The sequence below is a fragment of the Melozone crissalis genome, unplaced genomic scaffold, assembly GCF_028551555.1.
Source record: "Melozone crissalis strain CALT ecotype California unplaced genomic scaffold, PUWL_Pcris_2 ptg000005l_1, whole genome shotgun sequence".
NCBI classification, from domain to species: Eukaryota; Metazoa; Chordata; class Aves; order Passeriformes; family Passerellidae; genus Melozone; species Melozone crissalis.
This window is the reverse complement of record NW_026535783.1, coordinates 35,074,398-35,218,576: the sequence shown is the minus strand read 5'-3', so window position 1 is coordinate 35,218,576 and position 144,179 is coordinate 35,074,398. Positions and strand designations below refer to the sequence as shown.

The 144,179-nt window shown below is 39.9% G+C and overlaps 3 protein-coding genes and 1 pseudogene across 8 annotated transcripts; 1 reads left to right on the top strand and 3 right to left on the bottom strand.

The window, feature by feature from the left end:
- Positions 1 to 579: 579 nt before the first annotated feature.
- On the top strand, positions 580 to 3,775 carry LOC128945653 (DNA excision repair protein ERCC-6-like 2; annotated as a pseudogene).
- A 67,132-nt stretch (positions 3,776 to 70,907) lies between these two features.
- SLC35D2 (solute carrier family 35 member D2) lies at positions 70,908 to 131,667 on the bottom strand. 6 transcript variants are annotated; one of them, XM_054287030.1, is made up of 13 exons: positions 131,513 to 131,667; positions 128,719 to 128,752; positions 127,007 to 127,093; positions 124,142 to 124,209; positions 121,277 to 121,348; positions 119,219 to 119,287; positions 118,029 to 118,131; positions 115,979 to 116,071; positions 113,538 to 113,605; positions 112,725 to 112,803; positions 110,883 to 110,965; positions 75,507 to 75,636; positions 74,307 to 74,380 (listed from the first exon to the last, which is right to left on the bottom strand). In XM_054287030.1, exons 1-12 carry the CDS (start codon positions 131,653 to 131,655, stop codon positions 75,534 to 75,536), a joined length of 1,002 nt encoding a protein of 333 aa, XP_054143005.1. In that variant the 5' UTR covers positions 131,656 to 131,667; the 3' UTR covers positions 74,307 to 74,380; positions 75,507 to 75,533. The 6 variants fall into 6 exon arrangements, 4 of the variants coding, with proteins under 4 accessions (XP_054143023.1, XP_054143005.1, XP_054143015.1 ...); XR_008483778.1 differs by lacking the exons at positions 75,507 to 75,636; positions 113,538 to 113,605 and adding an exon at positions 70,908 to 71,752 and having other exon boundaries at positions 73,993 to 74,380; XR_008483779.1 differs by lacking the exons at positions 75,507 to 75,636; positions 113,538 to 113,605; positions 131,513 to 131,667 and adding exons at positions 70,908 to 71,752; positions 130,985 to 131,367 and having other exon boundaries at positions 73,993 to 74,380.
- Positions 85,064 to 106,292, bottom strand: HSD17B3 (hydroxysteroid 17-beta dehydrogenase 3). The gene is given in 12 exon segments (XM_054287064.1): positions 85,064 to 85,268; positions 85,569 to 85,621; positions 87,004 to 87,016; positions 87,296 to 87,377; positions 88,401 to 88,435; positions 90,497 to 90,539; positions 91,280 to 91,346; positions 91,801 to 91,914; positions 97,301 to 97,372; positions 103,397 to 103,441; positions 106,141 to 106,205; positions 106,207 to 106,292. Coding segments are annotated over 12 exon segments (840 nt in total). The 3' UTR covers positions 85,064 to 85,103.
- Positions 131,668 to 133,396: 1,729 nt separating the features above from the next.
- On the bottom strand, positions 133,397 to 139,387 carry ZNF367 (zinc finger protein 367). The gene is made up of 5 exons (XM_054285777.1): positions 138,841 to 139,387; positions 137,725 to 137,875; positions 135,991 to 136,110; positions 135,481 to 135,619; positions 133,397 to 134,903 (listed from the first exon to the last, which is right to left on the bottom strand). The coding sequence occupies exons 1-5, from the start codon at positions 139,198 to 139,200 to the stop codon at positions 134,663 to 134,665; spliced, it is 1,011 nt and encodes a 336-aa protein (XP_054141752.1). The 5' UTR covers positions 139,201 to 139,387; the 3' UTR covers positions 133,397 to 134,662.
- Positions 139,388 to 144,179: the final 4,792 nt, after the last annotated feature.

Sequence of the window (144,179 nt, the reverse complement as noted above, 5' to 3'; positions counted from 1 at the left end):
ATTTGGCTTTTTTCCCAAAGATATTGAAACTCTTCTTTGTTTGAACAGATGTGTAAACCAAAGTATTACTGCCTTATATACTTTGGTCTTGTTTAATGAGAGATACATTGATGTACATTTTATGGGGGTTTAACATAACTTTAACACAGACATTTACATGGTTTGCCTTGTATTCTATTCAAGTTATACTTTCTTGAATCAAGTTATATTTTCTTGAATTAAATTATACAGCCCTAATTTCCTAACAGAGTGAAAAATAGCATAGTGAGATAAGAATACTGTAAGTATTTTTCATGAAAAAAATCCATAAAAATAAATATTTTTTAAGACCATGGTTTCTTTCTTCTTTGAAAATACATTTTCCAAGTAAAAAAGTTAACAAATATATACAGAGCCAGCAAGAGAACTGTAGAATATTTATCCTGTAGATAACATCTACTAATTCAGTCTTAATTTTGTTACTAGTATTATACTATTATTGGGAGAATAGGGTTTTTATCTTAATTGGGATGGGCTTTCAGTGTAGTTTAGAGTAACATAATGTTGAAGTAAAATTTTGGTCTTTGGAGCTGTACATTTGTCTTACAGTGAAAATTTATGTCTCTAGGTTCTGTAATATTAACATCTCTCTCTGTATGCTAGTTTGAGGTTACTTACCAAAGTAGTGGAGTGAGAACACATGTGAGATCCTAAGGCTCAAGAACATTGTGAGCAGCCCATGAAAATAAAGGAAATGGACATGGATCAAGTAGAAAAACATTGGGAAGAAACAGTGTAGATTTGAAACCAGATTTTGAACAGCAAATGACAAGGTGTGAGTGCAATTTGTGATTTAATCTCTAAAGTAGAGTCTGTAGGGAGACTGAGGATATCACTAAGCAGCTATGTTTTGGCGAAGGGGAAATTTTGGTGAGAATTTGTGAGAGTTTAAGAAAAATAATTCAGGTTTAAATAGGATCATATTTTTGTGCAAGATGTCAGAGAACCAAGACTTCCCTTCAATGTCCCTGGAATTTTGTGACTGAGCAGGGAGTGTGCATTTCAGCTCCAAATCCCAATCCTAGTGTTCAGTCTAGTAATGCTAGTTACAAGGGACAGAATTGGGTGCAGTTGGTTGCATTGTTACATCAGAGGCACAGCTGTTCTAATGACTTCCATGTCTCCTTTTACTAGAAAAATTATGAAGTTCCAGAAGACAATACTTCAGAGAAGAAAGTTGTTAAGGAAAGGCAAGAAATGTTGAAGAACAGTAAGCAACAGCATCTGTATGTTACACATCCTGTGACCCAGAGAAGCAAAAAAGTACACAGAGTAGGTTCAACCACCTTCTTGATTGGAAGGACACCCAAAGGAATACGCAGGTGAGACTGCTTTGGTGACTTGGAAGTAAAATTCTAAGGTTGAAACAAATTTCCTTTTGAGTAGTTGCATTTGTCTTTGTTTCAACCCTGCTGAGGCAATACTGTTATTTTCTGTGGCAAGAGTGGAATTAGTGGGAAACTTAGACTCACACTACTCTGAGTACTGTAATTAATTAATAAAATTAATTGAATCCACAAATTACTTGAACGTGTTGATTCAATGGTCATATATTACATAACTCTGTAGATGTCATCACTGCCTACTGATTTTGCCCAGATCTCATCACTTGCATTGAATGGCTGTTAAAAAAAAAGGGCTTCATGTTTCATTTTTAGCATGGGGCTCAATATTTTTCAATATCTCTTTTAATACTTTTTTCCCTCTGTTATTTTGGAGGGATAATAATTTTTTGTTTCCTTGTTTTCTGTTTTCCCAAATGATTGCTGTTATTAATACGAATATTGATTTCCATTGTTATGCAGATAGAAATTCAATAAAAATAGCCTGATGGTTTGTGGAAATAGAAAGTGGAAACCTGTAGCTGCATAGTCAAATCTACAGAATAGGTATTTGGTAAATATTTTCAATTTGCCTTGAGACAAGTAAATTACTATATGAAAGTTGGTATCTAGGTAATGCCTGTAAGCATTCAGAAGCTGTCATATCCACTAACTGGCTTCAGTTATCCCTACTGTTATTGTCAAAGTGCCAATAATTGTTCGGTTTTTTTACTATTATAGACACTGAAAATTATAAATATTTATTATGCAGGTAAAGGAGAACCCTTAATTCTAAAAATGTTCAAAATCTTAATTAGTTATGAAAAATCTATTGAGGTAAAATTTTCAAAGGTGTTGAAGTGATTTAGGCTGTTATTCCAAGATTTAAAGCCATATCTAGCAAAAAGCTGAAACAATTCACTCTTGAGCATTGGGCAGATTGTTTGTTAGCACCTGGCATACAGCTAGACTTTGTAGTACATGTGGATGTGCCATGGAGTGAATGAGGGTGATTACATGTCTCAGTTTGTTGTAATTGGAGGGCAGAGTGGGGAGCTGTCTGCAGTCACCACACTCAAATGATTGGAGCTACCCAGTCAAGTGGTATTTGAGGCAGACAGGGTTAAATCTTACTGCCTTTCGGAGCCCTCATAACAGGAAAGGCAACATATTTCATATCTTTTCTCCAATGGGGGATTGTTGATCACTCAACTAGAGTGATCTGTTTTAATTAGAGGTTGACTTTTTAGCAGAAACAAATATTCCATAATTCACTGGGGTAGGATGATGCAGACAATGTCTCCTGTGCATGCATTTATCCAATTTTTGTTTAGCAAGTCTTTTTTAAAAGGACTTGGAACAATTATTTCCTCCCCATTTCCCCACCCCCTTGTTAAGGGTGTCAGCATAACACATTTTTCCTTCTTGATAATTACAGGAGACAATTTGAGGAAATGGTATCTCACTTTAATATGGGATCAGTGAAGGACCTTGCAGAACACATTGCCAAAGCTACATCAGAAACCAGGCAGAAAATGTTGAAGGAATTCTATGTTTCCAAGCATCCGGAGATGGAGTCTTTCTTCTCACTTGAAATACCAGCAGAAGCTTCACATAACTGTGAGGAAAGCAAACTGGGTACAACACGCTTCAGAAAAAGAAAATCCATTGTTAATTTTGGAAGATCCGAGTCTAGACCTTCATCAGCTAAAGGACTGCTTCTGAGTGGAACTACAGAAACACAGACCCAGGAGGGCCATAAGGGAGAAGCAAAACAGCTTCACAGGGACTCCTACTTGCAAGATATGCTTGTTGATGCAAAATATAAACAGTCACCCACTATTGCTACTCAACATATCCAAAGAAGAAACAGTCAGGCATTCAAGGATTTTATGGCATCTGGCTCACGAAGCAGTAAATCAGAAATAATTGAGGTGCTGTCTGTAAAAAGTTGTGAAGGACAGCAAGACTCAGAAGAAACACAGCTGCCAAAGGAAAGATCCGTGTCTCAGTCAGAAAATGGAGAAAGAAAAGCTCAGATTTGCAAGAAAAATTCTTTTGTGGACTTACTTGGAGATACCTCTATTCTCAGTGAAATCTTCAGACATGATGGAAATGGGTCTACAGGATCACCAAGGACATTTTCTTCAGGACAAGCAGAAAAATCAAAGGGGAGACCAAAAGATTTCTGGGATATGCTGAATGAACAGAATGAGGACAGCCTCAGAAAGCTCACAGATATAGCAGTCATAGAGAAGCTTTGTGAAAGAGCCCCTCATTCCACAGTGACAGAAGAGAGAGAAGTGTGTGAAAGTTCTCTTTGGAAAAGAAATGAAACTTTTTTGTGGAAAAAATACAGTGCAGATGATTGAGATGAACCATCCACTGCTAAATCTTGTAGTGTAGTAAAATGAAAATTTTCTATGTAAGTTGCACTATAACTATTTTATTTGAACTTTGACAGCATTATGCCACAAAATATGGTAATTCCATGAATTTAAAGGTAAAACGATGAATTCATATTTATAGTGATACGGAATAACATTTTACAAGTAATTATTTATAAGTGAATATGTATGCAATTACACATGCAGTGTATAGTACATATGTGCATAGTCATGCCTATTTACTGTATGTTGTAACCTATGATATATAATGATTTCATATTAAATTTTTTTCGAATTTTCTGAATGTACTATACTTTCTTTAATTCTGATTATATTCCTCGGCTCAACAGAAGTACTAAGTAATTTTTTCCCTTTACTTCAATTTGGACACCAGCAGTCATCTCAACACAATTTAGGGATAACAGGATGTGACAATGATACTGCGTATATTTTCTGAGGTGCTAGAGACTGGAGGACTTCCTGAGACAAAGATGATGTCTTTGTGTCTAGTAGCTTTTGATGGATTTCCATTTTCCATGATTTTGCTCAGTCTCTGAAGCTGTGGACCTTTGAAATCTTCACAGTATCCTGTAATGGTGAGTTTCTCAGCTTGGTTGATGTGAAGAACCAAGTTTTTTTATTTGATCTTTCTCATTAAATTACATTGGGTGTCAAATTTCATCTCATCTACACTTTCATCTCCCTTTTTCTATAAACTGCTGTCATGTCTTTGTCAGGGAATATGCAGCACAGTATGTGTTGAAAATATGCAGTACAGTGTGTATGTGGTAAGGAATTTCAACATCTTGACAGGTTATAGTCTTGAATTCTGGATGTAATAAAACTTCCAGATGAAAACTATACTTCACAGATTGGAAGGGTGTAAGATACTCAGTGTCATATCTCATTTGCCAAATAGTCTGTCACATTTTTCAGTGCTATGGGACCGTGTGAAGAGTACCTTGTAACTAGAAGAGACCAGGGCTTCATGTTGCTCTGGAAACCTTGACCCTTTTTGATTTTTTTAAGCATTAGTATACATATACATGTATATAGGTTTTCATTCAGTATACTGTATAAATTGTTTTATGTGAAGGGTAAATGTTATGAAATTTTAAAACCCTGGACATTGAACCTACACAGCAGCAGTCTGTGAATGGTGGTAGTTTTTGTGGTCTGGAAGACTGCCCACTGGAAAATAAGCTTAAATTTGATCTGGTGCAGCTTCTACTTTAGGTCATGGGAAGCTGTTGTAGACTATACTCTGTCTCTGTGGTAGCCATTGTGCACATATTATAAGTGGAAACCATCTGAAATCCTGACTGTGAAATCTGACTTAACTACCTGAAACAGGGAGCTGAGTATGTAACATAAATTTTAAGGAATAAAAGCTTTAGGTTTTACAGGTAGCTAACATAAGTAAGATTAATGTATTCCCTAACTTCTTCTTACTCTATGCTGTTACCACTTTACTATACCAAATGGTATATTGGTCAGTTGGAGCAGCTTTTCAAGAAGAAGTATGAACTAAGAAAGTAGAAGAGGAAGCTGTAAGCTCTTACTCATTGGTACATTGGAATTACATACAGCTAAAGGAAGTCAGCCTAAGCTAGGTAATATCTACACCCTCATTGATGTTAATAAATGTGAGATAAATTAAGGCCTTTTGTTCATTTCATCAGTATTGATTTTCTTTACAGGTTAGTGTCCTTATGCTTAGAGAAGCAAATTGCTTCTTGGGTAAGAAAGAGAAAGTTTGATGGAATAAAAACTCTGGTCATCAAATAATTAAAAAAGAGGAAGGGAATAACCCCCTTATGTCAGCAAAAAGAGGAGCTAAGTGGCTTTAATTGCACCAAAGATAACTGATGCCAGTATTTGACATAATCAAAAATAAGAGAGAAAGGTACCTGCTGAAAGTTGCATGGATGAAGCTGTCCTTGTTTTAGGCCAGAAGGAGGGACTGATAACCTCTACCTAAGGGGTAGAAGGGGCTGGATAACCTTGTTTAATTTCAGCTGATATTGTGTACTGAAGGAAGGCTTCACCTTAGCACCATGTTTGTCAGTCATGGTGTGAATCAGTTGGTGCTAGACAGAGTGAAATCTGATTGGGATAGGTAAGATTTCTATTGATGACCAAGTACAAAGCTGTCATCATTTTCTTGAAGTAATCAGGAAGTTATGTTTCTCTTACAAGGTGATGGTATGCATAAATCAAAACTTCCATAGATGTGCATGTTTTATGCCAAATACTGACAGTATATTTGTGGAAATCTATTTGTTATATGCAATTGAATTGAGCTATGGGAACATGTCTTGAAGTAAGATTTATGTCACTCTGTAGCTTCCTGCAAATTTAATATATTTTACAAAGAAATATCACCTAAGCCATAAATATTGAAACTTAATGCCCTAGGGATCTGTCCATAAAATATTTTGGCTGTCAAGACATCTGTATAATTTAAAAAAATAAATCTACACAAATTTAAAAAAGAAGAATTTTACCTGTATTTGAGGACATAGTCTTCAAATATTAGAACTAAAGAGATCAATTCTGTCTTCTTAGAAATCTGTGGTTATCATTTTGTTTGGCTTTAAAAACAAAAATTATGGTGTGAAATTCATACTTCCATGTACAGATTCCATGCAGGAAGGCATGAACTATGGGAAAACCATAATAACCTCCTGGCATAAGGAAATAGCTTCATGATAGTTGTCACCTGACTGGAATAGAAATCATCCAGGAGATGGAGTGTCATTGCTTTCACATGGAAATTACTTGGTAGGTTTTACTATTCCTGATGGCAGCTCCCTTGTTTTTTTACTCATTGGTGTTTCTATAGGTCTGGCTGTGGGTCCCTGACCTTGCAGGTGGTACCAGTATTTCCATTATTGCCTTCAATAGAAATTCTTTGACTGGAAAAAAAACAGGTTTCCCATGAAATAGTAAAACAATTTGCCCTGTCTATGCTAACAAATGCAGCTATCCCAATCACAACCTTACAAGACCTAGGTAAAGACTCTATGTGTTCTGAGTCTGATTTGCAGTGAATTTTACATCATAAGTTGTTTTGCAAACTGGGGCTATACTTAGAACTGCATTTGGCAGTAGCTGAGTGCTACACAGATTCCATATTTGATCTGGGAGAGGGAGACAGAGTAATTTCAGGTAATGAATGTGTTTGAGAAAGTCAGGGTGTGAACGCAAACATTTGTCAACACATTAAGACAGTTTGAAAGGATACATTTGCTTATCTTTAGCAGGTCATGACTTTGAGCACCAGAAAGCAGACTGATGCCAGTGCCATGGCTTCAGTACAGGGTGTAAAAACCAGCATTATGAAGAGGCAAAGATTGTTAGTAATAACATAATCAGAGTATCACAGGATAATTCAAAAGTGATAATACAGTTACTATGTAAGAACATGATTACTTAAGTTACTTCCTTAGATATCTTAACTGCAGAAGGAGGAGAGGATTTTGTTCTTCCAAGAAAGCATTTAAGTGCCTTTGCTGCTACGTATTTTTCTATTCCTGCAGTGTCCTGCATATCTTTTTCAGTGCATACCTTCCAGCTTATGCAACAAATGGTGTAATATTGGTACAAATACTCTCTCCTGTTTGTGCATTCCCCAGTTCAGTACATCTTGACTTGGTCCATTCTATAAAAAAAGAGTAATCACCACTTAAGTTGACATCATGTCAGAATCTACCTTCCTTTTGAGGGTACCTGAAAAGTAGATAATTGGCTAGGGATGATTAAGGAGATGCAATTTCTCCTGTCGAAACTGGATGTCTAGATTGCAGATGAGAGAGGTAGGAGTGATTCAGAGCATTTAAGAGATATGCCTTTTGTCCTGTAGATCATGTGTGAATCATAGCAGTGTCAGCTAATTCTGAAAGAGGAAGAGAGTACATCTAAACAGATGATTGGAGGTCTTCAGAGTTGTTTGCTGGGCATCCTAACCTTTGTTTAGTTGGCATCAGAAAGCTGAATCTCCTTTTCAAAGATCATGTGAAGACTGTGCTCTGAAACAAAAGATGTAATTGAACGTAATATGCATGATACTTGAAGACAGATTGTTTCAGTTGTTCTCAGAGGTTTGCCTGAGCTAAGAGGATGCAATTGAGTGGTCAGAACCTGACCCAGTGTCTGTGTCAACACAGTATGACTGAATTGAGACTGTATACACAACTTGCACAAGCTGGAGCATAAGCAGGGCCACTCACTAAAGCATTGTTTTCTGAAAATATGCAGAGACAGTTTAATTACATTAAAATTTGCATTGGTCTGTTGTAACGTGTCACAGTGGCTGAATGTTATTTGTATATTTAGTAGCAGCATTCTCAGTCCCTAACACTGTAGCTGGTGAAGACAATGGCTTATCAGTGGAGATAGCTGGGATGCTAAACAAGTATCATCTAGCCTCAGTGTGAATCTGTTTTTTCTTCAGCAGAACTGTACTAGAGGGGTTTTATTTCCCTTTGTTTGTGTTGAGTTATTTCCATCATGTGTATGTTCATGTAAATGTGATCTACTGTATCATCCTGAAAATCATTCTATGCTATGCTACTTACTTTAGAAACAAATAGAATATGTCTCTTTATATTGTTTGAGGTAAGTGCACACAACTGTCATCAGTCCTTGCCTCTCCATGATTCAGACTGTGATGGAACATCTGTGACAGTTTCTGCTTGTTCTGGTTTATAATTCTGCAGCAAGGAAAACATTCATACTGTGGTTTGATTGGAAATGTAATTTAATTATGTATGTATGTAGTTTAAGGAATCAGCTCTGAGAAAGCTGATTCCTTAAAACATCTCTTTTGTGCTTTTGTTTCTTCACCTCCACAGCAAACTCAGAGATTGGTCCCTCAATATATTTATACAGTAACAGCATAACTAGAGGCATTTATGCTCATCTTGCCTTTCTGCCCTCACTGTTTTGTAGTTGTGGTTATATATATGGCTGTAATTACAATACGCTAATTCTAATTTAAGAGTCACATACTTGGAGTATTGAGGAATATCTCCTAGTAAAATATTGAGATCCTGTTCTGCTTCTGATGCGTCACTCTGCACTCTTTAGAAAAAAGAGAACCTGTGTTCCTTCTAACGGACATTTCCTATACATTGCTATGTGCCCTAATCATTAGAGTTAGATAATTTATATTTAATATATATGTACTTACTCATGTACTGCCTTTATATTATATACTATACATACCTATGTATATATAAATTAGAATTATGCATTATAATCAACTTCTAGCACACAGTTCAAGAAATTATGATTATGAAATAAGTATTTTATGCATGAGGCAAGAGAAATATTAGATATTTTATCTTAATATTTGACATACTGCTGTTTGATCCTTGGGAACACAGAAAAATTTTGTGGTTTAGAATTTTGTGGTTCTATCAAATTGTAACTGGGTAATTTGCCATCTCATGGTCTTCTATGTCAAACTTTTAGACTGATGAGAAACAAATGAGAAGTGGTAACATCAGAAATACCTGAATTCAGTGCCATTCATCTCTCTGATTCTTTGTAAACTGTGCAGAAGAGAATGTGCAGTTTCTTACTTTGTGCTTAGACTGCGCAGTCTATTTTTAGGTTGGACTAAACTGTGGTATTTCTCTTGAAACATTTCTGGATAAATTAAGAAATTTTCTTTGTAAATTCCATTTCGCTAAAAGAAATAGAAGCTAAAAAGTAACAATTGGACTTCCTATTGCTTATGTAATGAAAAAGTTAGAATAAGAATTTAATATTTATTAATTAAATAATCCTCTTTAGTAATGAGAAAAGCTGTTTATAGTGGTGGGAGTTTTTAAAATGTTTTCATTTACCCTTTGGTTCAAGCATTCTATGCATTAAGGTTCCTGAATGCCAGTGAAAGGAATAACCTGACTAGTGACTGAAAAAGCCAAAGACATTGAACTTGTTTGCATCTGGAGACCCTGATGTCCAGTGTCAAAACTGCCACCCCTACCCTAAAAAAGGTAAAGGTTTAGGCCTTTTTGCAGAGTTCACTCTACATGGTTAGGTATTTAGGCTGTGATGATAGATTGAGTGTGGTTACAGTTTTTCATCTCATACATGAAGTTTTTGCTTCTAACCATGAGAAGAGACATTTGTAACCTGGTAGTCTGGTAGGTAGTAGGATGATGTCTCTGAAAATAAAAAATCCTGGTAAGAAAACAATTTATGAAGTTCTAGGGGAATTTAAAAAATAGATCAAGACACTTTTATTTTACTTACCTCACCATCAACATCTCAACATCTTAGGAAATAGTGTGTTTAAGACCCAGAGTGACCAATAAAACCCTCTGTAATTGACTTGCTATACTTTAAGCATGTCACTTTTTAAGCAAAAGTTTATGTTTTGTTGTTTTATTCCTTCAGGAATGAGAAGTGGGTATTCAAAACCTCTGGGAAGCCTCAGTGAATCTGGTCTTCCTGGCAGCAGAGAACTTTCATTTTTAACCTTGCAGGATTACAGCATGACAGATTGGAAGTTTGTGATCTGTGTCTGGCTTTATCTTTTGGTTTTCAGTTGGTGAACTGGGAACTAACTAGAAGAGGTTATAACTACCCAGTAGCTTGATTGGGATGCACTGAGATAGTAGCCCACAGTGCAACTGTGCTTGACAGCTGCAGAGGCTGCTGCTGGTCTGTGGTGCAACCTGGGGTTTCTTCTCCTTGGCCTTGTGCTCAGACAGAGGGGAAAAACCGTAAATCTTAAGGGAGAGAGATAAAATGATCTCTTTAGAAATGTGGTGATCTGCAGAGAAGGGAGGGCAATATCTCTGTGGAAAGTTAGTATTGCTAAGCATACAGTAGAAGACTAGACAGGATGCATGAGCAGTTGTAATGCTGTCATTTTCCAGCTTCTGAGTGTTTTTATAACTTTATTATTTCTTGCGCAGTTCTGAAAAGGTGATTTTTGAAAACTTTCAAACAAAACCGTAAGGAGAAGGGTTTTCCTTTACTCAGAAGTGATTGATTCCTGTGTGGATCATTATGAAAATTTGGAATCATAATTCCAATTACTTGATCAATTGGAGTTGCTGATAGCACTGGATTACAGTCTCTTTTGTAGACTAGCCAGTTAGGAGAGGAAAGGATGTAGTTGTTAGTAGATGTCACAGAAACTGGTTGAAAACAAAAGAGTGCAGGCATCTGTGAAATCTTGGTTCTATTCTGCAGTCTGGAGACAGTGTTTGTGTATTTAACACAGTGGATCATTATGCCCTGCCTATGTTGCATCTGTCTCTTGAAGTCTGCTCTGCTTTCTATTTCTTTCTTGTTAGCCCAAGCTCTCCTTTCCAAGCTAATGAGCTTCCTCATTTTTCTGCATGGGCACCATCAATGAGTATTGATGGAACAACAGGCAGGATTTCTCAGCTCTCAGTTCTGGTGCCACAGCAGCTTCTGGAGGCCAGTACCATAAATTGCATGAAAAGACCCAAAATGCTCTATAAATCCTTTTGTAATTGTGGAGTCACTCAGTTCATCTGTGGGAAGGACATGCATTTAGTCTGGTGATGGAGGAAGTGTATGAGTCAAGGTAGTAATCTGTTTTAGTAGAGTGTTCAGAAAATAATTTTGTTCTCTCTAGGAGATTTGCATGAAGTATGGGTAAACCATAGTGTTTAGAACCTGGCCAAAATTTGGCATGTTTTCAGAAGGCTGTTACTGGGCATGATTGCTTGCAGTAAGGTAACCCCTCTTGCCACCCACAGTATCTCTCCCCAAACATGCAAACAAAATAGATTCTCAGTGAAATGGCTATAGAAAAAACATGAGGGAAAGTGCAATTGATCCCCTTTAGTCCCCTCTTCAGAAAGCTGTTTTAGTTGAAACTTAGGAGAAAAAATTTAGCCTGATAGACATGCAGCAGGAAGAATTTCAACTTGAGCACTTCGTTTGACAAAGTTATGAGCAACTGAATTAGGGTCCTCTAACAGAAAGTGTTATACAAACTTCATTGGTGGAAGTATCACCAATGTGTATGATATGAATATAGATGTACACTTGTATGCATAAGCAGATAGTATCAGTGACTCAGTTGTGTGATGGTATTACTGATCAGGTACAAGGCAATAGAAAAGGCACAGGAATCAGTCTGTAAGCACCTTTGCTTGTCCTATTTAAGCTTTGCAGGAGCAGTTCAACAGTGATGCTCCAATTGTAATGCGGGAGAACTCCTTACTTGTTGAAGACAGCAAAGCTACTTATTTTAGTCCAGCATAAAGGAAATATTTAAGGAGAGGAGCTGCTGAGCAGGAGTCTGCCTGCTATTTCATTGTTTAAGTGTCTCATTGTTTAAGAAATCATTTGGTGTAAGGCTGTGAAGAATTAAGCTTAGGAGCGGGTATTGAAGCTGTGGACGAACAGCTGTGGAAGAGTTTTCCCTTTGCCTTTTCTGTGTGTAGTTTGTTCCCAACAGCCATACAGTATAGGTCCTCTGCTTAGGAGAGGAAAGAATGTGAGTTTTTAATATGCAATAAACTTATCTTCTTGGCTTACTTCTTTTTATAATTATAATGTAAAATAATATTTGAAACACTCAGTGATTTTAGCTTAACTAAACAAGTAGTGACAGAACCAACATTAGTCTCTAGGAAAATTGTGGGAAGGACTTCTCATCTCCCTGTTCAGTAAAAATAGCTTTAATATGTTTGCATCAGCAGTTTCTCCTCTTGAAAGTATGTAGATGGCACAAGCTTTTTGCTATTTCTCTTTGGCATGGTATGCACATACTGTAGTAATCCATTTTTTTCATCAGTGCGTTACTAATAATGAGCCACCTAAGCTCTGAAAACCTCCCTCTGCTCTTAGCTGTAAAGGAATGCTTAAAGGATTTAGGGATGTCAGTCATCATCTGGTTTTTTAGCAGGGGTGTGTATATGTGTGCGCAGGGACGAGGGGAAGAGAGCCCAAGCTGGAGTTCAGAAATTACACTCTGTGTGTGGTCTGAGGTTATTTCTCATTTCATGAAGTGCATGCTTCATTCCTGGCTCAGACAAACTTGCACGTCACTGAATAAGTCCCTTATCCAGTTTCCAAAACACTGAAGAGATTTGAAAGGGCTCCATGGGTGGACTGCTACTATCAGCAAAAGCAAATAAGCTAGCCTATTTAGTTAAGCATTTTTTAATACTTAAGCAGAATAACTGATAGCAACACTTGAACAGTTGTGGCCAGCCAAGGGAAGAGAAGGAAGAGAAAAAAGCACACAAGTTTAAGCAGTCATACATTAATTAACATTAAAGGCTGCGTTATAGTTCCTGGTGTGTGAAGGTGCTGTCTGATCAGTCCAGGAAGAACACTAGGGAATGATTAAATGAACTGCCTGTGCTTCTAACAGTCCCCAGTGGTCTACTGGTCACAGTTTATTCAGCATTTCACCTTCCTTTAATCAAAAGTTGTGCAAAATTATTATTGTAAGCCCCAGAAAGATCAATCTAAAGAATCCTCGTATCAAGCTGGTTTGCTGTCCAAAATACATAAATGGCTCTACCCTGGAATACTACAAATATCTAGCAACAAAGCGTTATTGTAGCAAATTTTAGCTCTGTAATAAATCTCAGTATCCAAAATAAATGATGGTTCATTTCGTGGCAGAAAGGAAATACAGCAAACAAACAAAATATTACTGTTCATTAAATTTGAAATTGTTTGGCCAGAATGTGGTTGAGTACTCCAAATCCTATTTTCCATCCTGTATTCAATAATCAGAATATTTCTAATCTTGATACATTGACTCCATACAAGCAGTGTAGCTAGCTCTGCAATTGCCAGATCCGTGTATTTAAAGATTAACTCCAGTATAGCTCTGAACTAAATTGACACAAAAGAATCTCTTTTAAAGAGATTAAAGACAGAAGTCTTTTAAAGACAGAAGTCTTGTATCCTGAGAGATCAGGATCTGTGAAAACCTAGGCAGGGCAAAATGTGGTAACATAATTTGATGAAAGCATCTTGTGACAGATAGGCAACAATGGTCTCCTTACCTTGGGTAGCCCAGCCTGGGTCCACACCTCTCCGAGGTCTAGCAGGGTGCATGGCTAGAGGCCTTTGCCCAAGGATTGAGGTTCCTGCTTCCTTGTGGCATGAGAGAAGAAATCATCAGGCTGTGGATAGGGGGTTTTGCTGAAACCTTTGCAACCCAGAATGCAACTTCAAATACTTCTCACCTCCCAGTACCAATGTTAAATTAGGAACCAAGGGTCTCATGCTCTGAATAAACAGTTGAGAAATTAATGTTGCCAAGAGCCTGTTGAATTGTAGGGAAGAGGCTAGAGGTATTTGATGGTTGTGTTTCTTTTGTGACATTAGCAACTCTTACTTGCCTAGTGTGGGCCAAAGACAGATGAATTGCTAAGCCACATTGCGTGTTGTCTTTTCAGGATGCATGGATCCAGAAAGAACTGGTGACTGTGTAGCTCTTGTCTGTGTTCACAGGCTACTGCCACAGGTTGTCTCCATCACATCTTCAGTGTGGGAAATAAGGGGCAGGTTTACCCTTCCCTTTGATGGCATATTTGCCTCTGTGCCTCGTTTCCCCCTCCCCACAGGGAAAATGAAGCACAAGGCAAGCAAACTGCATGTGCAAAAACTCTGTGATGGACACCCAGGTTGACATAGAGACCTTACCTGTGAAACTGTTCTTCCTTTCTTAGATTGTGTAATGTGTGATCTGTCTGCAGGAGATTTCCTGCTGTACTGCTTGACAGATCTGATGAACAGTAGGCACTGAAGAGAGTTGTGGCATGGACCACATTCAAGGATGAATGCCATGAAAATCCCTAAAGCATGTGCAGTTACTGTCTGGTTGGGTTGGAGACAATATAGACCATGAAAATAAATTTTTTAGGGCATCTGTAATGAAAGTTAAGGGTAAACAAATCTGGACAGTGAAACAAGTTAGCTGATGGGGAAAGGTGGCATTTGAAGAAATTTTTGGGGTATACTAGGAATCTATAACAAAAGATACCACAAAAGGTTCAGAGAGATTTGAATAATAAAATACTAATTTACTGCAAGCCATGTCCTTGAATGACAGCAATTTATGCTGAATATTTTCACATTTTCACCAGCTCCAAAGCTGAAGATTGTTGTATTGTTTATTTAGTCTGACTTGTTCTGGACAAGGTGTTAGTCTTTCATTCCTTTGTGCTTAAAGCACACCAGTGTGTCCAGCTGCGGAATATAGGGCTTTTCTTAGCAGTTGTCTACATTAGTGTCTGGCTACTAAGACCAAGCTGTCCTGCCAGACTTCAACAACGCTGTCCAGACAAGGCTTTCCCAGAGTTGGATGAGCCTAGGAAATAAACCCAACAAACCCAAAACCAGCTTAGAGAAATCTTTGCCAGTTTCAAATACCACACTTTAAAGAGCTTCTGCTTCTGAAGCTAGCAATCAGGAAACCTCTCTCTGTCTGGAAAAGGGCTCTGAACCAACCCCTGTTATAGGACCTGACGCTAAGTTCTTGGTGGTAAATGACCACATTACTCTTTGGGGCCTCTGGGTGTCGAGGAAAAGATGCATGTGAGGAAAGTTGCCAGCTGAAAGCATGGATATGTTTTGAACACTGGAGGTAGTTTTGTAGCCTGAGCCTGTTTCTGATTAAAATAAGAGTCCTTCAGATGAATGGAATGTAAACCACATACCAATTATTGGAATCCCATAAAGGAAACTCCCTTTTCCGTCTGTCTATTCATCCATCTGCCCACCCACAAAAGTACAGTGTCTCAGAAATATCCCTCAGCAGAAATTATGGAAAAATTCAGTGCTTGTTTGCTTTTTCCTTACCTCCCAGGTGCTGGATGACGACTAAAGAGATGGAATTGCAGTGAGGCCACTTAAACAGTTATCAAGGAAATGGACCTTCTAATTAAAAGGATAGTATTTCCTGGCACAAGAGAAAACAAGCTAAGTCAAATCTTGAGGCTTTTCTCAAGCAAACTTCTGTGGCAATGTGACTGTGTGAGGGCTGCAGGAACAGGTCTTAGAGTAAGACCCACTCTAAGTGAAAGCATTAGATCAGTGCACTCATTAGAGCAAAGTACTAAGACATGCATAAACCTGTTTCATTTGGCAAATCTCTCGCTCCTTTGTGTTCCCATAGCACTTTTCATTGAGGCTTTTCCATGTAATTGATTGCAGTAATTAATGTTCCCATTGCTTACTTTTGTGAGGCGGAAGGAGTTGCTCCCAGGTCAGCTTTGCATTTTATGTGTTACAGTGTCTGTTTTACAGATGGTAAAACTAAGACAGAAAGTTCAGAAACAGCAAATCAGTACTGGAGTATGTTAGAGTCCCATTCCCGTCTCTGACCACAATAAACAGTGCTTCTCCTAAGTATGCTCTAATCTCAAACACACTGCTTAAACTGAGATCTTCCTTACATGAGTGAAGGCAATAGATCTGCTTTCATGAGCACTCTCTAACATCCCTGACACCACATTAAGGAATCTAGATCTGTGGAAGAGGTAATGCTATGAAATGCTTTTTCTATTGCTACTGTAATTGCAGGACAGTTCAGTCTCATTGCAAAAGGCAGCCCTTGGGCAGCTGGAAGAACTTTTAATTCTCAATGGTTTGGGCAAGATTTGGGTCTACAGTAGTATTATGGTCTAGTTCATGGTAATTGGTTTTTGATACTCTGCTGGCCTCTAGAGGGATAATTTATACAGGCTGAAGCAGTAACCACGGGATTTTAAGCAAGACTGCCTGCTCTTCAATCTTCTTGCCAGGTAGTTCCTTCCTATTTGGCAAGGCCTTTAAGTAATGAGGCTTTGTAGCTCTTTGGAAACACTTTCTCTTTTAACCTCCATGATTTTCCTTCTCTCTGGGCAATACATGTAAGGTATGTTTTTTCTGCTTGAATAAATAAGGGTAGAAGATCCTGGTAATAAACACCGCTCAACCACTGAAGTGAGAAGCTCTGAGGAAAATGTGCCAAAGGCAAGTGAGAGAGAAAAATGCAGAAAAGCCAAAACAGCATTTTGTGCATAAGATTTATCCATAATTTAAAATCTCTTAAATGCTAAGAATTCTTCTCATGAATCCTGTCATATTTACTGAAAGTAATGACTGCATTGTAAAAAAAATAAGATTATGACTCTGAAATTCCCAAAAGCCAGTAGGTCTTTCTTGGCTTTTTCTGCTTTCTTCTTTACACTCTGTAAGGATTTTCTGTATTCTCCAACTCATTCCCAGACTACATCTTCATGTTTTTCAGGACATGTGTATTAAATCTGAAAAAAACATTAAACAGAAAAGGTGACAATTTACTACAGAGAGCAAATAATGGTCTGTAAGCAGTAACTGCTTCAGGAAATGTTCTTAACATTAGTTCATATATTCTTTATGTTTAAAGTGTACCTCTCTGTAACTTCACAGGACAATAGGCATCTTGGTGCATCTATGTGAAGGCCTGAGTTACTGTTTCAAAGTCATTTATACGCTTTATCCAACAGCATACATCCTTCAGGTCCTCAGCTCTGTCCTTGCCTCCAGTCGCTGTGGCCACTCTCACCCTGAAGTGAAGTGTTTCTTGTCTCCTCAGGATGTTCCCATTACCAGCTTATTGGCAGTTGTCCACTTGGAGTGAGGTTGACTTGCTGGACCCCAATGCAAACTAATTTTTTTTAACTCATCTGTGCCTAGGGATATTACAATTGAAGGATATATTTCTGTTAACTTCTCCTTTTGTCTTTGAGGTGACTATCAGAAACTTTCAGTGTAGAACCTCGTCTAGAGATCATCCTGATGTCAAAAGCCATTTTAATGTTAGGCTAACATAGGCGTTGACCAATTTCCCTGACAAAGTCCTTTGCACCATTTAAACATGTATGGCAAATATTACTGGCAGTAAAATGTTGTGTAACGCCTTTGTGGCCTTACTCTGGTAGGATACATATCTGTCATGGGATTTTCTGCTTGCCGTATTCTAATAAAATAGTGAAGGAAGCAAAATGCTGTAATAACCAAGATCTATGGCTGTAATCTACGACAAAACTGATTTTGCCTTCCAGTCTTATGTGAAAAAAGAAAAGATTGTACACTGGTGTACCTGTCCTCTCTAGCCAGATTTCTTCTAATTCCTTCCTGGAGTTGTTGCTCTGCACTATTTCATGAAAGTTCAACAAACTGAGTTAGTTATAATAATTTACATATATTCTTCAATGTATGCAGGAAGCTGAGACATCAGAAGACTGCAGTGTATGGAGTGACAGGTAAATGTTTGGTGTAAAGTTGTAAAATTATCTGAATGAGTACTGATGGTTGCTGTGTGCCACTTGAGAAGCCAGCTGAGACTAGTTAGTCATTATAAATCTGATCTTCATATGGCTTTGTATTAAGTAATAACTACTGTCACAATTTATGGTGAATCTGAGTTATGAGTAGTTCACATGTGCTATTAGTAAAAATGTATTTCCAAATGGAGAACAAAAGAAACAAAGGAAATTCTGGCTGTTTGATCCAATTAAGAATGTCAAGAGCTGTGTAGAACTGCAGAGTTTCAATGTTTTGTACCCTTGGTTAATGTGTGGTATAGGAAAGAAGGCAACCATTGGCTGACGTGGCCCTAAAATGTTATACTAGAAATTACTGGATTAGTGGTGATGGTAACTACAGGCAGGGAGCTGCAACAATGACATTTCATCTCTGCAGCAAATAACGGGTCAAAGAGAAAGCACAAAGACCACATTCAGAAACACTGTCCTTTTGTTGTGGGCAACAGCCTCAATTGCAAATGCTTATTGGTTTGAACAGTCCTTGAAGAAAATGCTGGAAATTTAAACATATTAAAAAAATACACTGGTTTGTGTGAGCCTTTCAGAAATAAAATGCCATGGTGTTCTGGATTTGTGAGATTACAGGTAACAATACAGAACTGGTTGAAAATGTTGCAGTTTTGCAGCTGCTGTGTGACTTAACAATAATCAACATGTTAAATGAGAGTTAAAACAGAGCTTGATATAACCTCCATGCTTCCTCCAGCTTCACAGCAAGACTCTGAAGGATGACCTAAAGGAGTGAATATGCAAAAAATCTAGATGCTATGAGCAACTTAAACAGAAGAAATCCCTCACTTTCTCTTGGGTGTTATTACAGTGAAGTTCTCATGTAGTTTTAAAAAGCTGACACTAAAAGTCTGTCTTGTGAAGTACAGGAGTGTTGAGTTCTTTGGCAGAGAGCAGAAAAAGAAATTAATCTGATCTGCAGAAGTGCAGAATATCCAGGCAACTTACAATGAAACCTGTATTATGCACTGAATCTTACCACCTTCCTTCACTCAAGCTTTGGTCTGAATGACTCATTATGCTCCTGAATTTGTAGGCTGTAGTGGGCATGTAGTGTTAGTGAATATAGCCAAAGTGCCTGAGGACACAGAAAGAAGGAGGGGGGGAAAAATAATTCCTGCCTAAATAAAAATGGAGCTTCAGTTTCATTTGTGTCAGTGTTGGATCAAAACTTCTGGGAAGTCTGAGAAGCCCATTGTAGGTTTATCCACATGGATTAAATTCATACCATGTGCAGGAAGGTCCCTCCACTCCTTTCATTTCAGTCTTCCACATCAGCAGAATGTCACAGTGCTTGACAGAGGAACTTAGTGGTTATTAATGGCTGCTGGGTAGGAAATTATTTTCTTGTATTGCTAATAACCAGTTTCTAAACCTTGCTCTAGGAGTACATGTGAAGGTCTTATGAGAATGACAGAAGAAAATATGGTAATTTATGGTACCAACTATTAGGATAGTAATTTCAAGCTATCAGTCAAGTTACAAGTTAGTTGTTTGCCAGTGGAAGAAGGAAGTAGTAGTGGTGACAAGGAACTGGCAACAATTATTTTGTGTCATAGTCTGATATGATGGGGTAAGATCTAATACAGTCCCACAATGTCTAAACAGTTATGGCAAAAGGATTGACTCATATACTGGAAAAACTACTCATAGCCTTCTTTAGTTGAAAGCAAGTTAGAGTAGTTAATTTGTTTTTTCAGGTGGTTGTTGCCATGAATTGTGGGTCTTCTATGTTTCAAATAGCATCAGGTTCTTGGGAAGCCGCTGAATCAGAACTCTCTGACAGATGTAACCAGATACTCATATACAACTAGGAGGGAAAATACCCCTGTAACTTTCTAGTATCTTCTTATAGATTCGTAAGAGTTTAAAACCAGAAGGGACTATTAACTTTGTTCACAACCATTTGATTTAATTTGTTCTTAATTTGGTCATTAAGCATACTACAGTTACAGGTATGTTAAACAACCTTCATTGTGCTTTATACAGTGTACAACTATATAGTGTGTATGAAGGTCAGCCAGAACAATATGTGCATAAGTAGCCTTCAGATGTTCATTATTATCAGCAAATCTTAGTATTTGAAACCCAACCAATATTTCCAAGTCATTTTGCTGAATCAAGAAGATATGTGTAGAGCCATACCATTAGTCATTTTTATTCATCAGTCTGCAGTGTCAAAACCAAAAAAACCTGACTTCCAGCAAATCAGTAAATTTTTAGTTGTTTTGGTTTTGGGAAACAGGAGTAGAGGAATCCATGATGGATTTGTATTTTCCAAACTCCATACCACTGCCTTGCTTGGGTTTGAAATTGCCAAATAGCATTTCCAATGGGAACTCTAACACAGAGTATACCTTTAATGACTGGGTACTTTTTCCTCTGTGAGATTTTAGAAATTTTTCAAGTGAAGAAACTTGTTGGAATATTAGGGGAAAACTGCTACTTTCAGTTTGCATTGGAGACTCTTTCTGGCAACCATCTGAGTGGGCCAGTTCAGCACACTGAATGCAATGCACAAGGGGCTGGAGTCATTCACAGAGTACTTTGTTGTCTGGAGGGTTTTTTTAGCCCTTTGGGGAAACTGGAAGATGTTTACTGACTCAGGGAGAGTCAGATGATAAAATTCTGTTGCTCACAACTGAATTCTCTCTCTCTTAACACCTTTTATGTGCATAATAAAAGGTCAACATGTCAAGAATTTAGCAGCTTATTGCTTTCTGTAGAACTGCAGAGCACTCACAAGAGCTGTGAAAGTCAATGGAAGGGTCATCTGGAAATTCCTGCTAATTCCAAAAAATTGAAAAAAAACAATCTAAGAACCTCACTTTAGACACCCACTTTAGATCCTGATCCTCTTGGACATTAATCTGCTGTTCTTCAATTTCCATGTTATTATAGTAGTCCTTCTCTTCATAGGTTTGGTATAAATGCAGTCTATGAAGCACCCTAGTATTATAATGAGAAGGAAAACAGAGACATGCAAGAAATCCAGTGCTTATGTCTTCAAAGTTGTCTCTGAATTATGCAGAAGACACATGCTGAACATTGGGAATGGGACACAGTGGTGACTAGCAGCCCTCACCGTATCTTAAGGCACATACACAAGTGACCCCATGTTCTGGTATTCTTTATTTTAAAGAATTGAATCCGTGACTTCATTGTGGATTTTTAGCCTTACAAAATAATGCATCCCTAATAGCTTTTCTTTTCATCATCTTTGTAATCCTAACTGTGAGATTTTTAAAATATTCCTTATATTTCTATACTTCTCTGTTACTAGAAAACTGCTTGTGTTTGGGCTTTTTTTTTACATCATGACATCTTTTATATCTAAATCAGAGGAACAAGTATTTGTTTGCCAACAACACACTCACCCTCCCTCCATAATCTAAAAGAAAATCTAGGTCTTTGCATCCCATAGTATTATCCTGTCCGTACCTGCTCTGGTTCTCACTTCTGTGAGCCTTTATGGAAAAAGGCTTTTCAACCAGAGGGTGTTGGGCACTGGAACAGGCTCCCCAGAGAAGTGAGGCCACCAGCCTGACAGAGCTCAAGAAGAGTTTGGATAGTACTGTCATGCACATGGTGACCCTTGGGATGGTGCTGTGCAGAGCCAGGGGTTGGACTCAGTGATCCTTGTGAGTCCTCTCCAATGCAGTTTTTTCTACGATCCAGCTGACAATTATTTGACACCTGCTTTGGTTCCACTTCTGTTCTCCCTGCACTATCCTTCTTTCTGAGGATGTCCTATCTGGAGTTTCAGTGAAGATATTTCTCTGATAATATTAGTATTCACAAAAATTCCCTCATACAGAGTGCAGGACAGTACATTCATTCCCTAATCCAGTGTGACTTGCATTCTCATTTTTTTTCATGTATGTGGTACTTTAAATATGCCTTGTGTCTCACTTTAGGTCTATCAAATACTACAGGTCTTTGTCCTCTACCAGTAAAGGAAACCTCATAAAATTTTAATGACTATCTTTCAGTATATTTCTTGCTTCAAAGACATCATTATAACCTTATTGGAATTTCCCTTCTTGAAGATATATCTGTTAAAATTTCAGTTACATATAATCATCATGGCAAAAAATAAGAGGCTGTCTAGATACAATATACATTTACAGTAACTGTAGGGACATGGCTGAAAGCATGTAAGCCTCACTTAAGCATGTAAGCCTCAGGGTGTGAGATCCTCTTCCAAACATCTCTCCATAAAACAAAGAAATTTTGCAGTGTGCTGCTCTCACAGCCCAAGTCACTAGGACATTTCTCATTGACTACATAGAAAATAGATTAATTAGCCAACAAATATCTTGCTCATGCATGTGCTGTATTTGACATTCTAAGCTTTATTTTGTACCTGTTCTTTATCTAGTTAATAGAAACCAAATATGGTGTCCTTGGGTGAAACATTAGACCAGGACGCTGCTGGGCTCTTCAGGATTTGCATCTTCCAGCTTTTACACAGCTGTTCCAAACTGAGATGTTGAGTGTATGGCTTTCATTTTGTTTTTCTACATTACGCACTATTGCTCCTTTGTCTCCCTTCTTTGTGTGGTATTTGAGATGGTTTAAGGTAACGGTGTATGTTGGCAATCCATTTTTATTGGGGCTCTGGATCCAATCAGTGCTGCGAGTCATTGAATGAACTTCTCCATCTACTAGTTTTTTATAAGCTTCTTTACACTGTCTGAGTAGTTGTGTCTTTTTTTGGCAGAAATATATGACAGTTGCTAGATTGAATGAAACAGAAATTTTGAATTTAATTTGTGAACTCTGCTAATGAAAAGAAGTAATGTGAAAAAATAAATCACTGCTTTGAAAAGACCTCTATGTCGTGTCTCGTAAAAAAGCCTTCAGATGTTCTTTAGTACAAACTGTATTTATTTTTATTTGTCTTCCTAATATCTAATAATGAAGCCTTGTATTTATGTGCCCCATCTTCAAAGTGGCTTGAAAACATTTGTTGTCTGAATATCTGCACGATGGGATGTCCATCTGCTACACAAAGTAATCTTAAATGAATGCAGCACAACTACCACATGCCAGATTTTGAGAGGATGATTTTGCTTCAGCCTTATCTACCATTTGCCCAAAGGTTTACAGCATATTTTATATGTTCTTGGCCATAGATTCAAACATGCTATAGCAAAATAATACATCTCTCTATGACACAAAAATTGAATTTGTTTCTTTTCCATCTGGATTTTTCTGATATGTGCTACTTGGTTGCCTTAATCTCAGAATCCTGTGAAATTCTAATGCAACACTAATATGTTCCATCTGAGTTTATTTACCATGTTCTTCCTTCACTATGATACATTTGCATTTTTACTGTTGTTTTAATTTTTCCATCACACTCCAGTTACAATAATTTAATGTGTTTTCTGTTGTGTGACCTGGTGAAATTCATGTCTTCTACAAGAGTTAGACTTTGCCTATATTGTGTTGAAGGGGAATTTCAAAGAAGATAAGTGAGCACAACTGGTTGACTTTGTTTAAAATGCTTACCCTCCCTGAACCAAGACTTCGGTGCCTACTGCTGCGGTGGAAATGTTTAGTATCTATCAGGGCTACTCCCTGCTGCCATTGTGATTAGCCTGTGATTATCACCTCCCAGCCCCAGAGACAGAATGGTAACAGAGTTCTCCTGTTGGCAGAAGCTATTGATGTGAAGAGCTGGCTGTAACCTAGCAGTGACTTTGGGTGATTTTCTGTAATTTGCAGCTAATAGGAGGGTCTTGTCAGGAAGCAAAGCAACTCAAGAAGTCTATAGCCTTCTCCACAGCATCTCCCATAGATCTCTGCACAGCCGTGGAGCTCAGCAGTAGTTTTCTGTATCAATGAGATCACACTGCGAAAAAAAGAATTAATTGAACTGGTAAGCAAGTGAACGCTTGCCCTTCGACTTAGTATTCATTGTAATCTCATGTTAATCCTATATGGGTGTGAGTCTAATTTGTTCAGTGAAACTAACAAAGAAAAAATCCCTCCAAAACCTCAATTTTACACAGACTTTTTAAAAAAGAATATAATAATTCATCAAACTGAAATTTGGAGCTGAACTTTCATCTTCTGTCATTTAGATGGCTGTTTGCCTGGCTTGAAACTATTTCATTTTTCTTCTTTCACTTCAATACTTTAGTAGTTGAGATTGGGAAATGGCAGATGAATGTGTTTTATGGGAAAGTTTAAAGGAAGGAGTTCATGTGCAGCATGTTATCAATCATGTCCTGTAAATATGATTACAGCATTTACACTGCTTCACATCAAAAGCCAAATGTTTGGTGATGTCTCCACCGTTGTAAACTTGAAGGAAACTTTTTTACATTGTAGCGATCCCTCTCTGAAACTGGATGCCTGCTGTCAACAGTGAAAGCAGTAGCACTGTGATCTGAGAAAACTGGTAGCAGAGGGTGCAAATGCCAAGCTGCTGGTCAGTGCTGCAGCTGCCTAGGGAGGAACCAGAGATTTTCCATCATCTGTTCCAGCTGCAGTGAGGAAGTTGGCATTTTTCCACCTATGTTTGTAATGGAATCAATATGGGTGTCTTGCTACAGCATCTGTAGAGCCATCTGTCTTTAGCCACTGACCTCCATTATCCTAGTGAGGCTAACTTTGATGAATCTCCTTGGGTGTTTTGTTTACAGAACCATTTTACTCAAATACAATTTACTCAAATACAGTTATTGCTTTTTTTTTTTAATTTGTATCAGAACAGTTCAAAAGTAAGTTTTTCACATTGTGCCTGTGGACATGGATGTGAACAGAAAGACTGGGTCTGAATTTGTCACTTGTTATTGAGATGAATTTAAGTGCAACTATTTCTGTTTTACATTTTTATCTAGTGTCATTAACACTCACTGTGTGCACCTGGCCAGTAGTTTTTTATGCAAGAAAAAGATCCTGAGGAACACAGGGATTGAGCGTGGTTTATTTTTCCCTCATTAACCTACTCATCAACTCCCCTGTCCTGGATTCTGGGTAATGTAGTCCACAAGGACTCTCCTTGGGATAAATGGTTCTAGATGGTTAATGTTTGTGCTGCAAGAGATTATTTGAAAAAAGCCCTAGGCAGAGGAACCTAACACAATACAATTGCTCTCCAAAGAGTAGGCCATGGGCCCATGCTGTCTGCAGAGGCTGTTTCTCAAAATGAGAGCCTGTGAGACCCTACATAGCAGGGCTTGTGATCATGGGGAGGTGGAACAAGGACATACACTGGAAAAGAAGTTTAGCCTCTGGGTGCTGGGATCTGGGATGCAGGAACAATGGGAACAAAAATGGTTGGTAACTAGGATTTCTGTTCTAAAGGAAATTCCAATGGTTTCAGACAAAGCTTATTCCAAAACAGAATAAAATGCTAGCATGTTCCCGTTAAACAAAAGCCTGACAGGGTTTGATTACTGTGGTAGTATTTAAAAATTGTTTCAATATTAGTGTTGTAGTTCTGTGGAATTTTGAAAATTAAATTTGCCTATATTATACATAATGTTCATAGTATGTAACTATTTAGCATTTTGTCTATGTAGATTACAGTGTTACATAAACTTTGTCACAGTCTGAGCAGCTAAATCTTCACCAAAGTGGAGAAAAGCTGTGTATTTCAAACGCTTCCTGATGGATTTGTGGAGGCCAACCTGTTCCTGTAAACTTCCTCATACTGACAAACTGGATATTTTAAAGTCTTCTAAAAGTGGGCACATCAGCAGTTATGCTACAGTTGTGACCTAATGGAATCAGTTCCTTGGCTCCCATCTGTAGGAGGTCAAGAGCTGTTCCAACTGCCTCATCCATTACTGCTGTGCTAAGTCCAGATATTCAAATCTATACATCAGGATTTAGAATATTAGCAGGTTTTGTATTAATTTCTTTCTTCAGTTTGCAAAACCAAAGTCATGAGTCCTAGGCAGTTTCTGTGGTATTGCTGGCTGATTAGACATCTGCTTCAGCCCTCCATCACATCAGGGAGTGGGGGTCTTTTCTATTCTGCCTGTTCCTCCATACAACTAGTATTAGACTTGTTGTAGGTAGGACCAACATTGTCACAGGTAAAACAAAGCTATTGTAGCTGTTAAATTTTGAAAATTTTCTGGAATAGCAAATTTTGTTGTACAATTCATGATGAGAATTTCCTGTAAAGCATAGTTCTTTCTTGATTTGCTATGGGGCACCTTGTTGCATCTCTTTGGAAACCAGCACGTGGATCCACCAATTAGAAAACTGTGCAAACTCTTATTTGTGGGGCCATGATGCTCTGGCTTCCTGACTTTTAGCAAATCATATATTTTGCACTCCTATAGGCAGTAGTGAGAGATCAATGCATCTGTCTTAACTTTTGGTTAGAACTAAACAGAAAGGGCAGAGATAGGGATAAACAATTGAAATGGCTTTTAGCTTAGTCTCTGTTACAAATTAAGATAGTAAATCAAGACTACAGTGATTTTATCAACCACATGTTGATGAAGAAAAGGAAAGGTAGCCTGGATCTGCAATCAAAGCTCATATTTGTGCTGGTAATTGCAAACTTGATGTCTTTTTTTGAGGGGGTTGTTGAAGATTGCAACGCAAGTTGTTTTCAATTACCACCTGTATGGCAGATTGTCTTTTGTCAAGTGAGCAGTTTGCCTTATCTCTCTCTCTGAGTGACCACATTCACACCTCCCTCGAGAGGGGACATCTGCTGATAACAGGCTATTGAATGTCCCTGCATGGCTTATAAGAACTATAACATCCCATTGTGAGATGCTACGCCCAGTGGGAGGAGCCAAGCATTCCTACCCAGATATAATCCAGAGGTTTTCGAGACACCAGCCCAGCTTTCTCCACAGGATTCCCCAGAGGAACGGCAGCTGCCTCTTCTTCCACTGGATCTTCAGAGGAAGAATACATCCTTCTCTACAGAACCCCCTGCTCCAACAGAAACACACCTGATACTTCAGGAGGACTGCAGCCACATTTCCAATTGGACTGCCACCAACACCCCACAGGGTGTCGGGTTGGGTTCTGACTCTGTCAGGGTTGTTCTAGTGTACCGCATTTTTTATTTTATCCTTTTTTTTTTCTTTTCCCTATTAAAGAACTGTTATTTCCCGTATTTTTGCCTGAGAGCCCCTTAATTTAAAATTTATAGCAATTCAGAGGAGGGGGGAGGGTTTACATTCTCCATTTCAGGGGAGGCTCCTGCCTTCCTTAGCAGACTCCTGTCTTTCCAAACCAAGACAGGGGTATACGCTAAAAGTGGCTGTGATCTCACATAAAAGGTATTGAAATCTGTGCATCTGAAAAAATTGTCCAACGTGTCTTTATCCGTAGAAGTAAACTGCTTGCATTTGTATATATCCACCAACAAGCATAGAACTCTTTACATGCATATTTCAACCTGGGACATTTTATCAGGTCAGCAGGAGCAAAGGCTGTGCCTTGCAATCAGGAAGGGCATCTCCCCTAGCACAAGCACACCTGACCCCACCATACATACTGACAGCAGTGAACAGCTGTCCTCCTGGGAAGAGGAAGCCATGCTGGGGAGCTTTGACCTAACTGGCAGCCTATGAAATGCAGTCCAACAGAAGAGGCAAAGATTTCTCTATTAACAAATTGTATCAATTGCCAGAGTGCTGTACACCATATTTATCATGTGTCTTGCTCCTTGTCTGTCCAGCATCTTTGAGACACATCAGACCACCAAGGGTCAGACTTTCTATCTCTCATCACTCAACTACTCAATATATTGCCAATGACCAACAAAATGAGGTTAAAGCTGAGGTAGGGATAATGGCACAAGAGACCTTTTCAAGAGGTTCAGTATCTTTAGCTGCTAGAAGATACACAAGGCATTTTGTACCTTGCGAATTCCTCTAGATTTGTCACTGCTTCATTGTAGTCAGGAGCAATGGCTGAAGTATAGTATCATTCCAGTTCCTTGGGTTATAGTGTTGGGGTTTTTTTGTTTAAACCCTCTTTTTGCTTTTGTCTGACTGTATGAGAAATTCAGCTGCTCAAATATGGATGTCTAGAGTAATTTCATGTGGTATGGTGAACCATGCCTAACCATCAGCTGTGGTCTTTGAGGGCTACAGAGCTGCCACAAGCACTGCGTGAGGGTTTCAGGCGCCCACAGTGGCCTCCCACCTCGATGCAACTGCAGTTGGTGCTGCCGTTGGTTGATGTCTCCCATGAGGTACCTTGATAAAACACTGCTACTGTGCTATGGATAGCTCTGACTTTTTACCAGTTCCAAGCTACTAAGAGGAAATTGCACAGGGTGAAAAGACTAACAAAGACAAGTCATATAGTTCCTTGTGCTTTTAGCTGATATTTTGGGAAGAAATTACTTCAAAACATTTCACATGAAGTTTGTTAAGCTTTGAGCTTCAAGTATTTGTTGTTCACCTTTCTGAGGTCCAGAGTGCTTAATCCCACTGCAAACTTTATCTGCTGCCTCACTGAAAGCCCCCTCTACTCTTTGGTGGAGAAGGGGCCCATGGAAGTGGCAGCCCTCTGTAGATCCATTGAGGTCTGCAGGGCTAGGTCCCAGCCTACAGCACACCCACACTGCCCAGTGCTATCAGCCCTGATTTTCTGCTAGTCAGAAATTGCCATGAATCGATCTGGGAGGCTGCCACCCGCCAGCTTCCTGTGTAGCCACATTTGTACACATGCTGTTGACTCTCTCTGTACTTCCTGTGAAATCAGCTCTGCACTGTGGTCATGACTCCTCTCAGTGCTTGGCAGAGGCTCTCCCTGTTGAGAAGCAAAGCAAAACAAAGCAAAGCCCTCTGCCACCCCTGGCTGAGCTTTTTAACTTTGTTACTACACCAAAAGCTGTCACTTGTAAATTCAGTGTCCTTCTGTAAGTCTACTTAGAAGAATAATCTATTAACCATCAAAACATAAACAAGTTTTAATCAAACTTTCAAAACACTGCGAGAGAACTTATCAGTGAGCATGTAAATGAAGACTCCCAGAGAAGCATTTTGCCCTTCATTGGGAATTAAAACTCTCCTGCACCTGAAAGGAGACCTTTACTTCATGTTCTCTCTCTAGTCCCTTTATACCCATCGCTTCAGACAATATTTACCCTTTTCTCACCACATCTGTCTTGGAAGGTTGTCCTCTGCCATGCCTTCTGTTTTTCATGCCTGATTTAGACCTAAATTTTTTGGGGCAGGGAAAATATCTGTATTTTTAAAATGCCCAGTAAATTTATGGTGCTCTATAATTTATGTTTGCAAATGCAGGACATATTTCAGTTTGAAATTCCAACTTATATTTTCAAAGCCATAAATAAAGTATTTATGAGCCAGATCTTGAACATTTAGTTTCTAACATGTCATACTTGAATGTTTAATTCAAGGATGGATAAATATTGAAGTTATGTGTACAGGACATAGTCCTTACTTTCTCCTTCTTCAGGCGATATTGAGGGGCCAATATCCCCTTCATTGCCAGAAAAGGGATATTATACTCTGCTTATGAGGATCCAGTGTACTATGTGTCACCAGGCAGAGTCAGCAATGATGGCTCCAGCTAAAAATGGCTTTGGAAAGGACAAACAATGATCCCCTTTCAAAAGCACTTGTGAACTAAGCTGATATACAGAAATGTTATTTTGATATAGCACAGAGTGAGTATGAATGTCCATTTCTTAAGAAAATGTTTGAGTGCTGCTGTTGCTCTCTCATCCCATATGGTTGTGCTTTTCAGCATGGTTTGAACTTGAAGCATTTTCCATTTATAAAAAATAATCCCTTAACAAGATCTTTTTTCAAAAAATATTCAATTCCTTTTGCAATTCACATGTGAGCCTCTGCTTCTGATATTTTTCTAATCAGTTAATCTCTTGTTCTCAGTTCACTTGTCTCCTTCCTCTGTTCTATGTGCATTTTATACCCATTGCTCTGAAATCTACTTAACTGGTTTGAGAGTGTGGAAAGGTTAGACTGCCTTGCTGTTGCTCCAGAGGATCTTGAGTTACCTGCTATGACAGTGTGTGAAGTCTCAGAGTTAATGTGCTCAGCTCACTGGCAGTTTCCCTCTGGTTTTGCCTCTGTGAGACTGTCCTAAGTGCAGTCCTGGGCTCAGGATGGACATTGAGGCTATGCCGAAGCAAAATGAAAATTTTCCAGGATAGAAATCCATTTTAATTTAGGTGAAATGTACATTTTTGAGTTGAGTCTGTGGTTAGAAAGCATAGTTATTTAGCCAGACTGCAAGGCCTAAGCTCAGTGAAGTTACTTCAGCGAAGGACAGAGATAAAGGGGGGCAGACAGAAGATGATAGAGAGAGACAGGGACTGCTGTAAGGGCAAGTCAACCTGACCTCGGAATTCTTTCTGATAAAAAGAAACTAGTGGTAAAAGTCACACAAAACCCATAAAAATGAATATGTATGAACCTATTGTGAAACTGTATGTATGTGTATTTGAGACATAAAAAGAGACCTGACATTCTCAGAGGTACGCATGCCTTGTTTGAGGAGAGCAATCTCCGCATGCGTCCAGCGCTGTAATAAACATACCAGCTTTACAACTTTTACAAAGTTATGGGGTTTTCTTCTTTTCCCTGCAAAACAATGTATAACATCATTATGAGACAGAAATGTCCCTTTAAGCATTGGAATGTGTTCATGCAAGGTTCTCTGGGCCACCTGGTGAGGTAACTGAGGTTGGGTGCTGGGAGCTCGGCTCACTCCTGCGCCGGCACTGGAAGCACAGCTGTAGACAGATCATCTTCTTCTGGAGTCCTGCAAGGCAGGTTGAACAGACACCCTTTCCAGCAGCCATGCAGATGGAGGCAAAAATGTGCCGAGCCTTCTGGAAAGACAGGTAGACTTAAAGTCTCACTGTCACAGCCATAGACTAGAATGTTAATTTATTAAATGTCTCTTTTGAGCATCACATTATTTTAATCATAGTCATGAAAATAAAAGCAGTTTGTCTTTCCACATATGTAACCTATAACTGGCTGAACCGTAAAGACGCATTCTCATTCTACATCTACTTCTCTGGTGAATTCTTGTAAGGGAGATGAGAACATAACAATCTCTTAATCTGCTTCCTGTTACTGAGAAAATTATGTGGCTGTGATACATGGCTGATAAATGAATATATACTGGACAATTTCTGCTGTGCAAGCAGCACATCCATGCTGTAATTAGGTACTAGATTCTGTTGTCCCCTGAACATCCTGTATGGATTATCTGTGGTGGTTTAATAAACCAAATTAGTAGTTCTGTAACCTGTCACCATCCACCTTTAACCTTTGCATTCCATGTATGACCTTGAGAGATAGCGGCACTTGGAGTGTCATGATAACATTTCTCCTTTACAGCACTTCAACATAAAATGGTTGGCTAATGCAAATTACTGGGGGGGGTTGTTTGGATTTTTGTTTTGGGTTAGATTTCATTGTTGTTGTTTGTTTAAGGAGGTTTTGTTTTGTTTTGTTTGGGGTTTTGGTTGTTTTGTTGTTTTATTTTTCTTTTGCAAACGCTCACTACATTGTGTAACACTGGTTAATTCAGCTATGCATGTGCATTAAGACACCACCTTTTCCCCTATAGCTTCTATTGCTCCCTTGACAGAGGTAGGAGGTGTCATTCAGTACCCAGCTTGAAAGCTTCCTTGAGAACAAATGCTTAATATCAGCAAAAAAGTCTCTATTTGATGTTTTTTTAGAATGATTAGTTAGGGAGTACTTAAGACTAATATTTCAGAGGACTAGACAACAGCAGTTTAAGGAACAAATTATGGGTTTTGACAGTTCCAAAAATCAAATTATAATGGATTGTGCCTTATAAGTTTTTGAAACTGCCATGAATCAACAGTTTGAAATTATATGAAAATGAAAGTCGCATTATTTTTCTTTTTCTTTCTTTAAGATTTGTAGCTGCACCTCAATTTTCAAAGTCTTATTTAAGTAGTCGAGGCACAAGTCATATCAGTTGATTAAGCAACTTAGTTTCTCAAGGCTTTAAGAAAGATGTTCCGTATATGCTGAGGATCTGGATAAAATATTGCAACAATCAATAATGCAATCAACAACTCTAAAAAGATAAAAAAGCAAGCTTTAAAATGAAAAACCTGAAAATACATCAGTAATCTAATTCATTTGGTAAAAGTCATGCAGTCTTCATATAATTATCTTTAAAAAAGGACAAAGTTTCTGTTCTTATCAGTCTTTATGTGTGTTTCAGCACCTTCTGGAATCGTTGGAACAATAGGAGATGGATTTCCCTCAGAACAGCTTTCAATAAAATCTTCAACAAGGAAGATAAGAAGGCAAGAGCACAGACAGGAAAGTTGCAGAAACTGAGGGAAATACAGGGTGCTTAGGATAATTCCTGTGTATGTTTTTCCTATTCTTATTCATCCTACAACTGATTAACAGGTGATGTTGAGCTAGAGAAGTGAGCTCTTGTTTCAAATCTGACACCATTTAGAAGAGAGCATTTCCCGATGCTTTATTCAGGGGGAGAGTAAATATTTGAAAGATTTAGTATTAATTTGCCTTCAAACCCTAAGTACCAAATAAAGGCATGTGAAATACATCTCCAACTGAAAAACACTATCATTTAAGGCTGAAAATAAATGTAAGCTAGATTTATACCAATGAAGATTCAGCAACAATACATGACTGAAAAATGAAATAATGCGAAATAGATATGAATGGGAATCTCCAGCATTCAGTTCTGCATGATAAAGGTCCAGTGACAGGGTTTTATCCTATAAATTCCACTCTCACTGATTAATGGCAGAGTTCTGTTTGTACCTTAATCTCCCAAATGGTTCCTTCAACTTCCTTGGGACTAAGCAGGTGTTAAAGCTTCTTCATATGCTTGAGGACTTTGCTGAGTTTACACCAAGACAGGCTGTTCTGTGCCACTGTCAGACGGACTAAGACCCCACTCACTTATCTAAGCACTGTTCAGTTTGTGGATTACCAGTGTCTGCTTCTTGCCTCTGCGCAAGATTTTTTTGCTTGACTAGCTGGCAGGACAAACACTGGCCGGAGTGTCCAGGCTGTTTCAGATGCAGCTACCCACACATATTCCAGTCTCATATAAGTGCACCATTTTCTTCCTACCAGTTGTCATGAGAAGGAAGCTCATGAAACCGATGTTTAGCTCCTGGTCTTGAAAATTCTAAATTTCTGAACTCCAAATCATAGCAAACCTATGATAAAATCCAGTGGATATGATCAAAGTTTCTGTAAGAGCTAGGAGTATTTAATCATGGTCTAGACACCACCAGAAGTTTCTTTAGCTTTCCAAACACCATGGTCTGATATTACACCAGTATATCTTCCTGATAATCCTAATTTTGATTAGTATTGGGAACAGTGATTACGTATAACTTCAAATCTGTTTAAAAAGTCTCAGAGTTGCTTCATAGTCAATAGAAGTCAAAGGTATTCAGTGCCTTGATGTTGAGCATAGAAGGGTGAGTGAAGACCTGCCCAACATTTCCATCACCTCGCTCCCTGTAAATGCCTGTGCAGAGACACCAGGGCTGGGTGAGCCCAGACCACAGCTCTGTCCACAAAGGCTTTACACAGAGTGCTGGAAGAGCCAAGAAGCATAGACAAAGTCATCAGGGATTCCTTCAATCCCACTTCCCTCCCTCTCTCTGTGATTCCTTCCAGGCCTTCCAGGTATAACAACAACCATAAAAAATTAGGCTTCTTTAATGAGAGGAAAGGTCACAGACTTGGATTCTTTTGTGTGTTTGCCCAACAACAGACATCGTCTGGCTAAACATCACCATACAATAACTTAGATCAAAAAGAGAGCTTTATTTACTGTTCTCTCACATAAATGCAGACTAAGAAAGAACTATTTATTTACCACCAAAGCTGAAGCAGTAAAAACATAATTTAATCTAACATCAGAAAAAAAATTTCCACTCTTGGGAAAGGCTTATTATAATTTTTCCTAGCTCAAAGTCCAGGAATCCTAATGTATTTCAGCAGCTAATAAAATTACTCTTTGGGATTTTTAAAATTTTCAATTCATTGTGCTTATATATTCCAGGGATTAAAAGGACAAATGCATCAATGCTCTGAAAAAATTCTGTCGAAAATAGCATCATGCTACCTGAAAACAAATTGACTGTAATATTACCAATACCTAGCTGTGATACAGTAGACCCTGAAGTGGTTCACAAAGAAGTCGTTATGCAGGTGTGGCAATTGCAGCACAGTCTTGGTGAATGTCACTGAGCACAAACCTACTTTCAGAGCAGCAAGGAAGTGTGCCCAGCAATACACACAGTTACCAGGCTGGTTTATGTGTTCAAGTCTGTTTTGTTGCAGAAAGAGATGAACAGGAAGCAGCACCTTAGCATCTGGGTGTTGCTTTGTGTTTGGGTTTCTAAGACTGGCAGTGATAGGCTAATGAAAAATACAAGATTGAATCCAAGTGTCCTGAGCCTGTCATGTTCATAAGCATATAATCTGCACCCCTCTTCTCAGTGAATCCACTGATCATGTAGTGGAAAAGAGCACACATTATTTACTTTTCAAGAAAAATGTGATTGAACTTCTGAGATAACACATGATCTTCTGGTGTGAAACTCTTGCTAAAATGGTAAATAAACTTTGCAGGCTAGGGATAGAAGAGGAAGAGGCATAGTGAAATAGAGGAAGGCAGAACACTAAGGTACACTTTCTGGAATAGTGACCTGAAAACACCAGTAGTTCTAGAGCATGCCTGTGTACTGCTTGCTAAGCTGCCCAAAGTAGGCAGGTGACAATTTGTGGGATGCTGCTTGGATCAGAGGAAGGCAGATAGTCTTTTATTTCTTGTTTATTTTTTGTGTGCCTTGTTTGAGATTTGCAGATGGCATGGCTCAGGGATCTCAGTAGCTGCTGTCCTACAGACCAGGAGTATGGAAGTGATGGGGCGTCTCCAATTTCTTTTTAACTGATGTCTTGGTAGCGTGGCCTCCTTTCTGTACCTAACTCCTGTTTGCCCCTGTTTTTTACTCCTATATTCATTTATGTTGACCCAGTGTAGGATATCTAGAGATAGGGACTCACCTCTCAGAAGTTCTGTTTCACCTTGACACATAACTATTGTCCCTGCAGTTGTCATTACCTCCCCCTTCTGCTGTACTGAACAACAGATAATAAGCACTAGAGATCAGAAAGGGCCTTCTTACAGCTGCATATTTTGGCCACACTGTAATGAGATGACCAGGAGAAATGTCTGACTACTGACCACCCTGCAGGTGTTATGCAGGAAGGTGGATGCTGTTGTTTCTCTTAGTGTTGCTACAGCTGGTTTTCCCCAACAGGGCTATGTTGCCAATTTTTAACTCCATCTGTTACACAGGTCTTACTTCCTCTGTAAAATATACATTAGTGCATACACACACATAATTATTTAGTTACCACAGTTTGTCTTTCTTCCTGCCCCTCCTCAAATCCTGTGGTGCTTTACCTGGCTGAAGCTTGTTTTGTTGGTCCCCAGCTTAGCAATGGCATTTGCAGAGGGCAGATTTCTGGCTGGCCTGGGGAGAAGCCATTCTCATGCTGGGTAAACTTGTTGCGCTGCCCTCCTCCTGGGCCCACTCACTGGACTTGAGCTCCAGTTCCTCTGCAAAGGGGAGATGAAAACTGCTTAGGGGAAGGAGGACAATGAGCAGCACAGCTTTCATGTCTCGTTAACTTGTGAAATACAGCTGTGTGCAGTGAACACTAAGGAAACACTGAGAACCAAAATTTGGCAGCGGCAATGCAAATGTAGCACAACTTCCAACAAATCAAGAGAAAAAAACACCACCAAAACACCCCAAATATTTTTTGCTGTTGTTGCTTAATTACATTGTGGTTTACAATTTTTTGCAGAGACCTTTAATATGGAATCTCTACATGCATTATTGTTAGTGTGAGAATAACAGCACTTTGTTAATTACTTAGATTGGTTGCAGTAATGCTTCTTTTGCTTGCTATTTTTTAAGACTTTTAGAGTTTCGCTACCTATTATGTTTTGGGGGTTTTTTTTCATATGAATAGCGCCACATAAATATACTACAACCAGCCTGGCAAGAACAGCACTTTGCTAATTGAATGTAAAATCATATTCAAATTGATAGCAGTCTCCCTCCCTTTAGCTTGTCTCTGCATGCTCATTGGAATTTTGCTTTGACTGTGAACCAGAATTTGATGAAAAAATCTTCACTTCTCATGTTTGCGTCCTGCAAATGTTATGTCTTAAATCCCTCTTTTTTTCCACATGACTTCATGTGCTAGCAATTTGACTTAATGAGCAGCTACAATAAATGTAGAGTATGGAAATATTGTTGTAAGTCTGCTAGAACATTCCCATACTTAAACAAAGTGTTGCGTTGAAAGAGATGTAAAATATATAATTACACTCAAGCCTTGAACAAAATCCTTCTTCTTATTTCATTCTTACCCTTTTTTGGACAATGTGAGTAGTTCTCGTTTATGCCTTCTTTTTGAACAATATTGCTGAGCTTTTAAGCGTCAGAGCTTTGCTCTGCCTATCATCATCTGTAGATGCTACTAAAATGAATAGGTTTCCTTGTGTATTGTTTGTTTTATTTGAAGGTCTGCCAGATTCATTATGTACTGAAGTTATTTTAAAAAGTCTCAGATATGCCCATTGGTAATTTTATCTGGGAATTTAATTTACTAGAGGCAACAAACAAGCAAAGCCTAGAATTAAATCAATGAGATTTCCTCTCTGGTATATTTACAAATATTAAACAAGTTAACCTTGCCTTCTTCTCTGCTTCAGTACCATCCTGCTCTGTTTTTCTTGCCTACAAATGCATATGTCATGGATGCAAATGTACATTCCATGTTTAAGGATTGATATTTATTTTTTAATGTGTTTTAGTACCTTTGCAAGCCACATCTTTCAAAGATTAAAGAAATAAGTTGGTGCTGACTTATAAACTAAAGAGATTCAGTCTGGTTCCCAGCCTCCAGGCTTTGGAGAAGTGTGTGTGTTTGCTGCATTTCAGGGAGTACCTGAGTGCCATTTGCAGGTCTCTGCCTGAGGTTTGGTGAGCTGCCATGCTTATGCTCTGCATTTTCCACTGATCTGCTAATGCTAGCAAGGATTTTTTTCCTGACCACGGGCTCTCTCTGTGAGCTGCGCTTTCTCTCCTGCATCCCAGCCTTCTCTTCCAAGACACAGTGTAAGCCCTAAAAATCTCCTTGGTGGTGGAGTGTCACAGGGGACTGAACACAGCACGATCCTGCCTCATGAGCCATGAGACAACTGCCATTCAGAGCTCATGCTGCCAACAGCATTACCAAAATGGGAATACTTCCTGTTCACCCACATGTTTTGGTTTGTCAGGCAGATATTTTCATTATTTCTAATGGAAATTTAACATTTTCTGTCGCAAGCAGACTTTTTTTTTTGGTTGAGACTTCATTTTTCCTCCAAGAAGGCTTTGATTAGAAGTCCTGTGAGCTATCACTGCTCTACTCCCCCACCTAGTTAGTTTTAGATGTTTCTCTTGAGGTTTATGCTCAACTACCTTTTTTTATCTCTGGGCTAGGGAGCTTATGTTTGCTTTTATCATTGTTTGCATCTTAGTATGTTTCAGGAAAATGTTTCCTTTGAGCATTAATGTTGCAGGGAGGCCTGGGCAGCCTACAAAAGGCAAGATGGGACATTTTGCATCTGTGAACAAAAACAGTTAAAAGGCCCTTACTCTTGACACCCTAGTTCATTTTTTAAAAAATTGAGATAACAATTATTCTTGTAAAATGTCTGTTATGCCAAGGGACGAGAAAGCACTGAAAATCCCACAGGAAGTGTCAGCAAGCCCCAGCCTGAACCTGGTCCGGCCTTCAACAAGGAATGCAGCATTGCACTGGGTCCTGGCTCATGAATGCCTTTCCTGAGCAGACACACATGTTCTGAGGTCTCCTGCTTGCTTTTCATGACTTGGCATCGCAGAGTCTCTCTCCTAAGCAGCTCCTGAGAATATTTTGAAAAACTTCTTCAAAACACTATTTTAAGCAGTTTGTAACACTTGCACAATAATAGCATTATCACACTGTTTTACAAGGCCATAATTTGGTTCCCTCCCTGGCATAAACCAGGAGAACTTTATTCTGGTAGTTCCTCCACTTGGTGACTGGCTTACTGCCTTGTAAAACAGCACGATGGGACTATTACTGCTGGAGGAAGGGACAGGCATCACGAGAGCCGATTAGTTGACACCTCTTTTTCATTTAGCATAATATTTTTCTTCTTGGAAGTAACGTATAAACCAAAATGTTTGCAAATGTAACACCTCATAACTTACTTTACCCCCATAATCCAAAATCAATTTTAATGTAATTTGCTTAATTTATAACCAACCCACCTATACCATTATTCATTGTTTATACACCAGCGTAAACAAGGAGGATGTGGCCACCACACGCAGCAGGGGAGGACAGGGTGGCCATGCCACCTGACTGGGAGCAGGAGCATTTGCATCAGATGGAGCAGCGGCTGGCAGGAGGGCTTGCAGCCCCCTGGCTTCCTGCAAGTCTGCCCTGGCTGGAAAGGCACGTGACATTTCATAACACTGCCAGTGTTTTTCTAATACCCTCATGGGTCCTTCTGAAAAATTTGTTCACTTACACCTGCAAGACTTCTACATGATAGGGAAATACTACTGTCCCTGTTTGACAGTCATTTTGGGCAGAGAGGAGCAAAGCGTTTGCCCTTTGCTGCCAATTCTGCTTTGTTTCCATCCCAGACAGCATAAGGATTCCTCTCCTAGTGATGTTCTACATGCCAGAGGGAACCCAGGATGCTGCAAACAGCTCTGAGCATTTAAAGAGTTCAGCTGTAATGCCTGGGCAAGGCTGTGCTACCACTGCACCACAAATACTTTCACAACACTTTTACTTCCTTTTAAACTAGATGTATTTTGCGATAAAATGCCTCTTAAAAAAAAAAAAAAAAAAGAAATTGCTTTCAGGAACTCAGAACCAGTGCTTCTGTGTGTGTAGAATTTCTCATTATTCTCTTCCTTTCACTGTTTAACAAGTTTAGCTTAGACCAATGAGTTGTCAACCCAAAGATGTGTGTAGGAAAAAGAACTCTTGCCCAGAATAATTGCCACCTAGGCTTAGTTCCTGGCTAATATGATCCTGATTAGCTTGGTGTCCTCATAACAAATCAGACCCAGTCTCTGTTGAGGACATAAGAACAGCACCATTGCCAAGAACAAATTTTGATAAACTACCCTCTCCTCTCCTCTCCTCTCCTCTCCTCTCCTCTCCTCTCCTCTCCTCTCCTCTCCTCTCCTCTCCTCCCCTCCCCTCCCCTCCCCCCCCCTCCCCTCCCCTCCCCTCCCCTCCACTCCCTCTCCCTCTCCCCTTTCTCCTTTCCCCTTTCCCCTTTCCCCTTTCCATCCCAGTTGAGTTTTCTTCAATCCAAATTCTGAGAGCATCTGCCCAGCACAAAGTCAGGGTACCACTTCCACTGCTCAGATAGTGGCAGTCTTTGTCAAGAGCTTTCCCAGGAATCTAGATGGTGTGGAAGTCCCCTGCAGATGTGAAGGTTGTTTAAGTTTCATTTCCTTCTTTCATGCATCCTCTGACACAAGGGGCATTTAGGGGATGGGTCAATATTACTGTAACACAAGGGCATACTCCAGCAGTACCTGGCTGGTGCGGGACCCAGCAGGCTACCTGGAGCAGTAACAAAACAGAGGGTCTGCGGCCTGATACAAGCCTTGCTAGGACTAAGTCAAAACAGGTAATTAGCTTCTTTCTTTTCCCACCCTTAACCTAGCCTTGTACAGTTAATGAATAATACTTCTATACGTCATACATACTGATGAACAGCATTTGCTCTTCTACTATGCATATCTCCTTGCAAATTTGCCAAATTTCTTGCTAGCTGCACTTGCCCCCTAAACTACTCTCAAATGATTCCTTTCAACTCCACTGAGCTGCCTGAAAATTGCCTTGAAGGCACATTCAATCACACATGTGATCCCACGAGAGTGGGATTGATCTTGTCAGCTCTCTTTTTAGCATTGACATTTCTGGTTTGAACTGCTCATAAATGTTATTGCACTGATCAGGGACTGCCTTTGAGACAACCCTGCCAATCCCTGCTGTGCCCGGGTGACAGTCCCTTGCCTGATTTTGCAGTGGCAGGACGTGTCTCACCTGCCTGCTGCAGTTCCTGCTGCAGCAGACCAGAGTGAGCTGTGTGAGCCACTGTGGTTCACATCCCACTGCGTCCCTGCAAACCCAATTGAAGAGCTTATTGCAGTGAGCATGGACAGCTGGACTGCGAGTGGTGGTGGCTGGAGAAGCAGGTCAGATCATGCTGACCATCTCAGCTGCAGGGGTAATAACCTGCAGACTGCAGCATTAATCTGAGCTAATTCCCATATAGGCTTGGGGCAGATGCCTTTAAAGGACAGCGTGCCAATGTGCTTCCAGCAGACTGAGACAAGTGTATCAGAAAAAACACGTGTGCATTCAATGTTGAAAATGGCCCAGTAGCTGTACAGCAGTAATTTAAATCCTTTCCAAATCCCACCAGTCAGTTCCCCTGTTAAATCTGACCCTCTCATCATGTCTGCACCGTGGCCCTGCTGAAGACGTGCAAAATGTGATCCACTGTGTGGGCCTTGGGGCGGCAGGGCAGGGCTCCCGGCCGTGCTGTTCCCGTCCCGTGGCAGCAGACTGGAGTCTGGTGTGTCTCCGTGCAGCCAGTGTCCCCCTGCCCCCGGTGCTGCCAGGCTCCGGCCACAGCAATGCCTGTCCCGCCAGCCACAGGGCAGCCAGAGGGAAAGGATTCTGGGTTGTGTTGTCAATGTCAATATTTCTATAAGAAAATTGAACTTTTTTATTTAAATTGTGGAATACTTCTCTCTAAGGAAAGCATGGAAAAAATTACATGAGCTCACAGATTAAAATCTAAGAAGTTTATTCAAATTTCAGATAATTTCTTTTACTACTTTTTTTTCTTTTCAGTTGAAGAAAACATTTTGTACTGAAGGGACAGTCTAGTTCCCACTTGTTAATGTTCCCAGTGCACTGCATGCATCTTGGCTCTATCTCAGAGAGACTCTTCAGAGTGCTGCTGACAGGATTTAAAGCTCACCAGTGCTGCTGGGCTGAGTTTAAAGCTTGGGCTTTAAAGCCAGAAGCCGTGGGGGCTGTCTGTGTTTGCATGCATAGTTAATTAGACATCGATTAACATCCCTAGCACAACAAATCCCTGTGGATCTCGATTTAATGGATCTGTTCTGGGTCACAGGCATGGTGCAGTCCACTTGAGCTCACGGAAAACTGGCTTCTGACAGTGAAGTGGCATTGTTTCTTGTCATATCATCAGCACTTCATACAAGTTTCCTGATTTTGTAAACACATTTGAGAGAGGGACCTTTTATGTATCAACCATTTTCTCTGCCATTCCCCCTCCATGATGCAAATGTTGTTAACAACTTTTTTCCTTTTCTTCAGAGCTTTCAGTTAAAACCACAACCGATCATTTTGTTGGCCCAGTGTTCCCACTCTGTGAGATTGCACACCTGGAGATTTTTACAGGAGTTTCGTTTTAGTCTAATTCCCACGGGGTTTTGTAGCCCTCTCTTAACAAAAATCAGAATAGCTTACATTCCTGCACCATGCTTTTCCTCCCAAAGGACCCCAAAACCATTTACAAACTATAAAAGCTGCTTTTTCTCTAAACAAAAATCACTTTACCCATCAGTAAAGTGCAGCCACCTGGAGGGGAGGGAGAGTGGAGAGCAGCAGCTGCTTAAAACCCCCCAATATTGTTGCATTTTAAGCTGAAAAGTGGTAAGTACTAATATCCAGCTGAATGTATGGCTGGCATTTCAGAAAGTAGGATGTAATTTTTCAAAGTGTAATCTGACCTAGAGAGCATACCCAGCTCTTGCCCCAAGTACAAAGAGACATTTAATTTTAGCACGCAGTCAAACAAGCAGCTTATGACTTATTATAAAGAAAACCAGGACCTCTGGCAGGAAATTATCCTAAAGTTATGCAGAAAGAAAGAAAAGAATGAAGTGGATAATCACCTCCCAAGAACAACTGTGTAGTATTATTTCATGAAGGACTATGTGCTGAGCAATCTCAGGCTGTTTGTTTTTTAAGTCTCAGATAATTGCAGCCCAAGGGGATAGACTGCAACAATGATCTAGATGGCACGCAGAAAAATCGTCCGTCTCATTACTGTCTGAATATACAAAAAATTACTGTAATAATGATGACCACGACGACGATGATGATAATGGCAGCAGCAACAACAACAACAGCAATAATAAAACCCCAACAACAACCATCGATGATACAAATTAAACCAAGTTCATGTGAACATGCTTGAGGCTGGTTTTCTTTGTTTTCAGAGATTACTTTTTGATGACTCAGAAGTGCTGAGCTCAACTATGGCAGGTTGTGTACTTGGGAACATGTACATGAAACATACAGAAAAACCAGTGTGTCTGGAGTCATCATGTGCACGTTACCCAGTTGCAGGTGATGTGCCAAGGGAGAAATCTATATGCATTTTAAAATGTTGTGACAAGAGTAAAGATTTTCCATGAGCACCCTACAGAGAAGGAGTTTCACAAAATGTTGTGACAAGAGTAAAGATTTTCCATGAGCACCCTACAGAGAAGGAGTTTCACAGAAGACATTTATCACTACGGAGACCACAGAGATGTATGGCTGTCATAGCAAGAGTGATTACTGCTTATTTAGCAATCCTCATCTGGGCATTCCCAGGGGTCCTGAGGGACTGCAAGAGAGACATATGTCTCTTACACCCATTAAAGTGATAAAAAGGCACCATTCCTCTTTTAATGGAAAACCTCAGGTTTTTTAAAATCATAAGACACTGCTAAAGGACAGGCTGTCACAGACCAGGCAATTCCCAAAAGTTGCTCCCTTTGCTGAGGCTGGTGCTTGGACTGACTCTAAAAGAGACATTACTTTTTGAGATTGCAGGAAGGAAAGGACATTACACCTCTTTACTTAATAATATTTTCTTTATTTTACTAAAACACAAACGTGTTAAAGCACTGTCATCTAGTGAACGACAAAATAAGCTGAAAGCATGAGGGAGGAGATGAAATAGGACTGAGATTGCATATGGGCAAAAGGAAGTGATCTGACCCCAAAATAACAGAATGAACTGGGTTGTTCCTTCTGCATTTGTCCCAGAAATATCTGGACTCCATATATGACTCCCGTGTCCTGCCACAAATCAAACCAGCATCTTCATCTACTGTTTTTATACTGTCCATTTGAAATGCCAGTGTTAATACACTTTAACTAGAGTGCTCATTGCTGTTCTGGAGTGCTCTTGTTAGGGTTTGAAGAAAATTACATTCTTTTAACAGATAGAAGAGTTTCATGGGTGAAATAAAACAGAATATATTCATTTTGAATATCTAAACATATAATACATTGCAGAAGCGAAAAGAATTTTTAAAATAGTAAGTTTGCCTTGTAGCTAATTTTTCTTTTTCTCAATGCTGATGAAATCCACACTGAAGTCTGAGTAGTACCATCATAACAGAAAACCAATACCCAAACAGGTTTTCTGAAGTTTGATTCTTCTTGATCTAGATTTTGTTGCTTAGTTAATATCTTCTCTATAAATTTATACTTTTGTTCAAAGGTAAACTATATTTTTTCTGACTACTATGACTTCTTCAAAAGAAGGCATGCTAGATTGGTAAAGTTACACTTAAGGCAGGTTGACTAAAGTGATCGGAGTATTTTTCTTTTATTAGCATTAATTGAAGATAAATCTTTTTATTCAGTTTGCTTCCCTTATGCTGTTTCCATGTTAGAAGGTCATTCACAAAGTAGAAGCCATAATCAGGTTCACTTAATGGAAAGACAGAGCATGTAATTCCTGCAAGTAGATCAACTGATATTTCATCCCTCAGAGATAAGGGTCCACAACAGAATGAAGATAACATCAGAGTCACTGAGGGAATGAGTAACTGTACCTGAAAAATACATGATGATCAAACCTGGAAAATATGTCTGCAAGAAACCTTAGAAGGTCTTGATGTTTTTATCAACTCTATCTTTTTAAGTACTGAAGTGACATAAAAGCAGGGGGAAATGATTATAGAATTTCAATTCCTTTACAGTATTTATTTCAAAGGCCATGGGTCAAGTAAAAATACAACAGAAATAACCCTGGTCAAATTTATTTGCAAAGTTTCAATGCAACGAAAGCTTGGGAAGTTTTGGAGATCCATTATTTTAAGTATGAAGTGTAAGTTTCTTATCCAACAAACATTTATACACCATCTGATTTTGGGAGTCTCCCATCAAGTTCAACAAGCCTAATAGATTGCATAATTTTAAACACTGTTCAGTATTTGAAGATATTTTTTATCTCTATTCAGCTCTATTCAGTAGATCATACTTTTTGTATACACAGAGAAGCTCATGCTTTGGGAAACCTGCCTAAAAGTTTTGTTAATTTCTATAATGGAGAATAATGAATTTGTACCTTGGACACCTGAGTGAAATGTGCGTATAAGGTGTACTCTATTATGAGGAGAATCACATTCTTGTATGGCAGGAATTAAAGTTTCATGATGAATTTATTGTTATCCTGCAGATTTTGTGAAAAAGGTAGAGGAAACACTTGGGCAGTTAATGTTCATATTATCAAAGCTGTTTTCTGAATGTATTTGAAAAACTACCTTTTGGCAATCATATAACCCTGATTAAATTACGGTATTAGCATAGATAATTCTGGCATGGATAAAGTATGGCAATGGACAGAGTTTGTAAATGTGCATCTAATTCTATAGCTTGGGGGTAAAAACAGCCAAGGTGAGCTGTTTTCCTAGGAAGAGATCTCTGGCATCTGCCACTAACTTTTTTCTGCTAAGTACGAAAGAGGGTTTGTGGATATGATAAAAAGCTTTGGCTTTGTTGGAAATCTTGCTCAAAGAATAATGATAACAAGTATTTAACTTAAAATTTTGGTAAGTAGTAATTTATTCTCCAAGCATATAATGTCTCTGTAATAATTTTAATATGTCTCTGTGATTGTTCAGTGGGATGTACCAAATGAAAGGGATATTTATCATTGTATCTCCCTAATGATCTACCACATGTGCATATTATGTGGATATGGGCACATGGGCAGAAAATAGACAGACTTGGAGTCGGTACAGGACTACATTTTAGGCAAAATTGGAGCTTCAGTTTGGAGGGAGTCTCAAGGTCAGCCTGAAATCACCTTTTCTGCTCTTGTAAGATTTCACATTGGCATGGTAGGTAAAAGGCATTAAAGGACTGTTTTTGCCACTAATAATAAAATTTCACTTGCTAGCTGTTGTGCTTGTGTCTGTTTGCTGCTTGTCTTCAAAATTTCAGAAGTAAAGGTATCTTCAGGAAATTTTCCTTGCATTTTTGCTCTATTCAGAAGAAGCACTTCCAGGTTTCACATGTTCTCCAAACCTGTGGAGGAGCTCCTGCTCTGAGAAATCACCCAATTCTTTCACCTAATCCTCATGACAGAAATTATTTGTTGTGCTGAGTATGACCTTGGTTCTGTAGTAATGTGATATGATTGCAAGGAAAGCAATAATAGCCTTCAAAGACTCCTGCCTCTTCCTATTTTGTAATAAGAATATTATTTCCTATTACTGCAGGTTAATCCAGAAAAGCCTCTGTTGCATTTTGTGGGACTTTAGATGAAGATGTGTTTTCTTTCCTCTTTTCCCTGACAGAAATGCAGTGTGATTTCAAATTGAGTCCATCCCTCAAACCATTAAAAATGACATGGATGAACTACATGACATGCGTGGTATATGGTACCTTTTTTAAACCTGGAGGAAATATCCAGCCCTTCCCAAAATGAAAGCTTTTCTCATAGTCATCACAGGGCTTTAAAAAGGTTTAAATCCTCATCACTTACAACAACAGGTGAGTCCCTTTTTCATTCGGGTAAATGGCAGCTCTTAGGAAAGTGTAAGGCTTGAACACTACTTCTAGTGCTGTTGCTTTCATGTTAAATTCCAGGTAGTCACACCGATAAAGGAATTGCCAGTATTCATGCTGTATTCTACGCAACAGGCCAGTTCCCACACCTATTTATAAGTTTTATCCATCAGTGAACCACTTCCAGGCACATGAAAAAGAAGAAGTTTTCTTTCTATTCTTTTGATCTTTAGCACATAAACTGTGATTTAAATTTGATGATGTAGAGGCAATACAGTTACTGAATTTCCCTATATCTTTTTATGGAACAAAATTGCTGTTTTCCAGGGGAAATTGTTGTTGTTTATTCTTCTTAGGAACCCAAGTGTGTATTTTTCATGCTTTATTGGTCCTCTGCATAATTTTAAGTGGATCTGAGTTTACAGAACTCTGTGAAGTCTACATCAGATTTTCCAATGATTAGTGGGAAGGTATCAGGGCAAAGTTGACTGTGATCATCGTCAACCATACCCAGACCTCAGAACTGAATATGTAGACCTGCAAAGATTGCTTAAATGCCAACATGGTTTTTGGGTGGTATTGAGTTGGCTTGGAAGCTCTTCTCAGATTCTACTTCTCTGCTGTTGGCAGCAGGATAAAAGGGCCAGGCAGGATCTGTCCTTTACCATTTTGTGGGTATGGTTTTAATTCCTCAGGGCTGAGAACTGTGGCTGGCATTAGGTTTCTCTGAGTACAAGAACTCAGAATGCAACTGAAAGAGGAAAGGGATTAGAAGGACGGAAAAAAGGGAAGGGAGAGAACCACAACTCTAAAACAGTTCCTACTGCGTGCAATTCAACCCATGCCTATTGTGTTTAGCTGCCTTTTCCCATGCACTTGTTTTTGATCTACAACATACGCGACAGTGGTAACTACTAAAACCTAGGGAACATTTGCAAGCTATCAAAGGAGGTGGAGTCACTCAGGCAACTGGAAAGGGAAACTCTGCTGTTTCTCAGGATATTTATAGAAGGGTACCCCCACTGCCATTTGTGCTTCAGGGAGGTCCTTCCCTTGATTGCTGATAGTGTGTACTTTAGCCATGTGTGGTGTAGCAGATTGGGCTCAGCCCTGTGAGCCACAGTTCCCCTTTCCCAGAGATTCCTTTGAACTTTGCAGCCCCATGCAATAAACTTATGTGTGGTGTTAGGCTGGCCCACCCAGAAGTGAGATATTTCTTGGAAGCTGTCTTGCACTTCCCTATGGCAAGCTACTGTGAAAATGCTGTGGTAAGAGCTCTGTGTCAACGCTGCTTCTCCCTCCCATCCCTGCTCCAGCCTGCCCACTGGAGGCAGACCTGGACTATCCCTGCAGGAGCAGCACCTTTTGCTCAGCACTGTTTCTGATTTGAGATCTTTCATTACTGCCCCACTCCATGTGGACTGCTGGAAAAGCAGGATGTTCACTGACAACATCACATTTGCCCAAAGCTATTGTTTCAGCTTTTGTTTTTAATTGCAGCATTCTCAATAGCTGGCTTCTTTTCTGCTTTTTTGATTATGAAATGGGGCTACGTTCCATGTGTTTTGTTATTGATGGTGCTGTTCCAATCTCTAACCCATTCTCAAAACAACAGTCGGAAAATACTTTTCAGGTCTCTCTCCCCAGTAACAGCTGGTGCATTTTCAAAGACTTTGGTTTAAGATGAGAGAAGGGAAGGGAGTACCAGAAGGGCTAAGCGAGCCTGACAGCTCTCTTATCCAAACACACTGTCATTCCCATGATTGATGGAGTCCTTGGCCAAACTCTGGAAGGCTTTCAAACACACTGTTCTGGGGTGGTGTGAGTTTCACGGGGTCATTCTGGCAGGTGTGACTAAACGCAAATTAAGTGTTACCTCCCCAAATAAATACTAACTCCAGGAAGACAACTAGTACAATTTTCACAACCCACTACCTTTGAGCCAAGCAAATTGCCTCAGAACTTAGAGATATTAATGAAAAATGCTGAGAATCCTACAGTTGATTAGTCACTGATCATTATGTTAAAAAATGCATGTTTCACAACCAAAACTGCGAATATATGTTTTTAGTCAGTGGCTTTAAAAAATTATGAAAGCAATAAAAAATACAAAGAATCAACCAACCAACCAACCAAAAAAAAAAAAAAACAAACCCAAAAAAGGGAAGTGAAACAACAACAAGAACAAACCAATAAAACCAAAAAACCCAAACTAGCAAACCAAACAGAAAAAAACCCCCAAACCCACAACCAACCACTCCATTCTCCTCAAACCTCCCAACCCTCACCATATATTCAAAGTAAAATTTTAGTCTAATATCCAGAAAAGTGTCCCATTCACTCAAAACATGTTCAAGGACTAGCTTATCAGCACGAAGAGGCTTGTGATAGAGCTGTCTTTTCTCTGAGAAGTAAAAAACCCTACATTCAAATGCCTCTAAAGAATCCCAGTCTGGAAGGGAAGCAGTTTTATATCCTTATATGTATTGTTCATGTCCTTGTGATATGAGAGGTTGATATATATGTAACGTATTGTTGATACAAGAAAAGTATTTAATACACTACAAAGCTATATACAAATGTGACTCAATTTGACAATTTCAAATGCACTGTCTAAACAGGAAGGTCAAATAAATATGCACATCATTTGAATGGAACTCAGTTTCAATGCCCCTATACTAGAAAATTTTTCTAGTGTTTTCTTCTACTGTGAGTTATGACTAAGAATGTCTATCAGCCTATAAATGCCTTGCCCTGATAATGTTTCAATGTCATAAAAAAGGACTTTGGCTTCCAGTAAATGAATCACCACATTTTTTGTTTTATAAATATTACTTTGCACATAGAACACCTTCCACTAAATTTCCAGGAGTGAGGAAACTCTCCCTATGCCTTTGGGAGACTGGAATGTGTGAAGTGAGGATGAGAGAATGCGTTAGGTTCCCAGTGATGTAAAAGCCAAAGCAGATGTGAGGAATCAATTCCAGTTCATCCCTCTGCTAATGTGTTGCTGTAACTATTAAACCTTACCCTCATTATATTTATAACAGTAAGTCAATGAAGAGTTACCTGCCAGCACATGGATCTACTTTCCTGTGTTTTCTCAGAGTTCTCCAGAGAACCAGAGATTCAATTTTTCTTTGGATTGGCATACACAGGTTAAAAGATGACACCCTGAAACTGTGTAATATTCATGTGTCTATACAGTTGGTGAAGCTCTTGGTTTTCCCAGCAGGCAAATGGGTAAAAAAGCAAAGACTCTATTCCGTCACTGTATGAGCTTTGTGGCTGCTTCTGGATGGAATAATCCTGGAGTTTGACTTTAAACCGGAAAATGCTGGAATTAATTTTGCTTTTACAATTGCACTAACTATGGTCAGTGTTTCATCCTCTGTCACTGAAGGACAAGAGAAGCTTTCTGCCATGGATGCATCAGATTCATCATGTGCAAAAATTTCCCTCTTGGCGGGCATCCATAATCATTGATGCTGCTGCGCTGTTTTCTCTCTCTGCCAGCTGCCTCAGATCCCTGTGCCTTTAAAAGTCCCAGCTAACCAGTCTCTGGGGCCCAAACTGCACATGTCTAAGACTGCATTTAAGCACTTTGCACCCCACTCAGATTGGGTCAGTTTGCATGTGCCTTCCAGTGTGCCCTGACATATGAGTCTCCCCTTAAAGGAGAAATCTTATTTACCATTACACCACTTAAATTGTATAAAGGCAACTAGACGTTTCATTTACAACTGGGTTCTGAATACTGGCCTAGAGGATTTCATTCTGGTTTTAATTTCTTGGATACTTTTGTTTTGAATATATTGTCAGTGATTGAAAGCTTATACAGGGTGGGAAGGGGAAAGAGAGCAGATGAGTCACATTTCATAGCTTGTGAAAGGCTGGAACAGAATGGCTGCTGCAGAACAATGCACATTTAGAAAGACACAGAGGCTGTGCTGGCAACTTTAGGCAGCTTTAAAGTAATGTGGATATAATACGTCCCCAGCATGAGGCTGCATAACTCTGCCAGAGTACTGCAATGAGAAGTACTGCCAAACAGTAAGTGTAGAGAAGTTCCCAGTATCTCACAGAATAAAGAAGCTGTGGAAAGACATCATAGAAGATGCTTTGTTATTGCAAGTACAGGTGGGGTAGGGTTCCCCCATTTATGTCAAAATTGTCTCTTCAGTCCTTTTTCAGATAAGGGAGGTAAATCAGCCCTCTGTAGGCAATATTAAGCTACTGACTTGATGGCAATTGGCTATAAAAAGACTGGAGTGACTGGATCCTGACTGTAGTTGTACAGATACAATCCCACCCAAAACAACTTAGTGCTTCAAGGACATCTTCCAGTATTGCTTCACATACCGCCCAATCTTCCTGAGTCTTTTTGTGGAGAGAGCCTTAGGTGACAGCATAGCAAGTAGTATTTGTATTGCTTGATTGCATGAGGTCTTTGAGCTGGCCTTCCCATAGGTCTTCATGAGCAGATACTCCAGTACCAGATATTGAATGAGAAAAATATGTTATAGAACACACATACACTCACAAACGCATACACACACATGCATCTACAGATACGTAGACAAAAATTCAGAGTTTTGTTCTGAGTTTGGAAACAAGGAAGTAAATGTGTAGGCACTTGGTTTGTAAGGACACATTTAACTCTTACTAGTCCTTTTTGCTGTCATTACCTGGGATAGGTAGCACAGTGATAGTGCTACATGATATCATGCGGACCCCATGTGAGTCAAGGGTCACAAAAAGCAAGAAGAGCAGACTCACACTGTGTGTCATACATGCAAAATTAATAAAACTGAAGAGCTGTTTCTTTTCACTTTACATACATGACTACTGATTTCCTGCTAAACTATTTCCTTATGTGAAACATAATGCTGTCTGACACTGGAAATTGTTTGATCATGAGTTACCACTCTAGAGTTCATCATGCTGTATTTTACAGGCTTGTTAATTCACCTTAAAGCTCTAATTACGTTATACTCCTAGTTTATTAAAAACAAAACAAAAAAACCCCCAAAACCACCACAAACAAAAAGAACCACCAATCAAACAAAAACATCAATTTAAAACAAAACAGGAAAAATCATCCCCTGCCCCCAAAGAATCCCAAGCAGGAATGTGCAAATTCAATTGATTAGTTATAAAGAAATTTAAAAATCAGTTCAGTGTCAGCAGTGCTATGGATATTATTTTTTTAGGTGTTGATAATTTGACTGCCAGATTGGACTGCTTTGAAGGTTGTTTCCAGATATTGGTTTTGATCTGTTGCAGAAAAACACACTAAACTTACATGTGTTTCTAGTAATGTATTACTGCAGTGATTACTTAAATTAGGGAAATATGGTACCTAAACTTGTTATGCGCTCCAAAGCTAAGATGAAGTCTACAGAAGATAATAGTGGTCAAGCCTCCAATAATTTCCTTCCACACTCCATTTAATTTTCTTCACCAGAGTAGACCCTCAACGCAGTAGAAGTAGAGTGGTTATTTTTCATAAAATGGGGTATAATTTTAGACATTTTATTAACCAAAGTGCACAAGGAAAGGCGATAAAGCAAACAACAGTTTCTGAGGAGGAAATCCTACAGAGAATTGACCTTAGAAATAATGAAGTTAGGTGGAGAAATATTTGCCAACATTCCCATAGTAGACCGAAATATCTGAGCCTCAAGGAGAGGTGTGAGGAGCAAAGGCGACACAGAGGAAGGAAAACACTTAAGCAGGAGAAACAGGCTGCTTGGGAGGTTGTTATTTTTAAATGGCCTCAATACTATGCTTTAAAGAACAATTTGATCTTTACACAGAGTGAGAAATTACCGTGAGAATACTGTCTTCTTTCTCTTCTTACTCATTTACTTCAGTGAAAACACCTACCTTCTGCTCTATTTAGGAATGAATGTCTGGCCTGAGAAGCATGTAACAATGAATTTGTTCTTAAGCCTAGGCAGGGACTTTAATAGATGTTAATAATTTTTATGGCTTTAGTGAAAACTCTTACTGTTTAGATCCCATACAAATAAAAGCCTTTCTATCACCTGTCATAATACCCTATATTGTTGTAGTTTAAGATAAAAGTCCATTAGAGTGATTGGCTGACTCACTGCAAAGATTCAAAGGCTGTTTATCTCGATTAATTAAAGACCTGTAATTACACCGGTTTGACCTCGAGGACAGCAATTACTCCACAAAAGCTCTCTACAGGAAACCAGACATTAGCCTTGGCTAATTAGCCTGACATTCACAAGCTGCCTGTATCAGAATGCAGATGGTTTGGCAACACCAGCATGCAAACAGCACCTATAAATGCTGCATGAACTGCCCCCAGAAAAGCAACTGCCTGTCGGTGGTGGCTAAGAGTGAAATTATTTTCTTGATTGCTTTTATAATTTGCGTTTAGAAAAATCCTTTTTCCCAGAGACAATTTCCCATGGAGACAAATGGAAGAAGGACATGGCAGCCTGGGAGATTGACTCAATTTATTATGGGAAAAAGTAGAGGAGTCTGGTTCTGTAGCTTTTCCTGGTCCTCCTGACAGTGATTAGTCTTCTCATGCCTATTGGCACATTCCTTCCCCATGTCAAACCCTTGTCTATAAGGTTTATATTTAGAATGCTGTAGGATCCCTACATATGGGATACATACAGCAGCATATGAAGTAAAAAAGTAAAAAATTGTCATTCAATTTACGCTAAAACTTGCAACATTTGCGCACAAACTAAAGTGGAGTTTTGGGTTGGATTTACAGTTCCAACTTCCATAGATGTTTGAATAAAGATTATATTAGTCCTACAAAGATGTTTTAACATATGCTCAGTATGTAGCTCAAAATAAACTGTGAGTTCACACTTTTTGAAAAAAGAGAATTTAGAAATATTTCTTTTCTTATGTCCTTGCCAAGTAACAGTCAAATTCTAACTTATGTTTCAATCTTTTTCTTCAACCTAGTTTACTACTGTGTGTTTTCAACGTTATAGGTTTGGAGTCATAGTACAATGAAAGAAAAGGTTTGGTATTTGTCAGCATGACAATATATGGTGGGCCTAGACACTTAAATGCCAAACTTCTTTGTATTTTTTCTAGAAACTACAGTATGAGGGGTTTATCTGTTATGAATCAGTGTTTCAGCAAATGATCAAGCTGTGAATTTGGATAGTGGCCCAATAATCCACATGAGACCAGATGCCTTGGCCCTCCTCTGAAGGCCTGACTATGAGAGATTCACTTGCTTCTCTCCATATTCAGTGTGCCTACCACAATTTTGGGGTGTCCACCTGGGGTGGCAACAGATCCTGCCAAACAGAGATCACAGCAGCACAAGGGCTGGCACAGACAGACATATTCTTACATCGTGTCTCAGAATTACACCATGGCAGGTATGCTGGTGAGAAGCAAGATAATAGCTGCATATAAATAAGGGAGATGTGGCTACTTTTTCTTTTTAATTGTTCATACCAAGAATGTTTTAAGTAAAGTCAGAATATTTTACTATCTCAAATGCAAATTCAAATAAAAAAAGATGTCATTTTGTTCTTCCTGTCACAGACATTTTTTTATAAAAACATCCTTTGCAAATAAAGAAAAGAACCAAAAGGGGGATGAATCAGAAAAATTGAGTTGTTTAATATTCATGGTTGCTGCCAGCAAACATTTCCACCTGCTCTGAAGATTACGATGATCAGCTTTCAATCAGCCAAACCAGTTCTGCTATGCCTTCTGGAAATTTCCATAAACATAATAGAAGAAAGGACTAGATAGTGAGACTTTTATGACATGCATATGAAATGGAGAACAAAGAAGAAGAAAACCCCTCTGTGGACTTAAGTATGTTTGTAGTCCTTTCTTGTAACTAGCTTTTTACCCTCTGCAAGATATGAGATGGATAAGGAATGTTGGAATTTACATTAACAATTATGCTTCTCGTAAGTTTATTTGTCATTCATTTATTTTCAAGTCTCAGCATAAGCAGTGTTCCATTGCTCAACTAACTGAGTAACATCTACATTTGTCAAGTGATCTTTGATTTTTCTTGAAAGTAAAGATAGGGGGAAAAAACCATATGCAAAAGACATTTTTATTGCAGTGAAAAATATCAACTAGCCCCATGGAACCGTGTGCTAATCGAAGATTTGTTGATATGTAGGGAATCATTTTACAGTTAGAATGAATGTTCTTCCTTTCACTATTTCCAACATCTACTCTTGCCCTCTGTGACATCGAGGAACCTTTAGAAATGTCATTAAATTGTCCATTATTTTTACAGACATTCACAGCATATCTCAAATTTGATGCTTTTGCAGACCCGGTATCTGCAGAAGCACATTGTTTCATGTCAAGCTATGGAAATGCAGTCAAGAATCTGGTCCTTGTCTCAGGCCCTATCAGTTTTCTGCTGAAATAATTCATCATCACTGGACATGGTTGTGATGGTGTTGCACTGTCAGCACTATCAGAGCTGGCTGGTGTAAACCTGCTTCAGGTTTGTGTCATGATGTTCAAACTAATTTTCTGGTATAGCACATATCAATCTCAAAGAAAGAGTAATAATAGTAAAATGGTTACATTTTGATGAAAATCTGACCTGTTCACAATTCCTCTCTATCTCTCCTTTTGGGGGGATAGGAGGGGAAAGATAGAGTAGGCCTGCAAATGCCAAGTGGTGCATTCCTCCTAGCATGAAGCATTTCAGGAAAGTGAAGGTGCAACAGAATCTATGGAGCCTCAAGGCTACAAAGAACAATCTTGTATGGATTCCTGATTGTATTGGTAGGACTGTCACCTCTCATACTTCTTTCAGTTGGCCTTCCAATCACATGGGTCATGACATATCCAGAACCATGAGTGACACCTGCAAACAGGCAGATGCCAATCTAGTGGATGGCATTGAAAATACACAGCTCAGAAATTACAAGTTACAGTGTGTGCCAACCCTGAAAATGAGCATACTCATAAAGGTGCCTTTTCCAGTGTCTGTATTTTGTTCCATACCATGAAAATTCACAGGGCTGAGCACGACTCAAACTGCCTCTAAGGCCTAAGGGACTGTACCACAACAAAGTGAGAAAAAGATTTGCGTCTACTTTCCCTATCTCTGCAGGCATGTCTGTTTTCTAGATTTTTCAGCCCATGAAAAAGAGGAGGAAAAAGAAGCTGTTGTTTTGCAAATCCCTTCAGCCCTTATTCCCAAGAATCTTTGCCAAAAAGGCTGTCAAATACAGTGGTGGGGCATGGGGGGCTTAGGAATGGGAGAGAAAAGTTGTATATACCTACTTTTCCCGCATGAAATATACTAAATCTCAACAAAGAGCCACTGAAGCCAAACCAGTGACCCTGAATGTGCCTCCCAAGTCAGCCTTTGGAAAGGTAGCTTGTTAGGCATATGGGATAAAAAACTATATCCTGGAAAAACACAGAATGTAAATATTTAAAGAAAAAGAAACACAATGAAACAAATGCCTTGTGTTCATATTTCCATGGACCAGTGCCATGTATCTCTCAGACTGTTACCCAGCTAATGTTTACTGTACCAAATGTTTTATAAACCAGTGGATTACTCTCCTCCATGGTTGTGAAAAAACATTGATGTATTTGTCCTGGACTTCCTTTTCCTGCCTTTGTTGTTAATTTGTGAGTTTCTCACATCCCTCTGACAATTTCTATCTGTCTGTTTACATGTTTTAGATTTCTGATGGAATGTCTACATTGCTCTTACCACCAGTCAGGATCTGTTGCCCATTATTCCCAGGAACAAAAAATGTCTCTCAGCCATTTTTAGTGGACATTTAAGAACACAGGCCAGGAGTATCTCAGGTGTCTTTATGTTCCTATCATGTTCCTTGAAACCTGCTTGAAGCACCACCTCTCTCCAAGGAGAAAAGACTGTCAGGTCTCAATCTCTGTTCAAATCTCTTGAAAGGTCTTAATCCAAATTATTTGAATTATGAAGAATGAAAACCACAGACTCCTAATTCTAACTTAAGCTCTTTCACAACTATGTTATACTTCACTTTGTGACATTTGATGATGAATCATGATGTCAGAAACCAGCTAGGGAGCTGTATTTTTGCACATTGTGATTTTGCACATCTCTGTGTAGCAGACACATCTCTACTTAGCATGAGAAACTCAGCCCTGGAAGAGCATATAACGAGCAATTCCACCGATTTTCCCTCATTGCAGGTCTCTGATCAAGGCCTAGAGAGCTTGGTATGAAGCAAAAGAAGAAGCTTTCCTCTCTATGGTTTCATCTTTCCTGGGAAAGTTATCAGAAATAGCAAGCAGAGATAGAAATAAATATAAAATAAATATGAAAGGAACATCAGGCTCATCAAACACCACAAATTTTCGGCTCTGGGAACATGCATAGAAGGGAGCTGGTCAAGAGCAGTCACTTCCACCCCCAAGCGAGCACCCTTGCCCACACATTTCTTATGCAGTTGCGTGTGTACAGCGCTCAGATGGATGTTTGATCACGTTCACTCACAGATGTGGCTGGACACCTCACGATGCAGCAGAGTCCCAGCTAGCCCAAGGGGTGCCAGGAACGCATTCCTTAACCCTGGGAAAAACAACGAAGCTGTTGCTTTAAACCATAGCAGCAATCTTGTTCAGTGTTAGACCATGGGCAAGAGCTCATTTCATATGTGAGGACAAGCAGGGAGCTGTGTCTAAATATTCTGAAAATGTATTCATTTACTTGAAAATAAAAGCTGTGGCTCAATTTGCGCAATGATAAATGGTTGGTTGCCATATTACCTAGGCTGAAAAAGTCTGCATCTCTTTCTGGGAAAGCAGGGGGAAAAATGTCAAAAATTTAATGTTTCAAGTACAAAAACAAAGTCAAAACCTTCTCACAGATTGTGGTTGGGAAGCATATTAACTGGTGGTGCTCAGCAACTTGTAAGTGCTTAGTACCAAACTTCATTAACTTCAATGATATGACTGTTTCCTGTGGGAATTGGACTTCTGGGTTTTGTTTTTTGGGTTTTTTTGGGGGTTTTTTTTGTTTTGTTTTTTGAGGGGTTGGCCCATATTTCTTGTAGTTTTTGGTTTGGGTATTCTTGCTGCTGCCTACCAGAAATTGCTGGAAGTATTTCTGCAACTTTAGTAAAAATCAAAAGTTGAAAATGACTGAGAAGTCTCAGTGATATGTCAGGGCCTAGTTCCCATTGCTTTCCAGAGGAAACAGCAGGTCACATGCCTTTGTTGATTTTTTATGCTTAGCCTGTGCTCTTGCTTTTTATTAAATAGATGAGAATCATGGAGGAAACAATCCTGTTCAAAAAACACCAAGTTCAAAGGCCAGTATCAGCTGATTTAAGCTTTCCTTTCTTCTATTTTTTTATCCCATTTTGCTTTCCTTCTGTCATTAAAAATTACAGCAGCACAGATCCTTTTTTGGAGAAGAGTCTGAAGGTAAGGCCAACCCTTACTCTGCACTCCAAAGTGGTGAAAAACATCTTGGTGATCACTGAATGCAGCAGTTTTAGATCAGAGTCATCATCATAGCATTTAGTAGGACAAGGTTTCCATTCAGTGTGACATCATTCTTCTAAATGATCTGTTTTTTGTGTCCATCACAGATGGGACACAAGTGGGTACAAATCATTGCAAGAGAGATTTGTTCCTGATTTTAAGAAAACATTTTCAATGGTGTAGTTGGTGATGCACTGGCATGGATTGTTGTGTGGGGTGGTGGTGGAAATTCCCAGCCCTGAAGGGTTTTAAAAAGGAGTTTGTCTAAGGCCAGTGAGGAATAATATAATTTTGTTAGTTATGTGAGTCCTACCAGCCATCTCGTCTTATTAGTGAGCTTTTCGGAAATAAGCCAAGTGGTCTGAGCAACCATGCAAGGAAGGATCCAGGACCTTTGAGGGAGGATGAGCAATCTCTAATCACCAGACAACAACAAATCCTGCCAGCCTCAAACGCTTCCAGCATCTTCCAGCATCTTCCAGCATCTTCCAGCATCTTCCAGCATCTTCAGAGCCCAGCTCCCTGTGCTGCAGGAGCAGACCCAGAAGCCAGACTGCTGCAGTTTGTGCAGAGGGCCCAGGGATCTGCCCCCTGCACTGCCCATGTGTGTTCACAGCACCACTGCTGAGTTCTCACTGGGTCCAGAGCCAGCAATGTCCCTGTCTTAACAGTAAGGCATGTATTTTGTGCACTTAAGGAACAAAAACGTACTTTCAGTCTAGACAGTGCCCACAGCTTCCTAACATCCTCCTCTCTTGGGTCTGGACTCACTCCTGAGAGGAAGAGTGTGTGGAGACTGCAGATTCCTGCCTCAGTCTCAACACGTGTACACAAACATGCTCAAAGGAACTTTGCAGCTGGACTGTTGGACTAACCCTGACTCCAAGCCTATGGCATTGGGTCCCTAGGCAAGAAAATTGCTGAGAGGTTGCAAGTGGAGTGTGTTTATGTGGTAGAAAGGGACTCATTGTGTGCTTCTGCAGAGAAATACAGGCTATGTCCTGAGAAGCACACAAGTGTTGCCATCTTCTTTATAAAACACCCCCAGGAATGTAAAAGTTGTTCAAAAAGTAGATAGGCGATGTCTGGTCAAAGTGCTGTCTGGAGGAATGGCAGGTGTTTGTTCTTATGGGACCTCTTCATGTCTCAGGGCATCTGAATATTTAAAAGGGATCATTTGTATGTGAGGGGGTAAAGAAGGGTCAGGGCCACATTGTTCTTTGCTCTCTTTGTTTGTTAGAACAAAGCAAGGAGTCAAATTTGAATTCACAGTGGAGGAACAGCCAAACTTCGTGCTTGGAAACCTGTTTGCATTTGTAACTAGCATAGTGTTAATTAAGTTAAAATGGATTCGCAAGCATATTTTCAGTGCTGGTTTGTTTTTCTCTAAAACTTTGTTTCAGGGACAGGAGGGAAAGACAGTCCTTTTGTTGTGCATGTGACAATTTAAGCACTGTTACTTAACACTCCTATCTTCTCTGTGTGCATGGTGCAAATCACAGAAAGATAATTTGCAGAATATTGCTATAGTTCTCATAGTAATCACACTTTGGCCTTGATTTTTCACAAGAAATTGTAGAAGGGGGAAAATAAGATACTTACAATGTCAGTTCAATTTGGGGTTTAGCTAATTTAAAATGTGTGATTCCTATGAACAATAGCTCCAAATGGCAACTGAGCCTAAATTGCGTGTTATCTCATTTGTATTCAGCATCACCACTACAGCTCTCAATTGCAGCTTCTCGTACAAAATGCCCATGTGAACAAAGCATTTTACAGCCTCTGCATTTCTGGGTCAATCTGTATCAAATCAGTTCACTGATACACACACAGAACAGATTTTCTGCCTTGTTCTTTGCTACCAGTCTGTTTCTTGCAAGGCCAACAGATACACGAAGCACATTTGACTTCAGCCTGGGAGATGCACAATAAGTTCATTTCCATTGTAAAGTCATTTTCCAAAGCAGAGCTGAACGTGGTTAAAAAGCCCCCAAACATATAGTTATTAAGAAAGAAGGAGGAGGAGGACTATGTATCATCACAGGACTTGTACTGCTCTGAAGTGTTCGCAACAAAAGCCAAGGCTCACGCAGCAGGTCAGAGAGCGGAGCTCTGGAGACATTGTCCTGCTTGTCACTAAAGCTGCAGAACCTGGCCTGTGGGAAGGGACAGCGGCTTCTGCCCCTTGCTGAGTCTCCAAATCAGGTGGAGAAGGGATGTCCCCATGCTTAATCAGGAGAGAAAGTCCCCTGTGCCATGAATGCAAGGGCCAAGAGCAGCAGGGATTGTGAGCATTTGCCATTTCCACAGTAAGGACCGGGCCTCTGGGAGCAGCAGTGTCTTCCTGCTCTGAAGGGGCTGAGGAATGGGTGGGAACCACCAGCTGTGCCCTGCTACTCACAGGCTCACTGTCTGCTGCAGTGAAAAAAGATGTCTGGAAAACATGTTTAATCCAGTTATGTGCAATCATAGTGGTGGAAGCATGACTACTGCAGCCATTATGATTTTGAAAGCTTTAAAATGCTTTAGATCATATTATTTGGTATGTTTCATTATTTACTCTCTTTTAATTATGCCGTAGTGGCTTAATCTATCACCTGGTGATGTTTTCTTGCATGACAGAATCTGACCACTAAGATTTTCTTTGTGCCTATTATTACAGCTTTGAAGTTCTGAATTAAATGAACTCTTTTAGTTTCCTAGAGGATCTCTTTTGGTTGTTTTTTTTTGGTTGGTTTTGTTTTGTTTGCTTATTTCAGTTCAAGTGAATATAACTGAAAAATTAAACTTTGACTTGGAGAAAAGAAGGCAGGAGAAATGAGGTCTCATGTAACCCCTTTATTTCCCTGTGAAAGCAAGGCAATATTTCTCCTATGATTTCAAAGGTGACTAAAATTTGAAGAATTTTTTTTCAAATAAAGGATGTTCTTTGGTCTCCAAATAGAACATGCAGCTATGATGTTCCAAAGTTGGAGGCAGGCCCCCACAAACTGCTAAATGTGATGTATCAAGTACTATGACTCTGCTGTCACTTTCTGTGTTTACTCACAGTATGCCCTAAATTTGACATCAGACCAGTTTTCTTTTATATTGCCTATTTGTAGAAGTAAAAACCACCTACTTGGTGACAAGATCCCATGTTGAGGACTGTGTGAAAATAAAGAGGTTGAATGGAAGACTAGAAATGAATCTTGCTTCTAAGGGCTGGGGTTTGGGGAAGAAGTTTTTTTGAATTTTGTATGAGTTTCAGATACAAACTGATGGAGTTCATGTGGTGGCAAGCACTGCTGAATCATGAGAAACTCAGATATAGAAATATCCCTTTAAGTTTTGGATCTTTGTCCTTATGGGAACAGGAGACACAAGTAGTATGATGGAACACGGTGTGATTTGCTGTGGGTTCAGATAGATTTCCCTGCCTGTGCTCAGTGGTGCCTCTCCTGAGAAATTTCAGAGGCTGAACCTCCCAGCCTATGGGTGTGGCTGTGCTGCCCCACTTGTCTAATGGAGAGGTGCTAATAACTGTGAAAAATGTCTTTTAAAATTATTTATGAAGAAGTGTATTGAGAGAATAGGGAAATCAAGGGTGACCACCACATGACTCACGCTCTGTGACATTTTCACTGAACGAAACACTTCTGAAAGCCAGTTTTACTAGGCACCCTACAAAAATGTTCAGTTTAGCCATTCTGCATTTGCAGGGTGCTTCTAGTGCTGAGGTTCTTCTATGCCTTAACTCTTCATATAGTTGATATCATCAATCCAGTCTGAAAATAGGTGAAGGTGTTTGTAGAGGAAAGCAGAACCATTAGAGCAAATTCTTAGGATCTGTCACCATTCTGTATGTCTCACTTAATTAACTTTTTTTTTGCAAGCAGTTTCTCCAGAAGCAATATTTCAGTGACAACTCTGTTCCCAGGAAGCATATAGGCACAATTACCAATGTGTGAAGAAATTATTTCATTTATTCAATTGCTTGCATTCGGTAGAGCAGCACCAGAGAGTGCAGAAGAGGAAGACAGAAGAAAATCATGCAAAGTTTGATTTCAAAGAGAAGTTACTAGAATTATCCTGATTTGACCTGGGCTTTTTTCTCATTGACTGCCTATGGAATTAAGGGTAGAAGGCCAGATTATTTAATGAAGTTTCTGCATTTGGCTGATGTGAATACCCAGTAAGAGAAGAATATGAAAAACTGCATGCTGCTTCAGCCAATATGAAAAGTTCCTATTAACCCTAAAGACAATCTGTATTGTAACAGACATCTCTTTTCCTTATTGTAGCTTAACATCAAGATTGAAAAAAGGGGCAGTGGAGATGCAGTAAAACACAAATTAAGCCTGTTTGCAATCATGCTTGAGCATCTTGGACAAAACAGAGGCAGATTCATGATCTTGCATCTCCCTTCTACAGCACATACATTCCATGGCCTAGGAAGGAGGCAAGCTGACAATGGGACTTCAAAAATTATTATTTTAGTTTTGCAGGAGGTGACCACTGACTTGGAAGTTGAAATGTACATTTGAAAGAAACAAGGAAAACCAAAGTTTCCTGTGATAGCCATTTTCCTGAAACTTTTCTGAAAGAGAAAGGAAACATGGTTTTGAAATCACCTCCATCATGGATTTCCATCAAAAGGCTGAGTGCTGACAGGATGTTGGGGCCTCTGATGACACCATTTGGTCACTGATTATTTGTAGGTTGGGGCTTAGTGGGTGGCATCGAGCTCTTTGTGAACTTTTTCATCTTCTTGTTGCTTTTGGCTGTTTTCTTCTTTTTTTCTGTTCTTCTTTCTTTTTTTTTCCTCCTGTCCCCTGGAGTGGCCGGGAAAGGGTGGTGGTGGGAGGACAGAGCATTCACAGCTAGCCTGAGACACAAGCCAGTTTATTTACTTAAACAACAAACATCCAGCATGCCAGGAGAGCAGTGACAGAGGGCAGTTCCTGAATGGGATGAGACAGTATGTCTTCTAAAGCGCCCACCCACGTTGCCTGAAAGGGTTTAGCAGTGCTGTCTCCTTGTGAGGAAATAACAGCTTGTGTGTTCAGAAATGTCACAGGCAACCCAGCAATGTGTGTGATGAGAGGATCTCACAAGCTGTCTGAAAATGACCAGAGGCAAAACTCTGCTTATTTTCCCTTTATTTCCTTCACAGCTCTGCATAGCCCTCCCCTGGCCCCCTTTTTGGGGCTGTCATTCTTCTCATCATCGTGCATGCAGCTGGCATTTAGCAGCAGAGCACATTCTCCATCAGATGGACAGAGAAGGGGGTTATATAAACAAACAGAACAACAAGAACATTTCTAGGAGCAACATCAAACCTGACCTTTTGTTTTATGGCAAAAAGTAACGAAGATGTTCTTGGGAAAACAGCTTAGTTGAGAAAGAAAAAACACGAACCCTTGAACTGTTGTGCGTGTGAGGAGCTGACCAAGCAGTGATTTGCTTTCTTACCAGGGCTCTGAACTCTGCTGGACTATAAAAATGTACATGGTTGCTGTCATTCCATAAAGCTTGGTAACCTCAGAACTCAGCTGAAATGAAGCAAAACAAACCTTTTTCTATCTGTTGTTTTTTCTAGCAGTCCTGGAGTTGGATTTTTGCTGACAACTCCTCAGCATGGCAATATGTGACACCAGTGCTCTGTGATCACTGCTGCTCTCCTGCTGCTTTTCCAGATTGAGGCAAAGGTGTTGACTTTGACCTACAAAGCCCTTGATGGCTTTGGACTTTCCTACTAGATTTTCTCTCTCTGAAAGCTGTGACCAACAGAGGGGCCCCAGATGCTGTGTTTAAAAGAGAGCTATGAGACAGGTTTCTCTTTAAGGATGCCTTGTGGATGGCATAAACTCTTCCATACACACACCAAAATATTCTCATGTGAAAGGTTTGCATCAGAGCAAGTAATTTCCTCTGGCTCTTGTCAAAAGTCTAATGCTCCCTTGAAAGACCACCAGGGAATCCCACGATTTCATCCTTCATCTTCTAAATGCCAGCTCAGAAACCCTCTTATAGGGTTTTTAAAATACTTGGACACTGGTACTTCACTACTTTCCTTCAGTTTTGATGGCATTTGAGAAGTTCCTTACTTCAGTTAAAGGGAATAAAATTAATTTCATCTTAATTCAGGTGCTTAAAATTTTATTTCAATATTTATTATCTAATTAATGAGTACTTACCACTTCTCCTGCACCTAGGCTTCAGTTAATATGAACTATTAGACTGGACTTCATCAGCAGTCAGTGGTGAGGATTTTTTTAGCTCTCCAGACACTGCCATGGGATTAAAGGACCCATGCTTTAGAACTTCCCTTCCTCTTCACTCATTAGAGAAAGTCAGTGAATACTCATATGCATCTGAAACTCAGTTACCTAAACATGCTTAAATGGGTAAATGTCAGATGGTGGTCACATCAAAACTGGGTTTTTTTCATTCCCTTTAACTAAAATTACAATTCTGTAATTGTCGTGGTTTGACCGGAAATGGGACATCTGGGATATGTTGTTTTGCTGTGGTTACCAATGGGTAATTGGAATTTAAGATGGGCACTTAGTTTGACCAGTGGGACATTTGGATCCGCCTCTTGAGACTACGAACCCAAGGGGTTAAAAGCAGGGCTCTTGGCCTTCGGAGCCCTCTTGGGATTTCCGGCGTGAAGAAGTCTCTCCCCCGGCCCAGTTGCTGGCTGGGCTGGGGGAGGGGAAAGCCACGTGGCCCATCTACGGTAGGCCCGGGTTCGGAGGAAGGGTGGCGGACCCTTGAGCGACCAGTTTATTCCCCCCCCCAGAGAATGCAGCCCGTGCTCGAACTGTATATCTTGAAACTTGATATCATGTGCCGGCAGGCAGCACGGCTGGGAGGAGAAAGGGGGGGGCAGCGGGCAGTCCGGCCGCCTGGGAGAGCTTTTAACCCTTTGGGGAATGAAGGCTTCGCAGAACATTGCCTTTCCTGGGAAAGGGACAGGAGTGGAAGATGAAGGAAGAAAATCAGGCCAGTAAGGAGGGTCTGGCAAAGGGAGAAGAGAGATGTTGAAGGAATGGAGGAAGATGGAGTGGCAGTTTTTGCTGGACTCTTTTTTGTTGTATTTCCATGGACTGTTTCCTGGTGATGCAGAGGCTGTATTGCAGGGGGAAGCGGAGGCTCGGCGTCAAGAGAGTTTGGTTTTGAGACCCCTCGGCCCCAGGGGGTATAGAAGACATGGGGGGGGACAGAGGTCCCAGGGATGTGACTGTACTCTACTTGGAACGAGACGAGGCATTCTTAAAAGGCCCTGAAGGCAGGCCCCTGCCCCATCCCATGCCAGGTGGTGAGAGCACCTCGGCATGGAAAGGAGATGTCACGAGATAGCAAGATACCGGGCGGATTGCTGATTGTGACAAGAAGTCCGTGGCACAAGGAAGGACTCCGTCTATCCCTTATGAGCTGAAGACTTGATTTTTTTTTTCAAAGGGTGGTGCCAGACCGAGTGTGGATAATTTTTGGGAAATGTAAATGTGTTTGGGAATTTGGTGGGAGGAGGATAAGGAAGTGTTTCTGTGTAGTTTTCATTCTCCTTGTTTTTTTCCTGTGTGTGTGTGTGTAGTTTAGTAATATTGTGTGTAGTTTAGTTAATAAACTTCCCTTTATGTTTAAGTTGGAGCCTGCTTTGCTTATTTCCTGGCCACATCTCACAGCAGATATCAGGTAAAAGGTATATTTATGGGGGCTCTGGCTTTGCCAGGCCTAAACCCTAACAGTAATGCATATTTCTTCCCAAACTGTTTATGACTTCTTACTAGCACCGAGTTCTTTTCATCCACAACTCTTAGGCTGGGATCAACAACAGTGGTTAGCTCTACCCACATGGCATCTAGATGGCTTTTTGGATTTGGACTTTACTGTTCTAAATTACAGTTTATCTCCTCCACTCTTGCCTGGCTACCATTAGCATTATACAAAATCATATGCAGACATCCCCTTCTAAAAAACTAAAGCTCATCCTCAAAATACACACAGAAGCAGCACCCATTTGCACTTCACCTTTTTAGGCGACTTGTGAAATCATGTTCTAAAGTAGTCTAAGAGTACACCTCACTGTCTTCTCTGAGAAGCTCTTCTCTCCCTGTTTTTCCCACAAAACACCGTAGCAAGCTTGTAAATACTTGGTACATCTGCAACAAACTTCACAGATAATTCATGCAACACTCACAGTTTAATGGTGGAAGAATGATGCATTTGGCCAGATTTCTGTGCCTACGCACACCTGCAGTTGTGGACCTGTGTCCTTACATGTGAGAAGGACAACTCTGAACAAATTAGGTTAAATTATTTAAATAAATAGGAAAGCTAATCTCTAGAGCTAGGCACAGACAGAGCTGATTTTCTGCACTCTGATGAGGCCATCAAATCACATAAGCAAATGATAATTTGTGAAACCACATGGTGCCTATCACATCCACAGAAGTCTCTGGCTGAATGAAACTGGTCAAAAAACTATTCCGCTTCCTCCATCTAGCTCTTCCAGAAGACAGCTCAAAATTGTCCTTCCTTTCCATGTGAGCCATACAAGGTCTCTTCTGGTAAAACTGAGGTTTATCAGCAGACAGAATCTCACTTGGCCACATCACTAAACACCTTTTCATAGATTGTTACCTGTGCTAGAGCTCATTGCTCATGCCTGGTTTTACTATTAATCAACTTTCCTGTTTGCAGTCTCCATGCTGATCACATGCATAGCAAAACTATCTGTCTAAGAGGTGTAACCCTGCATTCCTCCCTACACACACCCCTGTGTATTGAGAGACGCAACCTCAACTAATAGACAATTTTGAGTTTGTGCTTCCTCTGTTGCTGTTTGCTGTGTGTGAATACAGTCTCACACAGCACCACTGAAGCACCAAGTTATTGCTAAATGCAGTTTGAATAAAAGGGCAACAGCATTTATAAACATTGCTACATTGTTTGGGGTCTCTGAAAACATGTGCCCTGCCATTACACCATGCAGACAGTCATATGCTTAATGGTCATGCTTGAATTCTCGATGGCTATGCTTGAACTTGGACTACAGTAAATATGTGCTTCAGTGTTTTGTTAATAAACTGTAGCACAGCCAATCCCTGGTGTAATTTTAATTGGAGAATCACACTGTCCCTGAAAAAGGAAGAAGGAGAGGCTAGTTCAGGTTTTTAAACAGACCTTTCTACTGTACTGTACTGCACCCAAGGGAGAGGAAACAGTCCCATAATGACCAAAACTGAACAATTACCTTTGGGCATATGTTTCAATTAACAAATTATGGCTCATTTCCAAGTGACCAGTAGGAATCACTTTTTCTTACACGCTCCAAGTGAACAGCAAACCTCTAAGCTCATGCCAGCAGTGGCACAAGCTTTTGTTGTGCCAAGAGTGCCGACCCTCCACCAGCACCTGCCCTCCAGGAGGAAAGAGGGAGGAAGCCTGTGTGAGTTAGTGGGCATGGGTGTTTGTTCAAAGGCTGGACTTGGTGATCTTGGAGGCTTTTTCCAACCATGAAAAAGACTCTATAGTTCTGACACTCAACATTTGTTTACAGTTTATTAAACATCTGCCTTCTGCCCGCACCGAGACAGAGCTTTATGGAAAATGTTTTGTGAACTAGGATTTGTCTCCAAAGTTTCTCTGAGAGTTTTTTGGTACAGGTCCACAGTGGACCTCTGTGTTTCATCTCAGTTTGTGAGATAAATATTATTATTATCAGCCCAAATTACCTAAACCACATGACGTGTTTTGGAGCTAGCATGGAAAATCTTGACTTCAAAACAGTAGAGTAGATACAGACATAAATGATGAACAGCTCCCCCACATAGTAAGGATACTCCTAATACCTTAATCCTAAAATATATAGAAGAAAATGAAGAAACATGATAATAATATATACAAACTGTCACTCAAGCATGCCAATATATGAAGGTAATTATGACCCACCAGCTCTCATTCTGAATATTTTAGTGTGGTGGGAAGTCTGCTGGAATCTTTGTGGAATGCAGATACATTCCAGGCATCCAAGTAGCTCCAGGACAGTCCAAGATTTGTGACTTCAAATAAATTCATGCAGTCCCTGAGTTTTAGAACTGAAGGATGTGTCTGACATGTGAATAATCTGAAATTTGTTTATGCAAAAGCTGACTTATCTGAGATTACCAGAATCCTGTGTTTGGACTATCTCTATTATGGATTTCCAGTGTTATCAAATCAGACTCTCAAAGTTAGAGATACAATCCACTCATACCAACTATCTGCCAGAAGAGAAGGAGGCAGTTTTCTGCTGAGAGATGTACCACTTTTCTTGATTTTTCATCTGGATTGCAAGTTTTGGGCAGACACTGGCTATCATTGGCTTCCCTGCAATTCTCAGACCAATTATTACACACATGAAAACTCTCCAAACAGGGGACCACAGTATTGTAAGTGATGCTGGATTTTTTTTTCCCCAGGGAATTATTGCATCAAAGCAATAAATTAATTGTAATAATATACTCCCATAGCCTAAAAAACATTAAATCTAAATAATCTAGAAATAAATGCAGTTAGAGAGAGAGTAACTGTGCTTTATCAGTTTGGACTTAGTTTTGAGAATATTTCCTTTGTAAAAGTGAGCTGGAATTCATGTTGAACACGTTGAGTTGTTTTAATCATACAGAGAAAAGCAAAAGTTTTAATTGACCTCCAAAATAAAAAATTGAGAACTTTGGTTTCACATTTTGAAGTGACATGCTGTTTAGAAATGTGTCCGTCTTTATTTTACAAGACAGAAAAATCTCTGAATGAAACTCTGCATTGCAGGTTAAACAAAATGCCTCATACATTCTCTCCAACAACTGTTTTACAACTTCCTGGTTTCTCTGTGGTTGAAAATGCAACTGATCCTCCCTGTAAAGTTTAGGGAGGCGCAGTTTTTTAATGAAATCAGAAATTTGTTCTCAGGGACACATCCTTCCACAGCGCTGCAGCAGTGATGAGTGCAAGGCACAGCAGGATGACACTGAACCTCCAACAGCACTCTTGGCAAGAGACGAGAGCCTGTGGTACCCAGCCCAGGGCAGATGCCCTTCCAGCTGGAGAAAGCAAGGCAACTGATGAACTTGAGCTACATGACGAGTAACTGTGTTCAGTCTCCACTGTATTTCCAATTTATTGACCTGTAGATAAGGAGAACGGAATTGGGACTAAAAGAATTTATATTGTTTTTATTTTCTGGTGAAACAAGCACAAGAAATTCAATAGGCTGTGTTTTCATTTGTTATAGTGTTCATGAGATAAATAAATATCACTGACATTAATCACCACCTGGGACTGCAAAACATCTGTCAGACTCTGGAAGCTCAGATAGTCCCCTTTTATATTGCTAATTTGCTGCAAAACCATTTGCAGGTTAAATAAGTTGGACTTCTGTTTACATGTCAATTAAAAAATACTGTAAAAGGCAATGCTTCCCCCCACAAACTGCTTTAAAAAATTATCTCTTATGTGTCCTGTCTAATAGACACAATAACAGAAGCCTGTGAAAAATGTGACAGAATTGTACACCAGAACAGAACGTATTGAACAGCTGCTAAACCTATAGAAGTCACACTGTTTCCTGCACAGGCTGTTTGAGCATTTGATCTTATTGGAGCCAAGATGATTTGGAACAGCTTAGAGAGGAACTATTGACTGAAGAGACCTTTATATGGAAAACCATTGTTCAGTTAAATTTTATGACTTCACAGCTATTAAACTAGAGAAATTTAACAGAGCAAATTTCCTTAGAGGTTTCTTTATGAAGTGAGTACGCTGAGTTCCCCATTTCTTCACAGATTAAGCTCCGTTCTTAGAAGCTCTCTCATTTTTCATCTACTGAAAAAACCAGAAAGCATGACCTGGGTTTAGCAGTAGAAGCCCCTCATTAAGAATGAACTTCACCCACCTAGAAGGAGGAGCAAGAATTGTCAACAAGTCTACTGTTAATGTTGTGATGGATTTTAGAGAAGCCTGCTGGAGGTGACCAGAGTTTCTCCTTTGGCTAATAATTACATTATCAGGAATGCCCTCCCTATTGGCCACAACTTTTGCCATCAAGAAGTTTCCCTTTACCTGAGTGTCATTCCAATAGCAGCATGGAAGGAGCAGCTAGTGACTGCCATGCCACCTAAAGCACTCAATTGTTCAGAGGTGAAGGGTCTTTCACCAGGATCAAAAAAAGGGAGAAGATATGGCCTATCAAAACACATTGTCACACCTGTGCATGTGTTCTTGTGACTCACCCCTCTGCTGAAGAAAGGTTACAATCTGTGGCAGGGCTTTCTTCAGTGGCTTGCTCCCAGGGGACAATCCAGCAGTTAAATCTGCACAATACCACGTGTATAATGGCACTCATTCCATTTTTCTGATGCAGCCATGCTAAAGCTGGGGTACATGGAGGGAGAAGCAGCTACCAAAATATGTAGACTTCAAAAGTACCCTTACATGACATTGCAAAGTCATATTAAAATCCACTGTAATCCTCCTTGCCAGGATTTTTCTGCCAGACCATCACTCATGGCCTTTATTACTCATTCTTGTAAACCTGGAGAATTATGTTTCATTTCTTGCTAGATGTTAAATGTCATTTCTAAAATGCTGATGTATGTCAGGACCCACCCAGGACATCATATCATGAGAAACTGCAGTGTAACATTTTATTATACCTTCAAAATATATCTGAATTGAGAACAAAGCTATTATGCTTCTATAAGAATAAGTGCATCCGTGTTCCAGTGTCACTGATTGTTCTTAGTCCTTTCCTGATACCAGAGGTCTTGGCCTGATTATATGTCCTTTATGCTTCACTCTGTTCCTTTTTTTTTTTCTCTGACTCAAGGAAACGTCATATTAACTAGAGCAAGTCAAGTTCAATGCAGAGGACGTGAGTGAACCCAACAAAGTGAAGACCCTTTTAATAATATTTTAATATCTTAAAGCTTCACACTTTGTAAATTGTGTCATTGGAGGATTTATTCTTCCCATTTTTTCCAGTGTTTGGACTTGATAGCAAAAGCTCTCAAAAGAAAAAAGCTGCATTTTGAAAGGCAGATATTGCTCCCTATGTGATAGTGCACACTCACAAGCACAAATTTATGTCAGTGCACCACACAGACTGCTGGGGATAGGGGGAGCGAAGCTAGAAACACACCTTGGGATAAATGCCATTATTCTGTTTTGAAGCACCATGTAGAGTCTTGTCTTGACAAGATTGCAGAGAAATGGCAGGTCCATTGGCTTTGTTTTTTCTTTTTTCTTTTTTTTTGTTTTAAGATCATACATGTATTTAGAGTAACACCATTGGAAATATAAGAAAAAGACCAATACTGAACTTTTAAAATAAGTGATGGGAGAGAGGCAAATGTGTAAGAATTGCAGCACCACTATGTCCAGGTGCATGAGAATATTTATTACTTTAAAACAGCTGAAAATAATAGTGAATATGCAAGTTGTGTACATGAAAAATATTGTGTCTACTTGGTAATAAAAACCAAAGAGCATTATAAATGACCTGATAGCCTCAGAGCATTTGTGTCATGCATGTGTGTCTGTGTGGAAAGATACAACATATGTTTCACACATACTTTATTTACACGAATGCTAAAATGTCCAGTGCCTCCAGAAGAGGAAAAGGACTAATATGGCCCTGAGAGTGCTTGGGGTTATCCCAGTGTAACTCTGACCTCCAAGCTTAGGTGTAGCTTTCCCTATCTGGATGCTCCACAGGGTGCTGCTGGAACACTGGGAAGTCACCTCAGCAGGGTGAGGGCAGCTTACCAGCACCTAGAGGAACTCTGCGTGCCTCCTGAATTGTGTTGCCACGTTCAACATAGAAAGCAGCTTCTGGAGGTGAAATTAGCTGAATTCCACTTTTGTGTACATGGGCTGTGCTTCTTTGGCCAGGTAGCTGGCTGCTAGATAACTTGATGATTGGTGGAACCGGGGGCAACATCTCATCCCCAGAGGAGCTGACCTGATGTGTCACCTCACATCAAATTACGTGGCACACTTTCACATTGCTCAAGGTTCAGCAGCACAGCTTTTGAGTGCCAGGGACAAAGAGCAGTCCTGTAAGAGGATGAGTGATGCTCCACACGGTGGCTGTTCCCAGGGAGAGGCAGGCAGCCATGCCCAGATCAAGGGAAGAATCTCAAATCCTTTAAGAGGCTGTGGTCTGTCCGCACTGCTTCGCTGGGGAGGTAATAAACACCCTACAACAGAAATTAAGGTTTCATGAGAAGATGGTTGATGAAGAAAAATGAGAAGGCCAAATGCATGTGGAGGAACAGCTTTAAAGCAGGAAATTGCCATCTCCAGCACAGACATGGATGCACTATCCGGATGTGCTACACATCGAATAGGGTGCGAAAAGGCACTGAAAAAGCAATAGTCACTTTCTTGCTGTGTTTGTGAGCACTCCCAACATATCAGATGTATCAGACTGTGCTGGGTGGCCCTTCTCTTGTGGAAAAAGTAGAAAATTACTCCACATTTAAGTGGGATTTAGAATATGCCCACTGCTGGAATTACATGGCACCTGGGGAGCCAGAGGCTCTCTATTGAGTTGTTAAGCAGCTGTTAAGAAAAGAGAACTTGTTGCTGACATTAAGCAGAAGTTTGCAACTAGATTAGAGAATATATAAAAGTATTATATCTAAAAGTTAAAACAAAATTTTAAAAATACACTGATTTTCAGTTTTACTGTGAAGTCTGCTACAAAGACCTAGGAGAGCAAAAGATGTCCATGAAGATGGAAATCAGCTTGTGAGGCAAATGTCTAATGCCCAAACCCATTACAGAATGCAAAAAAAGGTGAGATGGCTGCGAGTGTGTCCTCAAAAACTCCAAAAGCAACATCTGAAATTTTCAAATAAGAAACAAGTATCTGTGATTGTTGCTTACAAGGATATGAATGTTGTGTTCATATAGCTGTGATACAATGTACAAGGATAAAAGTAGACAGTGTTTTTGAGGAGAGGCAATATTTTTTATTACATTAGAATCTGGAGGAGGGCATATGTGTCTGTAAGATTTCCTGTTTTATCCAAGTATGAAACTCAATCTAACAAAGGACTATCTTTCCTGACAAATCTTGATTTACTCTTATTAAATCATGAAGTTTACTTTCTTTTTGCCAGACTTGCTTACACTTAGGAAAAAGAAAATTAAAAAGTTGTTTGTGTGCAACATCAATACTCTCTCAACAGGCAGGGGGGAGGGAGGGCATCAAGGAGAGAGGATATTCTTCTGCTGTGACATCTTTTTCTCCTAACAAACCATCACAAGTAATTTACTAGCAAAGGATTTTTCTGGACTGAAACTGCTAGAAACAAACTAAAACAATAGGTTCAGAGTACAGCATGTTGTTCATGTGCTTGCCATATGCCTATGTTGCAAGCACAGCCAGACCCACACAGTTATTCAATATTGAAAGAATATTATTCAACTTTTACTGAAATTCTCTGTGATTTCATCAGTAAAATTGGTTTCTGTAATCCAGACAGGATCAGTGACACAGTTTAGTAATAGAGGCAACTCTGAAAATTAAGGTGATTATCAATGTATGGGCCACCCACTCTGTGCCATTCATTGGAATACAATCCATTGGAAGCCAAACAGAACAGGAAGAGAAACTGGCATCTACTGTGTATCAGTAGCAGAGATATTTTGTTACTTTATTTATTGATCTATTTATTGATTTATGATGTGGGTGGAGCTCTGGGAGAAGAAAGCTGCCTTTTAAAGCCTGGGTCTATAAAATCAGCATGTGTAGACGGTTAGACAATGTTCTGCAAGCATTTGTCTCAGACACCAAGAGCTTCTGCTGGTTTGGTTTTTCTTTTGGTAGGGAACTAATCCTTAAACATTCTTGTTTTCAAAACCATTCCTGCACTGAAGAAAAGGGCAGAGTGTGTTTTGCTTATCCTTTCTGAGCAACTCACATTGGGTGCATGCGGTTAAGTGTGATATACATATAACATCCTCAGAAGCGTTTGGTCATTGCAGTCTGGAGAACTTCCTTACAAAACATTCTCAGGCTTTAATTAAAACTGTGGGCTGTGTGCTGTAATACATTATCTTGCAGGAAAATAGCCCCAGAAGATAAACTGAAATAAATAAATTTAAAATTCAGGTGCAGCAGGGGCCACATGACCCCCAGCTCATTCCCATTATGTGACTGAAGTCATATTCACTTCACAGTCCAAAATTATAGAGAAGGAGGGAGAAAAATGGGATTGGTGTTGGTTTTGCCCCCTGATGGGCACACATTTCAAACCAGGTAGCAGCAAGGAGTTTTAGGACCCTTAGGAATAAGAGTGAGCTGCTAGAATGACTCCACAAGCCTGCAGACTTGTGGAGAAGCAATGGGACAGGCAGAATCAGACATATTGGAAAGGTTTAAAGATTTTCACTGCTTTTATAGCACCGAAAGCAAAATGAAATTACTTACCTGTTGCTGCTTTCTCAATTTCCCCTCTACAGAAACTCTTTCCACTTGGCTTTGGGAATTAGACATTTGCCTCACAAGCTGATTTCCATCTTCATGGACATCTTTTGCTCTCCTTGGTCTTTGTTCTAGTACCTCAGCTGTGACACATTCCTAGTCTTTCAGTCTGCAGCTGTCCTCCTTTGGTTGTCTCACTGGAGGCTATGTCCAGAACTCACACCTTGCAGACATTTCTCCAAGATTCTTTTGCCACCAGGGCCACTTCTCCTGTAAATCTCACATCCCTTTCCCTAGACAGCTCATCTCTAGGTTTCTTTCTTCTCCACTTCCTAGCATGCACATCTTTATTCATCAAAAGGTTTTCTCTCCAGGTGACCCAGATATTCTGCCTCTGTAAAGTACAGTAGAGAAGAGACAAAAAAGGTAAAGAATGGCCCTTGATTAAAGTCACAAAGTATTCAACTCTTGCTAGCAAAACTGGTTTCATTAATTTTCATCTTAAAGAGGCTTTAGTTTTCACAGATATTGGTCCCATCTAAGGAAGAAAACAAATTAAAGAAGTCAAGAAACAAATTCACTGCATGACCTATCTAGGTACCAGAGATCAGTGAAAGAACCAGACACAGGCCAAGCTGCAGCAAACCCTGGAGGAGCCCACTGAGATGAGCTGCTTTATTTGTTTAAGCCGAGTTGGGTTCTCCACTCTAAAATATCAGGGAATCAATACTTATTTTTTTAAAACAGATATGCATTCAAATGAATTGAAAAAGCTGAAGTTACAATTATACTTGTCTCACAACTTTCACATAGGCTCAAAACTTCATTTACATTTTTAGAAAGTCAGCTGTGGACTCTACAATTCAAGGTGATTTAGATTTAAGAATGCTTTAAAATGGTGCTGTGAAGTCTGTGTATGACTGTCTGGCTGCACTCTTGAGGGTGTCATGAAACTGGCTCTGTGGTTCCTGACCATGCCCAAAAAGCCTCCAGGCAACTTGCAGCTGCCAGTCTGCCAGAGAACACCACTGTCTGGCTGCCAATGCTTAAATTCAGTTCCTTTTACAGCCTTCTTTTTTTTCTCCCACTCTTGCATGCACACTCAAGTCCCTCTGTCACTGTATGTGAGGGAGAATACCATTCCGATGATGTCTGAAATATTTCCATCCTGTTTACTATAATCTTAAATCATCAGTGCTGCTCAGCACAGGCTGGAAAGTAGGGGGTGGAATGGATTAGAAAGAAGATGCAGGTGAAAACCTAAGCTGGAATAAAAAGGGGGCATAAATACCCAGTTATACTTTCTCACTAAGCCTTATTGTTCAAAGCTGAGATAAAACCAAAGGCAGACAAACTATGAAATCTGAGTGACAGATTAAAGCAGCTGTACATGCTGTAAACATTAGACAAATACAGCAATCTGTGTGTGTAACAAAAAGGGCAATATAAAACCTTTGATCAGCAAGAAGATATATAACACTCTTTTGTGTTCTTCAAAGGCAAAAAGATGTTTTATTTACCTAATGTCACTTATATAATTGTTTGCTCTACCAGAGCAAGATCCAGAAGTATTTCTTCTTGTGTGCAGCACAGTGAAAGATAAGAGCCCATAAAGCAGTCAGATGATCTGACTCCCAGCCATATGGTAGCCTGTGGGTAGGAACGGAACAACACAGGGGATTTAGACCAAACTCTGCAAGCAGAGCAGACATAAACCAGAACCAGGTGTGCCCCATGGGCTGATCTCCTGTAGTGTTGATCCTTCTTCAATACTGTGTTGACATCAGTGGGCTTTTGGTGCGAGCATGCCCAGTCAGGTGTTTCGGAAGTTATTAATGTGGATGGCATGCTGTTGAGAGGTGTACAGAAGGCAGGACTTTCTGCTGGATAGTTAGACCTAAGAGTGGAGCTGAAACATGCTGTGGTCTATGTATGGCTGAGGCAGAACAGAGATCACTGATGCCTTTTTCTGGGTTTCACTGTGCTCTGTCTCAAGAAAAACTCCCTCGAAATCAGCATTTAATTTTTCTTTAATTTCTCCTAAAAAAAACCCATGCAAACAAAAACCCCTCAGTATATATCTTGGAGAGAGCAGCTGAATGGGTGTACAAAGCCTGCAATGCCATTAGACGAAAAAAACCCAGGGGAATAAAACAGCAGCCAAATTTTCCAGGGTTTCATTTTGTGGTCATAGTGCCCCCCAGAGGTACCTGCTCAGATAGCTGCCTGGCTCCCTCTAACTTGAGAGCTTTGTTTAAACAGCAGCGTACATAAAACCTACAGGTCAAATTTGTTCTCTCAGCCCTGAGTTGTTCTGCTTTTCATACAATTTGGAGTGCTCCTGGCAAGGCACCATTGCTGTTCCCCACGCACAAGCTGGGGTTGCACTGCTGACTGTGTTTTGGTTTCAGCATGTCTCAGGGGTGAGGCCAACTCTTGGTTTGCTGCTTCCCAGCAGACAGTTTCAGGTGCCAGGCAGTGCTTCCGTTTTCCAGTATGGCATAAGAAGGATGGTTCCTCATGTCAGCAGCACAAACCTGCTCGCTTCCCTGCAGAGCACATCCTTGCTGTGCCTGTTCCAGGAGTGAGGCCTTGCTACACCTCATTCCCAGGCACTGGCTCGGCCATCCTACATAACCCTTTAAAATCTGGTATTTTGCTCTCATAGTTTCAATAATAGCACTTCAATATTCAGTAAGAATTGTCAGTTGGTCTGATTAACTCAGTTGGGTCACTTCCCTGCAAGAGATTCGTGCTGTGTAAAAAACCTATTAGAACTGAATGTAGACAGATTACAATACTATAGTTTTCCTTGAAACACAATATCTGCTTTCAGCAGATGTCTTGCTTCCTGCAGGTTCATTCTTTCTCAATAGGGATTGAGCCAAAGCCCACTGAGGTCACTGGAAGCCTTTCTCCAGCTTACTTTCTGTGCTGACAGATCAGTACTTTCTGAAGCACACTTGTAGAAGTCAGCCTACCCTGGACAGGAAGCAGCTATAATCCTTATATAGGCTGCATCTATTTTCTTCCAGAAGCCATTTAGGCTGTCCAATCTGTAGGGAAAGAACTGCATTTCCCAACACTCACAGCATTATCATGTTCTAAGCCATTAAACAGCAGTAATACTAACCAGCCTCCCTATGTCTGCAATAAGTCTTCCAAAAAGGTGGCTTCACATCTTAGTGTCTTTGATGCAGGACAAATGTTCTTGTCTTCATGGAGAGTCACTTTGATCCAGAGGTCTTAATAATCACAGACTCCCTACTGAGCCCTGTACCTGTATCAGTCCTCAGCCTAGATCACTCCCCTTCTATTGATCCAGGTCAGGCACTGGGGCCAGACATGTCCTCCTCTCTCCTGCACCCAAAATAGGCTTTAATCTATGTCAAAATAGCTGCTTTTGACTTCTTCCTTTCCTTTGCCAAATATTTCTGCACAAATACATTTTTGTCATTGTTTCTTCCCACTATTTACTTCTACAGCGAATTTTAGGTGAATGTCTATTTGAAGACAGTGAAAAGAACTTAGATCTCAATATAATTTTCATGGACCTGTTCAGTGAATATATTTCACCAGCACAGACTCACACTGTGCTCACAACATAGCAAAGCCTGGTGGCAGGAGGACATCTCCTCCCAGGTCACAGTTTCAACTAAGTCTCTTGCTGTATTGAAACAGGCCTTTAGCATTTTGAACAGTAGCAACAATTGTTTTGGCACACAGATTTTCCAAAAAGTTCCCTGGGAATACCCTAAGTATTTTTAATTTTTTCCTAGGGAGTAACAATCCTAGCTGCCTGGATAATTCAGGGCATTGCAAAATGCAACAGGTCATCCTCCAGTAGGTTTTATACTCTCCCCTTGAGCTAGCAAAGCTATCAAGATGTGATTTCATTGTGTAAAGATGTGTTTGACCTTGCTCCCCACTCACTCCTGAACCATTCAACTCGGAACTTTGTAGAGCAGCAGAGGAAAGAGAAGGGAAGAGAAGACTGTAATAACCCTCTTGGGCCAGCTTCCTTTTTTGTGTATTTCTTCACCAAACAAGTAGCCAGGAACCCTAACCACCCTTTTGTTTTTTCATGTACCTTTCTTTTTGGTAGCAACAACAACAGCAAAAACTCACAACCAGTCGACCCCTTAAAAAACACTCAAAGCCAAACCAAAGTGGAAAAAAAAACCAAACCAAAGCAAAAAAAACCCCAAACCCAACCAAACCCACTAAAATCAAAACCTCAAAACATTGTGGAGAGGAGAGCACTGTTTTACAGGTGGTCTCCTTTTCGGTGTGTCTGCCTCAGTTTTTCTTGACAAATGCCCAGATTCAGCTAGATTTGAAACATTGGAAAAGTTTAGACAGCTTTAGTTCAAAACATGCTTTATGTAACAGTCACTCTTGATTTTAATAATTTCTGAAATGTTAAAATACACCAAAATCAATGTAGGGGACTTCAGTTAGAAGTGTATTTTGCTATCTCTCTCTCAATTCTCTCAGTAAGCTGGACAGCAATTTCAATGTAGATCACACAGACTGTTCTAAAATGTGTAAGTGTGGATGCTGGTATCCAGTTTTAATATCTAAGACTGAAAAGGGGATTTAGAAAGCTGTCATTGTCCTACAGTGGTCTCAGGAGATGCTAGGGGCTGTCAAGGGGCAGTTTATACCAGATGTCTGCCATGCTCCTTCTGCAGTCGCCGACAGTGACTGATGGTGTGTCTCACTTTGGAAAACTCTGGGTTGTAATGCTGAGCTCTGCCCTCACCTTCAGAAACCCATATGTGCCAGGATGTGTGCTACTGTGGCTCAAAGACCATGCAGAAGGTCTGCAAGTAGGCTCTTAATCAAGAAGGCTCTTTAAAAGGAAAGGGGGCAGGAGGAAAGACAACTGTCCCTTTACACATGTTATGATTAATTTGGGATTCTTGAAATGCCATAATGGCGGAAAGACCAAAGGACAGAGCAGAATAGTCAGGCGGCTCTTTGAAGACTCCCTGTCTTTATTCTGTGTTTTAGGAGGACTGGCATTTCTGAAGTGCTTGCTGCAGTCACTGTCAAGGCCAATCCCATCAGCTGCTCCCTCAGCAAAGCACTCCCCACTTGTACAGCTCTTTCATGCAGCTACCACATACTGGGGTATCATAAATAAATTTTTCAGGCAAGTTGCCATATCAAATTCTTTCTCTTGTGGGTGGTCCTTGAGAAAAGCAGAGCTCTGTCTGTATTACCAGTCTTGATAACAGACTGTTTACAACATTAGGATTCAATGGTTTAGATTTTTCCCCTTGCTGTAAATTACTTGTCTAGACAAACTTGAAGCTCCAATCTTCATGAAAGTAAGGCTTTGACTCAAGTGCTGATGTAATTCCCTGATTGAATACAACGTATTTTTAAAAGCAATCCTGCACTGCATAGTTCCTCTTTTCCTTAATCTAGTAGTCTTGAGCTAACTGGAGAGATTTTTTTCCTAGAATGATTTTCTGCTTTGCCTGAGCATGTGACTAACGTAATAACTAAAATCTGTGTGAGTCAAAGATTTGAAGTTTGCATCCCACAGCTGTAAATTGTTTTATCTTTACTCCAAAAAGAGGTATTTGGGGGGAAATAAACACAATGAAACCAACAGAAAAATAGTCAAAAGTAAAAAACAAAAACCAAAAAACCCAACAAAACAACAACAAAACCAAACCAAGCCAAACCAAAAAAATAAAAAAACCCTCAAAACCCCCAAACCGAACCAAAACTGAAACAACAAAACCACAAACAAACAAAAAACACCAAAAACCAAAACACAAAAACAAAACAAAAAACCAAAACAAACAAACAAAACCCCTACAACCCCAGAAGACCAAAAAACCAACTAAACAAAAAACCTAACAAATCAGTGAACCCCTCACTCCACTCTATATTGGCCTGCACACTATGCACGCAAAACCTCGAATGAACATTTGCACTTTTATACCTGAAAGGGGCCTCAAGGACAAAAAGGTCTGACTTTGTCCAATTTCTTTTATTTTTTGTGGCCCTTATTGAAGACCAACTTCAAGGTAACTCAGGCCACCAACACTATGGCATCACACATATGTGACTATGCACATGCATGCTCACAGGGAAAAGCTGGAGAATGGAATCAGTGTGAATGTGTGAAGGAAGGAGAGGGCCTTTAAATATTTTGCTTTGTGCGCTACAATGTATTTCTGACCCAATTTCTTTTTTCCACAGGTCCAGTGCTCTTCTATCTCTTTTCTATTCTGTCACTGCTCAGAAAAACAGGCTGAGTTTCCTGAAGGTGCCTCTGCCTGTGGCAGAGGTTTTGGAGTAGATGATCTTTGAAGTTTTTACCCAATGTAAACAATTCTGTAATTCCCTGATCCAGGAACCCTGGGAAAAGGAGGCATAACCCCCCATTAAGGCATGGATGGCAACTTTTCACCAAACTCCCAGGTTTGGTGGGGTCAGGACATAAGCACATAAGCCCAGCAGAGTTTGGCTCTAAGTGGATAGCCATTATATTTTCTCTTAATTTTGAGGCATTTGACTTTCTGAGCTGTGCATCTCCTTAGAAGTCAAAGGCTCCTTGGAGGATGAAGCCAAGGAGAGGTGAACAGTGTTTGTCTTGAGGGGATCCTCCTTCCTCCAGGTGGCTTGGGCAGGGGCTTCAGCTCTCCACACTTCTTTCCACTCCATAAACAGGGACAATACTGAATCCTTCCATGACAAGCCACTGCTCCAGCGTGCAATTTTGTGGTTATTACCAATGTTTTATCACAAAAGAGGAAATTCCATGCTATGGGTTCTGTGGGAGAAGCAGGAGGCCTGACTTGCTGGTCTGCTCCTTCACCTTCTCCCTAGGCAGGGAGTACTGGGAAGAATTGCCAGTTTTCCCTTCTGTTTCCATTTCCCCATGAACCACGCCCAGAGTGAGGGCAGATAATGTAACTTAGAGCAAGAGTAGATACTATAACTTCTGTGTTGTTTGTTCAGCGCTCAGAGAGAACACATGGTGTACAAAATGAAGAGGAAGGTATGATTACTTCTCCTCCATTGGTGGCTGATCCACTCACTGACCTCTCTGAGATGTCAAAGGAAGAGAAACCTCTTTTTGCAGACTTAGGTAATTTATCATTAGAGAGAGTATTTCTACTTTATCACTAGAAGATTGGAAGTCAGCAGGATCCGGCCTAATATTGTGCAAATAGAAAAACAAAATTATAGAATCCTAGAGTATGCTGAGTTGTGCAGGACTGATGAGGATTATCCAGTCCAACTCCTGGCCCTGCTCAGGACACCCCATGAATCACACCATCTGCCTGAGCTGGAAGGTCAAACAAGGATGCTCCACAGACTGACCATGCAGGAGCAGCAAGTAACAGTATCCTTATGTTCATCAAAAGAAACAAATCAACACTGAGCTGGTTGCTCAACTCTCTACTCAAGACTCACACAGAATGCACAATCATAAACTGGTGTGAGACAAGAAACATGGAATTGTCATTTGTCACGGATGACATGACTTGCAAACCTTGGAAACCAAGTCTCTCACTCACTAACCCATGCCTGCACCAATGGTACCTCTGTGTTACCAGGGTCCCTGTATGTTGGATAAACATTTGTATCCAGTGACAAAACATTGTCATTGTAGGAAGGGTGAAAGTGTATTCTTTAACAGGAGTTAGGTAAATGGTGTGAAAGTCAGAGGGAAAACAAAGGGATTTGTAGCTATATTGTTGGGATCATGACGAGCTGCAGGCGTGGGAGTGCTCAGGTTTGTTGGTGCTGTGACTGAATCCCGGAGTGACCGCCACTGCATCAGCCAGAGCAGGAGCAGTCCCCGCTCCTTAGGAGTTGTTTCACTCTGCAGGACCCACCAATGCATGCAAATCAAACCTGCAGAGAGCTGCCTGGGGACAGGGCCTCTGGATGTGCTCAGAGTGGATGAACTGGGAAAGACACACGCACTGCATCCATGCAGTATCTGAGGATGCATTGACTGAGCACATGCATACGTACAGAAATAGGCACTCCTACAAACACAAACCCTACATTCCACTCTTGGGCCTCCTATTCAATGCACACTTCCCCCAGGAACTTCAACAGCTTTTGGCATACATGCAATATGTAACATATCTTGTATTCTGTACTTATTTGCTGCACAGCTGCACAAATATAACACTTCAAAGAATACAGTTTAATCACTTGAGAACATAGTCTTTATGGAGTGATGAACAAACAGTTTCTATTCCTTGCTTTTCAAACCAGCAATGCTGAAATGTCCAGCATAGATGTCTCATTTCCAGATGTTTTCTACATCGGGTGATAATATTCAAGTAATAGTTTTATTTCCAATTCTGACATGAAAGAACAAAAGTGTATCAGCACTTTCACTGAATTCAGTGGCAGAACCAACTGATAGGAGCCCATGCGAGTAAAGTGATTTTTTTTATAACTGTTTGCAGATCTGAGCTAAATCTGATTATACTGCAGGAAAGATACATATCATTTTGTGTATTGCAATTTTCATTATTTCAGTTCAGATAGCTCAGCTCAGTCCTGAGTTGTTTTTGGTTGTTTTTGAGATTTATAACAACAAATTTAGGAGACTTGCAGAAAGCTGGGACCTAAATGGTGTTATAATATATGTCTATGATGTGTGTTGTCCATAGATGTCATTAACTTCAATGCAGCAGACAGGAATTTCTGGAGCCAGCAGGATACATTTTGTGATTTCTCTTCCATCTACATGGCAAAGATTACAGAGACTGTCCCTCACATTTGGCAAAAAATCTCATTTATTAATAGAGTCCTTGCTATCTTCATACAAGTGTTTTACAAATACTTTTTGAAATGCAGAAGTTAAAGAAACACGCAAAATTAAAAGACATTTGAAAATTACTGATTTTTAATTAGCAGAAATATATCTGATTAAATAGCAGAAACAAACCTAGCCCAGGATAAAATAGTTGGAAAGGACTTAAAGAGATTGTGTAGTTTAACTGCCTGACCACTTCAGGGCTGACTAGCAGTTAAAACCCAATGTGAATGGCACTGTCCAGGTGCACTGACAGGCACAGGACATCCACCACATTTCTGGGAAGACTGTGACAGTGTTTCACCATTCTCTCAGTAGGAAGGTGCTTCCTGATGTCCAGAGCAGAGAGATCAGATCTTCCCTCTCCAGGTCCCCTGCCCAGGGAGCTGTACAGAGCAATGAGGTCACCCCTGAGCCTCCTTCTCTCCAGCCCAGACAGACCCAGAGCCCTCAGCCCCTCCTCACAGGATGTGCCTTCCAGCCCTTCCACCAGCTCTGTTGTCCTCCTCCGGACCATTCCAGGACCTCCTTCCCACCCTTCTCAGAGCGTGGGACCCAGCCCTGCACACAGGACTCAGGGTGAGGGCACCAGGGCCGAATCCAGCAGGATGATCCCAATCCCAGCTGGTGATGCTGTGTCTGCTGCCCCCCGGGATGGGGTTTGCCCTCCTGGCTGCCCGGGCACACACTGCTGGCTCACCCTGAGCTGCTGCCCGCCAGCACCCCCAGAGCCCTTTGGCAGGCTGCTCCACACACGCTCCTCTCCCAGCTTATACTCGTGCCCAGCCTTACTGCATGCCAGGGGCAGAATCTGGATTTGTTCTTGTTTAATTTCATGCCACTGATAATTACCCAGTGCTCCAATCTATTTCAGATCCCTCTGCAAGGCTCTTGTGCCTTGAGAGAGTCAGCAGCGCCTCTCAGTTTGGTATCATTGGCACACTTGCTAATGGTGCATTCAAGTCCTGCATCCAGATCATTGATAAAGTTGTTGACCAGAACTGGTCCTACAGTGAATTCCTGAGAAACACCACTGGTGATTGCTCACCAGGCAGATGTAGCCCCACAAACTAAAACCCCTAAAGTTCTGACATTCAGCTGGTTTTCCATCCACTGTGAACCTGATCATCACAACAGCTTGTCCAGAAGAACACTTTGAGAGACAGCATCAAAAATCTTACCAAAATCATACTAAATATTACTAAATTCAAGAAAAGCCTTACCCACCACATCCCTTTCATCCACTAGGCAAGTAACCCTATTCTAGATGGGTGTCAAATTAATTAGGCATGACTTTCCTTTTATAATCCCACAATGACTATGCCTGGTGATTGCATTGTCCTTGAAATAACTTTTAATAGCACCCAGTTTGATTTGACAGCCATCCAGTCAAAACACTTGTCCTCCGGATTAATTCAGCAGTGTAGAATTACTGTGCATCCTTTTCCCTGTTGCTGCCTCTTACATGCCATATTGGATATTGCAGAGCTGCTCACAGGCTCTGGAAAGAAAGAATTTTTTTATCATTGCAGGCTTCCCAAAGCCCAGCGTGTACTTTACATTCTGAGATTTCTTTTTATCTTCTTGCAAATTTCCAAAGAAACCAAAGACACAAAACACTCACTGAAAGCATGAAAATACACTGTGAACAAGATGGAAATAAAGCAAATTATCATTTTATTAATAAGTATAATTATTGGTGACCTTTAAGATTATGTTAAAATAGTAATATTTCTTAGAGCCTATATGAGGCCCACAAAAGCTTTTACTTCAGGCTTTCAGTAACCACATTTGTCTTGGAGGAAAATGTTAATTCTTGTGCTTTCAGCAAATCTGTCGCCTTTCTTACCATTTCATTTAATGCTCATCATTAACAGCTGCTGTGTATAAATATTTACTCTATTTTGCTAGCATGGTATCCAAGAAAATGATGTCTTTGTGATAGTACATTCAGGTTTTATGTCCTTCCTCTCCCCCACTAAAAACTTTTGAAATTGCTGGCCAATTTCTCTGAAGGAGTAGAGGTCTTGGAAAATTCCTTAGCAAGGTCATGAAAACAGGCAGCTGGAGGGAGGACAAAGACTAACCAGACATGAAACTGAGCTCACTCAAGGCTCATGAGCAGAGAAAACCATACTGCGCTGTAACCACTATGTTTTACTTGTGTATTCCTCTCTTCATATTTTACTGGTGCCATATTAGCTCTAACAACCCATTGTCTCTTTCTCATTTAATATCCAAGGTCTACAAAAAAGTGAAAAGAGCAGGCTGAGCCCAGACAGACTTGGCTGGAGTCTTTGGAAGACATTTACACACACCCAAATTCAATCAAAATTTCATGGGTGAAACGTCCAAAAATCTCATCTCCAAAGGTGACATACTCCAGTGATTCACTAAGAAACTCTTTTGCTGTCTTTGTAATAACACAAGGGTTTTTGTACATTGGAGCAGAAACACCATAAGGAATCAGTATCTAAAAAAAAAAAATTATAACAACATTGTAATGCCATCTAATACTTACATAAGGTGCTCTGCAGAATCCCATAGCATCTGACATATTCTAACTGATGTTTGCAATGGATTAGGGCACTATATGGAATCAGTGATAGTACTATGGTGAAATAAGGAAACAAGCTGCATATAGAAGGAGACAAAAATATTGCAGTCACCCAGCAGTTCACTGAGGACAGCTGCACAACACAGATTTAGACATCTCAAACATTCTTGAAGAATTTGCTAAAATGAAGGCTAACATGGCAAGATGCAGCAACACCTGTATGATATTTCCCTTTGCCTTATACTCTGCTTGCAGTGGTTGTAGAAGTGCTTATAAAAGCCTAGACAGAATATGACCAAAACAAACAAAACAAACCATGAGCATAGGAAGCTCAGTGCTTTCAAAAGCTCAGTGCTTATGTCCTCAGAAATAAGTGTGAACATGTCCTTAGCACAAATGGCCTAGCATTGTACAATCTAAGGCCCAGGGCATTGGTGGGAAGCACAGAAATGAAGTTTTCAAGATACAGTTTCTGCTGGTGCACCTGGGCGAGGCTGACTCTCTGCACCAGGAAAGGTGGAACCTGGCACTGTCCTGAGCTGGACATGCAACAAGTGTTACTGCAGACTGCACTGGAAGCTTTGGCATTTTTATGAAAAAGTAGAGTCCCACTTATTCTAGCTATTGTTTCATGTGGCTCTGGATGATCCCTACTGTGCCAGTCGGACACTTGCACTTGTTGTTTCGTTTGCAATGAAAAGTGGAGCAAAATGAAACTCGTGCCTTCAGTATTTAGCTAGTAGCATAACCTACAGATAAATGTTTCAAAGTCAAGTATTTCTGAATTTGAAGGAAAGTTTTAGCTTCAATCTTTTAGATTTATTTAAGTTTTTCTCCACACCGTGAAGAGTATGCCCATACTAATTTTGCGCAAATGTTGAGTTTCTTTCAAGAGAGATTTTAGGAGTTAGATCTTTGAGAAATAGTCAAGACACCTGATGAGGTTGAATTGCTCCTCTGTAATGAAAAATATAAAAGTAAAGGAAAAAAAAGACTGTTTTCCCAACCCATCATTTGATAGTCTTAAAACTGTAAGACCAACACTGTCATGATATTGCATGATATAATGCTGACAAGAAAAATAATTTCCCTCCAGAGGACTAAAAAAAATGTTACAAATGAACTAACGAAAACAAACACCAAGCCAAAACAAAATAAACCCCAAAGTTAAAAGATACCTGAGAATGAAAAAAGACAAGTAGACAACATAACCCTACTAATGTACTATATAATTTGGAAATAATGTTAAGTAAACATTTTTAAGGATCTAAAATTGTCTGGTTTGAATGAAGTTCAAATTTTGAGCAATGAGGGATTTATATAAAAGGAGAAAAAGGAAATAGCAAACTATATATTCTTACCAAGAATAGCTCTTTTTCTTTTTTTTGGCCAATCTAAACTTTAGCTACATTTAAGAAAATATCATTAGAATTTTTCATTTGAAGGAAACCTGAGCTGATCAAGTTACTTTTGGAGTTTTACTCAAAATCATTCATTCCTCACTTTTGTGAGTTCATGGATTCAAATTCAGAGCAAAAATTTAGGTGAAATCTATGAAGTTAGGCAACTCACCAGTCACCTACCAGAAATTTTATTCTTGGTTCCATAAGCAAAACCTAGCACTTTTGTGCATCTACAATTTTAAATAAACTAGATAAATGAGCCTAGTAAAATTCATCACTTTCCAGAATGAAGACAAATTGTGAGCACTGGTATAATACTATTTAATCAAAGGCAAAATCATTCCAAGGATCAGACATACCCTGAGCTCACTTCATTTACAGTGTTTCACTCATTTTTGGTTGTCACGTATTGCTAATTTACATTACTTCATTATTTCAATGAAGCAATGCTATTTATAGTCTGATCATTTGTTATACTGACACAATGCTTTGATAAACACTTAATGGGGATTTCTTCATAAAGCAATGTGAAAGATTTACCTTAGTAGCTGAGTACGTTGTATATAATGGACAAGGGAAAGTACTCAAACCAGAGGACAGATTCAGAATTAGAACTTTCTGACTGAAATTTAATTTAAACAGTTACATTCTGTTCACACTTTACAGGATTATAGTAAAAGTATAGTAGTATATTTCTGCATGAGCAGAAAACAATTTTTTCCCCAGAAGGCATAGGTCTCCTATTATACTGTCAAATGTGCCTTCAAAAGACCCCCTTTTTACAGTTTAGTTTGGTCTAAACCAGAGAGGAGTAATGTCATAAGTGAAAATTGAATGCCTGCTGCAATCAGAACTATGGGGACATTGTACATGCAATTGTACAGACAAAAACGTCTGTCATCAGAGGAAAGATTTTATTCTCCTAAGTAATTGGCAGATCCCCTTTGCTCTTTAGCCAGCACATTCCTTTTCCTGCTCCATGGATCTGTTGGTTTAGCTGCCCCATTCACAACTCCCGTAACACATCACTGAAACCCAATGCATTTAGCAACAACAAGGAAAAACAAAACAAAACAAAATGAAAATTAAACAATAAGAAATATTTTTTTTTTGCCAAAACTAAAAGCATGTACTGGTCTCTAAAATGCAGTATTTAACAATATTTTCTAGAAAATCCACCCAAAAAGCCAAACTTCTAGTTTAAGGACCCCATGTCTAAAATACACATAGTACAAAAAGAGGACAGAGATCCTTAATCACACAGCTGAATTAATGTATCTGATTAGTAATATGGGTATTTCCAGAGCTTGAAAAGCATTATTCCAAGCCAAGCTACCACTCTTAGAAGAATAGATAATATATTCAAATGCTGTTTCTTGCTTTGTTAGGCCCATCACATCCTATTCTATTTCTGCCACACATTTTTAACTGGGGACAGATACATATTTTGTTTTCTGCTCTGTTCTACAATTGACTGACAATTTGTGGGAGTTCCTATACATATAATCATAGAGCAATAACAGAAGTAGAAGATATCTTACTGATTGGTAGACTGGGAAGTTCAGAAGTTAATGAAAAATCCTAGCTACCACTAAAGGCATTGAAGGTAGAAGCTTAACACAGTTAAAAGTTATATAAAAAATACCTTGCTTGCATCTGTTTCAAAACAATTTTTGTCAACTATATGACAAGTATTTTAAGAATTCTTTCAATTCCTCATCTTCCTGGCAGCATTTTTGAACTGATTTTATTTTAATAACAAGTTTTTTCACTTGATCAAGCTATATATATACAGCTCAAATAGCTAAAATATGGCACGTTCAACATTTTGGAAAATATTTTAGAAATGCTTGTGGCCTGAAAATCATCTGAGTTGTCGAAAAACTCCAAAGGTTAGCCTTCTAAGCAGTGAGAGAGTCTTAGGTTTATTCAAAGCTTTTCAACAGTTTCTGAATTTCATAATTCTTCAACATGGAATCATAACTGCAAGGAGAAAGTCAACTCCATGTTCTTTTTGCATTTTCACTTCTGCCTCAAGCTGGATCAGAAATTGCAGAAAATCAGGAAAATATATCATTTTTTTCCTGCAATCAGAAAGAGCTTTAGGATCTTTTTTAGTGCTAATTATTTTATTATTTTTTCTTTCTTATTTTAGCAATAGACTTAACCATGAATCTGATTTTTAAAGTGAAATTAGATGCATTTTTCAGATAAGAAATCAGCTTTTCTTCGCACTTTTGAAGGGTATTATTGATAGGGAGCCCAAGTACCAGGAAGAAGTCATACTAACACTATGAATTGTGTCAGGACAGCAGTGTGACCTAACTTGTAAAGGGCAGTAGTGAAAAGTAGTGCAAATTAATGGCACAGTTTAATTGAATACTTGTTATTTCCTGATTTTTTTCAGTAGTGTCATTGTGCTCAAGAGGATAGTAGGAGCAGTGTGGGGTTGACAAGGCTGAAAACACAGTCAGTCACATCAGCTTGGATGAAGAGAAATTTCCAAATAAACATGGGAAAAGGTCCTTCTTTTGCCGTGCTGAAAATCCCACTGACATCTGTGGGAGCCAGGATACCTGGACCTCAGGCATTACACTGCGAGAAATGGTGAACAGGATCTAGCAGGAATCCAGACAGGGAGGGGAAAGGAAATCCAAAAAGATTTAACGATTATTTGAACCTAACCATGAGGAATGCTGGTTAGGAGAATACTTTCTTCTCTGTAATTTGGAAAAAAGTGAATATTCGTGGAACACTGAAAAGGATGTGGTTGCAGCAGTGGGGTAAGCAATGCCCAGGCACTGCAAAAACAAAAGAGGTCGATTCTGAAATATAGGTAATGTGGGAAATGACAAAAAGAAAACCCTCCTGTATTCAGATCAAGAGGGTGCAGAATGGCATATATATATAGCATTCAGATATTGCAGATATTTCTGTTCTTTTGATACAGAACTAGAATATATCCTATATCCTGGGAGCAGAAATGTCACGAAGCTACTTACAGAATTTGCTTCCACTGACTGGTATTGCATGATTTATTATCTTAAGTCATTAAGCAGCAGTACAAATTTGGGATGTAAATTTTGAAAGCCAGAGAGGGACAAACATCTGCTGTTAATTTTCATGTCATTTTTAGAAAGACATGGAAGGCACGAAAGTCAAGGTTGAGATCTTCTGCTCATGTTCATGTTAACATGCTGCTTGCAAACAGCAGAGCAATACAAATCTTAATCAGAGTTGAAAAGCATGAAATACTAAATGTTCTTGGAGGGGAAGGAGCTGACCAAAATTAGCACTAAGGGGTAACAATACAGAATCAGGAGACAGATTCTGGAGTTTCTGTCCTGCATTGATACAAAAGCACGTTGGCAAAAGAAAATTGTGACCAAATAAAATGTACAGTGCTAAAATTCAAACTACAGATTTACCTGTCTTGAAAATTTTAATTCTGATGGAAATCTCCCTGCATACCAAAACAAAAATGATTTGTGAAATGTTTTAGGTGTTTCAGCTGTAGTGCAAGGATGTGTTTCAACTGAGAAATTGTGTTAAGAATTTTCCAGTCAGTTCTGATCAAAATATTTCACAGGTAATAGAAACAGGTGGGTTCCTTAAATTAACACTGACAGTCCTGCTGAAAATCACTGTCTGCTGATGAATTAAATTCTAATACATAGAAAACTAGTAATGTACTTTTTAATGAAATACATTAAAGCCCCAGAACAGATAGGAAGGTGTCACATATCTACCTGGAACAGAAATAATATTGCAGTTGACAAGGTCCAGCAGGAAGCAACAAAACAGTAAACTCGTCCTTAAACGAGAGTTTGACAGAAGCAGCCTGCCTGAGATTCTCTGATTTGGAAGAGAAGCTGACACAAAAACTGAATGAATCCTGAGAGAGGTGCTAGGAAGATACACACTTAGAAATTCTGGCCTTTTCATTGCAAGTGATATAGAGGCAAATAACAATAAGGCAATGGAGTACTTGATCACATCCTAATCCTGTCTCTCAGTTCAACCACTGTAAATTAATTCCTCCACAAAGTAAACAGCACTTAAATGAGGTTTCTTTTTTCTCTCTTTTTCCTTTTCTTTTTTAAAATTTGTTTGTTTGTTTATTTTCACATATTTAAGCAATATGTCTCAAAGGAGCTAAGTTTTAATAACGCTAACAAGAACCCAATATTTTCAGCTGTGGCTGTGAATGGACTGGGCCCCATTACACTACAAGCCAGCAGGGAGTCAGGGGGTCTGCTAATCCCTGTTCCAACCAGGCCAGCTGCACTGTCCCCTCTATCACTGGATGCTTCCTGCAGTTTAGCTGAAAACTACCATTCTTCTTCTCTTTCAAGCTCTTCCAAGCATTAAACCCAAATCAAAATATGCTTTTTCAGGCCCAGCTCGTTTCCAACCCAATTGAACAGTTAATGCTTGTAGCAGGGGCAAAATCTGTGCCTTGTTCAATGAATTACCATCCCTCATTGTTACATTTGAAGATGAAATCTACAGAATAATCCTAATTCTTCTATGTTTGGTCCATTAAGGAAATGGCATGGAAGAGAATTGTGAAGCATTCCAACATTGCTAACTAGTCAGGGAAAATACAATGTTAAGAATCAAATCTAGACAAAGTGCATAGTTCATCTAATTAAACAAAGTGCTTCTCTTCAAGACTCACAAGATTGTGAGCTAGGTGTGAGGAGAAACACTGTTTAGCATTAAGTTTTGTTTTCACTGAGGTCACTGATACTGAGGGAACAGAAAAACAGACCGTTGCTAAAGCTGTTTGTGTATTGTTGCTGTTGTTTCATTTCTTTCACTATTAAAAGGACGACTTTCTTAAAAATACAAAAAACCTTCCAAAACCCCATCTTTTCACTGTTGCTTCATGAGTCATACCAGATAATGAGCCACAGACTCATTATGCATATTTGATTTTAAGCATTGGCTAACAAGTTGTTACAACACATCATTTATACAATGTCTGTTAAATACACCACAGCCATAAAATACTTGTCAATTAACAGACCTTAATGACTGACCCAGAACAGCAGTATCCAAGTCCTTCAGATCTTTTTCAATGTTCTTGTACACTGAATTTTTAGTGAAATCAGCTTGTATAACCTTCACCTTTTGATCTGTGGCCAGCTCTGTAACTAAAGAAATACCCAAAACCAAAGACCAACCAGCCAAGAAAACCTCAGTTCGCATCTACAGAGAAAGAGAGGGAGCTGTAATAAGTAATGAGAGAAACGACCAGATGTCTTGCTAAGTAATGTCCATCATACATCAAGCAATTGTTTCAACATTCTTACTCTTAGGAATAATACAACACAAGCATAACACTCACTCTACCCAGCTGTTTTCAGGAAAATGGCCTGGCAAATATAGGAAGGATTCAATCAATGGAATTTTTCTTACATGACCTAAACAACATTAGGTCTTGTAAGAAGACCTTTAGTCCTTCAGTAAGGTAAAACAAAACAAATTCAGAAATAAGACACACAGGACTTCTTCCCCTTGTTATCATAATATTTATAGTTGAACACTGTCAGCATACATTAAACAAATGAATGTGGATGCCAGATCCCCTACACAAGCACAGCTTTGCAGAACAGTTTGAAATAATTTTGATGGATAAGATAAGCATTTTAACAAGTGGAACTTATCTTTTTACACAAGACGAGGGGTAAACAAGGATGGATGGGATGCAGCACTTTTTGTTTTATTTTTTAAAAATTCCTTGCCTATTGTAACATTTGCCCTCTCATAGTCTGAACCTTTCTTGGGATTTTGCAGCACTGAAAGGCATTTTAGGGAGGCTATAGCTTAAATTTTACAAGGTCAATTAGAAGGGAAAGGGAAATGTGTGTGATTTTTCCAATGTCATTTCTATGCAGGAGGGGAGCCCAGCTGTACATTGCCATTTTTTTCAGGAGTTGATTTATTGCTGTTCATATTTTCAATGTAGTTTCATGAGGAAAAGAAGTAGAAACTCTTATTTACTCATTTTTAAAGGCAAGACTCTCCTTTAAAAGGGCTCAATAAGGTCTCCTCTAACTAGATGTTCACATTGTAAATTTTTGCTACTAAACCCGCTTTCAAGTTTTATGGGCAACCTGAAATCCAGATGAAGTTTGCTGAAAAAGTGACAGGCAAAGCTTGGAAATGTCAATAGAGTATCAGATTGCAGGCTCTCTGCAAGTGGCAGGAATTCACTGGCAAAAATTGTGCATGGCTTTTGGCAAAATGTCTCTTGCTGGCCTGTATTCTGATTTTATCATACAGAAGACAGAGAGCATTGCCTTGAATCAGAATCAGACTTGCTGAATTATCATCCAGAAATTTTGTTTCATCCATTGGTGCTCATTCATTAAGAAGAGGCCTTGTGCCAGCTCCTGTGGGAGAGCAAGGATGCAGAAAGATGGCTTTGGGTCCAGCAGATCAATTTGCAACAAATCAGAAGCTCTGTTTGAGTGGAGGATGAGATAAACTTGCTCCCTTCCAGTTGTTCCTCTTTACCCCTCAAAGCTCTTCGCAAACTGCAAGTTTTGACCACCTTACACTACTCAAGTAATGAAGTCTGAGGAAACAGCAAGCACACTGACTGCAGATCTGAAATCTGTGCTGCATCTTGTGTGCAGTTTTAGAGGGCATCTGTCTCCATGACAGAAGAAAGGAGGAAGGACTGCCCTTTTTCTTGCCCTTTTTCTAAGCTGCAGTTCTGTGTATGAAAGGGACAAAACATCCTTTGAACCTTCAACCTATAAAAGCAACTCTAGTGGCAAATGACCCTGTCATGGTCCCAGGCTGGGCGAATGGTGAAACTATAAATAAAAGGACATTGTGAGTGTAAATGCAGTGAGTGGGAAAGAACAGAGCAACAGCTGGAGGAGACACCTACAGTGACCTTCTGTTTGAAGAGCTCTATAAACAAAACGAGATGGTCTTAAAAAGTATAGTGATGTTGTGGCCATCCTTCTCGTGGGCAATCAGAAGGGCAGCCAAAACTAGACCAACATAAAAATGAGGATCAAACAAGCCATTTGGACTTTCTCTGCAACTCCTTGTCTGTACAGAACTGTATGGCTGCAACCAGCACTGTCAGCCAACAAACAAGTACTCCAGATGGCTTTCCTCCATCTCTTATAAGAATAAACCAATATATTAAAAAACAATAAAACTCTCATGCTGACAAATGAATTACCCAGGGATAGCTCTTCAGAAAATTATAGCAATTCTGCAAAGGAGAGAGCCAAAAAACAATTTCCAATGTTTCTTATGTCTCTCCCTCCCTATGACAGATTTATGATAGTCTTTGAAGATTCAAGCCATTACATCTCTGTTTAAAAGTCCTAAGTGTCCTAGAGTAAAAAGCCTAGCTTTTTAAACACCAGGACAGTTTATTGTCTTTTTTCTTCTTTAAAATTTTTTATTCTATTTTATTTTGAATCATGGAGTAAAAACTAATTTAAGGAAAATTAAAAGTGGAACCAACTTGGTTAGTTCAATGTGTTATAAGATGTATTTCTAAGACTTTTACATCTAACTTCTTCTGGCCTTAGACCACTTGGGAATCTGCTGTCAGATAGGATAATGTGCTGCTTTTTGAAATGTACCGAAAAGATAATAAATCAGAATGATGTATGAAGTTGTTTAGGATATACAGCATTTCAGAATCACTCCCCTCCTATTTAGATAGTTTAGAGAGTTACAAAAATGTTCTGAAAATCAATGTAGCAAAATGAATGCCCAAGATCTGATCTTGAAAGGCCTTCTTGAAGTACTACAGCAACATTTGAATATAAAGAGAGAAGCACTAAATCTTAGGTGGTGTTCATATTCAGTGAAAATTTACAGATAGAAGAGTAAATTGAGCAGTTTACCTTAAGGGACCAGCAAGACACAACAGACAGTTTTAAATGTCCTTTTCAGATGCAGAAAGGCTTGTGAGATGAGTTGTTTTATGCTAGTCAGTGAACTCACTATGTTACCTGCTTATTTCTTGGAGCAGGCAGGACAAGAGGCAGAGGACACAGCAGAGCAGATTGGAAACTCAGCCTATAGCAGGGAGGACAGCTGAATGAATTAGCATCTTCACAGGTCTTTGTGGGAGTAAGGTATATTTTGTCCTGGGCTGTGTGGTTTCCTTTTTTATTCACTACTTAATTCTATAGTAGCCAACATAATTTCTGTATAGTTTCCTGCATCACCAAATCCAAATTCATTAACTGTGTTCTCTGCTAATCTAAAGTGCTACAGCTGTATTTTTATTGTATCTGAGGATGACATACCTTATTTTTCATTTAAAAAATACTTGTTTCTACTAAAAAACCACAAAAACAAACAAACAAAAAACCAACAACAACAAAAAAAACCCCACAAACCAACCCCAAAACAACCAATCAGAACAAATAAAAAAATAAAATCAAACCCTACAAACCCCAACCACACTTGTGCTGAGGAATTTTGTATCTTGCAGAAGTGGATTATTTTGTTTGTTTGTTTATTTTGCTTTAACAACAGTATGGTAGAGATCCTTAACCTATAAATGGATCCTAAGGGAGTATTTTGCAAACAGGACCTAGCTCTGCCTGTACAGCTTGCTCAGGAAATGTAAGCAGAAGAAATGAAACAGGACTGCAGTTAGCAGCATTCCATAATTTCTAATCCCCTGGTATTGTGGCTTGATCAATGTTTCACAGCCACAGTACTGAATGTGTGAAATGAGCAGTATACCTGTGCTAGTGATTCTGTCTGCCCTCTGTAACACCTACTTTGGTATTTTTTATCTCATTTTAAAAGAGCTTTCCAGTCTGAATGAATGGAAATCTGGTTTTCAATTCCAGTGTGTCTTTGGAGAAATGTTTTTCTTACTGTGGATTTCTACCGGCTCCAGCTCTGAGTGCTGTTCTCAGGCACACCTGTGGCCCACAGAACTTGGAAAGCCAAACATTGAGATGTCTGTAATTACCCATAGTTTAGACTCCTTTAATTTATAGCACTCAGTATCCAAACAGATGTGGCAGTATAATTAGGCAAATAATACAATCAGTATGAAAATGGAGCAAGTCACTGTATTTCTCTCTCTTTCCTTTTGTTCATGCCATCTATCTGTTATTAAAATACTAATTTCCAACCTGACACAATAAATAACAAATGACTCACTCTGGACTTCAGCTAAAACCTGCTGAAAACAATTGAAACACTTCACTGGGATTTGTCACCTATTTCAGCAAGTTGTGGGAAAGGCTATGACCACAACCAGGTGGAACACCGTCTAAACCCCTTCAGTGTAGCCTGACTTGTGGGGTCACACAACACACCTCCCCACACCTTGGATTACATGGATAACACTGCTGCTGTCAGTGAAGCTTGGAGCTGTCACTGAGCAATTGAAAAGCCACAGATGTGTGCAGAAGGTGTAGGAGTGTTTGCAGGACAGGCAAGTCCTTCATTGCATGCTGCTACACAGTGCAGAGCAGTATGGCCTCAGTCAGGAAGGTGTCCAGTGGGTGGCCTTGTACTCAGTCAAAGTGTGGAAGAATTTACAGCTGTCCTCATCAGATACCCCTTTCTTTCCAAAGGAAAACAAGCCTATCCAGCCCCACCAAAAAAAAAAAAAAAAAAAAAAAAGAGAGAGGCATGTTGGATAGAAAATTTCTGGGTCCATTCCTTGCTTTTGGTAGCTGCAGGTTGAAAATTTGCAGACTTTTTCACCCAAGTCTGCCACATCCCAGACATATGTGCTGCTCTCTTAGTTAACTTCCCTGGACCTGATGATACTCTGCTGGACTCAGCTGCTAAGCCTTCTTAAGGGAAAGTCTTTCCAACTTGTATAGATATAGTCTTGGGTTGACACATACTTTTAAACATGTAAATCAAGGAGTCTGCTGGATAGAAACCATGTATAGAAAAAGAGACAGTGGAAAGAATGATTTTCATTCTAGCAATCTGTAAAGTTAATGGAGGATAAAAACTCATTTGACTCCTAAATAAATTCTAACTGTCAATCTTAAAGTATTTATACAAGACATTCACCAGGATTAATGGTTAATTTCCTTTGAAGAAAAGAAAGGGAACATTAATTCTAAAGGCACTCTATTTAACTGTTTCATCAAGAGCCAAATGTAATTTGAAAGCCTTAAAAACCAACCAACCAACCCACCAACCAACCAAAAAACAACCTGGTACTTTGATTTTGTTTTTAGTCCTCCTCTGCTCTGTTCCAAGAACTACTTTAAAGGTAACCTATTTATCTGTATTTACAGATTTTTAAGGGCAGATAAAGGCAGTAAAGAACACACATTCACTTTTTTTTTAGCCCATTACACTCTTTGAAAGTAAGCATATATTTTTAGAGTGATCCATGTCTAGAAGAGCTCAAGGGACAGAGTAATATAAAGATGTTCTTAGTATTGGAGAAATACTTGGAGGTACAGCTGTAGCAATATCCAGCTGCCTGCTGTGCTAGATAACAAGGGAAAAGACTTGCAGTTCCCTGTGAAGCCAGCCTGGTAAATGGCAGGATAATTTTGAGACAAATGCTTACCAAATTCATTTTTTCAAAAGTTTTCCTTATCATCACTATAGTTAATTCACCTCTTGCCAGGTACGAGAGAGGAATATAAAATTGTTAAGAAATAGTAAGACAACAAGGATCTTTCCATTTTTTACAGTTTTGCAAAAACAGTAATAATGAATTTTGAAATTGTTTTCATTCACCTGTCACTTGCCTAATGGATAAACAACAGAAGTTAAAATCAGGCCAAAAAATAATCAGTCTTCTAGAGACTTCCAGAATATTTCCTTCAATGCATAATTTTGGACCTTTACAAGAAAAATATACTAGACAACAATCAAATCCCAATAATATGAAAAAATAAAAATAATTTGAGCCAAATTCAAATAAATGAAAGTCTGCAGGGAGTGAAAATCACATGGAATTTCTCAGAAACACAGTTTTAGTTTTAGTTTTAGTTTTAGTTTTCGTTTTCGTTTTAGTTTTAGTTTTAGTTTTAGTTTTAGTTTTAGTTCTATTTGGGAGCCTAGTGATGTTGCTGGCTTTCCAGTCATTTCGTAGCATCACCTTCCATCATCATTTTTTTTTCCTGAGGAAGTACATTAAGCCTATTGAATTGAAGGCCCAACAGCTAGAAAAGATTTGGACTTTAATAATTTTCACTGAATATAAATTAGATCTGATGCAGGTTTGATGGATAAATTTTAACTGGTTTTTCTTATTTTTTAATTAGATGCAAATTTAAAAGAACTAGATATTAAAAAATCAAAGGAAAAAAAGGTGAATTATAGACATAAACACTCAAAATAGAGTCACAAAAATGTACATCCACAAAGACATTTGCAATAGCTGGAATTCTATAGCTGCAAACACTATTTAATGAAATGATCCATTTATGGTCAGTTTCATGTAACCATGTGAAGAACAAACATAGAATGGTTTTCTCCTGATTTTCTGAGGCCCCCCATTGCCATCAGATTTTTAGGCAAAGTCAGAGAAAGGGCCATGGCCCCATTTTTTGAAATGAAGTTATTAACAATTGTCAGCTGAGCTGAGTTTATAAAGAAAGATAAAATAAAACTAGAAAAAATGCCTGCGAGAGAAAGGAGAAAAAGAGCTAAATTAGCCATCACAAAACATAAAGTTTGTATCATCTGAAAGAACTTTCTGATTTGCTTAGAAGAAGAAATGACTGCCAAAGACCACACACTGAAGGTCTATTCATTTCTATGGCTGACTCACTGCAACACTTTCTTCTTAAACTATTTGAGGAAACAGTTTGTCCTGTTGGGTTCTCATGAGGCAATGCAGAGAATGTTAAGAAATAAGGACCTTTGCTCAAAAATTTTCTCCATCAAGAGTACAAGAGGATATTGCCCTGCTGAAGGCATCAGCCACAACCATTTGCATTTTCAGTCTTTCTCACAATTCTGTATTGTGTAGATCCTCTAACATAATTGATCAGGGCTCCAAAGGCACCTGCACAGACTGGGGTGCTTTGGGTTTCAGAAGTCTGTTTTAAGTACTCCACTTGAAGCTCTCAAGTAGAGGAATATAATTGCCTACACATTGGTAGATTTTCCATTGTCTGTAAGGAATTTGACTCAAGGCATTTTCAGTCAGAGATATGGTCTCTGTTTCCATGGTCCTTCCAGTTGCTCCCTTCTGTCATTTAGGGGTGTTTGCACAGGGATTGTTTAGACTTTTGAATCTTCAGACCCAAGACAAATTGCCAGCCATGTAATACACAAAATAAAAAAAGTTCTGCTTCACTGGGTTTCTCAGTATCATACATTTTTCACTGTATGTCATTTGATAGAAAACCCTGTCCTAAAACCTAACTATAAAATGATTCTTACTGCTAAGGTTGCATTGTATTTCACCTAAAAGCACATATTTAGAGCAACCTTATGAAAGTGTTACCTATCAGGTAAGAGGAACCTCTCTTGTTGCTGTCCACCAGGCTAACCAGAAGTCAAGGCAAAGGAAGTCTCTAGTCTCTTTTGATTAGTCTCTGACTAGTCTCTTTTGCTTCCTCATCCACATAGAAAATGTGTATCCTTTCCAGAAACAGGTTTCTGTTCTGGAAGGTTTTGTAGAACACTGTAATTACCATGAGATACAAACAGACCCTCGAGCAAACAAAACTAATTTTGCTTAATATTGCAAATGATGGTAACTTTTAGTGTTGATGTCTTTAGCACAAAGAATTTTCCTCATATACAAAGGCTTTGATGTTAAAGGATGGTGTTTCCCTTCTCAGTAAAGAATTAGCACTGGCTCCCAGCCAGTGTGTAATGGGAAGCTGCATATGTTAGGAAATCCTGACTCCCAGTGGCAAAGGACTAAAATGCTTCTGAGACTCAGTCTGCCTAAATGTAAGAACATTATTAACAACACCAGCCACAAAGAATCATGACAACTAAGCATTTAGAAATAGGGCTAATGATAAAGAAAATTCAAGCCCACTGGGATCTCAAAAATGCATGATTAAAAGTTCAAACCTACATTAAACAAGTATTGCATCCCTCTGCATTTTCTAGCATGTGTTTACAGCTCAGTCTGAATTGATTTTTTAAACAATAAAGCTTTGTGAAAGGCGAGATAGGTTTAAATTCAAACCATGACTGCTTCTGCACGTGACTGCTACATTTACCTTGAGAAATTCCTTATATTCTACATGGGTTAGTAGATGTAATAATTAAAAATCCTTATTAATGCTTTGTGGAATCTGTAGTTGCCTACAGTAATCTTCAACTTCCTAGAGAAGAGACTCTTCCCTAGGACTGATATGATCCATGTTTCACCTTTTGTCTTTCTTTAACTGGGATTCAGAACTGTAGGGTCCCTACAAATCAAAAAGTCATTCATTCTGATTCAAATATTTCAACTCTGGTTTTGTTCCAGCAGACCAGAACTGAGATGACAGAGCAGGATGATCTAGCAATTTTTCTGCTAGCTCTGCATGATCTGTGCAATGCAAGGACAATAGCAGTATTTCCAGGAATAAATCCAAGATCAAGTGGAGAAAATAGAATACTTTGCAACCAGGACAGGAAAATTCAGATCATATTTAACAGGTATTATACTGCTGGTAATACTACCCAGAATTTCAGGACAAGAAACAAATATTTAAGATTTAAGGAGCTGTTAAATTAGGAAATGAATTAATTTTAAATGAATATGGTCTGTCTCAAAATGGTATGCTGAAACACTGATTGAACACAAGCACTGGCCTAACTTATAAGAGAATGATGAACTATTAACAGTAGCAAGAATGGCGACCACATGAGGCAAAACACACCCTGCTTATGCCCTGACATCACATGAGAAGGGTGAAGAGGCCAAGCCATAAATCTCAGAGTATGCTATGGCCTTGTCTATAAACCCAGTATGTCTGAGGTGCTACGTCAGTAACAGGTGGTAAAGCACATCTGTAGTTACTATACCACAAAAGCAGAACAAACAATACTACATCAGTACCTGAAATGCTAGTCCTTGAGTAGAGATGTGGCAGACTAGCAGCAGACTCACAGATGACTTACTTTTCTTTCTTCTTGGAAGTCTGGTGAGTTTCAACCCTACCAGCCCCAGAACTCATGGACCAAGTGTAACAGAAGCCTGGCTTTTCAAATACATACAGCAAACTAGATCCAAAATTCCAGTACTCTGACATCACAGCAATCTTTTAAAAGGTCAGGGTCTTCATCTTCAAGAAGGTCAGTCATTCAAAACAACTGATCTAATCAAAATACCTGTAGAGCCTTCAGGGAAGCCTGGATAATCATTCAGAAGAGGATAAACTTGAGTTCCACATTTGCCTCTCAAACAAGCTTGTGAAACAAAAGGTCTGTGTCCTGGCATCAACAATGTAGTGTTCTGAGACCTCACGGCTGCCAGGTTCTTCATACAGCCCCACGCAGCTTTTGAGCTTAAGAGACTTTGTGGAGTCCTGTATCTAGGCATAAACCCTGGAAATAGGAGTATGGAACCTGTAGATACTGTAATCTGTCTCTGGACCTCTGCCTGCTGAGTTTTATCCAATGAACCACTCACTGGGAGCTCTACATAAAACTAAACACGGGAAACCTCATTCCACCAGCCTTCCAAAGCACAAAACCAGCTCTCCTAAGAATCCTGTAGCATATGCTACAAAGTGTGGAGTCCTTAAATTAGTTGTGTCCCAGGCCTGAGCTGAGGGCATCAGAAAGAAATTCATCACTTGACATCAGAACTCAAACTCTATAAGACTGTGTCCATCATACAAGTCTTGCCTTCACATCAGCACATAATGCCAGAGGAACTTACACCAGAAGAATATCAGAGAATTTTGCATCCTGACATCAGAGCAGCAAGACAGCAGTGCTGAGCCAGAGCCTCTGAAGACACACAAATATTAAAACAGCAGGATCAGATTTTATTTATCTACAAGCCACACACAAGTGTGTGCTTCTACTTCAGCCAGCAAGGTGATGCGCCAAACTATGAGTCCATGTGGTGTGGGCTTGGGATCTATCCCACCGAGCAGTAGCTGAGCCAAAGGGACCACCTGGAGAGGATGGTACGTCTCAGCATGGAGAAAGATGACTTCCAGTCATCCCACAAATGCCAAAAATAATGAACAAATGTTCCACAGAATCTATCCAGCTCTAGCCAAGTTTAAAAAAAGGACAGCAGTGGGTTTACTTTTTCTTATGGCATAATGCAGCCATTCACATGTTATAGCTGGCCATTTAATGGGATTTATTCTTGCATAACCCATACAGCTCAAACAAAGCAGAACAATGACAAGCTCCAATCTAGACATTCACAGGTTCTTGCGGCCTTCGCATGGATAAAATATCACACAGAAAATTAGTTCCGCTTCATAAACAGAGGACTTCACCCAGAGACATGATAAAAATGTTTGATACCTGCTCCCCCTGTATTGATCCCACCCCATTCCCCTTGACCTACATATTCATCAGACCCATCCCATTTACTAATTAATACTGTAACTTAGTGAGTAGACAGGAAATAGCATTTTCCCGTCTCTCACATGGGTTTTTTTCACAACTATGCCAAACATTAAACTCTAATACCTGGTATTTGTCTCTAATACCTGTTATTTGTCTTTGAGTGTTCTACATTCAATGCTCTTTCAAAAGTAGTTATTGTATTGCCATTCCCAACAATGGCAGTCATAATGGCAGTCTAGGTGTTTAAACAATGCATAATGAAAATACTAGTGCAGAAACCTTCTAAATCAATTCAAAATTTTTTCTTTTCCTGTGAAATACATTTTATAATCTATGAGCAAAAAGCATCGCATCTAAGCTCTTGCATGTTACAGGATGTCCTTTGCCACCCAGTCACCTCAGCCCTGAAGACAGCAACTCTTGATTCATTGCTGTTTAGCTTCTAGAAAGGGAGGCACTTTAGAAAGAAGACACCAAGGAGAAAATATACTGCTCAGTCACAATCAATAATAGCAGGGCTGGTACAACACAATACAAGGCCAGCCTGCCCTCAGCGCTGACCATCATGGGTTAATGCAAAGTACTGCTGCAGTGACTCTGCACAGCAGCAGCTACAGGGACAGCACAAAGACCCTCTTCCTCCTGCAGCCTCCTAGAGCTCCTGATTCTAAATTAAACCATTTGGATTACTTATACTTTCCATAACTTGTAGTTTATATTAATTTATACAAGTTTCTCCCTTATTGGTTATTTCAGATAAAACTTTCAGTATGTGTTTGCAAGGCTACAAAATTACATTTTGTGTGTTAATACTGGACCAGCTCATTGCAGATTAGCTGTGAAACTGGGAGAAAAGGGACAATTTAGGAGACCTCCTTCTCTGGACAGACAATAGGCCCTCTTTTGAATCACCCATTTTAGTTCCCTGGTTTGATGAGACCACTGAGCTGCAAATGACCTTCCTCTGAAATGCACCACTGGTTTCCTTTCAGAATCTGATTAAAGCTATTCTGGTTATACATGAGAGAAAGATTAGGACCATGTTTGTCACAGTAACTTTGAATTCTAGAATAATTTTACTAATTTGAAGACACTGATGGAGGGATAGCAATTGCCATTTTGTTAAGGTAAAACGAAAGGTAGGCAATCTATTTTACCCAAAGGAATATGCTTTTCCAATCCCATCTCCTGCTCCTGTGACGACTGGAGAAAGAAAAAATGATACAGATTACTTTTGGATCTCTGAATTTCTGAATTGTTCAATCTTCATCATCTGCATTTCCTGAATTATACAACCTAAGTGTCTCAACTGAAGAATAGAACCAGTCTCCTAATATTTTTCCAATGCATCTCTTAGTTCATTCAGCACTTTTTGTCATTAAAGCAAATCTCTCCCCAAGGTAGTCCATGTGGTACAGGAGGTAGCTAATACTCTCATTTTCAGTGATGTCCATAAGCAACAAGTCAATTGCTGAAGAGCTGGCAGAATTTTCTTCCATGTATGTATTTTCACAAGTTCTGTTTTGCAAGCTTTGAATTTATATGCTGGTGGCAGAATGGTAGGAGATAAAGACCACCTGAAACTGATACAACAATTTCTCACACAAGACTTCTGTCTGTAAGGAAAGATCACATCAAACTTGCCACCACCTATAAAATGATCTTTCTTCAGAGCTGTACTATTCTGTTTACTTTTGGATTTAGTCTTACTATGAAAATAAACAAATCCTGGCATTTGTAAAGTACCCTGAACTTTAAACACTATGCATATAAATAAAAAGAGGAACTATAAAAATAAAAATTCTTAACACCTTAGAAATAGAGAAGAAATAACCAAAGCAGTTCCAAGGTAAACCTGGTAAGTTTTAGAGCAAATGAAAAACTAGTCAATATAAAAAAAATGTGGATTAAGGACTTTTGTGTCGACAGAGACACAGAAAGCAAAGTGGTTTTGAATGGTTAGGTGTTGCCAACAGAAGAACAATTATTCTCTGATTTCTCTGATTTCACAGGGAAATGAGATCCCAATAAAGGAGCGGTGGGTATTAAGTTTCCTAACAGACCTGTAGATGAAAAGTGAAGAGTCTGTTGAGAAACAAGCTTCCACATGCTGTGGGAACTCAGGACATCACTTCGGATGTCCAGAATTGCCGAGACAACCCTTGGGGGGCTCAGAAATCCTGGAATGTTGCCAGAAGCACCTGGTGGTTGGACTTTGACCCTGCAAGGGATGTGCCACCTGTTTGAGGACAAAAGAGTCACTTGGGAATGAATGGTGTAAGAATGAAGTATTTACAGGGTGAAAATATAGATTTTGGGATTTTGGTACAGGGGAGTTATGGAAACAAGATGGAGGAATCAGGACATGTCTTGTCCTTCTTCTTTCCTCTTCTTGTCATCCATTTTCTGTGGTGATGTTGGCACTTTGGGATTGGTCCTTGGTGAAGGTGCACTTGCTAATATGGATGAAAGGTATTGGGAAATAAAGGTAAATATGATGTATGTAGTCTTTAGTATAAAAATAGACGACTGCCCAGTGGGAGGGCAGAGTGCCCTTGGCTGCCTTGCTGGTCAGACCTCTGTCGGGCTGAAAGAAAATTTTGTAGGCAAGAAATAATAGACAATTCAAAAACTGAAAATCTGAAGAGTCCAGACTCGTCCTTTGAAGCGCGGGCTGTCCCAAGGCCATCCTACGCGTGACCGTGCAGAGACGAACAGCCAGAGCGGTCAACATGCCAAATTTAATTTCCATGATTTTCAGAATCTCATGTGCCACATGATAACACAAATTATCTGAGCCTTATGAATTTTACTGGGGCCAGAAGACTTTGTTTATAGAAACATAGCATAAAGGTTCACTGAAAGAAACAAGTCTTCCAACCTGAAGTGAAAAGAAAGATTCTACACAGCAAGTTCCACATGCTGTTCCTCATCTCATACACAGAAGGGAGGTCTTTGCCTCACTTAAGTCAAAATGAGACCTATGCACTGCCTTAGAAGTGTGTGGTATTCAGGCAGGTCTTCTACAGGAATGGATTTATTTTATTAATCCACTAGAAGATGTGGTAGTTAAACATATATTTAATAGTTAATTATATATTTGATTGATGTATTTTATATATTAATAATTTTGTATATTTTGTCCCATCAATTCTAATGCAGGAAGAAGGAATCAAACACAAGTATACTGTTCAGGTAATTTCTTAACAACAAGCTGCCTTCAGCAACACTGGCAGCCAAGGAACTCAGGAGCTGTTCATCCCTGCTTTATACTTATCATCTAATGAGCTTAAGAAACACATGAATAATCAATAGGAAGAAGCAGATGCTTGTTAAACTCTGTGTTATTCTACAAGAATGCACACTATCTTAGAAAACACTGCCAACTTGCAGCTTTTGAAGATTTTAGACTAAAGTAAATTTAGTTATTAATGGTATCATTAAGGATAGGTCAGCAATTTGGAAAAGAATACACTGGAACGACATCAGCAGGAACAAGAAAAGATGCTTTGAAGATTGGAGCACATATGCTAGACATAAACCAGCCGCTTCACAGACCAGAAAACTGAGGATCTGGGCAATGTGACTAAAATAAAAGCATTTGCAGCAGAGAGAAAACAGCAGAAGTAGCAACAGGGAAAGAATTCACAGCTGCACACCAGGGTGTGAACTGTTACCAGTCTGACCAGTTTTCTATTCTCCCCAAGTACACAAAACCTTCAAGTTCATAAACTCAAAGCTTTAGGAGAAAAGAAAAAGGAACCAAGCAAACCATACATATCAGAAACTGTGTTTCATTCTGAAGGAACAGGGTAGAAAAAATACAAGGAAAACCATTCCTGATTAGTTATGTAACAATCCACCACCCAATTACAAGCAGAAAGTGAAGCAATTTCCTTTACCTGCCCATTCTCCCATTGACTGAAAGAAAATCTAAGGCAAAGAACTTCAGACATATGGAAAAGTCTCTCATGAATCTGATGCATTTTATCAGAGTACAGAAACAGATCAGAGCCCCAACAAGACTGAGTAGCTGATGCTGGAACACTTCCATGGTGAAAGAAGGTAGTGAGCTTGTATGAATAAGACACTCTCTACATGGAAAATGCCTCCTTCCAGCCCACTGTTAGACTCTGAGCCTTGGAAGAGAATTTAGAGGATGAATCAAGTCACATGATTTCACTTTCCAGGAAATGTCCAGGATATAGATTAGCATAACATCACTACATTACACCCACTTTTGTAAACTATTGAGAAAATCCAAACTAAACAATGATTTCTGATGTTGGCCTCAGGGAAAGGTTTCACTTCTTTTCTGGAAACTACATAAACCCAAAAAACTAATTTTATTGCCATTGTTTACCTTTTATAGAGACCAGAGATGTATCTAAACGAAACCCTTAAAAAAGAATACCCCAAACAGAGATCAACACTACTTCTTACAGTGAAGAGTTAAATTGTGGCCCAGATGTTTTCAGGACAAAGTCACACTGGAACCAGAAAAAAAGATTTATCATGTTACATTACTGACACCTTCAGGTAGAAACCCATAATTGTGCAGATGCTTTTCAAGATAATGTTTGAATCACAAGGAAGGTAATACTAGCTTATCTGTAACAAGAAGATAAAAAATCATTACTGTCTTAGCTTAACAACAAACCAGTTTCCTCACACTGAAGCGGTCTTAATTTTCCTCTCAGGGCTAACCTCATAAGTAAGCCAGACCAAACAAATAAAAAAGGTTTGAATATTACATTTACAAAGTATTTACAATCAATCACGAATAACCCAAAAAATCACTCACTGTTCAAGGAAGACTTTAAATTTGAAGAGGTATCACTATTTTTTACATGTAAAAAATAATGCTGAATACCTCTTTTAAATTAATGCCCCCAAAATTTAAAAGAATTCCTTCTATTTAATGGTGGAATCAAAACACAATCTTCCACAGCTGTCAGTCTTCTATTCTGGACTTCCATGTTTCCATTTTCTTTTCCTGTGGTTGGTAATGTGTCTCAGATAGGTCTACAGAGTCATGGGCCCAATATAAGTAAATTAGGTCAAGATAATGAGAAGAAAATTAATAAATTCTTAAGTATGTGAAGAATTGTTCAGTCTAAGTGGTTTTTTCTGAGGTAAGTTCTTTTTTGCCTCTCTGACTTCCACAGGAATCACTGCAAAAAATTTATACAGTGAATAGGTAGGAAGTCGCTTGGGTGATCACATTTCTTCATTAATCTCACTTCACTACAGTGCTAAAAAAAGCCCCACAAAATTTAGAGCATGAACAGATCAATGCACAGGACAACTTTTTTTTCTGGTCCAGTAATGATTTTTCTTTGTATGTTTCCTTGTAAATATACCCTGGCACCTGTAATGGTATGAATGCCATATTTAAAACCTTAAGTTCATTAATATGAAATCTGTAGAAAAGTAAGCAGCTGTATCCTAAAAAATCAGTTTTAAGTTTCTATCTTAGTAAGACACAATTATTGATGTTCTGGGTGAAACAGCCATACAATTTCCTAAATTCTAACATGATAGTTGTGTCTGGTTGAGCCCATATTGCCGAATTTTAATCAGCAAATTTACTGAAATCAACAGTATTTCAGACATAGAGGATAACAGAAAGTGACTGAAGCTGAATTTCTTTGTGAAAGTATACAAGCAATTGCAAGTACTTCTAGATAGTATCTATTTCTTGTTATTCCTAGATTTATTTTTTAAATTATTCTGAGTAACATTGTCATAAAGACTATCATTATCAGGTCTGTATTTCAAGTGAAAAATCTAAGTCTGAAGCACTTCAAAAACATTCTATGAATAAGAAATTAAAATCACTTCACTATGGTACAGAACGAGCTAAAGAAACTACTTGAAGTACACTAGAAGAGTTAATCATATAAAAAGCAAATGGTAGTGCTGTTCATGTGCTTGGTACAATTGAATGTGTCCATTGACAAAAAAAAAAAGTAAGCCAAACAAAATACCTGTTAAAACTGTAATCTGTATAATTTTATTTATAAAAGGCAGAGCAAAATATTAATTAATTATATGCAAATGTTAAGTGTTCCTTTGTGGGAACTACATCTTATTTAGCAGATGCCTTTGCAATCAAATGGCACTCATACTAATTTCACAATAAATGAAAACTTTCCAACACCTTGTCTCATGGAAGAGAGTTAAGGTTCAGTAATTGAAATTGTGGAGGTAGAGATGTTATGCAGAAAGAGGAGCCTTATAAAAGAATACACTCAAAAATATTGAAGGTTCTTAAGCATAAAGGAAATTTTTAAAAACAGATGATCACGGAAAAATATTTCCAGCAATGCTTTCCCTCCACAGGTCTTCAACAGATAGAAAATGAAAGTCACATTCTTCGCCAGCTACGAGAAAATTGATAGCTCAGATTTCTCTTTTCACTTTGACCATGTCTTTTTAAATGCCACTTCTAGTATCTGCAGTCACTGCTCCTCTTGCCATTCAAATCCATGCAGGCAGTCACTCCCTGAATTTTGTGGTGTTACCCACATGTTTCTTAGATCTAATTCAGACTGGTCATTGATGTGCTACACACAGAGTAATGTTTTCTGATTTTCTGTATTTTCAGATTAGCTGTATTTTAATTGAAGTGATCAAACAAGTCATTAGACCACCCTGGTTCCATGTCAAAGTCTTTCCAAATCTTCTTTTGATTTGATTATTTTCAAAAATTTTGGCTCATGCTCACAGGGAATTGAGAACTTCAACAAGATTAATTTCTCTGCTGTCTTCCAGCATTTCAATGTGCCTATCACATTTTCAAAGGTTAACAGTTTATCCTCAGAGAAACAGGTAAGCATTGTCAAGTATTATCAAAGAAGGAAATACAGATACAGGTGTTATTGAAATATAGATATGGGTGTTATTGTCCCAGATGATCACTCAGACCATCAGTCTGGGCCTCTTAACCACTGTACCAGCTGAGCCTACTGTAGTCATCCCCAGGCTCATTATGATTCCTTGCTTAGAACTGAAAGCATAAATGAGTACCAGATTAGCTTTTTCTGTATATATAAGACACAACAGGACACTAGCATTTCTCCTTATTTAAACACAAGTCAGTCTTCCACATTTGTATGAGAGGAGGGGAATGTGATATAAAAAGAAAAACGTACCTTAACAAAAATAGATTTGTCAGTATTGGCTCACAGACACACACACAAAATCTTCAAATATTAAAATATCCCCTGTCATTTCCCTACTCTCCTTGATCTGCTGCAAAGCTATGAGGGTTCATTTACAACAACAGTGACAATTTCTGCAGAACACCATAGTGTGATTGAGGATGAGAAAAACACAGAGGGAGAATGCCTACACAATGTACATACATGGACATAGCCTGAATTTTTTAGTTGACACTTACACAGGGAACAATCTGGGGGCAAATACCCTCTTTGCTCCATACTTTATATATCACTTACCCAAGAGCACATGCATGTGTAAAATCAATCTGAACCACTAGGATCTTTCATCTCCCCAGTGATATCTAAGTTTGCATATGGCATAAGGCAATGGTGAATTAAGCCTCATGATCTTTACAGGGAATTTTGCCTCAAGAGACTACAGGCAGTCACTGAAACAAAGCTCAAAGATCTTGTTGAAATAGCACCAAGTACAGGTAAATGCAGAAATTTACAACTTAAGATTGGCTCATAGCATTCCTTCCTACAAAATGGCTTTCAGATTAAGAAGAAAAAGCTAAAATCAAACTAGCTTGCATGTAAAAAAATGGTGTGCAAGAATATTTCTGAGCCAGTGAATTGTGTGCATCTGTGACAACTGAGGTAGATTTTTTTTGTTGTTGTTCCAAATATGTTCCAGCATATACTTATTTAAGGTGTTGGCAATGCTAAACAAACTTGTATCTTCAGTCTCTTTCAAGGCAGGCATTTTGTCTAAGTCTTTGACACTGTAAGTGCATTCTCTTCATCCCCAGGTTGTGCAGGCTTGCTGTTTCCTCTTAATGTTAAAAATGAGTATCTCAGTCCTCCTGCCATGCTAAACAAAAGAGAATGAACAGTGGTGTCAAAGATGTCTGATGTTACAGATGTCATTTCATAGGTACGTAACTTTCCGTCTGAAGAGCTAAAGAACACTAGTTATTATAAACTAGGAATGCCTAAGAGCTATGTAACCCATCTGAGAAAGCAACCCCGAGCAGACAAAGATCAATTACCAGTTGCTCACACAGATTCACACACACAGGGCATCATCCAAGCACAGAAAGTAACCACTCACAAGTTAGAGCTTATATTCAATGGGCACAACTCATTCAGTCAGTGTTCTCACTTCCCACCTGACTTCTACTTGGAAGCCTCACAACTCAGAACTGCTGCTCATAAAAAAATAAATAATTCCACACAGTAAAATTGCAGGCATATTTCCACAATTAGGCCTTATCACAGCAATATTTAATGTCTGAAAACAGACATGAAAAGACATAACTAACTGTAATGACCTTTACATCCTGGGGCAGTGCTTTGTCAGGCCAGTAGTTTCAAAACTGCATCACCAAATGAGTCCAACCAAACAAAATATAAAACTAGAACTCACTGAGAAATATTCAGCCTCAATAAATAAAGGCTATTCAAGTTTCACTTACCAAATATTTAGCCCTACAAAGTTTAACATGGAGAATATGTAATCTCCACCAATCAACATTCCGATGTAAGCAATGGATATATTCTGAAAGGAAACAAAAATCATGCATTTATTTAAGTCAGATTTCATCTCCATAAATACAAACAATATAAACTAATTCACTTTTCTAAGGAAATAGTTATACTGTGTTGCTGACCACTCTAAAATCAGCCTTTAAACTAATTTCATGGACGTCAGCCTTATGGATAATGTAGCAATGAAAAGAATAATAAAATCAGTATGTTTTCTAAATGTATACAATGCACAGTAAATTTCTAGGGAAAAAAGGGCTATTTGATATTAGGCAAAATGGACCTAAGGTCACCTTTTGATATTTATTTCTTTACTATCTTTGGAATTCAAGTCTCATTTCTTAAAAGTGGGTTTTGGATTCTCCAGCATAAAAAGGATGCCTTAAAGTCACAGGAAAAGTTCTTCATTATTACCTTAAGAGGGCTATCTGCTTACTTTTCCAACTAAATGTGCTCTGAAATCACTTGGTGCAGGTTCAAGACAGGCACAGCTTAAAGTTAAAAATTCTACCTCTCACCCACCTGCTTCAAGTTTTGGAAAAATAGACCCCTAAAGACAGAAGGAAAAATGCAGAAGTGTGTGATCATTTTACCAACACTTTGTGGCTTTCAATTGTTTTAGCAGCTAGTCTGCATAATGACATCTGTCTCTACAAGTCTCTAATGGAGACTGCTGCATCATAACCTGCTTCTCAACTTTAACACTGTTCAAAGAGTGCCAAAGACTATTACAGCTAAGAAAATAGAAATAGTCTTGCCCTGACTTAATGGTTTGATGCAGACATATAAAATTTAAAATAATGTTTTCAGGGCCACAGAATGAAAACTACTAGATTAATCTTGCAGCTTTCAAAAAAGAAAAAGGATGTAGAAAGAGAAGTACTGCCCTCCTTTTGCAGATTTTGTTATGGTGAATTGTTTGTTTTCCTTAGTCATGGAAGGGAGCACTTTCAGTACTGTTATTCCTGTTAAGCTAAGTTGAATTCTGAAAATCTTTTGCCCACAGCTGCATAAGTTTTGTCTTTTCTCTTTCAGCTTTATAATTCTATGTTTCTCTCCAAACTGGCCTACTAAAAGTGCATGAGCAGTCAGGGATGTTCCTAGACATGCTGTCCTCATCAATACAAAGCAAGATGCAGTTTTAAGTTAAACTGAGTTAAAGAAAACAGACTCTAATGACACCAGGTTCAATTTTTAAGATGTGCATGTGTTGGTGTTCATTAAATTGACCAGAATTTGTATAAACCAAAATTAAATAGTCCATTCAGCTAGCACACAGGTTCTCACACAGAGGCTGAGGCACTTAACCATAAAGCACACTCTGTATTTCACCTTAGTCATTATTCTGTATCTATGAAAGCCTTACATATCAGCTGCAAAGGAAATTCGTTTAGCCCAAAGTAAAAGTTCACCTGGATTTGCATCAGGGCATCTTGACTAACACACAATAACCTAATAAACAACAGAGGCACAGGATACTCCCTGATGAAATGTGGCTAAATGTACACCTTTTAATTAAAATTGTTCCAGTTTCTCTTGTAAAAGAAATAAAAATAGATCAATACTAACAATGTTTTCTGGAGCATACCTGACTTTGAAGGCAAGAGAACAGGATCACTTTGTGGTGTGACCTTGCCTGGCACAAGCAGTGTCTCAGTATTTGCCCTCATTTTGAGTTTCCATCTCAAAGCAGAATCAAGATCACTGCTGAGCCAATGCTCTTTCCTGTCTATTTGAGCATTTTCATTTCCCTCTTCTGGTCCATAACTCACCTTGATTGCACCAACTACTGTTGTTGTGAGTGCAGAATTGTAATGACTGCACAGGACAGTAGAATACATCAAGAGAAACCTAAACAAAGGAGAAAATTTTATAAATTCCTCCCAGGGAGCTAAGAAGTTTAACATTACTTCAAGATATTCAACATTATCTGGATCAGTATTTTTCTGGAATCTCTAATCCCATCTGTTTCAAACCCTTGTAAAAGAATTTCTGTGAATCTTTAATTTAAGCTAATGATGTGCACATACAGAATATTCAAAATACATGTTAAAATATGCTACTTGAGCTCTAGCAGAGTCAGCTCTTTTCTCTGTGCTGTTTATATGTCAGTGTTTGAAGTTAGTTTGACCCCTTGGTTATGACGTGGAAGAGAAGAACAGGATGCAACTCCTTCTTCCTTTGACTCTGCAGTTTCAACAGGAACAAAGCATCATTACTTTTAAGTCTCCCACACTTTTCCAGCTGCTTTGAAGAACAAACACACGGAAACAGTTCTTATACTCAAGGACTTACATGCTATTAACTGCAAAGTTAGATTATTGGAAAAGACAGACAGAAGAGACCATACAGAAAATACAACGCTAAATGTCATATTGCTCAGCACTGTAGTGTGAGGTCAAAAATCCAGATAGCACTGAACAGTTATTTACATCATTAGAAATAATTAAAAGTCCAGACATAACCCTGGGGGAAAACCCATTTTCTCTGAACTTTAATGTAACTTATTAGTGAGTCTTATATTTGAGATTTGCAATTTGAAACACTGACATGAAAACAACCTGCCTTATTCTCCATATCCTTACCCCAACAAGCAGGAAAGAATAAATTGAAAGACAAATAAAAAATTTGTCCAGTGCTGGAAATGTGTTGCCTATTAAAAAGAGAGAGAGAGAATTATGTGCTATATAATCAACTGTAAACACATATAAAATGTACTTAATATGAAAATATGTAAATTCACAAAATACATTTCATTCATACCAAAATTATGAACCACTTATATTACTTCTGGAAACAATTTAATGCATCTAACTTGACAGACAGCAGGATGACAGCATCCGTGATACCTGGACAAGTACTTGTAACATGTAGAGAAGTGCAGGTACACAAGTGCACACTGTAAGCAGTAAACATGAACACAATACTGAAAATTGTGTTTTGCTATTTACTGACAGATACTAACACTGTGAATAATAACACATAATAAATAGTGTTGATGTGAGATGGACAGAAACAGCAAATACATAAATAATTTCCTCTAAATATTTTCCACACCACGGATTCATTCATTAACAACTTTCAGGGCCCAAGCCTGTGTTTTTGAGCATTACTAAGGTCTCTCAATAACAAATATTGATGAAAAGGCTCAATTGCTTTGAAGTATCCTCCCTAGTGAAGTGCAGCAAACAAACACACAGTGCCAACCAGCCACTAAGAAACATGTCGGAGATTCTTTTCCATCTCTAGCAACTCCTGGATATGCCTCATTTTAATCTGGTTAGTTTACACTTGCTACATAAACAACAAATTCAGCTAAGGCTGAACACATCCCTGAGAAACAGAATAAAGGCCGTTAGTCCATGCTAACAGCCAGCTGAGCCTCCACCATGTGAGGTAATAGGTAAAAAGGATCTTGAGCAGCTCTGCCCTACTAGAATTTTGCTGGTGTGCAACCACAAGCTGCCAAGTATAACAGAGAGCCATTCTGGGGCTTCCTTCCTCTTACATTGCATCATGCTTTCCTGTCCTTACAGTGAGCCATCTAGCAGAGGAGAAATTAGTAACCTGGGCATTCATTTAAAAACTGCAATCTCTCCAAGATTACAGAACTAGCTAGAGGAGTAGAAGCATGTCCCTACCACTTGGGGGTAGGGACAGACATGGCACTGTTGCTTTGACTTCACAGCAGAAGACGTATGCTGTGACAGGTCAAGGCAAGAAGTTCTGCCAGGGTAAAAACTGGTCTGAAAATCTGCTCAGTAAAATGGTTATTCGCAATCATTTGCATATCATCAGCATCTTTCCATTTTCTCTGTTTTCTCTGTAATTTGATTTCTGTGTGTCACACTGACACTAGTTATCTGCAACATTTAACAGTACTTCTATTTTTAAGTGACCAAACCAATGTGATGCACAGCAAGCAAAATTTTCCCTAATAGATATTTATTCTCTTCAGGTAACTGAGCATTAAGATGTTTACAGAAAATCAGCCAGTGGGCACAACATACTCCTTATTTTGCCCTGAAGAAAACATAGCAACCAGGTAAAATTCTCTGACCAGGTCTACCAAAATATTTCAAACCCTGTGTTCTGGAAAAGTAATTGAAATCTTACAGCTATAAAAACTTGGGCTCCTTTTCCAAGATAGGCAGCAGCTGCATTGTCCTAAACTGGCACAAGGTCATGCTGGACTGATGACATTAAGAAATTTCACATTCACTGCAGATCTAATTCTAGCACTTTCAGGGAATCATAATTTTTCTGCTTAAAACAGAATTCTAAGAATACAGTGACAAAATCGTGTGAGTTCAGGGCACAACAACATACAACAAAGAACATTATAATGATTTATTACATCCTCCAAAGAATTTTCTGTGGCAAATGTAAAACATTTCTAGAAAGGAATATGAATGACTAGACTCATTTAACTATTACCAAAAAGGCAACTCAGCAAGTCTGAGGGAGCCAGGAAAACCTTCTGATCTGATACTTTATGTATCAGAACATACTGCTTACAGATACTGCACTAGGATTGCCTGGGGAGAGTCTTGCTCTCATTCTATGAGAATGCATAATGTAGGTTACTAAACTAGACAGACTAAACAGAAATCTGCCCTGGACATCAGAATGACAGAAAGACTCAAAGAGAAAGATTGAAAATTGTCTGTATAGCTGCAATCTTGTTTTAGAGCATGTGGCAAATCACACAGTGCAGCTGGATTCTCAACCTTTTGTTCAAGCTGGGTGTACCTGAACATACCTTAGTTCCAAGACAAAGACTCAAATAAGGACTATCACACAAATTAGGTTCTCCGTAAGTGAATACTCATAAGTTCTTACCTGTGAAGGACAAGTCTAACTCACACTTTTCATACTAATCAAACTAACATTGAGGGAGAATTACCTCTTCAGAAACAAACAAAAAGCCCCTCTCACTTCCCAAAAAGCCCCTCTCTTTCACTCCCCAAATGAAATCTGAACAAAATAACATTATCAGCCTGAGATATGCAATATTGCTACTTACCTGCTGAAAATCTCCAGTAGAAAAGCTAATAATAACTGTTGGAATCACCATGAAACAAGCATTATAAAACAGGACACCATATTTTCCCAACTCCTGTGAAAAACAAACATGGCATTTGGCATTAAAAGCCACTTGGGAGCAAAATACTGCATATTTCTCTGGTAATTCTTCTGACACTATTGTCAGCAAGTAGACAGAATACATCTCAATTTAAAATACAAACTTGCAATCCTTTTATTCAGTGTTTCATACTAAGCTGAAATTCCACTTCACTCACTCTGTGCACTCAGCAGAGCGTTACTGTTCTGTTATACCTTGGACACTTCCCATACAACCCTAGGAACTTTCAAAAGCACTGGTCCAGAAGTGCTTTGTGTTGACTTCACATTAGTCTCTCCCTGGCCAAGGAATCACCTACTCATTCTACTATGAATCAACCACAAAAACATATAACAGGAAAATTAATGAAGTTTGACTCATAGATAGAGCTCTGTAATCACTGGTAATTGACGGAACTTTATGCGACTTAAGGATTGACACATAACCTGTGGGTTAACTTGCTTGGCACAAAGGCAGGAAATTAGGAGAATGAAAAAATAACCTTCCCTTCCTACAGATTCAGCCATGCTGCTTAGAAAATCTCTGCAGCCTATCTCTTCTCCTGTGTTTTGCAGAAAATTGTGAGGCTGTTAAGTGCTGCTTATAAATAAAAAAGGAATCTGGAATTGACAAAGATGTCTAAGATTATTAAAAGATATATATTTCTGCTATACAGAGTGAAGCACAGAAGTCAGAAACCAAACCTCTATCCAAGATTGCTCTTTGCTATGGCTTAGTATGTTTTATGGCACTGCATTTGAAGAGCAGCCTTGATATACATTTACATGAGTAATGTATATCAAGACATCACCTAATACCTTATCACACCTGCTTTTGCTGAAGACTTGCTTTTAGATAACTGAAAAAGACTACAGTTACTGTGGTTATGACTTAGGCTGGACAGTTCTCTGTTTATTTTACATAAACCTCACATAACATGTGTTTCTAGTCAAAAAGTCATCATTCCTATATATAAACATATCAAATTTAGAGGTAAACTGTTTGCTTATGGTTTGATTTTTTTTTTAATACCTACAAACTCTGCTTAAAAGCCTTGGGAGAAAAGAAAATACAGTTTGCTTACCAAAGTCTAGCCAGAGATAGAAATAACAACTTGTTCTAGGCTGTTCTCTATTAAGAATGCATATATCAACTGGAATGTGAAAGTAAATGAAGTTATTTATGAGTTCATAATGGTAAGTACATAAAAGTCATATAATAAGTAGGTGTCCAGGGGTGACTAATGGGGTGACTTTATGATGCTGAATTTTATCCCCATTTGTCTGTTTAGCCTAGAAATAAGTTTTGTGCCTTTAAAACTAGATCCAAGAGTGAAGAGGGGGAAAAGGAGAAGCAGTGGAATGTCTGAGGCAGCTGTATTCAAGAACATAGAGATAAGAGCTTCAGCTCTCGCTCTCGATGTGTGTTGTCTGCAGCACGGACAGTGGGAGACAGCTCCCCTTTGCTTTTAGTCAGTTTTTTTAGCTAGCTGAGGCAGAGAAGTTCCCTGGACTGTAGTTTGTCTTTTTCTTGGAACTATTCAAACCTGCTCTGGACTGAAAACCCAGGAAAACATCAGGAGCTCATGCCTGTGCTCCACCAGGGCCCAGGACACGGCATTTTCTAGCACCAGAGGGATTGATAAGAGACTGAGCAAGCAGAGCTACACTCCATGACAAGGACTCTCTCTCTCTGAATTTGCCATCTCTTCAGAACAGTGTGAGGTTGCAATGCTTAATATTATTCTTTTTCTTTTTTTTTTTTTCATGTTTGTGAGTACCTTGCTTGTTAAATAAATAGTTTTTTCCACTTTTCTCCAAGGAAGTTTATCTCCCAATCAGGTAGGGAGAAGAGCCACTTGAATTTGCTTTGTAGAGGGACCCCTTCCTAAATTTGCCCTAAACCAAAACAGTAGCTCACTGCTAAATTCAAACCAATCACCCCAAATTACCTTTGGATCAATTTTCTGCTTTGTATAAACTCCATTTGCTGCTGTGAAGATATCATTTAGCAACACAAAGATATAGCCCTCCAGATTGAAAGACAGATCAGACCTGGGAAAGAAAGAAAGAAAGAAAGAAAGAAAGAAAGAAAGAAAGAAATACTATACTGTAAATAAGCAAAAAATATGCAATGCATTGCATTACCTTGTTTACCAAGAAAAATATTGTGAATGAGGATATGCAAACCCCATGAACTCCAGCCAGTCACAGGTTTTGCTCCAAGCCTTCTTTGTAAGTCAAAGTACTTTACATTTCTCCAGTCACAGGACCATCACAAATGAAACATCAGAGTTCCTAATGCTCAGTGTGAAAGTGGCAGGAAATGTTCAGTTTCCATTCAGAGAAAAATTCCACCCATCTCAACCCTGACAACCAGTCAAATTATAACTGAATTTACTTACCTATTTCTTTTACTAGAAAGAAAGCGGCAAGGGAATAAAATCCAATTGGTTTGTATGTTTTTCAGACATATTGCCATCCTTTTTTTTTGACTAGTTACTTCATCAATACAGGGTAATTAATTTGACAGGACATGGTTCTATCTCTGTCACATCACATGGAAATTATTTACCCTGGTTCATAGCAAAGCCAGGAAACAAACAAGGAAAACACTAACTTTGCAGATAGTTAAAGGCATGTTCAAAGAGAAAACAGAGAACAACAGCATATAGGTGCATTGTAGCAATTATCTCACAATGGAACTTAAAAAAAAAAAAAAAGGGGAGGGGGTTATGATTAAAAAAATATACAATGTGTAACTCCATATTTGACAACCAAAATATCATTCTTTCTATCCAGAACAAGAATATAGTTTTCCAAGATTATTAAAATACAATGATACCATGAAATAAAAACAAGATTCCACACACAGTTTTTTAACTTGCTTCACTTATGATCCTGCAAACATGGAAAATTCAGAGGTGGAAAAAGACACATCCAAAGACTGTCAGCAGGAATTAGATTTTTTCCTTTGTATAACTGCAGCTCCCAGTGATGTCACTAAAGAGATTTTCCAAATCAAAACTTTATCCAGAGTAACTTATCTCTACTTAGGTTTACTCAGAATTAAACAAGGAAAAAGTTCTCCTGCTGTCCCTCCCCTCATAATATGGCTTTGTATGAGAAATTAAAACCTTACCCAGCGGCTATGAAAGCCCCAAGAATGATGGCAAATACGCTGACTATAATATTCAGTGGGTACCGTTTCCTGCAGGCAAAAATTGAAACAGTTCACATTTTCATTATTTGAAGAAGAGATTAAATGGCTGTCTGCCTGAAAAGTTTCAAAGCAATTAACAATCACAGAACACTTAATAGGAGGGCAAAGTCTTGACAACCTTACAGAAACAATGTGATTGCTCATATGCCATGCTGTCAGACCTTGGCCCTGAGAACGGAGATTGAAAAAGCACTCTGAGCACTCTCTTACTAGACAATTATAAAAGTAAAGATTAAAGGTTCAAAGTAACAGCACTGAACCAAACAAATGTAATGTGTATTGATATTCATAATAGACATATTTCAGTGTCATCCAGCAGTCCAGTACATCTCTCATGCAGTTTTTCATACCACCTATGTTGAGGAAGCTGCTATACAGCACACTGTCTGGATTATTTTCAAATAGATACTTATTTTGAACTCAAACTGAAACTTTTTACTTGAAAGGGAAAACATGGAGCTATAACTTTCTTCACCACCACATCAGTGCTGCCACAGAGTAGTAAACACTATACTGTAAACCTATTAAAAGGTTTTTATATCTACACCACTTTATTTGGAAATATCTTAAGCACTCATCTTTGCATTGTACTGCATGTCTTACAGATATTCCCTTAGTCCTTATTCTGTTAAGATAAGACTGAGAGAGAAGATCCTCGAAACAAAATGTACAATTCTCTTTGAAGAAATACTCTTGGAGAAATCCTGTGTTTAAAGGACTACACCTGTGGACCACTGTCCCAAGAATAAACTGCTGAGCAGACACTAGATAAATTAGGCTTTGATCATAATGACTCTCGAGAGTAACAATCCAAATCTTGATTGTTTCAAAAATCCAGACATGAGCCTGCACAGACTCTCTAGAGTCCTTTCACTTTCAGCCCTGACGAAGTCCACTGCGTCAGGCTGCAGCAACACAGCATTCTCCTCCCAGGCTTTCCACTGGTTAGGATGTTGCTTGCACTCACAGGCCACAAAAATGCTCAGCTGTTCTCCAGCTGAGAATTTATGTGCATCTCACTGACTCACATTTTTTTTCACTTGCTTGTGGGAGTCTTCCGGCCAACAGAAGACAGCAAGTTTTGCTTTCCCTGGGAGAAGTTAAAACTACAAAAGAATTCCAGAGCATCTCCCAATATGAATCACATTGATCAATTAACTGCTGTGTCAGCCAAAAGCAGATGACAGTTTAGTTGGGAGCTTTTTGCAGTTTTAGCTTTCCCCTGATCATCACTCTCACGCTGCCTGGGTTCAGATTCAGCAAGCTGGGTTTTTCCTTGTGAATTCATCTGGTGAGCTCAGCATCAGTCATGTGGATAGAACTGTGGAATTCTGGACAAAGTATGATGTATTTCTACTCCTGTTCCTCCAACTCAGTACTACTGAAATTAGAGATTCTAAGCAGCTAGCATATCCTTCTTAATTTCTCATGAAAAATAACATAGGTGTCTGTAAGTAAGGAATTCTGTGATCTAAGCACTGGTAAATACCATTTTGCTTATTAACCTGGTATGTTTTCAGACTTGACCCAGACAGTTACTCTACATAAGCAGACTGCCATGCTATCAGCACTCTTTGGAGACATAAGGATCTGTCTGTTTGAAGCAGTACACAGTTCAGAAGCCTCCAAGACAAGACATAAACATAACCACTGAAAGTGACTGAGTTGTGTCTGCTGACCTGAAACCCATGTAACGGTCTAGAGAATGAGATATGAAAATGGAGGCAAGTTGATTTTTTCCCTCTCTTCACTAAAATGCCTAATCTATGCCTTCAAAAAAGCTACATAAATAACTTTCTTTCTCTATTTGTAAGTAAAAATTTCTTTCTCTATTTGTAAGTAAAAATCACTCATTCAATTTTCTGATGAGATGACACAAGTAATCCATTTGATGTGATCAAAAGTAAAGGAATCTTAAATGAAAAAAAAAAAAAAACCAACAAAAACACAACCCCAAAAACAAACAAAAAGGATCACCCAAGTATGATGATTTCCAGCAGTAAAGTAAGTGGAATGGTAAACTTCCTGAGCACTGTAAACATCGGCAAACTGTCAAAAAAAAAACAAAACAAAAATCCAAGCATAGTATCAGATTAATAGCACTTTTATATTCTAACTCTTATTTTACTAACCCAGGGGATGGAACAATTAGTCCAGGAATAAGAAACCAAACCAAATAGCAAATCATTTAGTACATATATATGAATGTCAGTCTGAAATGCACATTAGACAACCAAATAATTGAAAGATAGCAAGCTTTGCCAGTGAGTAAATTTGTGCAACTGGTTATGTTTGAAGGTCACTCTGCATTACTGAAGTGGAATATAGTAGGTATTTTTTACCTAGCATAACCCTTATAAAATAATTCTTCCTGCAAAATTCATAGGCATAGTTAAATTAAAACTATTTCTATCAAACTTAAGAGGAGAGACACTAAACTTTTCTCTGAAAACATGTAACAGAAATAAAATACAAAGAAAACATGCTTAGTAAACAAGCTGTACTTTGAAAAAGTAAAATAAATCCATGACCAAAGAATTAGAGGAAATACAAGAAACATAAAAGGTGGGGCCACAGCTGCAACTACGAAACAAACTTCTATTTTTAGCAAGATGTTGTTGATCTGCATGAAGTAATGCAGTTGGAAACCTTTCTGGGTGAGAAAACACTTGCATCTGACACTGTAAATATGACAGCATGGCCATATGGACCAATTAATCCCCTGCTAAAAATAATTATTAACAATTGCATTAGTCAATGATACAATTCCTTACACAATGTTTAAAAACTTTACAACAGATATTTTGAATTTATGCATGGGATCATCTGCACCTTCCAGATAACCTAAACAAGGTGAAGAAGTCAATGATGTAAACAAGTATCATATATTGTACCAAAATACAATGTAACAAAATATTAATGGTAGGAACACTGCAGGCATTTTAAAGCTTCTGTTATAAAAATTAGTTAAAACTAATAAATCTAAAATAGGTATACCAGCCACAGGAGAGGGAGAAGGCGCACTTACATACCCTACTAAGCATTTAAATTTACAATCAGAGAAAAGGGAAAGAAAAACTCAACTTTTACAGCTTTGAAACTTCTTTCATATTCACAATGGCTGAAGTGCTACCAGGCACAGTACTGTCTAAGTCTTAATGTCTGTTTCAGTGGAACAGCTCGTGAACACATTCAACAAGGAGTTGCAGAACCAGGCATCTAGTGTTCATAGCTAGAGAACATTAATTCTATAAATAAAAAGAAATGTGTCACGCACATATTTTATGAAAAATCCTTTTGCTAGGACTTTTTCTCCTGAGAGGCTGAGAGGCCTCAGAAACTAAATGTAAACCATAATTATTTGCTGCTGTAGAATGCAACAGGTGCATCTTTGATTGGTCTCATGTGGCTGTTTTTAATTAATGGCCAATCACAGTCCAGCTGTCTCAGACTCTCTGGTCAGTCACAAGATTTTGTTATCATTCCTTTCCTCACTAGCCTTCTGATGAAATCCTTTCTTCTATTATTTTAGTATAGTTTTAATATATAATTTTCTTTTAATGTCATATATATCATAAAATAATAAATCAGCCTTCTGAAACACAGAATCAAAATTCTTGTCTCTTCCCTCATCCTAAGACCCCTGCAAACACCACCACAGAAATGTAAACAAATTAAAAGTAATAAACTGGGGGACCTCATCGCTCTCTACAACTCCCTGCAAGAAGGGTGCAGTGAAGTGAGGGCAGGTCTCTTCCACTGTGCCTACAGTGAGAGCACCAGAACATATGGCCTTCAGATGAGGCAGGGGAGATTCAGACTAGATATCAGAAAAAAATTGCCACTGTTAGGGTGATCAGGCATTAGAATGGGTTGCCCAGGGAGGTGGTGGAGTCACCATCCCTGAAGGTGCTTGGATCTGGCATTGGGTGATAAGATTACTAGTCCAGGGTTACAGTGGTAATAGTGCTGTGTTTACAGTTGCACTGGATGATCTTACAGGTCTTTTCCAGCCTTGATGATTCTATGATTCTGTGGTTCTACTTTCTTTCCTAGCATCTGTCTAATAGTTATGAATTGCACACAAACCTGCAAAATTCTCTTTTGGTTTAGCTTAGTACCAAAACTTCAGGAGCCTGTAACAACATAAAAAACCACCACAACGGTAGTGGTGTATCCTGCTGTATCCTCTAACTGTATCCTCCAGTCCTGGTGCAGCCATTATGCTTCTGTGCTTGTCTTCCACGGAAAATACAGTCATTCATTCTATCTGCATTGCTTACACCTTTTCAGCACTAGCATGGAAGCAGCTCTCATGGGTCTTAGCTTACAGGCACATGGGAGTCAAGGCACTCTTCAGCAGCGCTCCCTGACAACCACAACCTCCCCAAGCACCACCACTACTCCACTACACAGTACTTTTTCATCTCTTGGTGATTTCTAAATATCTGCCATGACACCATGGTACAAGCACTTTCCTTATGCTTCTTCCTTCAGAAACACAGTTTTCCAACTCTCTGGTTAAGACGCCCAGGAAAAGCTGGATGCTTGGGTGTGAAGCAAAAGTGTAAGCACTTTCACGGTTACATAGGAGTATTGTGATTTTATGTCAGTACAGGACTGGCTAAGCTCCCCTTAAAGGAAGTAGACAACTTGTAAACTGATCAAATGTTTGTGTAAAAATTTCATAACAGTACCAGGGGTTTAGACAGACAGGCAGACAGACAGACACCACATGGATTTAAGACTCCAGACAATGCTCTTCTTTAGTGTTTCTTTTTTACCCCACAAGAGAAAAGGGTAAAATCCAAACAGTCTACTTATAACTTCTACTTACTGTACCTGAGTTTGCTGGTACTTGATAATCCACTTAAGTGGTTTCCAACATAAATCAGAGGCAGAGGAAATAACTGTGATAAAATTAAAAGCATAACTCAGATTATTTTGTTTAGAAGTACTGTTGAGGCACTTTACTTGATAGAATTTGATACCCATCATATCAGATGTACTTTTGTGAAGAAAGAGGGGTTTTTCAACACAAAAAAAGGTAACTATGCTGCAAGCTCATCTGCAGCTCCTATTTATGTGACGGGTCATGACCGCAGCTTCACTGATGTCATTAGAAGAGTTGCAATTTACCACTAATGAGACTTAGAATCCATTTAGAGTAAATGTTAATCACTCTTATTCTAATTACTATAATCCTCAGATAAATATCCATTTTAACATTTAATTTTAGATATAAAGGTAATAATAACAACAGTATCTAAATAATCAAGTGAAGAGGTGGAATAAAAAAGTTAATAAACTATAAGTATGTTGTGCTCTTCTACATATTCCACATTTATCAATATAGCTGGAAGTTGCAACATTTTAGATCAACCCAAAAAATTTGCTTTGTAAGATACTAGAAAGGAAAGTTAAGTAATTATGAGTAAATTAAACTTTGATTCCAGCAAAGAGACTGACTTGCACAGAAATCTATAGTCCATAACACAATATAGAGAAACAATAATGGAACTTATGAGCCTTAAGAAAATGTACAAGAATACATTAATCCCTACAATTATCAGCTGCAATTCAAAGCCATTAATTTTCCTTTTACAGAAAAAATTACATTATCACAGAATGGATAAGGTTGGAATTTGCAGAAGATTTAAACCAGCCAAGGTAATCAATGGGGACAAAGGCAGTGTGTACATTTGGTCCCATTCACTATCAGTCAAGAGGGGCTGAGATGGCAGAAAGACATAACAGATCCTTTATCCTAATGTGTAATAGTTGCTCTTGTTTCTAAACAGGGAGACTTTGGAGGACACTAAAGTCAAAGGCTATTCATTTTTAAACCTTGCTGGAAAAGCATACAGAGGAGTAGGGTGTATTTAATCTATGTTAAAAATGGTGTGTTTCTTTCACAGCAAGAGAGAAAAAAGTGAAGTAAAAGCTGATAGTCAAGTGAAGTTAACTTTTAAGTGAAAGTCACAGTAAAAGTAAACAGGAGTATAAAGAAAGCAGGAGTATGAGTAACAATAAATATTCAGCCTGTTGACCTAAGTTTGCAAAAATTTTGTAAAGCACAGTCTTATCTGCAGACTTTTATTTAGAACATTTTGGTTCATCTAATTTATAGGCTGAAAATAGAGCAGACATTATATTATCTTTCCTCTGAAATTCACTCCATTGTAAAGACAAAATTACAACATCCAGCATAACAGCAGAGATCAGTGAATCATTTACTTAAAAGGGGTCAGGAGTTTCAAAGTTTCGTCACTAAAATAAGCATTTCACTACTTTAAAGCTCTAGCTGAATGCACTGAAGACATTTACCAGTTGAGGAGTGAAAAGTAATGATTATCTTAGTGTCATAGCAAAAGTTGACAAAAGGATAAGGAGTTGGACTAAGGGTTCCTTAAAATGTAGAGAAATCAACAATGAGCAATTCAGCTGATTCACTATGACTAGTCAAATCCACACCACAAACAGTGTACAGGTCCTGGAAGCTAAAATGCTGACTGCTTCCAGCCTATCCAGCAGTCTTCCAAACAACAGATATTATTAGGATAAAGAAAATACATGCTGTATTTTTTTAATGCCTTTGTATATAAGTTAAAGCAAAGACAACAGCAGAGAGGGACCACAGCAGGACCTGTGGGGATGGAGGGAAAAAACTTCTCAAGGTCTCAATAAGTTGTTTATACATGGAACTCAAAGCTACCCACTGGGAAACCTTCTTTCTTATTCTGGAATAATAAAGAAGGATTGTCCATTTTATGAATAATACCATAGATTCTCCTCCAAGACTTGTACATGTAGAAATGCCAATGATTTCAACATGCATTAAGAATGAACATATCTGTGAGACATCCACTGTAAACCTCACACTGACAGGAAGACAAGACATTCTGCAGTAAAGATGTGGGCTTGAAAAGCTATGCTATCTGATCCCTCAGCAGGGCTGGGAACATTCCTTGTGTCCTGGAGCAAACACAACTGATAACCTGCAACAAGACATAAACACACAGGCTAATGCATCAAAGAAACATGCCAGCAACATTGCATAGATGCAAAACTCTTTGAGGATTGTTGCTGTAGTAATTTCATATCCTAGTTCCCAAACTGAGGTAAGAGGAGATCCTGTCACATTTGTTCTATCCTGCCTCTTTAGACTGTATAATGCAGCTAGTCACCACCAACAGTATTTTCAGTTGGCATTATTTTAGCCCCCCCTATGGAAGATAAATGTTATACTGGGAGTCAGCTGGTTTCTCATCTGCCACATTACTTTTCTACTATTTTTTCTACTATCACATGCTTCATTAATATTTCCAAGCAGCCTTTCTCTCCTTATGCTGTGTTTAAAAGTCTTTCACAAACACCTATCTCCCATTGATCCCACAGAACTATATCCACAAAAAACCTTCAGAAATGTGGAAGATTTCATCCTGCTGTATAAAGGTAAAGCACCCTTCCTATGTGCTGCATAACTAAATGGCACCAGATTTCTCTGCAAACAGAGTTTATATCTATTGCCCAAACTAGAATATTACAGAGAAATTAAAATTATCAAATCAATTTTGAAATGAAGCAATGATGCAAAGAATCCCATTTGAAAAAGAAATGCAAATGTTTTTCTTGTCTCCATAAGAAAGAATGCTACTATAAGAAGTAACTCTTTCCTGTTAATACCATGACATATGTGATCCTTACCTTCACAGGTATACTTTTGTCAAAATCAGGGAAGTGAACAATCTTATTTAGTTTTGACACATACAAGATAAGTATGGTGGCTGCCATCTAAACAAAAAGAAAAAATGAGAAGTCATGCAAGAGCAAAATTGTAATGTGTGAAAGAAAAAACTGCTTCAAAGACAAAATCTTCATATGAATTTGACAAATGCTAGGTTTTACATATTTCTTTAAAAGAACAGCACAGAATGAAATTAACAAATTGAAGTATTTTTTCTCTTATTGAAACAATTTCGCCAGGTATTTATTTGAAAGTAAAATATGCAAATATACTTTACTATCCTGAAGAAAATTAGTGGCATTCTGTGAAACAATGCATGCTGAGAAGGAGTTGAGAAAATAAAATAAGACACAATCCCAGATAAACCATGAAATTTTTACTCAGAGAATAGTTTAGTCTGCAGAACCACTCCCAAAACATTTTTTTGGCAATGAAACATGGAAATTGGGCATTGATCAATCTGTTGACAACATGAGGAAGAAATAGTAAAGATGCAGACAGAATGAAGAAGAGTATCTGAGCAATCATACATCACAGGTGTTAATGTTGCCCCAAGGACTCAAAACAAAGGGTCAAATTTTCCTCATATGAAAATACAGCAATCAACTATCTAGAGGATGAGGTGGAGTCATGTTCTGCAGACTAAAGCATTATACCATATCATATGTACTTTATACAGTGTTCAGGAAAATCTTGGAAGGATCTGTCAACAAAAAAAATGGAAATGCCATTAAGTCTTTGATTCTGCAAAGACTCTCTTTCTTTTTTCTACAAAGAAAAAAGCCACATCAAGACATGAATTATTGCCACATTTTCAAGCCTTTCACTGAAACAAGGTCTATGGTTCCTTGAGCAGTCTGGGTATGTAAAACTCTCTATCATATCTCAAAGTCTTTACAAGACATTTTACTCTCTCTAGCACCTAACAGCAGAGATGTCAGACCTGTGGTACCCTGTTTTCAATACTCCCTCACTACTTCCCTCCCTCCCCCTACTGTGCAGCCTTGGCAGAAAGCAAATTCCCTATAAAATGTATTTGCCTAAATAATACTTGCTTCAAGGCTCAGTCTTTATCAGCAATCCCTCTGCAGTGATACATTCTTCTTTATGGACCCAGTCCACAAGCATTTGAACTTTGGTTTTATCGCAATGTCTCCTAACAACAAACATTTCTGCTGCCATACTCCAACTTACCCATGGGTAAATAAAGCAAGAAAGAATCAAAATTTTGCACTGGTCCTACTGGAAAACTGCTGGGAAATGGGGAGAAATTTATGAGGAAATTAATGGTTTGGCTACAAACAGGAGCAATATCTCTGCATGCAGTCCACAAAGGCTCAAGGACCCTCACAGAATGTATGTATACAGAATGTATGCATTTGCTAGAACAAAGCTGGACGGTTTTGAAGGCCAGATTCCTTAATTACTGAACTTTACAAGGAGAATTAAATAGCATTTCAGTCTTTCACATGACTCTTTCCAGGCAGTAATTTTGACTAAAGCTCGAAGTTGCCTGTTTTCAATGAAACAAATTATAGTTCCTTAAAGTGTATCTAATCCAGAAGACAAGCACTGTAACTGTGATTTTGCCCCCTAAAATCTACCTCTATTATCATTAGTTTAACTTAAAAAAATAATGAATACTTTTAGTATGCTTTACTTGTGAACATACCTGTCCAATTCCAAGAAACATTGGTGATGGGAAGCTGAAAAGCATGAACAGATATTTAGTACTGAGGAATGGAAATAAATAATTTGGAAAAATAAAAAAGTTAAATTTTAAAACCAAATTCAACAATTAAACAGGAGGATGACTGGCCTGTGCTTAAGAAGAGTTCAGGACTACACTTAATGTAGTAGAAATATTTTATTTCTGAAGCCCAAATGATACAGCCCATGTACAGTTGATCAGTTCTGAACTGCTAGTTGTTTGGGGAATACTCATAAGTGAAGGTAACACACTTAGAGAACTCTTAATGCATCATTTCTTCAGCAGCTTCACATTTACATTTTAAATCCTAAGATGGGATAGTAACTAAAACATCTTGCACTTGCTCTAACTTGGAAGCTTATCTCTACAATCCAAACATACTAGCAATATGTTTTTGTCAAAATCAAGTTCTTAAGTAAATGTTGTAGAAACATCTATTGCCTACTAAACCAGCTACATTCCTACTATAACCCTTCAGTTGTCTTTAGCTGAAAGCATGGATAGAGCCACAGAAAGGTTTAGGTTGGAAGGGACCTTAAAGATCATCTAGCTCCAAACCTTCTGCCATGGGCAGGGGCACTTTCCACTACTCCATGTTGCTCAAAGCCCCATCCAGACTGGTCTTGATGACTGGTCGTCTCTAGGGACGAGAAGCCCACAGCCTCTCTGGACAACTTACTCCAGTGCCTCACCACTTTCACAGTAAAGAATTTCTTCCTAGTATCAATCTAGACCTCCCCTCTTTCAGCTTAAGTCCAGCTTAATTTCCCTTTGTCCTATCACTACATGGCCTTCTCAAAAGTCCTTCTTGAGCTCTTCCCTTTAGGTACTAGAAAGCCACAGTAAGGTCTTCCTGGAATCTTCTCCAGGCTGAACTATCCTATCTCTCTCAGCCTGTCTTCACAGGAGAGGTGCTGCCATCCTGCGATCAGAGCCACTGTGTTTAGTGGCCTCCTCTGGACTAATTCCAGCTGGTCCATGTCTTCTTTGAGTTGGGGGGCTCCAAGACCTGGATGCGTTATTACAGGTAGGGTCTCACCAGAACAGGGGCACAGAATCCCCTTCCTCCCCCTGCTGGCCTCACCTCTTCTGATGCAGCCCAGGTGTTGGGTTTCTGAGCTGCAAACACACGGTGCTGGTTCATATTCAGCTTTTTATCACAAACACCCCCAAGTCCTTCTCCCCTGGGCCAGTCTTGACCCATTCTCCATGCATACTATATTTGTGCCTAGGATTGCCTCAGTCCAGCTGCAGGACCTTGTACTTGGCCTTGTTGAACTTCATGATGTTTGCAGAAGCTGCAGTTCTCCTGCTTAGTGCGGTGAGAAACGTACATCTAATATTAACATAATTGAAATGGGAACAAAGCATTGACAAAAGAAACAAACACGCTGACTCACAGCAAAAAGGCCATAAGAGCACTACAGTCCTAACACAGCTAGGAGCAATTGATAGCAAAAGAGATCAGGGAAACAGAAGTATTGGGCGCAGGAAAAACATAAAAAATTGCAGGACTTCCATTTATAATCATGCGACACTTAAACTGCCTTTTGTTTAGTATTTACAGCTCTCCCATATAAAGATGGAGAGTTTGTCCAACTGTACTACACAGATTTCTGCAGACATTTGTGATTTGCAGAGGCCTAAATATTTCCAGCAATGCTGTAAGGTCTTAATACAAAACTTAGGTTTACTGATGGACATACTCGATTATCTCACGCAGATGTGCTAGATGTATGCCAAGGACTTTCAGGGAGCTGCAGTCCATAGGATAAAAAGCACTATAAAATAAAATCTCAACTTGCACCATGTACAATTTATGAGACATATTAAATACAGCTGCTATATGTTCAAATAGCACTGAACGTCAGAAAATGACATTTGGCTTTTTAACTTTCTTCTCATTTTGGTTTTTCTTTTTCTTATTTTCATTCAAGATGAGCTAAACCACAGCAAAAACAGAGCAAAGATTTTAAGTAAAACATGTTACTGGTGACAAAAATGGCAGTCACAGGACAATATAGAATCATAGAATATCCTGAGTCAGAAGGGACCCAGAAGGATGATCGAAGTCCAACAAGTATACACATCTAGATGGGAAAAGAGTTGGAGATGAATGCCCAAGTTCCTACTTCCCTCAGCTGCAAGACTAAGAGTAAAATGCAGTGTAAGAGGTGTGCAGTTAATGCTGTTGCTTTACACAGTGGTAGAAGAATCTAATTATCACCTGGATTCCATATGGGAATTAGCGCCATCAAGTCAAGGACGGAATCTCTCAGTGTTTTTATGATCAAGCCATTTTACGAGGTTCACTTTTCGTTTTGGCTACCTCAGAAAACAAAGATGCTGGAAGGAAGATACTGTTCGGCAGGAACAGTTAGAGGATACGCTGTTTCCCTCACGGGTGTCTCAGGAATTGCGATCCTCTGGGAATAGCGAAACGACCCGCAGGAAAAGACGGGCGTAGTCGGAACTGTGCCTGCCGTCGGGCGATGCTGCAGAACAGGTACATACTGGGCACGGGTGGGGTCTCAGATTGGAGAAACCGGCCCTGCTTCCAGCACATTACCCACTAGCTGGCTGCTGTGGGTAACTGGGATCCCGAGCTGCACGGACGCCCGAGGGTCACGCCAACGGGAAGGGGAACAGGAGCGGGAAGGCTTCTCCGCTGGGCAAGGACGGAGCCTGGCATGGCCCGGCACCGGCCGTACCGGCACCGGCTGCTGGGGGCCGCCCGCTCCGCCCCGGCGCTCACCTGTAGGCGCTGAGGAGCGCCTTGTTGACCAGCACGGTGAGGAAAGAGCACGTCCCGTAGAAGAGCGCCGAGAGCACCCTGGGAAGTGTTGGGGAAGCGGCGGCGGCGTCCGCCTCCTCCCCCGCGGCCTGCCCGGCGCTCATGGCGGCGACGAGCGGCGGCGAGCAGGGCCGCACCGCGGGCTTGCACCAGGGTGGCCGTGGGGACGCCGCTCCTCCTCCTGCTCCCCGGCCCGTCCCCAGACGGCGGCGGCGGCCCCGGTTCCGGGCGCGGCGGCCCCGCGGGCGGGTCTGGAGCGACGCCGCGCCTCGCCTCGCCTGCCGGGGGCGCTGCCGCCGCCAGGGCCGGGGCGCCCCGCCAGAGCGGCCCGCGGGGCCCGGCGGCGGCGGGGCGGGCACCGCGCGGGGCCTCCGGCGGGCCGGGGCCGCGGCAGCCCAGCCCCCAGAGCGCCCGGCCGTGCTGTTAAACCAGGCCGGCGGCAAAGCGGGGCCTCTGGGGCCGGCCTGCGGAAGGGAGAGGGCCGAACCCCGCGGGGGCACTGCTGCAGCCAGCCCTCAGCACCCCCAGAGCTCGGCCTGGGCTTCGCGCGGAGGGACGGATTCTCACAAGTTCCTGAAACTAAAAAACAATTTACCTTGGGTGGTTTAACTTGTGTCAAATTTCAAGGGACAGGGAAAATAAACACCTTAAGCCTTCTCTGCAACAAGCCGGGCTGTCAGAAACGAGGAGGAGGCAGAGTATTTAATAATTACCAAACAGCACACATTAAACCTGAAAATTAAATCAAGTTTTTATTCAAAGCATCTATTAGAATGACAGCACATCAACTCTTCTGCTTTTAACTCACACCAAACTACAACTTAAATCTTTCAAAGAACCAAACAATTTCTTGTATGTAATCACTTAATAAAACAAAAAGCAGTCTTCCACAACGCATCTTTGCTTTTTTAACTTGGTATTTTATCCTAAACTTGTCATGATCGAAAACTGCTTCAGCTGTCTGAATTTCGTCTATGGCAAAGTACAATCCAGTGTACTTGTCACACTTCAAAGACCTGAGGAAATATTCTGGCTGACTGAAAAAAGAACTTGAAAAACCTCAAACCCAACAACAACAACAACAACAACAAAAAACCCCACCAAAAAATCCACAGCCAATCCTGATGAAGTAATATTCCAGTCTGCAAGTGGCTGGTAATTACAGTCTTCTGCCCTGTGAAACACTACTTGGGAGCAATTCTGAGTTATGATTCAGAATTACAACAGATGTATGTTCAGGGCTCATTTTGGTATCAGACTATTCACATGAAGTCAGATGAACAGTCAGAAGCACTTAATATTTTTTAGAAACCCAAAACTTACATACATTAATTAATAACTAGTTTTACATAGGCAAAGAAGCCTTGTATGACTAGTGTTTCCTATTTTTTTCAGAAGCTGAAGCAGAAGTTAAACCGTATCACTGGTGCAAAATTATTTACAATCAATGAAAGACACTTTCTTTTTTTAAATTATTCAATTTCTTTTTAGTTAAGTGCATCAACACAGGATTTAAACAAACTGGATTAATGAGATTTTCAACCACAGAAGGTTATCAGAGAACATACTTCAACAGCTGCAGTTTCTGATATAAAACCACTCTACTTTTCTGGAACAGCTGTATGCATCTGGTCAGCCTACATCAAGTGATTGACAAAATGTTTTCTTCCTTTTCAGTTCAAGCGAGAGGGAAAGAGACTTCCCTTCTCATCTGAATTTCCTGACTTCCAACGAGAGGAAGAAGTTAAAGCAAGCAGGTCAGTAAATACACATTATTAATATCCCCTTAAGCAGTAGCTTAACAACAACAACCAACAACAAAATCACACACAAAAAGTCCAATCTGAAAACAGTTTTGTTAGCATATTAGGAATCTCTGGCTGCCTTCAAAGCAAAATATGGTAAAAGATCACCATGAGGCAATGCTACTGAAAGTACATAACATTCACAAAGTGACAAGATACCCTGTTAAACATTTCATATCAGCATCTGAGTACTAGGCAGCATTCTGCAACTTCATTTATATGGGAAATATATGAAATCACACTGTTAGCACACTTGTAACTACCTTTGGAAGCCTATTTTCTATTTGTATAGTGAATACTTTTCTGCAGTGTTTACTTTATAGCTGTGCTATGGTTAGTGAACAAAAAATTGGCATGTTATGCTGGAGTAAAGCAGTAAGGTGGCTTTATGCACAGTAAGTATGGAGGCTTCTATTTGCTAATCATTATAAAAGCAATGCTTTAAAACTTAGTGTTTGCTAATAGAAGACCTAGAATAGTTTACTACAAACTCAAACCACCCTGTAAATAACCCCTTTATTAACAAAATCAAGTGCCAAATCACTACAGGGCCCAAAAACCTGAAAAAATATTACCAGTTCTTTACCTTTTTCTAGACTTTGCAAGACTAATCATTTTCAGATAAAGCAATGTGCAAAACTTCCCAACTACACATGTTAGGAATAACAAGTGCTACCAAGAGATTCTGCTGAAATCAAATCAAAAAAAATGTGAAGCAGCAAAGTCAAGCCTCATACCTTGGGCAGTCACAGTGAAGATATTCCCTGCATGAAGCATTTTCTTTCCCTGTACAAGTTGAGATAACTAAACTCTGCCCTTCGCCTTGGAGATGCTAGGTATAGATATACTGACATTAGAAAAACATGGTTTCATTGCTGTTTAACAATATCCCCAGACTCATCACTTTGCTAGATAGTCAGATAAATACTTTTTTGTTAGCCTTCTTTGGCCACATGTACCATCCTGCTAATTGTGAACACTTTGTTCAGAAAGTGTTTCCTGTGAAATCTGCTTCAGATAAATGAGTTAACCTTGCAAAATCTAGCTTCCCATGACACATAAATTTATCAACCCTGCCTTATGCAGTCCCATATTTACAAAATACTTAGAAATTTTACATCTGTCTTCTATCCTATCAAAAGTGCAATTCTCTCACCCCATGTTATGGGGCAACAACATTCTTCATAAATTCTACAGAATAGCAGCCTATTATAAGCAAATAAGGTGCTTAGCTTATGCTTGGGATCTAACTGGTTAAGTAACACCAGAAAGTACATTTTTCATGGGCAGAGACTGCTCCTCCTATCTACTGTCGCAGGGGTGCCACAGCTAAGTTTGCCAGCTCAATGAGCGCCAGCGCGCCATGCATGCGTTCACGCTGCTCCTGGAGGCGACGGTGGCGGGCAGCTGAATGAGCACTGTTTTTCTCTTCATCGTCCTCTTCATCAGACTGAAGATACTCCATTGGGTCCTGCTGTTCCTGATCTGTTTTCTGGATTGCTTTGGTCTTCAAAGCAGGAGCACGCTGCTCTCTAGTCTCCCAGTATCTATAACATCAAAGGTGAGGAATACTTGTAAAATACACACAACAATTGACTCGCACATCAACAATTCAAAATGGGCAAAAACCTCCCAAGTACTAGCTTGCATCCAACTGGGCATTGCACTTGGCTTTACCTTTCAGCCCTTATTTGGTAGTATTTAAGCTGTCAGAAAACTTCTTTACTCGGTATTTTAAATGTGAAGTGCCCAAGTGAACATCTGTGACAGACTTCTTGCCTCCATGGTGTTCTCAGCAGGCATTTCTTCCAGACATACAGTACACCTCATACAAATGCAAATTCAGCAAAACTGTAGCACTAGCTAATAAAGTATTAGCAGGTGTTGATCAAGCAAAAAAAAAGTATTGAAGCAGAGAGCAAACACAAAACAAAACTGTAAGAAAAAAGTCTCAAGAACTTTGTCTTGACCAGGAGTTCATAATTCTTTAAGGAGAGGCGAGGCTGTGCTGATGTGTACTGGAAAAACATCTAGTTTTGCTTTCTTGAGGTTTAACTATCCCAAAGAATGAATGCTGTGTTAGACTACTCTTTTAAGTATTTTGAGAAAGATGAGGAAACTTACTTCGCTAGCCACTCAGCCACAGCTTTATTGTCAGCTGTCTCCTTCTTACTCAGCCTGTCTGTGAGCTCCTCCCTCTTCAGTCGGGCATAGGGATGTTTGGGACAATGACGGTTTGCATGTGTGAATCTGCTTAAACAGCCTTAAAAAAACCACAGAGTGACAATGAAGAAGTGTTACAGAAAGCAGCCAACCAAAGAAAGTGTAGCATCTGTGGGATGGAAATGCCACTGAATCCACCCTTCCCCATTCACAAACCCCCTAGGTTTTGGTGAAAACCAAAGGCTCTAGGTTCATAACATGCCCCATTATTTTATACATTAGTATCCACTGACACAAATGTATGCAATCCTTAGATACATACTTGCAGAATTAGGCAGATTCTGCAGGGCTCTTCCGTTCCCAAAAAGTTCCAGCAAATTTAAACTCCAAAGCTTTTGCCATGTGAACACGCATACATTCCCAATGTTAGTCTGACCCCAGAAAGCTGCAAATCGTTCTCTAATGACTTACCATTCTCTGAGCAGACAAAAGGCTTCTCTCCTGTGTGGAGACGCTGGTGAGTTTTGAGCTGCCCACTCTGTACAAAGGCTTTCCCACAATCTGGGTAATCACATAAATAAGGCCTTTCACCTAAAGTAGTAACAGAAGAGATTTATGAAAGATGACTAGAAGTGTCATAGTACCCAGTAGTGGTCCCTGGCTTCAGAAACTTGCATCTACTTTAAAAATCCTGGTTTACTTAGAAGTGCATGCTCTGTGCTACTGAACAATACACTTCCTAAAAGAAAAAAAAATTGTACTTTTCCTTGTCATATTTCCTGATTTAAGACTCCTAGATAGCACTACGTAAGTTTTGTGAAACTGTGCAGATACAAAGCAAGAAATATGGACAAGTGATTGGACAAGTAATGTAATTCAAGTTGTAACTAGAAACATTTTATCCTTACCATAGACTGAACTAGGGTAAAATATCCTGAGGTCAACATCACTACAAGGTTATAGAAATATCTCATTAGGAGAAATAGCTCATGTTTAAGAAAAGTTATAATGATGAAGGCTGCATGAGAAACTTATTCCAGATTCAAGTTTTCTTAAATCAGTCATCAAGGAAGAGTTCTCCACGCAAACTGCAACCAGGAGAACAAAGGTAGCAGGTGTCTCCTTCCTCAAGTGGACCTGACTGCACACACTACACAAAGGTATGCCATGCAACCCTCAGGAAGGCAACAAAATGAGGGTGAGTCTGGCTCACTAATTCAGGGGAATGACAGGGTAAGCTCTACCCAGTTAAGTAGTTCTTAAAAGTTCAACACATTGCAGGACCGAATGAAATAATTTATTTTGAGCAAAAAATGAGGAATGCTGGTGTTTAATATCATTATTTAGATTAGTCATAGTGACCTGAGTCAGAAGGAGATGGAGACAGCCAGGGCTTTTGTGGGATTTTGTTTGGTTGGTTTGAGGGGAGTGCTGGTGGTTGTGTCCGTATTGTGAGCTACATTTTTCATGTTTTATGGCAAACATTGTTCTGTTGAAGAAATAAAATGTATTTGCTTGGTTTAAAAAAACCCAAACAGCATCTTCAGTTTAAGCTCAGCTGAGTATTGAGTGAGTTCATCATACATTTAAACTTAACTGCAAATCACCTTCTAAATACAGTTCAGTGAATTAGCCCGATCTCCTCCACCCCAGAAAATTAATTTTAGGTGGTGGGAAAAAACAACTGGGTGGTGATTTTAAGCATGTAGACTCTTCTCTCAATATTTAAGCTTACTTCCTAGGACGTGACAATCCTGAAGTTGCCATTTTTTAAGTTACTCTAACCTCTTACAGCAAAAAACTTCAACTGTGATGTGAAAAATGCATCAGCAAGGAGGAAACAAAGCGCAAAGAGGCAATCAGGATACAAAGTGCTACCAGGCTCAAGTACAGAGTACCAAGCCCAAGACTACAGTCTTTCTTAAAAAGTGAGTCCGCGACAGATAAAATGTTTACTCAATTTGGCTATACTATTATAGCCTAAATTGCTGCTACACTTCCCCACTACAAATATGGTTACAAAGACTTTGATTGATTAACAAGCACTGGGAGCAAAGTGTGGTCAATTTAGCAGTTTAGCAGCAATAAAATCATAACAGGTCAAGTTCTTTGAGGTTCCTTTATGTTTGTCTGGGGGGATTTAATTCCTTCATTTGTGCTTCCTAAGTGGCTCTCCCCAGCTATTCACACCTTCCTTTTACTCACCGGTGTGAGTTCGTTTATGGGCTTGCAGTGACTTCTCTCGTGGAAAGACCCTGTTGCAAATATTGCAGCGTATCCTGCTGGAAGAGTGCTCTCCTTCACTGATCAGGTCTCGGACGGTGTCTGCTCTTGGACGGCCACGTCTTATTCCATCCTGGGTGCAAATAATGAGGCAACTAAACTCGGGCACTTCCTCCCCCCTGCAGTTTGGCCAACTGGCGCAGCATCCCCTGGAGCGAAGGCGTGACCAAGGATGGTGCTGTGACAGCACAGAGCCACACCAGACTGTGCCCAGCCCATTCCTAAGGGCCCGGTGCAGGAGGGGAGATAACAGGCACCACCATGAGCTCAGGAGCACAAGGGAAACTGAGAACAGGATCAGAGAATGGGTCAGGCTGAAAGGGACCACAGCGCATCATCTGCTCCAACCTCCCTGCTCAAACAGTCATTCTAGAGCACATGGCACAGGATTGTGTCTAGGCAGCTCTTGAGTATCTCCAGGGACAGAGACTCCAAAACCTCTCTGGGCAACCTGTGCTATGCTTGGTCACCAACACATAAAAAAATTCCTCCTCATATTGAGGTGGAACTTCCTGTGTAACAGTTATTGCCTACTGCCTTTTTTTCCTCCAGCTTGTTACAAGCAAATCCTACCTCCATCCTCTTGGCACCCTTGTAAGATACTCATATCCATTATTAAAGTCATCCCAATCGTCTCTTCTTGAGGCTGAATAGGTACAGCTCCCTCAGCCTTTCCTCATAAAATATATGCTCTGGTCCCTAAATAATCTTTGTTGTTCTATACTGGACGCACTCCAGGAGCTCCATGCCTCTCTCGTACTGAGGAGCCCAGAACGGGACAGACCGCTCCAGACGCGAGGAGAGAGAAGACAAGAGTTTTTTTCGGCGGCGAGGATGGTTGTTTTATGGTTATTTTTTTACTTTTTGAAGGAGGGAGGACGGGCATCCGCCCCGTTCCCCGCTCTCCCCCGCGGCGCGCGCGCCGTAGCCGGAAGTGACTTCACTTTAAATGCCCGGGCGGAAGCGCGGGAGGGGCGCGCGCGGCGGAGTCACCCCGCAGGCGCGCGGCCCGCCCGCCCCCGCCCGCTGCGCACTCACCTTCAGGTGCAGGTGCCGCCCGCCGCTCCCCGGGCTCCCCGCCTTCTCCTCGTCCCCGCCGGGGACTCTGCCCGCTCCCCCGCGGGGCGGCGGCAGGGCTGACGGGCCGGCAGTGCTGTCGCCGCCGCCGGGGCTGAGGGTCACGTTGTGCGCGTTCTCGCCCCAGCGCCAGGGGTAGACCATGAAGTCGCTGAAGCCGGGGCTGGTGGGGACGGGCGGGACGGGCATCGGCTCCTCGGCCCCGCTCCCCGCCGAGGAGGGCTTGATCGGCGTGGTTTTGATAACGGAGACCAGGACGCGCTTCGGGGAGTCCTGGCAAAAAATCACCGGGGGAGCGCCCGGCGGGAGCCGCTCCGCCATCGCCGAACCCTCGCGGGTAGCGGCGAAGGGTGGGAAAGAGAGCGAAAGGAGGGCGCTCCGCGGCGGCACGGCCCCGCAGTCCGCGCCCGTGTCCCGGAATGGGCCGTGCAGCTGCACGGAGGTCCCGCGGCCGTCGCCACCTGTCGCCGCCTGGGCTCGCCTCAGCCGCTCATCACTGAGGACGGCGGCTCCCTATGGTCTCCGCGGCTTGCCCTCCGCACCCCTCCGCCTCCGCGGCCACCCCCGAGAGGGTCCGCCAAGTCAGCGGCGGCCCCCGGCCATGGCAGCGGCCGGAGCGAAGCAGTCACAGCGTTCCCGCACCTTTCCGAAGCGAAGCCGGCCCCACTGGCAGCCCCGGTCCCGGCGATTCCCGAGGAGGAGCCGCCGCCGCCGCCGCGATACCTCCGCGCTCGCAGCCCCGGCCGAGCCCCAGGTTTTCCCGCGTTACGTTTCGCGCCCGAGCGCAGCCAATCACCCGGCCCGGCGCGGGTGTCACGGGGAGTCTGTTCCCGCCGGCCAACCGCTGGGCGGGAAAGTCGGCGGCCGCGCCCCTAGGGGCGGGGCCTGAGGGCGAGGCCGGGCTGTTGCTGCCATTCTATTGGACAGAAGCCGGGCCCACGGACCCGCCGGAGGCGCAGATTGGTCCGCCGGGGCGGGGGCGGGGGGAGGCAAGGGCAGTGCGCCCGGGCAGGTTTGGCGCGCTGCGGCTGTGGGCGGGCTGCGCGGGCCAATCCCGTGGCGGCGCAGCGGAGTTGGCGCGCCCGGCGGCTTAAAGGGGTCGCCTGGCGGTGGGACAACGGGTCGTGGCTTCCCCTCCCTGGGGCGGGGGAAACGCTTTCCTTTCCCCTGCTGGAGCCCTGCCCTCAGGGGCGGACAGAGCTGGGACCGATCTTACAGGGTGGGAGGGTACCTCAGTACGCTGTCTACGCGGGGATCGCAGGGCGGGCGGGGTCGGGCCGGCGCGGCCGTTATGGCGCTGGCGGGGCCGCCCGGGGAGACGCCCCGTCTAGCAGCGGTGCCGTGGCAATAGGGTACTCGTGGCTGTACAGCTACGTGCACCGGTCCCGGGGCTGTGAGAAGTGTGTAGAAGACGTTGTCTCGGCCGTCGACTCGGGAATTTTAGGAGGTTCTTAAGGCAGGTGTTATTTTAAGAGGATGGTGCCAGACTTTATTCAGTGGTTCCCAGCGGCAGGACGAGGAGCAGTGGCTCTAAACTGAGATATAAGAAGCTCCACTTCAACATGAGTGACAGCTTCTTTACATTGAGTGTGGTAGAGAACTAAAATATAAGTTTCCCTTCAGCACGGGGCTGCTCCAGTCTGAGAACATAGCTTACATTTTTTACATTAGTAGCTAAATTTTGAGGCCAGTGTCAAGAGCACAGAAATGCCACAGAGCTCCAAAAATTGTGAGGTTTTTTTCCCAAGATCTATTTTGTTCACAGTTCGTATGCTGCTGACTGCTGCTGTAAGAGTATTGGCAAACTTCATGACTGACAGGAACAGGAAAATGCAGGGAAGAGCAGGTTTGCAGTGTACGACTACTAAGTAATGCCCTTTTGGATAATGGGAAAAGCCTACCAATTCTTCCAATACAGAGGCTGTAATACGGGGCGTCAGCATTCCTTATCCATCCCGAGATCAGCAGCCCTTTCATTCTGAATTATAGTTGAGTTTGCTTCAACTGCTCTTTTAAACTAACTGAAAATCCTCAAGTGTTTACTTAGGCAAATTCTTGTCCATTGCTATGCTATCCCAGCTTCTCCAAGTCAGTGTAACCTGTCAAAGTCCTACCATTACTGTGCCGGGTCAGGCCTTCCTTACCAGGCCAGAAAGAAAATGCTGCAGCTTGTAACATTTGTTTCCAAAATGAGCAAATAGGTTTCCACATGCTTGGATCTGACTCCCTTAAAACCTTTGGCCCTGAAAATAGCCCATGGTAAATACTTCTGGTATTATAATGATGTTGTAGAGGAATAGTAATACAAAAAACATGTTAAAATCTACTTTAAAATTAAAAAAAAAAAAAAATTATTCATGTTAAAATAATTGCACCCCAAAACCAAGCTGCAAATATTCTTCATAACTTTCCAAAACCACATGCCTAATGCTTCAGGTAGTACCTGTAGCTGCTAAAGAACGCCAGTGATGGATGGAATTAACATTGTGAGCTGGTATACAGAACTGTAGATACTGGGAATGGAGCAGTGCATTGTGAGCAACAGAATATCTCCATATTTAACCTATGCTACCCCAATGTACACATTATGTTTTGTGATGGCTTTCAAGGGCCTGACAGCAGATTAACTTTTTTATGTGGGTCTTGTAAATTTTTCTAATGCCAACTAATTGAATTTTGTTAGTAGAGGCAACACAAGAGAAGGGAGAAGTTAGTTGATGCCACATCTGATATTTTAACTGTTCGGAACAGTAGTGTTTTATGTTGTAATAGCCATAACCAAAGAGAACTGAACTTTTTCTCCAGATCCTGCTACTGGAAGAGAAAATGGGCATATAGAATGCACCTGGCCTAGAGGGCCTAAAACACACTGCTTTTCAGTACACAGCCGTAGGTATTATGATGTATTATTAAAGTAGTTCATGTTACATGTAAAACCTGTTCTAAAGTAATCATCTGAACTGAAATGTCTTAGCAATATTAAATATGTTTCCTTTTCATAGTATTTTGATGCTATGCTACTAGCTTAATGTGTGTTGTAGTTTGACTGTGGCTAGATTCCAAAGTCTCTATAGCTTCTCTCTGCAGCTGGACAGAGGAAAGAAATTTTAACAAAAGGTTAATGGGTTGAGATAAGGACTGAGAGGGATCACTCACCAAATATCATCATGGGAAAAACAGGCTCAACTTAGAGATATGAAGTGAATTCATTACTGACAAAATCAGAGCAGGACAATGAGAAAGTAAAATAACCCTTAGAAACAGCTTCCTGCTACCCCTCCTTCCTTCCAGCTCTGCTCCTACCCCAGCAGCACAGGGAGACAGGGAATGGGGGTCATGGCCAGTTCATCACCCCAGGCTTCTCCCACTGCTCAGGAACAAGAGTCATTCCTCTGCTGCACCATGGGGTCCCTCCCATTGCAGACAGTTCTCCATGAGCTTCTCCAACGTGGCTCGATCTCATGAGCAGCAGCTCTCAGTGACCTGCTGCAGTGTGAGTCCCTCCCATGGACACACAGGCCTCCCAAAACTGCTGCAGCCTGGGTCACTCTTTTACAGGGTGCAGTCCTTCAAACACAAGCTGCTCCAGCATGGGGCCTCCCTTGGGTTCACAGACTCCTTTGTGCATCACCTGCTCCAGTGTGGGTCTCCCCCACCAGCTGCAGGTGGATCTCTGCATCCCCATGGACCTCCATGGGCTGCAGGGCACAGCTGCCTCACCATGGTCTGCGCCAGGGGCTGCAGCAGAACCTCAGCTCTGGTGCCTGGAGCACCTCCTCCTCCTCCTCCTCTTCCTCTGACCCTGGTGTCTGCAGAGTTGTTCCTCTCACGTGTTCTCACCCTACTCTTCTCTGACTGCAACTACATATGTGCAATATCTTTTTTCCTTTCATCTGAAATCTGTTATCACAGCAGTGTTATCACCGTTTCTGACTGGCCCAGCCTAGGCCAGTGACACATCTATATTGGAGCCACCAGAGATTGGCTCTGCTGGACATGGAGGAAACTTCCAGCAGCTTCTCACAGAAGCCATCTCTGTAGCCCTCCCCCCTGCAAAGCTTGCCCTTGGAAACCCAATTCAATGCATTAAAGCATTAATATTTTAGTGTAGAAACAAGAAAACGTTCTCTATGCGAGTTAAAGGACCAAAATAATGAAACATGATACAGTCAGATCAAATCCTGCTTATTACAACAAAGCACACCTTTTATCACACGTGACATAAGACTGGAATTGTAAAAGGATAGGGAGCAAGGATTCAAGAGAAAGCAGGAAAATGTATGGTAATAAAATCTTTTATCCAAGTCTTTGTTATTATATTTTTAAAGTTTCCAGATTTCCTGTCTAAGCATTCAGATTCCACTCTAGGAATCACATTCCCAACTCGTGAGACTTTCACTGCTGGGACCAAGATCCCTTTGCAGAGGATGGCTCCAGTCACCTGACAGGTGCCCTGTTTGAATCCCTACACTTACCATACTCACACTGCCAGACAAGCTTCCTTGGCCACCTTGACCCCACATTTCCCATAGCAGTGTCCCAGATGCTGGGTTCCTGGAAGTATTTTGATCCTGATGGGGCAACTCAGTAGCAGCACATGCTGTTTCTAAGGAATTCCTGGGCTTTTACACCCTTACAATCTATGTGCCCACCCTTCATGCCCCTTGCACTTGCCTCTTGGTCCAATGGTGATGTTTTGGCTGAGGTCCTCTCCTTGTTCATTGGGTCCTGCAGAGTCTCTAGGTGACTGGGCACCCCCACCCCTTGCAGCTAGCACCAAGGTCCCCTTTGTCAGCAGAAGGTCAGTGCCTGTTCCTGGCTCATTTGATGGGGCTCCAACCATTTGCTGCCAGCCGGGGCACAATGTCCAGCTTGCACAGAAAGCTGTCAGCATTAGGGTACTCCTCTATAAGCATGTCCATCTTTGGTGATGCAGCTCTCTTTTTGGCTTAAGACTTCATGTGGTCAATTTTGCTTGGTAGAATTGTGTTGCTGGAAAATGTATGAGATAGCTAGATCCTCTAAGTGACACAGTGTTACCCTCTCTACCCTGCCCTAGAACGGTGCCTTGCGCCATGTGATGTGTTCAGGATGTGTCTCCCTCAGGCAGGAGAGATGTGGGCATAGAAAATGAAATGTCCAGGGATGAGAAAGTGTCTGTACGAAAGGTCAAGGACAGGATGACCCTTGCTGCTGATTAGGTACTTAGCTGCAAACACAGAGAAACACCAGTCAGCATTCTCAATTCTGTCTTTTGTAATTAGGCACTTTTGCACCTTAAACAAAAAAAAAAAAAAAAA

Coding starts and splice junctions, on each gene's coding strand:
- SLC35D2 (XM_054287030.1), bottom strand. CDS start 131,655: ATGAGCGCCGGGCAGGCCGCGGGGGAGGAGGCGGACGCCGCCGCCGCT. Junction 127,094..128,718: donor TGTTTCTTGGAATTGGACAG/GTATGTTCACAA, acceptor CTTTTTGTTTAG/ATGGCAGCCACCATACTTAT. Junction 119,288..121,276: donor CTGGAAATCATCATACTTGG/GTGATCCTTTTT, acceptor TTTTGCCTGCAG/GAAACGGTACCCACTGAATA.
- ZNF367 (XM_054285777.1), bottom strand. CDS start 139,200: ATGGCGGAGCGGCTCCCGCCGGGCGCTCCCCCGGTGATTTTTTGCCAG. Junction 135,620..135,990: donor TTTTGTCTGCTCAGAGAATG/GTAAGTCATTAG, acceptor GGTTTTTTTAAG/GCTGTTTAAGCAGATTCACA. Junction 134,904..135,480: donor GTGGCTGAGTGGCTAGCGAA/GTAAGTTTCCTC, acceptor TTGATGTTATAG/ATACTGGGAGACTAGAGAGC.